At 43.2% G+C, this 141,094-nt stretch overlaps 2 protein-coding genes across 5 annotated transcripts; one reads left to right on the top strand and one right to left on the bottom strand.

The window, feature by feature from the left end:
• The first annotated feature begins 32,377 nt into the window (after positions 1-32,377).
• On the top strand, positions 32,378-105,792 carry LOC149322999 (calcium/calmodulin-dependent protein kinase type 1B-like). Of its 3 annotated transcripts, none has more exons than XM_089485989.1 (12): positions 32,378-32,469; positions 46,390-46,500; positions 50,017-50,148; positions 51,096-51,170; positions 52,961-53,099; positions 55,249-55,372; positions 56,220-56,295; positions 56,423-56,535; positions 59,550-59,628; positions 61,796-61,883; positions 63,159-63,277; positions 65,066-67,048. In XM_089485989.1, the coding sequence occupies exons 2-11, from the start codon at positions 46,424-46,426 to the stop codon at positions 63,267-63,269; spliced, it is 1,014 nt and encodes a 337-aa protein (XP_089342115.1). In that variant the 5' UTR covers positions 32,378-32,469; positions 46,390-46,423; the 3' UTR covers positions 63,270-63,277; positions 65,066-67,048. The 3 variants fall into 3 exon arrangements, with proteins under 3 accessions (XP_089342115.1, XP_089342123.1, XP_089342108.1); XM_089485997.1 differs by lacking the exons at positions 32,378-32,469; positions 65,066-67,048 and adding exons at positions 32,499-32,809; positions 105,707-105,792; XM_089485982.1 differs by lacking the exon at positions 32,378-32,469 and adding an exon at positions 32,500-32,809.
• On the bottom strand, positions 99,718-120,225 carry LOC149322998 (dual specificity protein phosphatase 9-like). Of its 2 annotated transcripts, XR_016272351.1 has the most exons (5): positions 119,936-120,225; positions 115,645-117,025; positions 105,743-106,165; positions 101,272-102,594; positions 99,718-99,819 (listed from the first exon to the last, which is right to left on the bottom strand). XR_016272351.1 is itself a non-coding variant. In XM_089485973.1 (4 exons), the coding sequence occupies exons 2-4, from the start codon at positions 116,105-116,107 to the stop codon at positions 102,299-102,301; spliced, it is 1,182 nt and encodes a 393-aa protein (XP_089342099.1). In that variant the 5' UTR covers positions 116,108-117,025; positions 119,936-120,225; the 3' UTR covers positions 99,857-102,298. The 2 variants fall into 2 exon arrangements, 1 of the variants encoding a protein (XP_089342099.1); XM_089485973.1 differs by lacking the exon at positions 99,718-99,819 and having other exon boundaries at positions 99,857-102,594.
• Between the last annotated feature and the right edge of the window lie 20,869 nt (positions 120,226-141,094).

Raw genomic sequence — 141,094 nt, 5'->3', positions numbered from 1 at the left:
GACTTCTTCTCCAAGGCTCCTGGCCCTCTGCTGCTCTGCTTGGTTCCTGCAAACTCATGCCTGTGACCTCCTTCATAGAGTCCATCCATCTAGCATGCAGTCTTCTTCTCTTTCCACTTTCTTCTTCAGTTCTTAGCATCATTCTCTTTTCCAATTATTGATGCCTACTCATTAAAAAACTATGTTGTTGTTGTTGTTGTTGTTGTTGTGTGCCTTCAAGTTGTTTCCAACTTTTGGCAACCCTAAGGGGATCCTATCAGGGGGTTTTCTTGGTAAGACTTGTTCAGAGGAGGTTTGCCATTGCCTTCCCCTGAGGCTGAGAGAGTGTAACTTGCCTAAAGTCCAGTATTGCCAATTTCTGGGGAATTCCCCAGAATTTGGGGAATTTAATTATTTTTTCCCTGGGATTTTGACTGAATAATAATAATAATAATAATAATAATAATAAATATTGGGGAATTCTGGGAATGTTGGTAAACACATTCCAGAGAATATCTTCAAGGCTTGTTGGCAACATTGCTAAGGTCATACAGACCGTTAAGAAATTTCAAAACCAGCACCACGCAGCATGAAGAATCCAACCTCAACAGTTTGTAAAGTCCTGGCGGCACAACAACATTTTAACATTCTGCCGCTGGGAGAAGAGCAAGGACAATGCCAAGCTAGCCTCTCTGGGGAGGGATCTCCAAAGTCTGGGAGCAACCACCAAAAAGGCCCTCCTCGTTCTCACCAAATGTTCCCACTCCGGTTATGTTTTTTGGCAGTGCTTCCAAAATGTCCAGCGACTGAACTGGTCTGTTGTGTTCTCTGTGCAATCCTGGACCTCTGGAGATGGTCAAAGATTCTCTGAAGATGCCAGCCACAGATGCCAGAGAAACGTCAGGAAGAAACTCTTCTAGAACAAGGCCACATAGCCCAAAGAATCCAACAAAACAATATGGATGTTGGCAATGAAAGCCTTTGGAGTTTATCACACAGGAGGAATGTCTCTTAATTTCGAATGAAAAGAATGTGGAGCCAGAATGAATTCGCTAGTTCAGCACATTTACGTGAATTGGAATTGTGTTCAAACTGACTTCCCATTGCCTGAAAATAGCTTGCCATTGCCCAAAATTGCATGTGGTAGTCTATCCCACAATAACGTGAAACCCCATGATTGCGTTCGGACTGACTTCCCATTGCCCAAAATTGCATCTGGTAGTCTATCACGCAATAACGTTAAACCCATGATTGCGTTTGGATTGCCATTGGATTATGCTTCCAATTTCCCTTGTCTGATAACATCCATTGACTTCACATGGTCAAAGGTTTTTCATCTCCTGCCTTCTTTCCTTGGGCTCCCCGTAATCCTTTTTTGCTCTTCTTTGCCCCACATAGCCCAAAGAACCCACAGAAAACTATGGATGCCGGCCATGAAAGCCTTCGATATTGGAAACGTCTCATCCACAGTGTCAACCTGAAGGCATTAACAACAACAAGAAGCCCTTGATGGCAAGATAAGGAGTTATTAAAAGCAAGGATTTCCGGATGGTGGCATCAGTCCTGTGGGACACCATTTCAAGCTCTGGTGCCACAACGAACTCAGTCACCCAGTGGGTTTCATGGCCAGAGTCATAGTTCAGCACCTAAACCACTACACCACACTTAATATAGGTCTGATCTGTGCTGCAGATTTCATGCAGTTTGGTACTGTTTAACTGCCATGACTCAATGCTATGGAATCCTGGGATTTGTAGTTTTGTGAGCTATTTCGCCTTCTCTGTCACAGAGCTCTGGTGCCACAACTACAAATCACAGGATTCCATAGGATGGAGCTATGATAGTTAAAATGGTCTCAAGCTGCAGGCATTCTGCAGTGTGGTAGCAGCCAAAGTCTGCAGTTACTACAATGCTAGAAATCTGGGGACAGAATGAAAACTTTATTTGGAAGGGCCAAAATTCTTATTGGGGCACAATGCTCTCATTTTAACCCTCCCAACAGCTAAACCTCTGTGGCAAATTATTGTGGTTTGTGCTGTGATATGACACCAGGATGGGAATTGTGTGGCCCTCCTGATGCAACTGGATTGCAGCTCCGACCATTCCTTACCATTGACCATGCAGGTTAGAGCTGCTGAGAATTGCAAATTTAACAACATTGAGAGGGCTGCATGCCTCCCACCTTTATTGTTGTAGTACAGTAGTACACATGCCCTACTCAGAAGTCAGTCCCACAGAGCTCAACAGGGCTTCTTTCCAAGAAATTAGGTATAAGATTGCAGCAATAATCCCAGAAGTGTGTGCCAGTTCCTGGAAAAAAATCACTTAGCCTACAGTTTAGATGTACTCCTTTCTTTATTGCTGCTACAAGGACTTGTTGCTACATCACCCACACACCTTGTGTGTGTGAGCATGTACACTTGTACTCTATATACCATCTCACCTTCATCCTCCCCCACATAAAAACACATGCTCACACAAGGGTGCCATGGGTGCCAAAGGTGATAAGGAAACACACAAGTTATACAAAGGACTGGGTATTTCTCTGTGTACTTGTTGAATCTCTAGACAAAACAAGCAACCTTCATCTCAACCCAGTATCTCATGTTCTAATTGTATATGCTGGGAATGCTTTAGATATACTCAGTGGTAAATTCAAGGCGTTTCATGGGCACGGCTGGCTAAAGGCATCTTTGCTGTTTGAGGCAAAGGACAAAATGTTTCACCTCCTACAACCCCCTCCCCCAGTTCCATGTGCAGAAGTTGATTGGTTTTCTCTGAAGATGCCAGCCACAGATACTGGCAAAACGTCAGGAATAAACTCTTCCAGAACACGGCCACAGAGCCCGAAAAACCCACAAAATAATATGGATGCCAGCCATGAAAGCCTTTGATCGGATCTCTTTGTTTGATTGGATTTCTTTGTTTTAACACTGCTGATGGGCACAGTTTTCTACTACAAGTGGCAGGTTAGTTTAGAGGCATAGAGAAAGTTGCATGGCCCCTGATGCTCAGTCCTGATAATATTTTACTGCCACCCCTTTTGCTGTTTATCTGTCACCTCGAGTGGCCGCCTCTCTGCCATGATAGAGCCAATCGAACGAAAAACAACATGGACACATCCCCTGATTTGGCAGGGACAATAATGATTAATCCTCTGTCATCCCAAATTTTTAACTCTTTTAAAATATCCAAGTTTCGCTCTCCTTCTTGCAATTCCTTTCTTTGTCCTCACCTTATTTCAGTTGCTGCAAATTGATTTCAGATTGCAAAAAAATAGTTTCAACTCAGTTAACTGGGTGGAGGAGAGTGGATGAGACTCTTGCTCTTTCCTGTAAATTCAGGCAAAAGCAAACTGCTGCAGCCTCTCTTAGCTTGTATTTGTTGTTTCCGACTTATAGTGACCCTAGGGCAACCCTATCATGATAGGGTTGCCTTAGAGTCGCCATAAGTCAGAAACGATTTGAAGAGACACACAACAACAATAAACACAAGAATAGGCGATGGTTTTCTTGGCAAGATTTGTTCAGAGGAGGTTTGCATTGCCTTCCCCTGAGGCTGAGAGCATGTGACTTATTTAAGGTCACCCAGTGGGTTACATAGAATCGAACTCTGGTCTCCAGAGTCACGGTGAAACCACTATGCCACCCTTGCTCCTTGGGTGCCTTTCCCCATTAATAACTTGCCATCTTGACCCATACCCTGGTGTTGCTTGGCCACACATGTCCCAGTTTCCATTTGTGAATGTTGACACAGTGGGCTTCATTTGTCTTCTCTTTCACCCCCATCTCTTTCACCATAATTCATCACTTTGAAAAAGAACACAATATCTTATTTTCCACAGGCACAGAGACAAACATCTCTGTCAGTTTTGAGGGCAGTGCATCCTTTCTGTCCAGCTACAGATCCTGTGGAGATGAGAAAATCTGACATCTTAAGGATGCTACTATGGGTTCTTTCTTTCTTTATTATTATTTATTTTAAAAAAGACCTTAGTTACATCACATTTCCTCACATTTCATTTGACATTAACTTGAACACTGAACGTTTAATGAGTTTAACAATAACAACCGACAAGTTTAACAAATGACAAATCATTCACAGTCCATTCGTTATTTCCTATTGAACACTTTTTGGTTGTTTTCCCCCCAAGGAAGCTAAACTATATAATTGTGAAAAATAAATGGATTTTCTTGACATTTTTTTGTTGATTTGGGCATCAAAATATTTATATTTCTGTATATTTGTTTTATCATATTTTGCGTAAGCTCCACAATTGTATATCTCCAGTGTCTCTTATTGTATTTCTCTCCATTCCTGAATCAGATAATCACTTTTTCCCAATCTTGTTTATATTTATCAGAATGCTCATTTGGTATGTTTCTTGTCAATTTGTCAATTTCTATTACTTTTCAAACCAATCTTCTACTGAAGGTGTAGTCTCTTGATTTCATAAATGGGCATAGATTATTCTCAAGTGTAACTTATTGTGGGCCATTCCTGAATCAGATAATCAATCATTTTTCCCAATCTTGGTTATATTTATGAGATTGCTCCTTTTGTATGATTCTTGTCAATTTGTCCATTTGTCCATTGGCTGACAGCATATAAAACAAAAGCCTTACGTTTTCTTTTCTCTCCCTATTTTGCCTTCTAACATACTTAGCAAAAATACTTCAGGTTTGAATTTTATTTTTTCTTGTAACATTTTATTTATTATATGATGTACTTTAAACCATATATGGAATAAAGATCCCTTATCTTTAACACACTTCCAACACCCGGTGCTACTGCTGCCCTACATCTTACTTAATTTTTCTGGTGTTAACAAGAAGAGCAAAAATGCAAAAGTTGCTTGTACTCAGTTGACTCAGCAGTGGGAGAGGAGAGGCAGAAACCTACCCTTCCCAAGAGGCTCAAGCAAAAGGTAACTGCTACAGCCTCTCCTAACTTGTCTGTTCTTCATTATTAATAACTTTTGTCATCTTGACAACACTCCTGAGCTGCTTGACTGCACACACCTCAGTTTTCATCTGTGAAATGTCTGAGGTTATACCATACATGTATATTTTGCACTTTAAAAAGGATGCAGTCTTAGGGGTGTGCTCATAAATTCTACTGTTTTATGGGGCTCATTCTTTAATACGTGTATTTAGAACCGCCGCTTTATTGGAATAAGCCTCAAGGAACACAGTGAAACAAAGTGGTGACTAAACATGCAAAGGATGGTATTCTCACAAGTGTATTGGATCGAGATGTTTTATAGACCCAATGTGATGCAACACATGGTGGAGATTAGGGTGCTGGACTGAGACCTGGAAGAAGCAGGTTCAAGGCCCCATTTGGTCATGAATTCATTGGGTGATCTTGGGTCAGTCTCTCTCTCTAGCTTAACCTACCTCGCAGGCTTGTTGTGAGGATAAAGTGGAAATGGAGAAGGTCAGGTATCTCACTTGAGTTTATTGGAGGAGAGGCAGACTATAGCTAATAATTAAACATAATTAAAAAATAGGCTGACATTGTCAGGTGCTTCTTTCTGGGAATGCTTATGACACACTAAATATATTAGTTTTGTGTTAGTCTCTTGTGTTCTTTTTGTTGTGACAGAATAACTCTGTCTTTGACTCTGAACGCAATTTGAGATATTCCTATTCCTTGTGTTTCCATTTATACATAATTTAGGCCTGAATGGAGGCATTACCATACATATGCACGAATCCGCTCTTTGTACTCTGGAGCAATGGGAACTAGACTATTTCTCCTGAACACAAATGCCATGAAATGATCTGGAATAGCATTCACAAGCAAAGTGATGCCCTAAACCTCCGTCCTTAAGAACTCTGGTTAAGTAAAACAGGGAAAACAGCCAAATGGCATAATGATCTGATTGAATTAATTTGATAGATAGACAAAACAAGCTTTTCCAAAGGCATAGTCTGTGGCGGGATACAAACTGCCGCTTTGCGGCGGTCTGCTGCCGCCGCCGGTTAGTCCGCGGGGGAGCCGGAGCCTCCATACGGCGCGACTCCCACGCGGAGCGAAAAAGAAGCTCCAAAATGGAGCTTCTTCTTGTGTCGCGTTTGCGACGTAGCGAGGCGCCAGGGGCGCACTCGCTATGTCACAACGCCCGCGACACGTACGGACGCTCAGCGTCCAATACGTCAAGATGGCGGCGCCCATGTGGAAGGGGCGCCGCCATCTTGTACGTATAGGATACGTACCACCCCTTCCTAACCCTAGTACGTATTCTATACGTACTAAATGGCGGTATGTATCCTGCCTGTATTGATTTTGTGAGCAATATGTGCAATTTGGACTTTAATTTGAATAGATTTTCTTTTTCTCTGGTTTAGTGAATGTCTATTTGATGTGTATTTTTAGTTATATGTGCAATGTGTGATAATGTGATATTAACGGGAGAAGCAAAAGATTTAGGGATAAGGTACAACTAGGTTTCTGTTCAAAGTAAGCCTAATTTCCCTTATTTGCCATACACCACCTGCTTCTTCACCTCTTTTACCTGCAGTGTTTCAGTTCTCACTTTCAGCTTTTATTCGGCCAAGGACATTTTCCCTGAGTCTTTTCCTAGAGTGTGTCTACAATGTCTGGTTATAACAATCTGATACCACTTCAGCTTTGGTGGCTGCATCCTATGAAGTCCTGGGATTTGTAGTTGCTGCATCCCAAATGTAGTTGTCAAAAGTTGATGTCTAGTGCTGTAATTCATGGGAGTAGACTAGAGCTTACTCTAGCAGTGGATTCAAGGTACCTCACCAAACACAGCTTTATGTTTCATGTCCAAGACTCTGACGCTGAAAATAGGTTCTTGGGCTAAAGGCTGGTTCAAGCTGAACCCTGCAGAGATACCAAGGGCTGCCTTTAGCATTTGCCTTGTTGACTCTTCCTAACAAACAACAGAACCTGTCATTTCCCACCTCCTGAGCTTAATTTCCTGATAAGGGAAGGGAAACAAATTTTATCGGTTTGGAAGCACTAGGATGGACAAATAATCAAATCTAAACAGAAACAGAAATAAACATTTGACTTGTCCAGGCCTTGTGGCCTCTAGGACAGTTGCCAGGCTTTTTAAACAAAAAAAGTCAGATCTTGTAGCCCCTTTGAGACTAACGAAAGAAACAAGTTGGCAGCGTGAGCTTTTGTAGACTAAGGTCTACTTCCTCAGATGCATTTGGAGAAAGTAGAGTTAAGTCTACGAAAACCCACACTGCCAAATTTTTCTTTCAGTAAGTCCCAAAGGTGCTAAAAGATTTCACTACATACTGATTCTACAGACTAACACTGCTATATCTTTGAAAAAAGTCAGAGTTTGGGTTAGTGTCCACATTTAAAAAAATAGACCTCTCTCTCTCTGTCTCTCTCTGTTGTCATTAAGTAAGTGTCCTTACTCAGTTTTGTTTAGATTGGGTTATTTGGCCATCCTAGTGCTTCCAAACCAATTTATTTCCCTTCCCTTATCAGGAAATTGATCTCAGGGGTGGGAAGTGCCAGGCATATTCACCAAGCGTTAGCGTACCATATGTATGTTTGAACTGCCTCTGTCTTGGTTCCATATGGATATCTGATGTCATAATAAATCTCTTCATCTTTATGGTGCCACAAGACTACTTCCTGCTGAGCTTGAGTTGTGTAACACACAAACACACATGCAACCCCTGAGGGCGTTTACAGGCTGTTGTGAGACAGACTGAAGAAGGGGATTCCTTGGTAGCTCTTCCTCCATGGGGCTCTGTTATGCCTTAGCAGGAAGAGCAGGTGGTGACTGGTAACAGCGCAAGTGGCATTTCATGCCAGCCTCACCCAGGCAGCAGACACTGGGAAGCATCTATAACAGCCTATCCCAGTTATTCTTCCTGATCTCCTTGCCTGCCTGATGCCATTGAGAGACCACTGAAGGACTCACTCTTTGCTAATATTGAAGACTTAACTGCTAATCCAGCCAGTTTGTATACATGGAATGGGGAGGGAGCACCATTTTGTCCTTTGCCTCAGGCAGCAAAATCTCTTGGGGCGGCACTGGTAGCTTTGGAGGAGTGTTAAAATTTCTGCTGCATCTTCTCCTTCAGCCCATATTTCCAATCCAAAAATGGGATCAGTACCTGTCAGCCAGCACTATCCTCTGGAACAGTGGTTCTCAACCTTCCTGATCCCGCAAGTCGCAACCCTTTAATACAATTCCTCATGTTGTGGTGACTCCCCAACCGATGGTCTCGGTTCCTAAGACCATCGGAAATATGTGTTTTCCAATGGTCTTAGGTGGCCCCTGTGAAAGGGTCATTCGACCCCTAAAAGGGTCGCGACCCACAGGTTGAGAACCGCTGCTCTGGAAGTAGAAGAAGGGGAATGCTTTTGTTATTAGGTCTGCTCTCACAGTCTGTCAGGTTACACCTCCTGAGTGTCCCTAATCTGGCAGCTCTTGCCAAGACTTTTCCAGCATTTTCTCCTTGGCCCTTCCGGATATCAGAATGCTTGAAATTAAAAGTTGGCAGCCATGGTAGGAGTAAAAGAAGGAGGGAGTCAGGGTTTCTGGGCTTTCTTTACCATCTTCCCTGCATGACTTTTCTTGTGCAAAATGGAATGGCACTGGGTACACGCATTTACCTCTTTCTCGCCCTATACCCTTGTCCCCCATTACTGAGATATTTATGATTCACAAATATATCTAATACACATCCTTACAATTTAAAAAAAAGCTATCTAAAGTAGTGGCTATCACTACATCACAGGGAGGTGAACTGCATCAATAAATTATGTGTTGCATAAAGAAGTACTTTATTTCATCTCTTCTGAATCTATTTGTCCATCAGTTTCATCTGGGCAACTTGAGTTATAGTTCATGAGAATAAGATAAATCTCTCTCTCTCTCTCTCTCTCTCTCTTTCCCCTCACACTAGTAATAATCGTAAAAACCTCTTTTATATCCTTGATTTTTCATTTCTAAATTAAACATTTTTTTAGGTCTCCTTTCACAGAAAGTTCTCCTAATTCCTTGCTAATTTTGATCGCTCTATTCTATACTTTATGTTAGGGTAGAGAACATCCCTGTTTAAATATTTGAAGGGATGTCATATTGAGGAGGGAGCAAGCTTGTTTTCTGCTGCTCCAGAGACTAGGACCCGGAGCAATGGATGCAAACTGCAGGAAAAGAGATTCCACCTCAACATTAGGAGGAACTGCCTGACAGTAAGGGCTGTTCCACAGTAGAACAAACTCCCTTGGAGTGTAGTGGAGTCTCCCTCCTTAGAGGTCTTTAAACAGAGGCTGGATGGCCATTTGTTGGGTATGCTTTGATTTAGATTTCCTGCATGGCAGAAGTGGGTTGGACTGGGTGGCCCTTGCGTTCTCTTCCAATTCTATGATTCTATGATCCAGATCTACTGTACTTCAGCTCCCATAACAAGTTATCATTAGCTATAGTAGGTGAGGCTGAAGAGAATGAACTCTAGTGCATCTAGTGTATGGGCGTGGTGGTGGAATATGCAGTACTCCAGAAGTTGAACAAATCTTCACCACTAGTTGTGGTGGCTTGAGCTGCTGGACGTTGCAGTCTAAGAACATCTGGAGGGCATCAGCATGCTTACCCTGATCCAGAAAAACAAAAATTCCCCAGAGTTACTTTACTCTACAACTTCATTTTAAAGAGCATTTGTTGTGATTGCTATTGTTAATCCCCTTCAAGTAGGCCCCAGCTCATGCCGGCCCTCTGGATGAGACACCTCCAAGACACTCTATCTTCCATTAGGTCCTGCAAATTCATGCCTGTGACTGCCTTAATAGAGTCCATCCATCTTGTGTGGGGTCTTCCTCTCTTTCTGCTGCCCTCTACCTTTCCTAGCATTATTGTCTTTTTTAGCGAGTTGTGCGTTCTCATGATGTGGCCAAAGTTCGATAGCCTCAACTTGATTAGTTTGGCTTCCAAGGAGATGTGATGATTGATCTGTTTAAGGACCCATTTGTTTGTTTTTTGGCCATCAGCGGTATCCTCAACATTCAAGCACCACATCTCAAATGAGTTTATTTTCTCCCTATCAGTTTTCTTCACTGTCCAACTCTTACATCCATACATGGTGATGGAGAATATTATGGCTTGTACAATTCTAACTTTAGTGCTCAGTTGTATATCTTTACTTTTTAGGATCTTTCCTAGTACTAATTCTTTCATAGCTGCCTAGGCAAGTTCTTTCTTTCTATTTTTACTCTTTAGGATCTTTTCTAGTTCTAGTGCTTTCATAGCTGCCTAGGCAAGTTCTTTCTTTCTATCTTTACCCTTTAGGATCTTTTCTAGTTCTAGTTCTTTCATAGTTGCCTAGGTAAGTTCTTTCTTTCTTTCTTTCTTTCTTTCTTTCTTTCTTTCTTTCTTTAACTTCTTTGAACTCAGAGCTGTAAAATAAGAGGTGGTACATACAACTCTATGCTTGGACTCTACTTTTCAAGTTAAAATACTTGGTCAACTCCTACAAGTTTTTAAAAGAAAGGTAGGCAATGTGAAAGTGCCTGGGCAGCAGAATTAAGTATACTGCAGACTGTAAACCCCATTGAATACCTTGATACTTACTTTAATGTAAACATACATTGGATTGTGCTCTGAGCTATCCAAAAGAAAATTGACATTCTGCACCCTTTTGTACATTTCATGTTTGAAAGTTTGTTTGCATGAACAAAAGGGTGCAGAACATCAATTTTCTTTTGGATAGCTCAGAGCACAATCACACAGGAGGCAAAGCTTCCAAATCCCATGGATAAATGGGATTTAAATCCCATGAATATCCCGCAAGAGTGGGATTGTTTTCAGACATGTTGGGGTACTTTGCCAGTAACCCGACATTAACCTGTGCAAAAACGGTGAAATCGCGCCACCCTTTTTTTTGCACAGGTTAATGTTGGGTTAATGCAAAAATTGCAAGAAACCATCTGAAAACAATCCTGCTCTTGCAGGATATTCATGGATTTAAACCCCGTTTATCCATGGGATTTGGATGCTTCCGTGTGATAAAGTCTTTGGCTATGTGCTTTAGCTTTCCCCTATATTGAGCTATTTGGATCTCCTTATCTCATGGCTAGTTTCCTGCACTGGGGGTGCCCTCTTGGCTACATGCCGATAAAACTGATATCGAAAATAGGTGGGTGTAGAGGGAGGCTAGATCTTGGGATAACAAGTTTCTTTCACTTGGTGTCAAAAGTGCCACAAGATCCTTTTGCATACGGATTTTCCAGAATTACACAGCTATGTCTTTGAATTCTACCACTTAGCTATTTACTTATTATTGCTCAGGGATAGCTAATCCCCATAGAGTACACTCAAGCACTATCACTTTAAATGTCCCTTTGTACACTTGCATCTGTTTACAAGACAGTAGGAATCTAGCAATGATGATTACATGTGTGTGTGCGAATGTGTGCATGTGTGTGTGTTGGGGATGTGTAGGTGTCGCAGGCTCCTCTGGTCCCTTGTCCATGCTGCTGGCCTTCAGTATAAGATAATTTACGTCTCTAATCACTTTGCTTCCCCAGCATGCTGCATAAGCCACCAACCTCCTGAAATAAACAGGATTTGCCTCTTAACCCAGCCTGGGAGAGATCGCTTTAAAAAAAGGAATCCAAGCTCAGGCACATGACGCCAGGGAAAGATGCCAGCTGCCTAGGCAGGATCTGTCCCTCCGTTCCTAGGATAGGGAAGCTTTTGCCTCATGGGATGTGCATGTTTGTGCCAATCTTTCCCTGAAGAGGCCCATTCCCCCTCTACCCACCCACTGAGGAACAGGATAAATGCCTGCCCATAGCCTGTGGGCTACCAGCTGACCAGGAAACAAAAATAGCTTGGCTGTTCATTTGTTTTGCCTTTGGTTGCCAGAAAACCAAGGAGGAAGGCTCCCTCCTTTCACCTATTTGCTTAAAATGTTACCACCTTAGCTGAACAGACAGATTTTGTGTTGGGCTCTGCTTGTGGGCCCTTCCTTCCAGTCATATTGGGACTTTCGTGGCTCCATTCTCAAATGCTTTAAAACAAACAAACAAACAAACAAACACACACACAAACTTGTTGGTTCTGCTTCAAGATCCACTTTTGGCCCCATTTTGGATTTGTAATTCCTCACCCAAAGCTCTTTGGGCAGATCCAGTTTCCAGACTTGGCACATTGGGATGAGTGCCCACGCTCCAGTACTACCGCATAGCCTCTGGCATTTCATAAATGAAAACTGGTGTACATGGAGCTGAGCAACAACAGAATGTGGCCAAATGCATGTGACCAAGGAACAAGAGAACAAAAGTTATTAATGGGAAAGCGCATGAAAATACTATTTTAAGCAGAGAAACCCTGGAATTTATATACTATATTTAGTAAAGCCTTTAAAAAGGGGTTTATATGGTTTGAGTGTTGGACTATGACTCTGGAGACCAGGGTTCGATTCACAGCTCGGCCATGAGACCCACTGGGTGACCTTGGGCAAGTCACAAGCTCTTATTCTCAGGGGAAGGCAATGACAAACCTCTTCTGAACAAATCTTACCAAGAAACCCCCATGATACCTAGGGCCTTAGGGTCACCATGGGGTTGTTCCCGCTTAAGATTTGAAACGATTTAAAATACAACATTTTTAATAAAATCGATTCAAAATAACACTGTTCTTATCCCGCTATCCGAATCGCTTTGTTCATCGTTCCCATCTGGTTATTTAAATCAAAGTTTTTACCTGCAAGCGTTCCTTGCAGGTGTTTAAATAAAGCGATTCTTCTCCTCCATACCTTATTTGGAGCTGTCAATCAATAGTACGTCAGAATGACGTAACGTTAATCCGAAATATTTGGAAGCGATTTATCTTTTGGCATCGTTTCCATTTCATTGACTGTTTGTGAATTTAGAGAATTTAGGAAAGCGAATTTAGGAAACCCAAGCTCTTTCCAGAGGAACTATGGGATAGGTTTTGCATGACAGCATCCCCTCTTCATGTCTCCCAAAAGACAGCCAGGGAGAATCCCTTCAGAGAGCACAGAGATCAATGGGAGAGGCTTCTGGCAAAGCGAAGCTCTTTCCAGAGGAACTATGGGATAGGTTTTGGAGGGCAGCATCCCCTCTTCATGTCTCCCAAGACAGCCAGGGAGAATCCCTTCAGAGAGCCCAGAGATCAATGAAGGAGGCTGCTGGAAAAGCAGGGAGGGAGCACTCTTCCCAAAGATTCTCTTTCCAGGGTTGGAGGAGAAGGCAGATTCCATTTGAGAAAGGGAGAGAGAAAGGCTCTATCCCCCCCCCCCCCATTGATCAGAGCCCTTCCTTGCCTGGGCGAGATCAGATGCCTCCTCGCGAGGAGCCTTCCCTTCCCTGCCTGGGCGAGATCAGATGCCTCCTCGCGAGGAGCCTTCCCTTCCCTGCCTGGGCGAGATCAGATGCCTCCTCGCGAGGAGCCTTCCCTTCCCTGCCTGGGCGAGATCAGATGCCTCCTCGCGAGGAGCCTTCCCTTCCCTGCCTGGGCGAGATCAGATGCCTCCTCGCGAGGAGCCTTCCCTTCCCTGCCTGGGCGAGATCAGATGCCTCCTCGCGAGGAGCCTTCCCTTCCCTGCCTGGGCGAGATCAGATGCCTCCTCGCGAGGAGCCTTCCCTTCCCTGCCTGGGCGAGATCAGATGCCTCCTCGCGAGGAGCCTTCCCTTCCCTGCCTGGGCGAGATCAGATGCCTCCTCGCGAGGAGCCTTCCCTTCCCTGCCTGGGCGAGATCAGATGGCTCCTCGCGAGGAGCCTTCCCTTCCCTGCCTGGGCGAGATCAGATGCCTCCTCGCGAGGAGCCTTCCCTTCCCTGCCTGGGCGAGATCAGATGCCTCCTCGCGAGGAGCCTTCCCTTCCCTGTCTGGGCAAGATCAGTGCCCAAGCGGGCAGGGAATGCCTCTTTGAGAGGAGCCTTCCCTTCCTGCCTCTCCTCCGTTAGAAATGGGCTCTCCCCACACAGAGGGGAGGTTGCAATCCACCAGGGGAAGCCTTGAGCAGCCGGGACTTCAGGTGTTTAAAGCACTGAAGAGATTAAGCGCCTGTAAACCATTAAAATAAAAAATAAAAATAATCCTTATCTCTTATTGAAAGACCACAGCGGACAAAGGGGTGAGGGAAGCAAAAATGGCGACAGCCAGACGGATGGGGACAGAAAGGGCAACTCCCCCAAGGACAGCCCCATCGCACTCCGCTCCTCCCATTCATCTAACGCAATTTCAAAGGCTGTCGTTCCTATTTAAATGCTCCGGTTCCTAAATCGAATCAATGGAAAAACGTAGGTCGGACCCTAGTGTTTTTTTAACACGCGTTAAATGAGGAAAACTCGAATCAAAATTTTATTCCGCTCTACAATTCGATTTGTAGTGGGGACGATTGCGGGTTGCTCTAGAACCATTCTAGGTTTAAATCGGATCCTAATAGGAACGCCACTCCTTGGATTCGATTCAGAACGCGGGGTTTCACCTAGTGAGAACAACCCCCAAGACTCAGAAATGACTTGAAGGCTCACAGCAACAACATCAATATCAAATGAGGCCCTTCCAGCTGAATTAACTGACTGGAATTCAGTTTGAAATAACTGAGGTGAGCTGAGGACAAAGGAGGAAAGTGAGAGGAGAAACTGGGGAGTTTATCAGACAAGGGGAATTGGAAGTATAATCCGATGGCAATCTGAACGCAATCATGGGGTTTAACCTTATTGCGTGATAACCCACTACACACAAATTTGGGCAATGGGAAGTCAGTCCGAACGCAATCATGTGGTTCACGTTATTGTGTGATAGACTGCCACAAGCAAATTTGGGCAATGGCATGCTATTTTCGGGCAATGGGGAGCCAGTTCGAATGCAATGCGTATTCACATAATTGTGTGAAACTAGCGACTTTAAGTGAATGTGTTTTGGCCCCACTTTCTTTTCATTCAAATTTAAGAGAAATTCCTCCCGTTTGATAAACTCCCAAGACACGCTCAAAGTTGCTGAGAAAGTTGGACAGCAGAAGATTAACTGGGACTGCTGCTGCTAAACAGGGGCAGTTGGAGGGTATGCTACAGTATTATGGCTCACTTTGACCTTTGCTATGACTGGGCCTCCTATATTGGATAGCTGGGCCAGTGAATCCTCATTTTAACTCCCTGCCCTCCCTGTCGGGGCATCATCCAGAGCTCTGCTGCATTGCGAGATAGTAAAATGGCAGTCATCTTTGAGAGAGGTGCTATTGCCCAAGCCAGGTAAGTGTGAAGGTGCCCAGTAACGTAATCAGCACTGCAGAAATAATGCAGTTTGACACTGCTTTAACTGCCATGGCTGCATGCTATTGAATTCTGGATTAGTAGTTTTGCGAAATATGTAGCCCTTTTTTTGTCAGAGAGCTGTGGCGGCACAACAAACTACAATATAGTTTGTAGCACTATATTGTAGTTCCACAGGTCCACAGCACTGAACAATGGCAGTTAAAGCAGTGTGAAACTGCATTGTTTCTGCAGTGAACATTAGGCTACTGGGCACACTTAATCTGCAGTACAGATTAAACCTAAAACAAGGCCCACCTCAAAGCTGGAGCCAGTCTTGGATTTGTTACAATACTTTCAACTACCCAAGTACTCTGGTTTGTAGTTTCAATAGCTGGCATCCCTTTCATTGTTTTTAACATGCCTGAAAAGCATTTCTGTAAGCATTTATAGAGAGCCACCACGGTGTAGTAGTTTGCGTGTTGGACAAGGACTCTGGGAACCCAGGGTTTAAACCTCCGCACAGCCATGGAAACTCACTGGGCAACCTTCAGCAAATTACATCCCTTCAGCCTTCGAGGATGGCAGTGGCACACCTCCTCTGAATAAATCCTGCGAAGAAAACTCAATGATAGGGTCACCAAAAGTTTGAACTGATTTTAAAACACATAAAGAATTTAAACAGTACAAAACCTCTTATTGAAAGTGCTATACCTTACTTCTCTGATGACTTTTATCCCTGTCAACAAAGTGCATCCATTAGGGAAGGGCTCTTTCTTTCTCTCTTACTCACATCTCATATCTAATAATAATGAGGACACTCTTGCATTGTTTGTGTCCTCTCTTCTGTTAAAAACATTAGATTGCAAGCTTTTGGGGCAGGGGACTCACCACTGCTTCCATGCTTCCGTAAAGGTTTCACATGCTCTTGTATTGTTATTTCATCAAGTACATGGAAATATAGATAAAACGTGTAGAATCATCATAGTCAATAAGGGTTTCTCCTTAAAAGAGAAAGGCTCAACATAACAGTCACCCCGCTCCCTCCATTTAGCTTGTCCTACTGAGCCAAGAAAATTCCTCTTGCCCTTAGACCTTTATCTGACTCAAGAGTCTCATCTCAGGCCCCATATCCCATTCCATCTTCTCATGTCTCTTTGCATAGAGAAAAAGGTCATGGCCTCTGAGGAACATTGTATGTGTATGAAGACACGAGCTCTTCAGCTGACACAGTACTTGCCACCTATCCCAGATGGAGGAAAAGTCATCAGATGGTGAGTAACTTTTCTTCTGCTAAAAAAAAAGGGATTATGAGCAATTCAGCAGCAAAAGATAGGTGTCATGGGAGTGGAGAGCGGGGAATTTCCATTCTGTCCCAGAAGGAAATGAAATTTCCATTGCAATTCACACAACACCTTCTGGGATTTGGTGTTGATCTGTGAACCATCTGGGTCTGGTGTGGAACTTTGCCAAAGACCCACAGACCGATCGACTTTTGTATAGAGTGAAACCAAAATATTCCAGGAAATGCTGGGAGACTTGTTTTGTGCTTTCATGGTATTTCTGATTTATGGCGATCCTAAAGCAAAATTATCACGGGGTTTTGTTGTCAAGTTTCTTCAGAAGGGATTTGCCATTGCCATCTCTGAGGCTGAGAGAGTGTGACTTGCCCAGGGTCAGCCAGTGGGTTTCATGGCTGAGTGGGGATTCAGACCCTGTTCCTCAGAGTCATAGTCCAATGCTCAAACCATTGGGTCCTTTTGGGAGAGGAGATAAATTAAAAGAACATAGAGGTAGAAGGAGAAGAGCAGTCATTGTTGGCTCTGCCATTCATTTCTTACATGACCTTGGACACGTCACTTGATCTGTTAAGACTTTGCCACCCTGCATGGGGTTGAATTCCTGTAAGTTACTTGTGTGACTCAATGCTTTTCTGATCAAATTTCAGGCGGCAACACAATTTAATACCACACCTTTCTCCTTTACACTTTTGTCTCCTTGTCATTATTTTAAATGCAATACCTGATTGTAATCTGATTAACCTCTTTTTCATGATGCCAAACGGTTGGGTGAACACCAGTTTCCCCCTTTGGAGGTAACAGTGAAAATTCAAGTTGGTTCTTTGAAAGCGTCAATGTACTTAAAACAGAAGGAAGACGACAAATTTTCAAAATGGAGTACCCTGTATATTGTGAATTACAGGTTGTTCACCAGAGAAATGGGAATGAGGTTTATGTAGGATAATTTTTTAATGAATGGAAAAGATTTTAGAAAAGGATCAGTCAGCAATAAGGAGGTAAATTAAAAAGAGTCTTTCCGGTGTATGGCATCTAATTGACATCTATATTTAAGGATGACCACAGAATGGCTATGGGGCCATTGGCAACAATTTGTGTATACTTGTGCAGCTGCTGAAGGGGAGCAGTGAGTATTTTATTCCCTAGATAAAGCTTACCATCATGTACAGTCGCTGTGGGTGTGTTGTGTACAAGTGGCACAAACTGAGTCAGAAGGTAGAACTGTTGTTCTTGTTATTGTTCATATGGTACTTTGCAGAACAACATTTAAAAAGACAGGTCCCTGGCCCTGAGCAGTCTACAATTAAATCTAATGGAGAAAATAAACTAGGGTTGGACAGAAGCAAACAAAAAGCGAGAGAACAAGAGAAATATGCAGCACTCTTCAGGAAGATGCAGACTTTTCTGTGAATGCATAAATCTTTCTAAAATGAAAACACTTCACACTTTCCATGTTTTCAGATGGTGAAATGTTGATAAAGGTACCTGCAGGTAGTACTAAAACAGCTTCCATCATGTTTTAAGGCATGGCAATGAGAACAGAATTGGATGACCAAGTGCAGGAAAGGGGGAGCAGGTTTCTTTAACTGAGGCTCCTACTATAATTCTGTCACAGTGTTTCAGTACATCTACAGAATTTACTAATGTTGTTTCCTGAGTTTAGGAAATATGCTCAAGAATTCTGAGTAGATTACAGATTCCTATACCAAACTGATCACTAACTTCGTCTTTACCTGCTGCAGAATTCTAGTTTCTATTTCTTCTCTAGGATGTTCAAATATTGCCTTCCAAATATTTCCAGAATTATTGGAGGAAGATATACAGTAGTAACTTTTACTGGAAAAGTGATTGTCTTACAATAGTTTTAAAAGTTGGTGAGGTTCATGTTGGAAAAGCATAGTGTTAGCTAGTGTGGAATGGGCATGGGGCCCTCTGCTGCAGCCACATGGAACTCCATGTCACTTCAACACATGGCCTGAGTGGAGGATTGCCTGCTGGTCCCCTGAGGTTCAGATCCGGAGATTTGGGCAATGAGATCCCGGTAAGACCCGGTAAAAGAAGAACATGTAATTGGCAGTTTGGTCCCACATTCAGTTCTGGGCACCACAATTCAAAAAGGATGTTGACAAGTTGAAATGTGTCCAGAGGAGTGGGCCCAAAATAGTGAAAAGTCTGGAAACCATGTACTATGAGGAGCAACTCATTGGTCTGGGTCCTGTTCTCTGGAACTGGAGAAACAATTTGCTCCATCTTCAGTATGAGCTTCCTTCAGATAACCCTGTTTAAATATTTGAAGAGATGTCATGCTGAAGATGGAACAAATTTGTTTCCAAAGCTCAGAGAACAGAACCTGGACAATTGGGTTCAAACTACTGGAAAAGAGATTCCATCTCAACATTAGGAAGAACTTGCTGACCATAAGCACTGTTTGACAGTGGAGTCTGGTGGAGTCTCCTTTTTTGGAGGTTTTTAAACAGAGGCTGGATGGCTATCTGTCAGGGGTGCATTGATTGTGAGTTCCTGCATGGCAGGGGGTTGGACTGGATGGCCTTTGTGGTCTCTTCCAACTCTAGGATTCTATGACTATATGTTTCCACTCAGGCAGCAGATGCAGGAACAGTGTCCTGGGTGTTCCTCTTGACCTGTCCAGATGTTTCCCTTCCTCAGGGTAACCATCTGGATATATAACTGGGATATATAATAAAGATATATAATTGAATTTAATTGGGATATATAATAAGGATATATAACTGAATGAGGGATGTGGTGGGTTAGTGATTAAGATGCCAATTCTGACGATCGGAAGATTGGAAGGTTGGCAGTTAGAGGCTCAAGTGCTGCATGATGGGGTGAGCTGCTGTCACTTATCCCAGCTTCTGCCAACCTAGCAGTTCAAAAGCATGCAAATGCAAGTAGATAAATACGTACCACTTTGGTGGGAAGGTAACAGCGTTCGGTGCAGTCATGCTGGCCACATAACCACAGGAGCAGTCCTCGGACGATGCTGGCTCTTTGGCTTAGTAACGGAGATGAGCACTGCTCCCTACAGTCGGTTATGACTAGACATTCATGTCAAGGGACTACCTTGACTAACTGAATACCTAACTGAATACCAAAGTCAGAATTGTCCATGCCATCATATTTCCAATTTCAACCTTCTGTCCAGGAGGAATTCTAAAATGTCCTCCAGTTTGAGCATGACTAAGACGCATGAATTTATATTTATGAGTGCTTGTAGCTTTTATTTTGAAATGTCCTATGTTTTTCTTGAGTGTCCTACATTTTATGGTGCCTTGTCTGTCTTTCCAGTTATGACATCTTGTCACCCTGACTTTCCTCATCACTATTTATGCCACTGAATCTGTTTTGCCCCCCTAAACTAGTCTGCGGCCTCAGGTGTAGTGAAGGGCACTATCCTATTGCCAATGTTGATGTAAAATTCAACTACCAGCCCACTCCCTGGCAGTTGAAGGGGAATGCCACTGTGCCTTTCTCCTAGGACAGCAAAATATTTTGGGCTGGCTCTGTTCTTTGGTGGTAAAGGTGAAAAGGACAGACTAAGCCTCTTCAGCCAACTTAGCTTCAGCACTAGACTACTGTTACCTTTCGTATCTGTTTTCATTTCAGTATAGATTTCTGACATTTTATTGGAATCTGACTCTCATTTGCTTTGTCCCTTGACATTGAGACAGGAAGAGTGTGCTGGACAAAGGAATAGCTTCAACTTCATAATAGAAGTGGAGAAGGGTGAAAACTGGCTGCCCTTGGTAGAAAGTGGCCAGATACCAGGTCAAATTGCTTGTCCATTCAGCCCAGCTACTTGATCCTTTTAATTGGAGATAGCAGGGGTTGAATCTGGAACCTCCTGTCATTCAGACTATATGTGCCATCATTGAATTGTTGATGCTGAGCCCATCTGAGGGTACTTTCACTCTACACAGTTATAGCACTTTGATTCCACTTTAACTGCGGTGGCTGCATCCTATGAATCCCAGGATTTGTAGTTTGAGGAACCACTAGAGATCTCTGGCTGGGAATTCTAAATGCTCTTCCCTAAACTGCAAATTCCAGGTTTCCATAGGATGTTTCCAAGGCAGTTGAAGTGCTATGACTGTGTGGTGTGAAGGGGCCCCTTCTAGCTTCATAAAATTTAAATTCCTTTCTTTGGGGACTCTAGGCTAGAATCCTGAAACTTGTCATATCACTATATTTGTTGACCCTGGGAGTCTACTATGGAGGTTAGATTCTTGGAAATGAAAGAAAACTGTGCAACTTAGGAAGCTTTATTCAAGTGTCTGTGCACTGTGCTCTTTATTTGCAGAAGTAGTACCATTCCCCTTCACCTATGCTAGCTACTCAGCCCATCCTGAGGATTGTGTTTTGCAACATTCTGTGAGATCACAAGATCTTCAGCTGTAAGGATATATAATTGAATACCAAAGTCAGCATTGCCCATGCCATCGTATTTCCAATTTCCATGTATGGTTGTGAAAGCTGGACAGTGAAGAAAGCTGATATGGACAGAGTCGACTCATTGGAAATGTGGTGCTGGAGAAGAGCTCTGCAGATACAGTGGACTGCTAAAAGGACAAATAAATGGGTCTGTGAGCAAATCAAGCCTGAACTCTTCCTAGAATCCAAGATGACTAAACTGAGACTGTTGTACTTTTGGATATATCATTAGAAAGCATGATTCACTAGAAAAGACAATAATGCTTGGCAAGGTGGAAGGCAGCAGGAAAAGATCATTTTCCAGATGGATAGACTCAATCAAGGAGAAAGCCACGGCCCTGAGTTTGCAAGACCTGAACGAGGCTGTTGATAACAGAGAGATTTCTCATTCATAGGGTTGCTATAAGTCAAAATGGACTTGACAACAAAATGTGAGAGAATTGCTTCTTCTGCACCCACATGAAATATTCCTTCAGTCCCCAGATTTCTAGCATTGCAGAGTGAGACACTGAAAATCATTCATACTTAGAATTGTTCTATTTGCTATGTTCTCATTGCTCTTGGTCACTTTATTTGCCCCTTTTCTTTGGATACTTAAACTCTTATTTTTAAATGACTTATGACATCCTTAAGACAAACCTACTATGGGGTTTTCTTGCCACGATTTGCTCAGAGGAGATTTGCCATTGCCTTACCCTGAGGCTGAGAGCATGTGACCCACAAGGGCACCCAGTGGGTTCAATGGGCAGAGTTATAGTTCAGCACTTGAACCACACTACACCACACTTAATATAGGACTGATCTGCACTGCAGAATTAATACAGCTTGGCACTGTTTTAACTGCCATGGCTCAATGATATGGCATTCTGAGATTTGTAGTTTTGTTGGCTATTTAACTTTGTCAGATAGCTCTAGTGCTACAACAAACTACAAATCCCAGGGTTCCCTAGGATGGAGCCAAGACAATTAAGTGGTGTCAAGTTGTATTATTTTTCTGGTGTAGATTAGACCATAGTCTCTATTTTAAAGAAAAGGAATTGGCGGCGTGGGGGCGTGGGCGTGAGGAGATATCTATTTACCTATATGGGTTTTCATACTCCCCAAATAAGCCAGTCTGAGTCTTATGATCTTTGGGAGAGGATATGAAAGACAAATTCTTAGTGGTTGCCCCCAGGCTGTGGAACTCTCTCCCAAGGGATGCTCATTTGGCCCCTTCTCTGTTTTCTTTACTCCAGCAGGAAAAGACCCTTATTTAAACTGGTCTTCAGCCTTTAACTGATTGAGAAGGATGTGCAATGAGTGTGCAGTTTCTTAACATGTAATGTTTTCATGTATTTTTAACTGTTTTGGATTAATGATTTAATAGGATTGATTGTTTAATGTTTTAGCATCTTTTGTATCATATATTGATTTATCTGTTTTGTGTTAAAGTACATTGTAAGTCACTTTGGGTCCCATCTTTGCCTCTGGGCCTGCTAGGGCTTTTAAAATGATTGAAGCATAGCTCATTTGCAATCAATTGAAAGCTCAGGTTCCAGACTATAGAGGTGTCACTAGGGGAGTGCAGGGGGTGTGGGTTGCCCCGAGTGGCACCCTAAAGGGAGCTCCCCAAACATCTGCCTTTTCGTGCAAATGGAAGTGGCATTCACCTGTGCCCCTTTAAAATGCTGGAGCTCGGTGGGACCGTGGGAGAGATGGTGCGAGTGGGTGAAGCACAGTGGAAGGAGAAAAGAGAGGCCTCAGTTTTTTTAAAATTATTATAAATTAAAATTTTAATTATGTTAAAAAACATTTTTCTTAAAAAACATCACATCTTACCAAATTTTCACTTCAACCACATAAAACTATGTGCGTGTAAATACCTTTAGGCTATGCGTATGACACTGTAATTTAAAGGTATAATTTTAATTTGGCTATTTGCTTTTGTTGCAACTGTTGGCATTACATTCAGTGATATATGGGAATTACGATTTATGAGTAACATTACTACAAAAACCATTACTAAAGATTCTATATGCAATGTTATGGAAGGAGGTCAGTGGGGTGGTTGCGTCACCATGAGTTACCGCACCGGGTGACACCGACCCTAATGACACCACTGCCAGACTACACAATTATGGTGATATGATTCCACTTTAACTGCCTTGGTTCCAACCTACAGAGTCCTGGAACTTGAAATTGAGGAAAAGGACTTAAGAAGTCTCAACCATGGAGCTCATCTGGTGCCTCCGACCAACCTACAAATCCCAGGGATCCAATGCCAGTTAAAGGAGAATCATGGTGCTGTAACTGTGGAGCGTGCGTCACAAGAGTGAGATTTGTTGCCCAGCAGAAGGTTCAAATTAGTAGAAGCAACAGAGCAAGGGGTAATAGGAGGTATATTTTGGCAGCAGAAATAGGTCCACCTGAAAAGGTCCAAAGTGAAACAACTGAATGGTTCTCCGGATCTTTACAAGGAGTCTTTCACTTAAATGAGGAAATTCTTAATTAACATCTGTAAATCAAGCAGGGAGTCCCGTTGTTGTTGTTGTTGTTGTTGTTGTTGTTGTTGTTGTTGTTGTGTGCCTTCAAGTAGTTTCCAACATATGGTGACCCTTAGGCAAGTTTTCTTGATAAGATTTGTTCAGAGAAAGTTTGCCATTGCCTTTCCCTGAGGCTGAGAGTATGTGACTTACCCAATGGGTTTCATGGCCAAGTGGGGAAATGAACCCTGATCTCCAGAGAGTCATAGTCCAACACTCAAACCTATGCCAGCTCTCCCCAGCTTACAATGTAATTCAATGCAAAATAACTAAAACAATATATGGTATGAAAGTTTTAAAAGCATTAAACAATTGATCCCATTAAAGCGTTAACTTGAAACAGTTGAAAACACATTAAACCAGGTTACATACAGGTTACAACAGCAGAAAATCAAACCTTAGTCTCCAGAATCATAGTCCAACACTCAAACCACTGTGCCACACTGGCTTCCCTTATTTGTATGATGGAAATTTCAGGGTTCATGAGTCCAGATTGAGAACAGGGAATTTATAAACTAAGAGTGAGGGTTTCCATTTGTATTATTTTCATCATAGTGTGAATAGTCCCCAGGTCTACCATTGTGGTTTCAAGCAGCACTTCACATAACATAAATCTGTGATCGCAGGCACCATAAAGCCATGTGAGGCCATGCCATAACAACAGGGCCAAAGACGATCAGTTATTCCATTTGCTATTGCAATAGTTCTTGCCCAGAAAAGATACATCTGGGATTTTTTCTTCTTTTTTTCCCCTTTGGGCTAAAATAATTTGGCTAGCTTCGGATATTAATTCACTTTAGCTGGAGGCAGCCTCAGGCAGCCAAAAAGCTTAGGCCAGCTTTGATTGTCATAGGATAAATTAACACCCATAACAGTTTCAAAATAAAAATCATGAACTGTTTGGAGAAAGTAGCTAGAGGGGGAAACCAATTTTCTTCTCTCAGAATAATATTATAAGTTGGGAACTGCCTATTGAGTCCATTTGGGAGCTACCCAAATGAAATTGATGGGCAGGAGGGCCAGGCCAGACCAAAGAAGCAACTTTTCCATGTAGCCCAAGTAAAGGTGCTTCGTCTTCCTTCTGCTTCTCCTTCTTCGGTTCATTTATTTCCCACCAACGAGTGCTGGACTGCGACCCTGGAGACCAGAGTTCAGTGCCTGGCTTGGCCATCTAAACTCACTTGGTGACCTTGAGCAAATCACACTCTCTCAGCCCCAGAGGATGGCAATGGCAAACCCTCTCTGAAGAAATTTGGCAAGGAAACCCCATGAACCTGTCTCTGGAATTCTTTGGGTTCAGAACCAATATACATATGCTAAAAGTACTGGCTAGATATTTAAAGACAATATATATTTACTTCAGTAAAAAGTAGAAATATACAATTTATTTAAAAAGCAATTAAAACATTCAAAAGTTAAAAGTTTAAACTTATTGGATCCTTGTCTTCCTCCTTATTTTTGTAAATTGTCTAGGAAGGATTACTGAAGGGTGATGATACAGGTGTATAAGTCTTTTGAAATAATGAATGGACAAATGAAAACTCATCATGGGACTTGCTGCCACAAAATGCGGTGGAAACCACTGTTCTAAATGGTGTTCTACATTTAAAGAAAAGTAGCAGATTCATAGATGATAGGTTTACTATTGGCCAAGAATACAGGCATACCTCAGTCAACAAGATGCATCTGTTAACCTGGACAGAAGGCAGAAATAACATGGAAAAAATAGGGACGGGTTCCTGTACTACAAAAAAGAAGAGCAAGTGAACACAGTTCAGCAGTTTTTTTTATTCAAATCTAACAATCTGTTAGTAGGTAAGCCTGGAGTAAGTCAACAGATATTTTTGAAGCCTTGCGAGATCACTTCAAAGCTTCTTTAATAATGCACATAAGAGTTTTCTGTGGGTTTTTCGGGCGGTGTGTGAAAGAATTTATTCCTGGCATTTCTCCTGCAACTGTGGCTGGCATCGTCACAGAACCCACAGAAAACGATGGATGCCAGCTGTGAAAGCCTTCAACTTCACATTGCACACAGAGCTGACTTTTTCTTTTTTTTTCATTGGCTTCTATGTCTTATTATTTCCATTTTTCTGTCTACACTTATAGACGTATATTTCTTTAATATGCTGGAGGGACATTTGGAAAGATGTTTGACATATCCCCATGGCTTGATCCAGCAGTTTTTTTTATGAACCTCACCACCTCCAGTGTGCGTGAAATGCCAGGGACAGGACTCAGTGGCTACAAGGCATGTTGTTGCATGAGACAATTGATAAGACACACCCTTCCACACACTGCTAGTTCCGTAAACACAAGCCAACAGGAATGGCAGCTGATGCTTACTTCAACATTAGCAATAGGAGTGTGCCTTTCACCGCGCCTGTGGGCATGAGACTAGCTTAGTGGGGAAAGATGATGTGGCACAGGCAGCTCTATCCTCCAGCAGAAGAAAGTGCCAAGGGACATCAGTAATTGTACAAGAGCTGCCACCAATGACCCCTCCCCACTGCTGGTATCTGTCACATCAACTGAACTTGGAAATGTTATTGTAAGATCTAGCATGTTAGCATTGCTTTTTTGAAAACATTATTCGTTGTTCATGAGAAAAACAGCACAATCAGGCCTCCATATATCCACTGATTCTTTATCCATAGATTCAACCATCTTCTGATTGGGAGTGTGTGTGTGTGTGTGTGTGTGTGTGTGTGTGTGTGTATTAGAGAAGATGAGAGAGAGTCAGTGTGGCATAGTGGTTTGTGCATTGGACTATGACTCTGGAGACCAGGGTTCAATTCACAGCTTGGCCATGTAACCCATTGGGTGACCTTGGCTGAGTCACATGCTCTCAGCCTCAGGGGAAGGCAATGGCAAACCTCCTCTGAACAAATCTTGCCAAAAAAAAAACCCCTATAGTAAACCCTATAGAACCCTATAGGTCCGCCTTAGTGTGCCATAATGACTTGAAGGCACACAACAACAACACAAACACATATACAACTCTCTCTCTCTCTCTCTCTCTCTCTCTCTCTCTCTCACACACACACACACACACACACACACATCTCCAAAAAGCAAACCTTAATTTTTATATAAGGGTCATCATTTTATTATGTCATTGTATTTAATGGGATTTGAGCATCCATATATTTTGGTATCCTGGAACCAAACCCCAGTGGATATCAAGGGCCCACTGTACTAACATGTTACTTCTGAACTGGTTTTTTTTTTTTTAAATACATTTTAAAATACTAAAATGAACCTAAATCTCTGAAATAAATTTCACAGGAACATGTAAATGCTACACTTTACACCAAGGCATTAATGATATTAGTCCATATTACATTATTATCCAAATAAATATGGTTTCCCCTTGTTACCTCCCAAAGTAAGGTATTACATTGTTATTTGTCTTTTATTTCTAACATGTTACTTCTCAGCTCTAATTTCCTCCCTTTGCTGAACGGTAGGTCTGGCCCTATTCAATGTTTTTGTGCCGGTTTTTTGTACACATGTGCACCAGAGTCATGATGCATTCTTCTACCCAAGATGCTGGAGAGCCATGACCAGATCCCCTGTCTTTTTATTTGTTCATTTTACAAGCATTTGTAGAGGACTGAAATCAAATTAGGATTATGGTCCAAAGGGGTGTTAATTTTTCCTCTGTCCTGTTTTACCCCTCAAAAAGTTGACTGTCTTAGATTTGGTGCAGTTCACCCATAGCTTCTTGCTATATGCTCCTTCTGCAGTTTCCAGTCTATTCTGTGGAACATGTGTGTTTCCATACTTGCATGCCTGAGCATGCACACACACACACACACACTGTGGTTGCTGTTGTGCTTTCACATGATTTTAGACGTTCACTGTAAGGTGAACCTCTGAGTGAGTGTGGTGTAGTGGTTTGAGCCCATAGTGGTTGGACTTTGATTCTGGATTTGAACCAGGGTTCAAATTCTCACTCAGCCATGGAAACCCACTGGGTGACCTTGGGCAAGTCATACTCTCTAAGTTTAAGACGAAGGCAATGGCAACCCCCCTCTGAACAAGTTTTGCTAAGAAAACCCCATGATAGATTTCCCTTAGCATCACCAAAGTCAGAAATAACTTGAAGGCACACAACAGCAAAGCAAAGCTATCACAGAGTTTTCTTGGCAAGATTTATTTAGAAAGGGTTTCCCATTGATTTTCTCTTAGGCTGAGAGAATGTCATTTGCCTGGGGTCACTCATGGATTTCCATGGCCAAACAGGTGTCTGAATCCACGTATCCCAGAATCATTGTCCAATGCTGAAACCACTTTAGCTCTCGCTCTCTCACATACACATACTACATAGCAATCTGTTATTGTTGTTGTGTGCCTTCAAGTCATTTCCGACTTATGATGACTGCAAGGCAAAGCTAAAGAGATGTGTTGGCTTAGTGGTTAAGATGCCAATTCTGACTATCTGAAGATTGGAAGTTTGGCACTTTGAGGCCCGAATGCTGCATGATGGGCTGAGTGCTTGTTATTAGTCCCAGCTTCTGCCAAGCTAGCAGTTTGAAACCATGCAAATGCAAGTAGATAATAGGTACCACTTTGGTGGGAAGGTAATAGCGTTTGGTGCAGTCATGCTGGCTATATGACCACCAGAGCAGTCCTTGGACAATGCTGGCTCTTCGGCTTAGAAACGGAGATGAGCACCGCCCCCTACAGACGGTTACAACTAGACATTAATGTCAAGGGACTACCTTTACCTTTACCTTTAAGGTAAGCCTATCATGGGGTTTTCTTAGCAAGGGAGTTTATCATTGCCATCCTCTGAGGCTGAGAGCATGTGACTTGCCCAAGGTCACCCAGTGGGTTTACAGAGACACAGTCAATTTGCCCCAAGTTCCAACTGTGTTGGAAGCAACTCAAAAGCCCAGAGCTATGCGTTCCTTCTGGCACAGGGCTGATATGCCTCAAATCCCAGACAGTGGTCTATGGGGCCAACTTTCATTGCCAAAATTCTTTGCTGAAAAAGCTTTTCTTCAACTCTAACAATTCATGCTGTGAGTTGGATGGGATTTATTTGAATTGTTTCCTATCACCCTTGCCAACAAGATGCCACTATACATAGAAAACAAGCACACCAGAGAAGGAGGCTAAGCTGAACTTTTATGTGTCAGCTTTGTAAATGCAGGAACATTTCCATTCTATTTTATGATTTATTTCCTTACAGAAACGTTTATAGAGAGGGAGGAGCAACATTCAGATATGCAGTCCTTTCTAGAAGTGACACCATCGGCTTTAAACAAAACAGAAAAGCTCTTCCCAGATCTGCCGAATATACAAACGGCCCTGGTTTGTATTTATCTCTTGGACTCCACATTTGATTAATGTCCGCTTGCTGGCCAGACACAGTATGTGTGAAGAGACTCAGCAAAGAAGCATGGCACTGGAAGCAACACAAACATCCTGATGTCGATGGCCCATTCATACATGCAAGTCATCTCAGCGTCATCCCTATATTTATGTAGTCTGCTGCCTGTATAGCCTCGTGCGCCAGTTAGTCTCATGTTCCCTGGCTGTCTGATGCAAGCGTACCATCTAGTGTCCACAAGCTGTAAAACATCTTGTCTCTCTTCATGGCTATGGACAGACATCCTCTTATTTATGTGCCTTCAAGTTATGGAATCGTAGAATCATAGAGTTGGAAGAGACCACAAGGGCCATCCAGTCCTATCTTGGGGTTTTCTTGGCAAGATTCTTCAGAGGAGGTTTGCAATTGCCTTCCTTTGAGGCTGAGAGCATGTAACTTGCCCAAAGTCACCCAGTAGGTTTTCATGGCTGAGCTTGGAATTGTATCCTGAGTCATAACCACTATGTCACACATACAAACCTACATTTCTGCTCAAAAGTAAGTTCTACTGAGTTCAGTGGGGCTGTTTCCAGTTAAGTGAACATAGGAGTCCAGCCTTAAATTTGTTTAGTTCATTACCAGCCTTAAAATGTTTTTTAATTGGCCATATAGACAATTTCCAGAACCTTATACCTTGTCTTGCACTATAGTGCTATGATTCCCCTTTAACGTCCATGAAAGTGCCCCATGGAGGCCTGGGATTGGGAATTTCAGGAAGGGGGCCTTTAGAATCCTCAGCCCCAAAGCTCTTTCTCTAATGCCTCTGTCCAAACTATCAAACCCAGGATTGCTTAGGATGTAGCCATAGCATTTAAAGAGATGTCATAGTGCTATAACTGTGCTGTGTGGAAATGACTGAAAAGCAAGTTTTATGTATGTATGAGAGAGCTAGCATGGTGTAGTGGTTTGGCACCCCCCCCCCCCCCCCAACTTAATTGGGTGCATTCGAGATGTGTGTGAACAACAGAGAGATTCAGCCTGGATTCATCCTGGATTATTTTCGCAATGTGAATAATCCTAAGGATGAATTTATGTAGATCCTCCATGGTAATTATTTTTGTTTTTTTATGTTCATCGGTAAGCCTGCCTTTGCACTATCTTCTTTAACCTTCCTTAGAAATTGTTTCAAGTCTGTGTTTTCTGCTAGTAGTATGGTGTCATCTGCATATCTTAGATGGTTGATGTTCCTTCCACCTATCTTCACTCCTCCTTCTTCTAAGTCTAAACCTGCCCTTCCTATGATATTATCTGCATGCAAGTATATTTGCAATGTGATCTCTAGTGCCTCTTCTTTTCCTGAACCTCACTTGCAGTTCTGGGATTTCTCTCAGAAATCCATATATGACTGGAGCCCATACTGCAGGATTTTGAGCATAATTTGCTTGCATGGAATATTAATGCTATAATCCTAAAGTTGCTGCAGTTTTTTGTCCCTCCTTTTTGTGTGGATTAGGATGTATATTGATCATTTCCATTCTGTTGGCCACCATTTTGTTTTCCATATTTGTTGGCATATTTTATTTATTATCAAAGTTGATTCTGTCTGTGTGGATTGTAGCAATTCTATTGGAATTTGTTCCTGGTGATATATTCTTTGTAATGTCTCGTATTGCAGCTTCCACCTCACTCTCTAGGATTTGGGGTTCATCTTTATACAGTTGGCCCGGCTTATCCATGGATTTTTTATACACGGATTCAAGCATCCACAGCTTGAAAATATTCAAAAAAAGAATAAATTTCAAGTATCAAACCTTGATTTTTCCATTTTATATAAGGGACACCATTTTGCTATGCCATTGTATGTAATGGGACTTGAGCATGCACAGATTTCGTTATTCACGGGGGTTCCTGGAACCAAACCCCAGCGGATAACAAGGGTCCACTGTACCATGTGTTCTTCCTTCCATGTGTTGAACATATTTTTTCTCTTTTACTGTATATAGCTGTTCTGTGTATTGCTTCAATCATGTTATTATTTCTTCTTGATCTTGTAGTATGTTCCACTTCTGATTATAGAACATCCCCACCCTTGGTTTGAACTTTCCTTTAAGTTCCTGGATCTTGAGGAAGAGGTCTTTCATTTTTCCTTTTTTGTTGTTGTCTTTTATTTCTCTGCATTGATTATTATAGTAATCATTGGACTGTTGCATTCATGGCTCTGATTTTGTTTCTATCTCCTTTTTCTTTTACTTCTTGAAGCATTTCCTCTGTTATCCATCGTTTCATCTTTCTTTTTGGCCATGATAAAGTTTGGATCATCATCCCAAATGCTTGAAAGTGAGTCAGCATGGTGTAGTTGTTTGAGCATTGGACTATGACTCTGGAGACCAGGATTTGAATCTCAGCTCTGCCATAAGAAATCACTGGGTGCCCTTGGGCAAGTCACACATAAATGCATGCTTCTTAGCCATGCTCCAAATGGAGGTTCTTTTGGAATTCCTCCTGGACAGAAGGCTGAAATGTATTCTGGAAAAGGAGGATGTCTGGTCACCCTGCGTGCTACTGATACACTGCCACTGGAGGTGGAGGTTCCATTTTCTTAATGGTGTTATGGAAGCTCCACCACATCCCTCTCCCATGGAACTCCCTTTTGCCCAGGCATGTTGAGAGACCTGGTAGTGCCTTTGAGATTAACTGGAAGAAAGAATCAGTATGTAGAGAGATCTTGTAGCACCTTTGAGACCAAGGACTTTATCACACAGCAACCTATGTCTCAAAGTCTCAAAGGTGCTACAAGATCTCTCTACATACTGATTCTACAGACTAACATGGCTATATCTTTGAAAGAAAGAAGTTGGCAACATGAGCTTTCCTATACTTCAGTCCATTTCCTCAGATGTAGACTTAAGTCTAGTAGTGGGAAAGCTTATACTGCCAACTCCTTTCTTTCAGTCAGTCTCCAAGGGGCTACAAGATCTCTCTGCATACTGATTCTACAAACTAACACTATATCTCTGAAAGAAAGAAGTTGGCAGTGTGAGCTTTTGTAGACTTCAGTCTACTTCCTCAGATGCAGACATGTAGGTCTACAAAAGCTTATGCTGCCAACTTTTTTCAGTGAGCCTACAAGATCTCTCTACAGACTGATACTACAGACTAACATGGCTACATTTTAGAAAGAAAGAAAGAGAGAGAGAGAGAGAGAAAGAAAGAAAGAAAGGAAAAGAAGTTGGTGGCATGAGCTTTCCTAGACTTCAGTCTACTTCCTCAGATGCGTGCATAAGTCTACTAAAGCTTATGCTGCCAACTTCTTTCTTTCAGGGAGCCTACAAGATCTCTCTACAGACTGATTTCTACAGACTAACAAGGGGCTCACATCTTTACATTGTGCCCAGGCAGCATCAGTCTGGGTCAGCCACTTTGGTGCCTGTCCTTGGTGGATTCCCAGCCTTTCCAGAGAGAGGGAGAGAGAGAGAGAGAGAAACCCAGTCTGCCTGGTATTTATTGCCTTACAAGGCAGGGCCGGAGAGATGCTTTAAAAAGGGGGGCAGAGGAGGAGGAGGAAGGGGGGGGGGGGGGAGAAAAAGCCAGCAAGGCAGAAGGAGAAAGGAGGCTGATGGGGGATGCCTGGCAAGGAGGGAGTTGCTTGGAGCATGGGCTAAGACTGGCTGCAGCAGGTAGGGGGGCAAAGAAAGGCTGCATCTGCACAGGGGTCAACACGGATTATGTCTCCAGTACAGATGCACCTAAAGGAGGAAGGGAGGGGGTAGGGGATTGCAAGGATGGGATTGCATGGAAATGTGCATGCACACAGACATACACTCATGCACACGCAGCCCAGGCGTGCGCGCCTCCTTGCACACGCAGCCCTTGACTGGCACGCACCAGCAGAGTGGGCACCGCGCAGGGTGCGGACGCCCCTGGAATGTAAACCAACCAGGATTGCAGTGGAAGTGCCCAGGCTGCTGGTGGTGTTGGTGGTGGAGGATCGGAGGGAAGAGTGCAACTTATAGCCAGGTAAGGAGGACCCCTAGGGAAGGAAGGAGCACCCAGAAGATGCCAGGGGAGTGGGGTGGGCAGCCCATGAGCATGGCTGCCAAGGAGAGCAAGGCACTGCAATGTGGGACCTGATGAGCAGCAAGTGACAACACTCCAGATGAATGGGGATGCCTGCTGCTGAGCCAGGCTCAGCCTGTGGAGGACCTTTTTGGAATGGGCACCAGCTTGGCCCTGGAGGACTTGTCCTGGCAAAGGAGGACCAACCCTGAGGGTGGTGGATGCATGTGAGAGGCAGGGCTTTACTAAAAGGGCTCAGCCATCTGCCTTTGGATGGATGGATGGATGGATGGATGGATGGATGGATGGAGTGGTCAGATCATATTGACTCTGTAGTTTGGGCTGGTGTTTATGTGGGTGTGCAAAACAATAATAACCACAGCAACAACCCAGGTTGGCAAGGGCAGGGCAAGGGAGAGAATTAGGGGTGTGGATGTGTGGACCAGGGACTGAGGCTGCTTAAGCAGACTTCCAGTGTCTTCCATGTCTCCTATCAATTTATGGTGACCCCATGGATTTCCTAGGGTTTTCTTCGGCAAGGGATACTCATGAGAGGCGGCTTTTCCAGCTCCTTCCTCCAAGATATAGGCTATATCTTGGTATTCGTTGGCAGTCTCCCATCCAAGTTCTAACCATGGCTGACCCTGCTTAGCTTCCAAGATCAGAGGAGATGTGGTACCTTTTTAGGGTATTGAGACCTTTTGTTGTTCTTCATTGGCAATCTCCCATCCAAGTATCAACCATGGCTGATCTTGCTTAGTTTCCAAGATCAGAAGAGGTCAGGTGCGTTTTTAGGGTATTTAGATCCTTTGCTATTGTTCATTGGCAGTCTCCCATCCAAGTTCTAACCATGGCTGACTCTGCTTAGCTTCCAAGATCAGAGGAGATGTGGTACCTTTTTAAGGTATTTAGACCCTTTGTTGTTGTTCATTGGCAGTCTCCCATCCAAGTACCAACCACATCTGATCATGCTTAGCTTCCAAGATCAGATGAGATCCAGTGCCTTTTTAGGGTATTGTGGCTCTTTACGGAAACATGAATCTGGCAGAGTTCAATGGGACTCAGGGTCTTCAAGTGAAATGCCTTAGAAGGCACTGTGAATAAACTTTCCATGGATCTAGGCTGCCTGGAGGCTTGGTGGTTGACGGGCAAACAGCGGGCATCTCATTTGCTGCAGACAACACCATGTGTATCTCCCTGGATCTGTTTTGACTCTGCTGTGCGTGCAGTAGAGTGCTCAGAGCCGTTCCTCCTCGCTGTGTATCCAAACAGGTGGATGCATTACATGCTGAAGATCGCAATGTGTGCGTGTGTGAATCTGTAATGTTTAATTAATCAGTTTTTGTTGTTGCTGAATGCATGCACGAGGCTTCCTTGTTTTCGGCTTGCGTAGCTCATGGTCTGCTATTCCTGTCCTTGCTTCTTCGGTCTGTTCACTTGTCTCATCCATCCATCCATCTATCCATCTACATATTCTTCTGTTTGCCCCTGCTCCATTACCTTGAATCTGTTCTCTCCATCCATCACTTTGTCCAGCCATTTTCTTGACTGCATCCATTCCCACATGCCCCTGTTCCATGTTCATGTGCCTCATCTGCAGAAATGCTTCTCTCCTTCAGCTAATGCCCCATTGTTTTATATCTGCCCCAGCTCTCATGCTTCTTTCCATTTCCATCCATCCATCTCCCTGGCGAGACAAGCGCACCTCCTTTCCTGTCTTCAATCTTCCCCATTCATACCTATTTATATCACACTCCTACCTTTTTATTTGTCTCTACAACATCAGGTTCTCTTTCCATGAGACAATGTGCTACATGCACATGTACATATGCTTCCACTTTTTTCCAGCTTTTGCACCAGAGTCAAGTACCATGCAACACACATGATTACACACAGAGAATCATACAATGCACACAGTTAATAAGAGGTAGGAAGGGACATGCATCCCTGGTCTTTCACACATCCATCCATGCACACTTATAAAAAGATATAAGTTGACACCTGTATGTACAGTCATCTTTTGGCAGGGTGCAACAACACATCTGCATTCTTCAGATACTGCTGCTGTGTTATTATTTTCACATGCAGCTCCCCCTTCTACACTCTCTGAACAAAACAGCATTTCAAAAACACCACACAAAGATATGGTGGCATTAAAATATGACATACGATGTTATGCATTCCTCACAGAGTATGCATTTGCACAGTTTTCAAGTATTTGGGCAGCATCTGCCCCATGGTGAGGAGGAAAAAAATTACAGTTCACCCCTACATATAACATCCCCATTCATTTAAAAGATGTAAAAGCAATTGAATACATCCTCTTCCCATGTCTGGCATGTAGGTATAGGACACACAGGTCCTGATACACAAAGCCATACATGTTCAGCTTTTGAGCGCTACTTACCTAGCAGGTAATTGAGTTGCAAGGATAGTAATAGAGATGGGGAATGTGTGGTCCTTCACTTGTTCCTGTATTATAACTCCCATCAGCCCTTATTGGCATAGCCAGCAGCAATGGATGATGGAGTCTGTAGGCCCACAATGTCTGGAGGATCTCAAGTTACCCACCTTTGGTTTATAAAGAATGCTAGTATGATCAATATGGTATGCTCAATGGGGGTGTCAGGAGACTTGTCCCAAACCATTCTGCTGCCTGAGATGAAGCAACAAGAAATGCGCTCACTCCAAAAGTCAAAGTGTCATCCAAAATTATTTTGGCGCAGGGGAAGGGGAAAATCCATAATCACCTTTTCTCATCCCTGGCAGTAATAATAAATAATAATCAATAATAATCACTCAATATTTTATGTCTTTTTGTGACAGCCACATTTTGCTGGTGAGGCAAGTGCCTTACTTGTCTCGCCAGGCTTGGATGGGTGGTCAAATTATACTAACCCTGTAGTTTGGACTGGTGTTTATGTGGGTGTTCAAAAACAAAAACCAGATTTGGCAGGGCAATGCACAGAAGTAAGGTAGATGGGTGGAACAGTGAGTGAAGCAAAACTTCCAGTGCCTTCATGTCTCCTGTTGATTTAAGGCAACTTTATTAATTTATTAAGGTTTTCTTAGGCAAGGAATACTCAGAGGTGGCTTTTCCAGTTCCTTCCTTCAAAATACAGCCTACGGCACCTGGTATTTGTTGGTGATCTCCCATCCAAGTATTATCCATGACTGACCCTGCTAAGCTTTCAAGATCAGACAGTATCTAGTGGCTTTAGGATATTTAGGCCCTTTATGGAAGGGTAAATTGCCATTAATCTCGCTGAGTGGCTTTGTACAAATGACTTCCTGAGAGGCATATTATGGGGACAAACTGGGGTATGACCCCAGCTATGATACCCTGAATTCCCTGAAGAAGGAAGCAAGTATGACAGATAAATAAGAGCAGTTTGTTAATGCACACCCTCCTCGATGTCTTGATCAGGCATTAGCTTTGCTGGAGGGATGCTTTGCAAATTGCTGGTAGGCCATGTGTTCTCGGGATCTGTCAACAAGTTGGTTTGTTATGAAGGTCACTTTTCTCTACTCCCCACTTTTGGTTCTAGCTGCTGAAGAAGTGAGAGAACCAGTGTGGTGTAGTGGTTTGTTGCTGGACTAGGACATTTGAACCCCCACTTGGCCATGGAAGCCCATGAGGTTACCTTGCAAAAGTTACATTCTCTTAGCCTCCAGAGGAAGGAAGGCATGTGCAAACCCCTTCCAAACAAATTCTACCAAGAAAATCTTGGGGTGCATCTACACTGTAGAAATAATTTAGTTTAACACCACTTCAACTGCAGTGGCATAATCCTACATAATCCTAGGCTTTGAGGCACCACCACTCTTTGGGAGTGAAGGTTAAATCCCGTGTAAAAATACCAATCCAAGGATTCATATGATGGAGTGACAGAACATTAAGTGGTGTCAAACTGCATTATTTCTACAGTGTAGATGCGCACCCACAGTCCCATGGTAGATTTGACTTAGAGTCATCATAAATCAGAAATGACTTGAAGGCACAGAACAACAACAACAAGAACAGAAGAAGACTGTTTTCTGCCCAAAGACCTCTGGCTCTGGCCTTTTACAAGGATAGCCCAAAACATCTTACTTCTAGAGGTGGATTAGTTAGTGACACAATCTGCCCATGTCAAGGTGTGTAGTATTCAAAGCCAGCCAAGTTATTTTGGCACACAGAGTTGAAAATCCCTCAAGCTGAAGCAACTCACTTGATCTTTAGCAGTAAAAATACAATAATAAGCAATTAAACAATGGCCTTCCTTGCCCTTCCCTGACATCCAGAATCTGCTACCTTAGTGTGTTGCCTTTTGCTGCCTAACAGCAGGACCAGCCTTATTCCTTCATTAAATGCTATTAGATTTACTGCACCTATCACAACATATTCAGATGACATTTACCAGTCAAACATATGACTATCTCAGGCAAAGAATTCATCTCCTTCTACCCTACTTTGGGAAAATTTGGTGTATGGGTCCTGTAAAACTTTCAGCTTCTCAAGATATCCTCCAAGCCAATCCACCAATTTTTTAAAGGGTGATTTTGCCCCATTCCCACTGTTTAACACAGCTGCACAGTGTGCTGCTTTTGCTCTTCTCCCCACCCCAAAAGCAAAGAAGTTGTCCAAAAAGGAAATGAGAAGTCACATCAAATTGCTTCTGGTTTAAGTTTGGAGTGTTGATGAAACTGAAGCAGCATGGTGTATTGGTTTGGTTGTTTGAACTACGACTCTGGAGATCAGAGTTTGTTTCCCCACTCAGCCATGAAACCCACTGGGTGACACTGGGCAAGTTGTACTCTCTCAGGAGAAGGCAATGGCAAACCTCCTCTGAACAAATCTTGCCAAGAAAACCCCATAATAGGTTTGCCTTAGGGTCACCATAAGTCAGAAATGATTTGAAGGCACACAAGCTGGTGAAACTCGTCCCTGTCTGGGTGCTGTTACCTGCTCCCATTCCAGGCCTACTTCACCTTGCACATGTGAAGTGATCATTATAGAAATGTAAAATAACTTTTCCTGTCTAACATGCTACTGGTGACAAATATACCTAGTTAATGAACACGTAACCTCAGTGCACCCATTCACATTCAATAGACGTAAAAGGCATTTCATAATGAAGCACATGATGTGCATGTTGTTACTTTTGTGTTGGGTGGCTGCGGTTGTGGAGGAGAGTTTCTGCAGTACAGAGGCCATGGGCAAGGGAAGTGGCGTATCCCCACATGCCATTTTCTGCCTGGTCTGTGACAAACCTAGACTATAATTCAATGATATACCCATGTTAGACTGTAGAATCAGTATGTAGAGAGATCTTGTAGCATCTCTGAGACTAACTGAAAGAAAGAAGTTGGCAGCATGAGTTTTTGTAGACTAAAGTCTGCTTCCTCGGATGCTCATGTTGCCAACTTCTTTTTTCAGTTAGTCTTAAAGGTGCTACAAGATCCGTCTACAAGCTTAGACTGTGTCCTGGAGATAAGGAAGTTTTTGTCACTGCAGAAATCCCCTCTCCTGGGTCAAACACATTTTTATTATTCCTGCGGAGAAAAGTAACTAGGGATGTTGTTTGGTGACCCCAGTCACTAAGGATCAAACATGATGAGATGGCAAAAGAAGGCTGGATCTCCTGCTCCTTAAAAAAAACACAAGAAGTTAAAAGCACTCATGGGGTAGGGGTGCCTAAACTGGAATGTGGAAACAGCGCTGGAAAAGGAAGGTTGAATGCTTTCCCCTTTTGACAGTTTCCTGATCTAAATTGTGCCTCACCATTAGCCAGAGTGAGGACAACAGGAGATCTTAGGAGGCAGAAGGTCTATGTGCCATATGACTTGTTATACAATGGTGGTTGCCGGCTCCCATGTCTGTGGGAAGGCGAATCCATGCCAGGCTTCAAAGAAGCTCTCTGAGGTAGAGATTTCTGTTCCTTAATACAGCCAGCCCTCCACATTTGTAGTTTTGCCTTTCCCATCTTTGATTATTTGTGGATTCGATTAATATGTTCTCCCTAGGAATCTCTAGGTACTTGAGCATGAATCTATCAGAAGTTGACCATAAAGTCATGCTGGAGGACCTAGAGATTCCTTGAGAAAACATTTATCTAGGCATTTGTAGGTCCTCCAATGTGATTCTGTGGTCACCCTTTGCTGGATATTGACCACAGAGTTGTGCTGGAGAAGCTATAGATTGCTAGAGAGTTGTTCTCTCAGGGTTTTTTTTAAAAAGTAGTTTGTTTGTTTGCTTGTTTGTTTGTTTGAGATTTCCCCACTTTCACTGGGGTCCTGCACCCTTAATCCCAGGCAATGTGGAGGGTCCACTGTGCATCCAGCATCCTGGATATTTCCTTTTAGTCATCATGGTGATAGTGTTCAGCACCTTGAATTAAAACCTGGAATGAACTGACATCCCGGCATGCCCTGAAGATGCCAGCCACAGAGGCTGGTGAAACATCAGGAATAAACTCTTCTAGAACATGGCTACATAGCCCAAACCCCCCACAAAAAACTATGGATGCCGGCCAGGAAAGCCTTTGACTTCAAATTGACATTTCGTTGATGCCCTGTGCACCCTAAATGTGCCTGCTTCCCTCAGGTATGGTAGAAGAGATTATGTCTATTGACAATGGTAAAGTAAGATTTAATTTCCCATTAACCTGTCTTTTTGGGTGCAATATAGGTGCAATATTGTACTTTATATCAGATGGCATAATATTTTGGGATATCCCTGTCTTTAAAGCTGCTATTTGTCCCGGGGTGGGGAACATAATGGTGCATTGTGGAAACCTCCTTACTTCATCCCTTAGCTTTCAGTCTGATCTTCCTTCCTTCTTCCATAGCTTATTACCAATATTTAAATAATTAAAAAAATTAATTAATTTCTGCAGCTGATCCATTTGTGGAATCTCCTCTCCTCTTGCTTAGTTTGAGGATCTAACCTGCTCCTCTTGGCCAGGTTATAGCCTGGATTGTATTTTTTGATCTTGTAATTGTAAGTATGACGTATGAGAATGGTGTGGCCCTCCAGACATTGGACTGCAACTCCCAGCGTTCATCTTTATTGCTTAGGCTGGCTAGGGCTGCTGGGTGATGCAGTCCAACAATAACTAGAGGGCCACACAGTTCCCAACCTGCGCTATAGTGTGGCAAGAGGGTCAGATTGAAGACTGGAATTTATACACTTTGGGATAGTTATTGAGGCTTTTTTTTTTAACTACATCTCTTCAAATCCCAGATTTTGAACTACAGCTCTCACTAGTCCTATTGTCTGAGGGAGTCTGGGAACTGTGGTCTAAAAAGATAACTTTTCCAAGCTTTGTTTATATATGGGGATATGATTATTTACCAAGCCTCACAGTCTTGAAGGCTGTAATATAAGACACTGCTTTTAACACTTGGCAGGGAATTGGGTGCTATTCCCAAGCTCTGGTGCCACAACAAACTGCTAGAATTCCATAGCATTGAGCCAGGGCAGTTAAAGTGGTGTCAAACCAGATTATTTCTGCAGTGCGGATGCAGCCCATGGGAATATTTCTCCCTGGATTGTAGAAGAAGGATGGAAGAGTGCCATTTGGATTTTGTTCCTCAATCACCAGGCTGGCCTTGCCCATGTATTTCCTTCTTCATGGAGCAGCTCAACCTGTTGCTTGATGGATTGACATAAACAAAGAGACTCAAAGTAATTAATTTTATTTTCCTATTGGTAACTTAGAAACCTATCTACAGTTTTGAATTTGATATTTTTTCTACTAGCATTGTAACAACTCTTGTTACTACAGTAATTGTAAAATCATTCTGTGCCATTTGTATTTTTGTATCTTGTATACTCTGTATACCATGTATACTCTTGTATACCATGTCCTTTCGCTAGTACAGTAAACTCACTGATGAAGATGAGAGTGAATAAGGCATTTTGGAAGACTTTTCAAATCCTATTGGGGAGCTTATTTATTTACATCACTATCCTTTCTTACCTACAGGTCCCAGTGCTTTAAAACTTTAAAGTGAAGCCGAAAGCTTTCATGGCCAGCATCCATAGTTTTTTATGGGTTTTGGGGGCTATGTGGCCATGTTCTAGAAGAGTTTATTCCTGACGTTTTGCCAGCATCTGTGGCTGGCATCTCTGAAGAATAAACTCTTCTAGAAGAAGGCCACATAGCCCCAAAAACCCACAAAGAACTATTTAAAGCCAGAGTTGGGTCCTGTCATTAAAGTAAGGTGGCCACTTCAAGTGGTAAATGAAGGAAGGCAGTAGAGCCAGGGTGGCATAGTGGTTTGAGTGTTGGGCTATGACTCTGGAGACCAGAGTTCGAATCCCCACTTGGTCATGAAACCCACTGGGTGACCTTGGGCAAGTCACACTCTCTCAGCCTCAGAGGTAATGGTAACCTTCCTTTGAACAAATCTTCCCAAGAAAACCCCTCAATAGGTTCCCCTTAGGGTCATCATAAATTGGAAATGCCTTGAAGGCACACAACAGCAACAACAACAACGAGGGCAGTAGTGGCACCGGTGGCAACCTTCCGGCTATTTCTCCTAAATTTCTTGCCTGTTCCTGTCTGTTACAGGGCAGAGATGTGTATGCTATACAACTGGTGCCTCAAGTGAGGTGTGTAAGGTATTGTCTCATTGGACTGAATTCCAAAACACACTGCAGAAATAATCCAGTTTGAGACCGTTTTAACTGCCCTGGCTCAATGCTAGAGATTTCTGGGAACTGTGATTTTGTGAGATATTTATCCTTCTCTGTCAGAGACCCCGGTACCACAATAAATGACAATTCCCAGGATTTCCTAGCACTGAGCCAGGGCAATTAAAACTGTCTCAAACTGGATTATTTCTGCAGTGTGTTTTGGACCTGCATCACCAGTCCCAGCAGCTTCAATACGTGTAGATAGGTCTGGTCAGGTGGGTGGGACACTATCTTGACCTTCACTTAAGATAGCAGAATGTCTTATCCTGGTCCTAGCATCTTGGGGTGTACTAGCAGAGGTGCCAGTCAATATAGATTTTTAAGGAAGGAGAAAAGAAAATACAATTAAATACAGAAAAGGGACAAGAGAGAACCTGTATATTTTATGCATTACTTCTCCCCCCCCCCCCATCTCTCAGGTAGCATTCCTGAAGGTGCTCCTGTTTTTCAGATGGTGGTCAGTCAGTCAGTCAAATTTTATTGCTTTTGGCCAATGGCCTTTGCATAAGACAGTATCACAAAAACAACAAAATACATACATAGCATATTTGCAACATCAGTGGTTATACAGCAATTTATGATTTATAAAACTAAACATTTAGAAAAAATTAAGATTATATGTAGCTAGTATAAAATTATTAAATATAATGATCACCTTTACAACTTATGGCTATTTTTGTTATATATTTCTTCCTAATTTTTTTGGCTGCTAGGGCATACAAATCTACTCTCCAGGTCACATACAGTATTTGTCCAAATCCGCTAGGAGGTAAAAACCCCGCTTCTTGTGGACTCTGGCATGGGCTAGTTTCAATTAAGGGTGTCACGAATCGTTCCCTAGGTTCACTATGGCCTGTTACAGACAGCCAAAATAAAGCTGCTTCGAGTCACAGTGGAGGTATGGTGTTTCAATGATGCATGCATCCTAAAAGTCCAGAAGCCACACCAAAGCCATGCTCCAGTCTGGAGTGTGGCTTTGGTGCGACTTCTGGACTCTTAGGATGCATGCATCATTGAAACACCATACCTCCACTGTGACTCGAAGCAGCTTTATTTTGGCTGTCTGTAACAGGCCCATATATATTGCTGTTTTATTTAAGGAACCCTATGCCATTCTACTATGCCATTGTAATTAATGGGACTACAGCATCCATGGATTTTGGTATCCACCGGCGGGTCCTGGAACCAAACCCCAGTGGATACCAAGGGCCCACTGTACTTCCAACCATCTTTCCCCATACAATCTTCTACCTCAGATGTGAAAATTGGCACCATCTAGTAGCAAAGGCATTGAGCTTACTGAAGGCATGTGCTTAGGCACAGTATCTGTTGTTGTTATGTGTTTTCAAGCCACTCTGATTTGTGGTGACTCTATCTTAGGGTTGTCGGAAATTTATTTTGAGGAGGTTTTGCCATTGCCTTCTTCTGAGGCTGAGAGAGTGTGACATGCTGTGTGGATTTTCATGGCTGGACAGGGATCTGAAGGTCTCTCAGAGCCCACAAAGTACATACATGTTGCATGCAAATTTTCTCAAGAAAATATAATGCAAATGCATGGAATATTGCTTTTCCTTTTATTTGAAAACATTTTTTTTTTTGCTATTATAAACCACTGGCAAATTTGTCCATATACTGGGCCAGGCTGAGTACGTTTCTTGAGATCATCTGGCAATCCTTTCCAGTGAGGACTATGTAAGAGCGTGTCGTATTAGATTAGTGTATAAAATACTTTGCAAGATTTGATCTTAACTGAGCCAGCCCTTATATTTTACAAATTAAGAAAAGAAGGCCATCTTTCCTAATAAGTATATTCTTTTTTTCCTCAACCATCTCTTATGCATAAACAGCAAATCAGTTTGACATTAATGCATAATCTCTGCCTGCCAGCCATTCCTTTATCGTTGATTATCTTTTTGCTGTTTCTCATAGATAATATAGAACAATTGTAGATGCTGTGAGTGCATATGACATTAATTCCTTATTTTCATGCATATTCCTTGGTATTTGTTAGAGTTGGAGAGGAATAAAAGGTCCCGCATTTATGTAATAGTTCTTTCCCCCACTCTCTGGGAAGACCTCATGTCTGGCATTTGAGGTGCAGACTATCTGCTGCCCAGAAAAACAAGCAAGCAAATAGAAATTTCTGAATGGTTAGCTGTTTTACTCCCCGTCAACATGTCAGCAAAGTGTAACATGTTTATTTTAGCATGAATTTTACTGGATTATAAACTACTTCCTCAGCAAATCAGTCTGGCTTGTTCCTGTGCCTTTGACATTAGCTAGGTTTGCAGAAAGGGTAAAGGTGAATGTTTTCACTTGATGTCTGTAGAAGCTTATAGCACAGGAGCTGGGGCCAGTAAAAAAGTTGATCATACTGGTTGGATGTAGCACAGTGGCACATAAGGACAGGTGTGAAGAGAAGGGTTGGTCTGGTTCTAAGGCTGCATCTGCACTGCAGAAATAATGCAGTTTGATACCACTTTAACTGCCATGGCTCAGTGTTATGGAATTCTGGGATCTGTAGTTTTGTGAGATGTTTAGCCTTCTCTGTCAGAGAGCTCTGATGCCACAACAAACAACAAATCCTAGGATTCCATAACATTGAGCCACGGCAGTTAAAGTGGTGTCAAAATGGATTTATTCCTGCAGTACAAATGCAGCCTAAGATGCTCAGACCTACCTTGTCTTCTTGTTTATTTGTTTGTGTGATTATGTGGTTGCTGAATAGCCTTTCAAATAATCAGGAATTAATTTCCAAGGGCAGAATTCTGTTAAGGTACCTTTATAGACAAAGTTTGGGAATCAGTTCCCCTGCATATGATATAACACACATTGCCCACTGTTTAGTATCTTTGAGGAGAGGTGCAAAGCAGACATATGATTTCAGTCTGTAAGTGTAAAGGCACAGAGTGTGGGATTCAATGTGGTTTTATAACACCACTTCCCCAAGAGAAGTGTATTTTAAGGAGATGGATTGTGGTTTTCTTAGATTTTATGTATTTTAAAAACTACAACAGTGATAACAACATGAGCTGAATGGTCACCTGATTTTGTTGTTTGTTTAAGGAAAGAGATTTTTGTGCCTCTGGCCTATGTATCATTTAAGCTGATAATACTGCACTATTCAGATCTTGTTGCTCATAATGTGCAGCGCACCAGGCTTTCAGGGTGAACACTTAGAGAAGGACAGGGAGAGGTCCAAGGCCAAGGTCTCAATCTTTGCAAAGCAGCCTATCATCATCACCACCACCCCTCTATTTATTCCTATATCTACCTGATACAAGGATTTAAGGCAGCTTTAGGGACTCAAGGTGGCCCATAATGAACTGTGTTTGCTAAGAGCTTCCGTGCCAGTCTGCCACTTCTGGATTGAACTGGCGGATCAGTTGTCATCCCTACAAGAGGCCAACTTTGGCTCACCATCCTCTAGGCCACAGGTGATGAACCTTCAGAGGTTTTAGTCTATATCTCCAATTAGCACTCCCCCAGCATGGCTAATGGTATGGGACTGTGAGAGTTACAGTTTAAAACATCTGGTGGGCCAAAGGTCCTCACCATTTCTTTAGTTGCAGAAGCTGGAATCTTGCAGTCCTCTGGTTGTTGCTGAACTATAACTCCCAGCTCTTCTCACCATTATCAATGCTGAATGGAACTTCTAGGATTTCCAATCGAACAACCACAGGAAGGCATCATGATCCCCATTGTTGCCACAGAGCCACTGAGATGGCCAGAAAAACACATGATTGCAGGATAAATAATGTCTTGGTGCTTTCAAGTGGCGCCACCAGAGAGGATATCAATGCAGTCAAAGAAGCCAAATCCTTTGACTGAGAAGTTTGATTGTTGGATACATTGGGGTAGATTATGGTCCATAGTGAATGAAATCCACTCTGTGTGTGGTTGGAGACACTGCTATTTCCATGTTCCTGAACAGACTCCTGACATTAGGTTCAGTTAAGCACTATTGCTTCACATCCTGCCTAACATTTCTTTTCTTATCAGTGACTTGTTCTTTTTTAAATTTAGTCTGCCATATACATATTTGCTGTAAGGCCAACCTTAGCTTGGCTGTCATTGGCATGATGAGAAAGGTCTCTAAGGACTGCAGCAACTGCTGGGGGAAAGTGCCGAGAATGCCAAAGAGTGTGTCCTAACTGAGTGCCTTTTTTTCTGTTAATTTAATGGAAAGATGCAAAGAACTAGCCAATGTTGTTGGAGAACCATTGGTGGCCTTCCTGTCAGGGAAAGTGAGGCCACAGATGGTGGATTTTGTAGCACCATTAAATGCAGCAGAGCAGGAGATTGTTGGATCAGAACAGGGCCATCCCCTGATATTTTGCTGCCCGAGGTAAAGAATATGATAGTGCTCTGTGCCTGTTCCATGCAAGAAAATTTATCAGGACTGGAAAAAGAATTTTTCCTCCAAGGTTCACCACCATACCTGAGCCTTTTCTGCCAGAGGCAGCTGCCTCATTTTGCCCATCCATTAATCTGACCCATAAACCATAAAGATTATCTTGAAATTTTCCGGTCTCATTCGTTTAAAAAATGCTTGAGCAGGAGAACAAACTCTTGCTGGGTTTGTTTTCCAATCAGTGTGTGTGTGTATAGTGTGTGTGTGTGTTTTACAAGAAAGAGAAGGAAAATATTCAGATTTTCCACCAAAATGTCCTGGTCTGGCCCTACATTGGATGGTTGCTCTGTATCTTGTGATCCAGAGAAACAACCAAGATGTTTCCAGCTGAGGGAGCTGTGGGAATGGGCTGACCCCCTTTCACTGATCTGTATGTGTGTGCGTGCATGCATGTGTGACATTTTTTCTTCTTCTCCTCCTCCCACCCAACATCTCTGTCTCCAGCTCTTTCTGCACTCCCTGCTCACAGCTGTCTACAATGCCGCTCGGGAAAGGCTGGAAGAAAAAGGTGGAGGACATTTCCAGTGTCTACGACATCAAAGAGAAGCTAGGCGCGTGAGTGAAGGAAGACCTGGCAGGGTGGGATGGCACTGGTCTGCCACGAGGCTCCTGCCTGTTGCCCTCAGTTTGCATCTAGTGCTTGCTAATACTTAGTACATGGGAAAGCTGCACTTGGGGAGTACAACTACCAGAATCCCCAGTAAACATAGCCAGTGACCATTGGGGATCCTGGATCCTATAGTTTATAAAAGTAGATTTTCCAAGCTATGCTTTTCCCTCCAGTTCTTTCCATATTTCTGCTGATGGTCTTTTTCAATAACTGGAACTAGTCTTTTCTCCTTCTACCCTATCTTCTCTCTTTCCTTTTCCTTCCCATCCCTATTATATCAATTTAAGGCTTAAGCAAAAGCATTAGAGAATCCAGTGGCATCTCAAAGACTAACAAATATTATGAGAGTTCCACAGGACTCCTGTTTCTTTTTGCTTCAAGAGACCAACATGGCTAAGCATGAAGGGCTTTCCAGCATGAGACCAAACTGTGATTTCCCTTTCCTGCCCTGCCCCCTAAGTATTGTGGGCAGGGGCAACTATTAGATAGGACAGGCATTATAAACCAATTGACCTTTTCACTAGGTGAGCAGGCTGGTAAAAGTGACTTGTGTTGCTTTACATTATGTTAACATGTCAGAGAGAGAGCCAGTGTGGCATAGTGGTTTGAGTTTTGGAACAGGTCTATGGGAGACCAGGGTTCGATTTCCAGTTCAGCCATGAAACCCACTGGGTGACCTTTGGCATGTTACATACTCTCAACCTCAAAGGAAGGTAAAGACAACCCTTCTTTGAACAAATTTTACAAAGAAAACTCATGATAGGTTCATTTTAGGGTCACCATAAATCAGAAATGACTTGAAGGCAGACAACAACAACAATATGTCAGAGAGAGAGCCAGCATGGTGTAGTGGTTTGGGACTATGACTCTGGAGACCAGGATCCAAATCCTCACTTGGCCGTTAAACCTACTGGGTGACCTTGGGCAGATCACACTTTCTCAGCCTCAGGGGAAGGCAATGGCAAACCCCACTCTGAAGAAAGGGGCTGTACAGACCACCCCTTAAGGGGTGGCCTGCAGTTGTCCCTTTTAGTGCCAGATCAAGGCTGCGGCTACTGCACGCTGTGGCCCCAATTTGCCTTTCTGCAGTGCAAAAAAGAGCTGCAAAAAGCAGCGGCTTTTTAGCACTCCTTTGGCACTGCGTCATCTGGACACAGTGCCAGAGAAGTGCTGTGATGCTGCCTGCCATGTGGTATGGCATGTGGCGCCACACCACCTGGGGGCAGAATCAGGGCATGCATCATATGGATGCCATGCCCCGACTCTGCCCCCTTAATGGCTGGTCTGTACAGCCTCAAACGTGCCAAGAAACCCCATGATAGGTTTGCCTTAGAGTCACCCTAAGTTGGAAACAACTTGAAGATACACATGTCAGAGAAAGAGAGAGAGAGAGAGAGAGAGAGAGAGAGAGAGAGTGGCACAGTGGTTGGAGTACAACTCTGGAGACCAGGGTTCGATCTCCCCATTCAATCATGAAACCGATTGGGCGAGTCGCATTCTCTTAGCCTCAGAGGAAAGGATTGGTGAACCTCTTCTGAACAAATCTTGCTAAGAAAACCTCATGATAGGCTTGCTATAAGTCAGAAATGACTTGAAGGCACTCAACGAGAACATGTTGGAGATCTTCATGCCATGCACTCCTCTGATGTCTAGTCCCAGGGCAATGCTACCCTAAATCTGGCAGCCCCGGCCTGCTTTTCTGTGCTGATTCTGTGCCCCTCTCACTCACTCTGTCTCTTTGCTGCACTAACAGCAGCTGGACTTGATCCCCAACATTGGGCACTTTCTGCAGAGAGAGGAAAAGACCCCAGAAATTCTGCTGCCTGATGGCTTCATTTGCATACTGCAAATTGCATTGGCTGAGGAAGGTTCCCAGACATTGCTGACGCATAGGGGACAATAATAGACTTGGGAGCCCAGGGAATTGCACTGGAGGCAGAGCAAGCAATGACTTAACCCTTGCTGAGCCAAGTGGCCAAATATTGCTTTCTCCTCTATTCTTTGGATCTGGTCATTGGCAGATAGGTGGGACAGAGTGTTTCAGAACTGGAGAACAGGCACCTATTTCACCTGGGCCATGGTTCTCAGGTTGTGGGTTTGGTAGGGGGTGATGAGAGTTGTAGTCCAACACATCTGGGAGGTGTGTAGAGAGCTCTTGTAGCACCTTTGAGACTAACCAAAAGAAAGAAGTTGGCATCATGAGCTTTCATAGACTTACTGTACATACTCGACTATAAGTCGACCTCATGTAAAGACAAGGGCAGATTTTGGGCCAAAATTATGGGTTTTAATATGATCCATGGATACGTCAAGGGTAAAACTTAGGGGCATGTAAGAAAGGATCTAAAGGATGAAGCAAAGGAAAATAATGCCAAAGAGCTTGCAAAAATTTCAGCAGGACTAACTGTTTTTGCTCACCTTAAAGGCTGGTGCTTCCAGGGCAGTATATGTGCTTGTCTTTCACAAGGGAATAGTTCCTTTATTATATATAAGAGTAAAAGTACATCACTTACATTGACCCATGAATAAGTCGACTCAGGTTTTTCTGGTCCATTTTTTGACTAAAATTTCTAGACTCATACATGAGTACTGTATATTCAGTATGTTTACTTCCTTAGTAGACTTAAGTCTAAGAAAGCACATGCTGCCAACCTGTTTCTTTCAAACAACATCTGGGGGTAGCCCTGTTAGCCATTTAGCAAATCCAATCAAAAATTCACCAAACAGTGATACCTTTACTGGCCAACAAAATGCACAGTGTACATGTTGCAAGCTTTCGAAGCTTCACTGGCTTCTTCATCAGGCAAACAGGAGAGAAAAAACAAACAGCAGGGAAAAAAATGAAGATGTTAGCCATAGGCCTGCATTTTGCTGTTTCTCTTCTCAGTTAAGAGTCTCACAGGTGCTGCAAGATCTCCTTACATACTAATTCTATAGACTAACTTCCCTGCTTTCCCTGAAAGTAAGCACTGTTAAAATCTGTAGCACTTAACCTATGAGTGAACTTGAATATACAGAATCGTAGAGTTGCAGATGTTTGAGAGATTTTTTTTAGTGAACCCCAAACTGGCTCCTTATGTGTTCTGTGAAATTATAGTAGCCACTGAATGCAGGTATCTTATGCATCCCTATAACTGTCCTGAGTAATCCTTTGTCACCCCATTTTTCAATGACATTCACTTCCTCCCACTTTTCCCTTTGCCCTCAGCTTACTTCAGTTGCTGCAAACTGAGTTCAAAGTGCAAAAGTAGTTTATACTCAGTACATTCAATGAGAGGGGGACAAGAGGAGAGGCATAAATTTGCACTTCTCAGTAGGCTCTGGCAAAAGCAAATTGCTGCAGCTTCTCCTTGGCCACATATGTCCTGGTTTTCATTGTGAAATGCTGCAGGCTATGTTTACGGTGTTCGCAGGTTTATCTGCTGGTTTTCTTTGACCCACGTGCTGCTTTTCTCTGACAGAGGAGCCTTTTCAGAGGTAGTTCTGGCCCAGGAGCATGGATCCCAACGGCTTGTAGCCCTCAAATGCATTCCCAAGAAAGCCCTGAGAGGCAAGGAAGCAGCTGTGGAAAATGAAATTGCTGTGCTTAAAAAGTAAGTCGGTGGGTCTTTGCGTTTGTTTTTTTTCCCTTCCTTCCTCCTGGATCCTAAAATGGTTGGCAAAGTTACTCCCCTCCCATTTATCTTCTTAAATTAAAAACAGAACAGCATTGGGACATTATGCAAAACAAGTGTTACTAGTAATGTTGTGTTTTATTGGGATTTTTGTCTGTTCTTAATAAACTGGCAAAACCGAAGAGGTTCCTTTTAGTTCAGGACCATGTAGCCTGATTTGTAACAAAAATAAATAAATAAAATAAGGTCCTTCAATTTGTAATTATGGTTTGGATGAACTGTACTTTTATGAAACACGACAGTTTTATGGCAATCAAAATTATACATAATACATTTTATCTTCCAAAGGTAACAGTCTATAAAAGGTGCTAATACCACATCTTTCTCAATTTTTTACAAAAAAATTCTTTTTTTTCACAACAACATCAACAACAACAACAACAACAACAGGGAAAGCTCCCCCCCCCCCCTTGGCATGGCTTCAAAATTTCCAAAAATGTTACATCTCTAGTTACTGTCATGCCTATATTCTAAACCTAAATTAGGGTGACAGGCCCAATGTCACCCATTTTGTTCAGGGTCTTATTTACATACAAGTCAAATAACAACAACAACAACAACAACAATAATAATAATATACAGCTTAGGTTAGGAGGGATCAGTTTTAAGGGTCTAATGTTGGTCTTTAGCAGCTCTTAATCTAGTCCTGACTGAAGTTCCTGGCTGAGCAGGATTTTGAAGGAGGGCCTTCCTAATGCTAGCCTAGTTACTACTCTGATTCTCATGTTTGTACATGTATCTTTAATTTTTGTTACACTCATAGCAGGTGTGTCTCTTACAGCCAGAGTAGAACAAAGGATTATTATTATTTAATCATCATCCCCTTTTCCATCTCTTAATTTCTGTCAATCTCACTGGTGTTGCAGGATTCAGCATGAGAACATTGTGGCTCTGGAGGACATTTATGAGAGCCCCACTCACCTGTACCTGGCCATGCAACTGTGAGTAGCGGCTGCTTGCATTCACAGTTGGGCACTAGCTTTCAGGCTTGGGTTGGAAGGATTTCTGACAGAACTCGTAGGAGGTGACTGGTCCTTTCTGGAGTAGTTGGGAATGGCAGGTGTTTTTGTGGCATTTTTGTAGCCCATCTCTGTGCATGTTACTTTACAACAGGGAGATGGGCATCCTGCAAGCCACATGCCCCCTAGATGATTTTGTGACCCCTATCACTATTCCGACTGTTGATGGTTCCTTCTCACCATGGCTATAGCAAAACTAGGCTCACGAACAAGACAGGGGGTGATGGATTGGCATATGACTTATTTTAAAGGAATGGTGCACTTCTGGAAGCTGGTAGTGAATTTGGTGAGGATGGGATCTCCCTCTCTGTCTATCTGTCCAGATCCCTCTATGATGTAAATGGATACCCTTAGGGATGTTTCTACTCTTCTTCTCACCCTCCCTTCTTCTCCAAGACCTTGTTAGAGATGTAGCTAGATTAGAATAACTCCCTCAGTAATTTTCCTATTTTAGAATGGAGTTCCTATAATGAGGACTTAGTTTGTTCTCTAAGCCATTGGTGTCCTTGCTCCTTAGTCAGAACCTGTGTACCAATGCATTGATTCTAGTAGAGATGTGGTCTATAGAAGTTACTTACTCCTAGGGATCATTCACACTATGAAATAATCTGGTGTGGAAACTGGGTTGTTTCAGGGTCATTCACACTATGCCCTGAATGCACCCAGAGTGGTGTGCAGGAGGGACGGTGTGGCAAAACCACAACTTTATCTGGTGCATTCAGCACCGGGTAACTAACCACATCTTTTTTGGGGTGCCAGAATGATTTGCATCTGCAGTGCTGCAAATGTGATGATCATGCAGATTCAGATCATGCAGCCACTGTTCAAGAAATGGAAGCGCCTCCATTTTGATCCAGAACGGTGGCAAATGGGAAAGGCGAATTGGATTTAAATGCCTTGGAGAGATTTGCTGCCTTAAAACATAGTGGGAATGGTGAATCGATTTTAAATTGATTCACAGATGCTAATCTCTCCATGCAAAAAACGTAAATGTGACTGACCCCCTAGTTTATATCCCTGCACCCCAGGAGTTTAAGTCTGAACAGTCACCATGGGGAAGACCACAAAGTTAGAAGAGGACTGGAAAAGCTCATGCAGCAAATGTAGCTGCAGATGCTTAGGCTTTTCCTGCCAGGCAATGGCTGAGGGGTAAGGGATTAAGCCAGCTGCCTCAGGCATTTTTTGAAAATAGATATGAAAGGAAATTGCCAGTCCCTTGGGTTGGTTTTTCTTTTAGAATTGCAGCTAATAAGGGATGACATTAGATTAATACAAAGGTTGCCTTTAGTATCAGGGAAAGCCAGATTTCTCAGCAAAAGGAAGAGATGTTTTAGAGATTAGCTGTACTGTCAAAGGCTTAGAATGAGGATGGGAAAACCTGGACTATATATCCCACAATCCCTACCATTAGCCACATTGTATGAGAGTAGAAGCCCTGAACATTTGGAAGTCCAAAGGTTCAGAATCCCTGCTCTAATCAAAAAGCTAGAAATAACTGTTTGTCCTCAATAAGAAGAGAATTGTATTGAGACACAACTAATTGCAGTGCCACCGAGCGATTAAATCTAGGAATCATATTATCCACACAAGGTTGATATTAGGATCCTTTGAAATTCTTTCAATTTGAGAAAATGAGTTATACATTTCTACATGAGATTAGTCTTAGTACTGAGAAAGAGTCAGGATTCAAACTGGTTGTCTCTGGCCTGCAGTGTGACAGGAGGTGAACTCTTTGACCGCATCATTGAGCGGGGCTACTATACAGAAAAGGATGCTAGCCAGCTCATCCGACAGGTATTGGAGGCTGTGAACTACCTGCATGACCTGGGCATTGTTCATCGGGATCTCAAGGTGAGAATGCAGAGGACACTGGAATGTTCTGGAAACTACCTGTGGATCCAGAGTTGGGAAATTATGTACTTTCTTGATGTACTGTCCCAGAGTCCTCCAATGTGGTCAGGGTATTGCATGCTGGGGGGTTCTGGGAGTTGTAATATTTCCATGTTCTGTGTAGGCTTCATCATGATAGGCAGAGTCCACTGACAAGGACTCTGAAGAAAATTTAGTTGAAATAACTGGTTTTATAATTTTGATGAGACAGCACATCTTGTAATGGATTTCGGATTATAGCTGGCTGGCTGAATTTAGAACTATAATGGATGAGAGCAGACTGCTGTTGTTCTATGAAACCAATGTGAGTTGCAAATGCTTTGAAAAGATTACGCCAGTGCACATCTTATAAGTAAAGCCAAACTCTTGGTTCTGTCTCTTTGTCACTTATGAGCATTGCTGAGACATGAAACTGATGGTGAGTTTTTTCAGATGAGGCAGCTGGGTTGTATATGCAGGATTTTCAAGGAAACACTCCTAGCAAGCAAGTGTTACACACACAAACACCCCCCCCCATGAGATCATGTGAATATGGGATTGGCATGGGGAAAACTTTCAAGGTGAAATTGGAAGGTGGGAAGGTCAAAGGGGAGCACAGATCCAGAGCTTTGGAAATTTACTTGGTTGGATCGCACTTCGAAGCAAGGCTACTGACTATGCTGTCTGAGAGTGGTAGTCCAAAAAAGTAACTTCTTCCCAAGATCTCAGCATATTCAGCAGATTACTAACCTTTGGGCCAGTGCTGGGTGTGAAACAAGTCCCACCTTCCACTTGACAAACCTCCTCCATTTCATGTGGGTGCCTCTGCATTGAAAGCTCACAGGCAAGGCAGAAGGGAGACATTTCTTTCAGAAATGGTGGGAGAGGTGACTATTTCAGTTCTGAAAATAAAAAGGTGTCATTTTTGTCCCCTTTATGTTTGCTTTATTTTTGTGTTATTTCTGTTTTGCAGAAACATGTGTGAAAAACCTCCCACTTTTGTGGGTTTTTTTCTACTTCTAAAATCCCATTTCTGAATGGGATTTATCTAGTGTGATAAGGTCCATAGACTAACAGCCATTTGGCATCCTGCCTCTGCTCCATTTTTGCACTTCCAGGCAACAAGCAAAAGCTGGAGGTTTGTTTGGATGGACTATGCTGTGTTAGGTGGACCACATAAGTTGTGCAGCCTGCATTTAGTGTGTTTGAAAACCAGAGTGCAGAACAAGTTATTTCTTTGAACCATGGCATCCAGAATCCCTCTCACCAGCATAGTCTTGCCTAAGCTGGTGGGATGGATTCTGGCCATTGTATTCCAAAAATAACCTTTCCCAGACTCTAGTTTGAACATAAAATGGTATTGGAGGCTATTGCATTTGTAAAGATGATGGAATGATAAACAGAATGGGAATGGCTTGTGATTAACCACATTTGTGGACTTGGACATTAGCCAGGTGCAGTTACATTAGCCAGAGATAGTAGATGAGGGATTCAAACTTTCCATTAGCCTTTGAAACTCTTGATCTGCTTGCTGCTTCTCAGCCTAAACTATCTTACAATGTTGTTGTGAGGATTAATATAAAATAACCCTCCACATACCCTGTCTGTACATACATATATACATCTCTATGTATGGCTGTGAAAGCTGGGATTGTGAAAAAAGTTGATAAGGGGAAAATCAACTCATTTGAGATATGATGTTGGAGAAGAGGTCTGCAAATACCACGGACTGCTAAGAAGACAAATGAATGGGTCCTAGAAAAAATGAGGCCTGAACACTCCCTAGACGCCAAGATTGTTAAACTGAGGTTTTTGTGCTTTGGCTGTACCATGAGAAGAAAGGACTCACTAGAAAATATGATACTGCTTGGTAAAGTGGAGGGCAATAGAAAAAGAGAAAGCATGCATGCCAGATGCATAGATTCAGTCAGGGAGGTCATGAGTCTGCAAGACCTGAGCAGAGCATCTGAGAATACGGTGACTTGGAGGCCTCTCATTCATAGGGTCACCATAAGTCGAAGTCAACTTGAAGGCAGTTAACAACAACAAAAACTATCCCAGGCTCCATGAGGAAAGGCAGAGATATAAATGTGATGTTGGTAGCTCCATTTTGTTTTTTCTCTCCCACCAGCCTGAAAACCTCCTCTATGCTACTCCATTTGAGGATGCCAAGATCATGATTACAGATTTTGGGCTGTCCAAGATTGAGGCTGATGGGATCATGTCCACAGCTTGTGGTACACCTGGTTATGTGGGTGAGTGTGACATTGGAGAAAGAGAACAGCATTGTGTTTAGGAAGGATGGTGTTTCTCTTGTAGCATGCCTTCTGCCTCTCCTGGTAGAAAGCAGTGGTTTCTGCTTTGTGAACATGTAGGAACAGAGCTGTAGTGCTTCAATAGAAAGAAAACAGATGTTGTATATACTTGGGGTACTTACTTCAGTATAAAATGAGGGCATAGATTTGACTTTGGGTGTGGGGTTGTGGCCAGGTTCAAGTTCCAACTCACAGAAAACACCATGATAGGTTTGCTTTAGGGCTGCTATTAGTCAGAAACAACCTGGAGACACATAACAACAGGTATATAAAAAGATGCACCATCTCTTGAGCTCATTGACGAAAAGGAGGCATATAATTGCAGCAAAAGTGGCTGCAGTTAGAGAGGGTGAAAAGCTGAGAGACCACCGGTACCTTCAAGAGATGTTACAGTGGGCTCTCCATTGGCGTTTGGTTCCAGGACCCCTTGTGGATACCAAAATCCACGGATGCTCATGTCCCATTAAATATAATGGCATAGTAAAATGGTGCCGCTTATATAAAATGGCAAAATCAAGGTTTGATTTTTGGACGGGATGGCTCTTGTGGTCTCTTCCAACTCTTATGACTTTGGAATTTATATTTTTTTGGAATAATTTTCAGTCACTGGATGCTTGAATCCATGGATTAAAAAATCCATGGATATGCAAGGTTACTGTATACGTGGAAGGACAGGCTTGTACTTTGGAAGGGATCTGCCATCCAGTGAGAGGTGGAACTGCCAGGGTGAGGCTAGGAACAAGGGCCTTGAGCTTCCTTTTATGCTTGGCCATTGTGTTCTCTGCAGCCCCTGAGATCTTGGAGCAGAAGCCGTATGGAAAAGCCGTGGATTCCTGGGCACTTGGAGTCATCTCCTACATTCTGTGTGTATCTTTTCCCTGAGCCTCCTGTTGCATGTGTAGCCCTGGGAGTGGCTTATAGAGGGCACTGGTCTGTTGATTCTGCTCTGCATGCATGAGCTCTAATGCCTTTTGCTGTGCCCTCCTGCAGGCTTTGTGGTTACCCCCCCTTCTATGATGAGAACGACTCTGAACTCTTCAACCAGATCCTGAAAGCTGAATATGAGTTTGATTCTCCATATTGGGATGACATCTCTGATTCAGGTGAGTGGGAGCTCTTGGTGGGGAGAGGGGTGTGGGAATAACTGGTTAGTGCTCTCTTTAGCCCATTGCTGTCCATATTTCACAGATGAAAACTGGAACATATGTGGCCAACATCAGAGCGTGGTCAAGGTGACAAATTCTGTTAACGAGGAAGAACACACAAGCTAGGAGAGGCTGCAGCAGTTTGCTTTTGCCTAAACCTATTGGGAAAGGAAAGATTCCCTCCCTTCCCTGAGTGAATGAAGTGGAAACTGCTTTTGCACTTTGAACTCAGTTTGCAGCAACGGTGGGAAGGTGAGGGCAAAGGGAGAAAGTGGGAGGAGAAGTGAGAAACCTAGACATTTTGAAGCAGCTGAAAAAGTGGAGCAAGGATTAATTGACTGGACAGTATGTTAGTCCCAAACTTTGTAGCTGATGTGTCATTAAGATATTGCTTGGAGTGCCTTATCTATGGCCTGGTGGTAAAGGAAAGTTTCAGGCTCAATGCCTTCCATCTTCAGGTAGGGTTAGGGCAGCATCCTACCTCAAATCAAAGAAGCCTGTTGTTGCTAGCCACAGCTAGTAGAATTGGGCTAGATTATCAGACTTGGTATAAGGCTACTTTCTGTGTTTCTCTCAGTGCTTGGAAGAACATACTTTTTTGGACTACCACTCCCAGAACTGTGCAGCCAGTATGAGAATCTGAGACTTGCACTTTCCCTCCCAAGTATTGGTTTGTATGTTCTGTTCTTTAAAGTGGGAGTGCATCACCTTTAGCCCTCCCTCCCACCCTATAAAATTTTGCCTCTCATTTGGCAACTGGGGGAAATTCAAGAAGCCCTATTTGGTCCATAGGGTGTCAGTTGCTGATCCCTACATTGAAAGGTGGAAGGCCAGGACTGGGAAACCTTTCCCAATTAAAGAAATACAAGAACAAAACATCTTGAGGCTAATGTAGTTGTTACGGTTCAGTTGGGGTGATCTCTCTTTTTTGGATTCGGGTGAGGTGAGGCTGTACAAATAATAACACGCGCTTGTTTGTGCACTCAGGCCTTTTACTGGCTTTGTGTGCCATGGCTCAGCTAGTTCTCTACCTGCCAAGTGGTCACGTGGAAAACATTTAGCCATAGGCCACCATCATTCTCAGGCTGTCAGCGTAGCATGGCAGTGCAATGAGGATCTCAGGCTAGAGTGTTTCCTACAGTCATGGGTATTGTTTCTAATGCCCTCTGAAAGCCATCAGTTCTGATTTCTCTTCTTGCTATGGGAGTTAGCTGGGAAGGTTAGAAGGGGAAATGAGGGAAGCATTGAGACAGAAGAGAATCATAGCCAGAGGGAAAGGCAGGAGGAAGGGAGGAAAAGGCAGGTAGCTCCTTCTTATGATTCAGCTTTATCCCCTGCTCTCTCTGGTCCTGTATACCACCATCATGCATGCAGATTACTTCCAAGAATATGTGGCCCTGATAAGTTGCTCCCTACTCTTGTTCTACATTTTCCGGGAAGCACTGTTAGAAGGCTGTAGGATTGTGTAGTTGGCTGAGTAGTGTGATATTGGAAGGTCCAGATGCCTGCTGACCCACCAAGAGAGCTGGACAGATGGCACTTACTGCCCCCTCTTGTCAGTGCAGGTTGAGTCTCCCTTATCCGAAATGCTTGGGAGCAGAAAAGTTTGGGATTTTGCAGTTTTTTGGATTTTGGAATATTTGCATATACATAATGAAATATTTTAGAGATGGGACCCATCTCTAATCATGAAATTCATTTTGTGTACACCTTATACACATAGCCTGAAGGTAATTTTGTATACAATTTTTAAAAATAATTTAAAGCAAATAATTTTAAACAAAGCTTGTGTATGTTGAACCATCAGAAAGCAAAGATGTCACTGTCTTGAGTACTCATATGGACAATTTTGGATTTTGGAAAATTTTGGATTTTGAAATTCCAATTAAGGGAGACTCAACAGGTACTACAATTCCCATAATCACTTGCCATTGGCTGTCCTGGCTAGGATAGACATTGAAGTTCAATACATCTGAAGTGCCATAAGCTGTCTGTCCCCGAGATGAGCAAACAGGCTGTTGAGATTGTGCTTGGTGTGCATACACTCCAGCTGTCCAGATTTGGCAGGGACAGTTCCTTTTAGTTTTCTGTCATTCCCCTTTTTCAGATGCTTTTCAATTGTCATAGTTATTCCACTTTGCCCTCAGTTAACTCAATCAGAGGAGAGGAGAGGAGTGAAATCTTGATGTTCCCAATCAATTCAGGCAAAAGCAAACTATTACAGCCATTCCTTGCTTGTGTGTTCTTTCTCATTAATAAAATGTGACATTTTGACCACACTTTGATGTTTCTGGGCCACACATGTCCTGGTTTTCATCTGTGGAGTGTTGGAGAATATGGAGTGTTGGTGGAAGCAAAGCTTGGGTAAGTCACTTTTTTGGATGACCTCCCAAGAATATCCCAGTCAGCATAGCTGCTGTTCTTTTTGGATGAGGGATTCTTAGAAATGTAGTCCCAAACAGTAACTTTTGCAAACTGTAGGCCTGAGGATTCGAGGGGTAGGGGCAGGTGCAACATTTTTTAGAAAAGAGAAGCTCTAAAAACATTACGTCTCCATTCAGTCCCACAACTTTCCTTTGTAGGGTCAGCAGATGGTTTGTACAATTTTGCAGTGACACCAGCTTTTCAGGGGCAAAACACACACACACACAGAGTGTGTCAGCTCTGAAGATCTTTTTTGATCACAGGAGCACTAAGTTTCCTCATCCCCCATAAGAGATAAGCCAATGAATGAATAAATAAATGCACACTGGCTGAGCCAGCTTTTTATTAGCTGCCATGCATGTTTTTAAATTTCATTTGTTATGCTGGTTGCATCTCACAGCTGAGGGTACCCTGCTCTGAGCCACCCTCTTCCTCTAAAATCTGAAAGACATTCGTCTGATATGAAACATTAGAACAGTTTGTGTGTTCAGCCATGAACATTTTGCATGCTGGTTATCACTGTTACTTGTGTGTTTCTTGTCACCTAGCCAAGGATTTTATCAAAAACCTTCTAGAACGTGATCCAGACAAGCGATTCACCTGTGAACAAGCTCTACAGCATCCATGGTAAGTCATATCAGAAAGGAAGACAACCTCTGTTGTGCTTTTGTTGGGATGGGAACATAAGGATCTGTGCCTGCTGCAAGTGTTTCTGTTTGGAAGTGTCATATCATACACACTGGGTAGTGAAGGGGACGCATATATTCCTTGCTGCAAAGATATATTTTAAAAACAAACAAACATGGTGCATCAGAAATGGAATATGTTTTATTTATGTTTCATAATCTCAACTTTCAATATGTTCAATATAAAGTTTCCATATTAACTGCTGTGTTATTTTAGGTTGGAGGGAGCAACTACATGGGGGCCAGGAGCCAGTTCCCCCCTACTACCCCTGAAAAACAGCTCCCTGTTGCAGGCTCCAGTACCTCCGTATCCTTCAGCAAAATGGTGTCAGAAAGTGTATCACTTCCTGTCACCATTTTGGGAAGGAATGCTGAGGAAAATAGGGAGCCAGCATGGTGTAGTGGTTTCAGCATTGGACTAAGACTCTGGAGACCAGGCTTTGAATCCTGATTCGGCCATGGAAACCCATTAGGTGACCCTGGGCAAGTTACACTCTCTCAGCCTCAGAAGATGGCATTGGCAAATCCCCACTGAAGAAACTTGCCAAGAAAACGCCATGATAGGTTTGACCTAGGGATGCCATAAGTCAAAAATGACTTGTAGGCACACAACAACAACATAGCTGAAGAAAATGGAAGATTGGGGGGGGTATTATGGGGTTTGGGTGCTTATGGAGGTGCAGAGGGAGCATCATTGCATGTTTTCATGCATTTGGGGGCAACAATTCTGCAAAGGTCATACTGAAAAAATTAAAAAGGCCTTTTGGTGACTAGGATTGGGTGGGGTGGGGGACTGGAGGGGGCTTGTGGGATCCAGCCTGCAGGCTCTCCTACCCCACAAGGTAACTACAGTCATGCACAAAGGTTGAGCTCCAGAATATGATGATGCAGTGTCACTTCTGGTTATGAAAAAGGGCAACCACAATAGTGCATTGTAGCCCTCCGGATGAGCCACAAGTGAGGTGCTACATTTTTAAAAGTCATAGTTAGGTGTCCAAATGGGCACCCAGTCCTGGCTTATGTACTCCCAGTGGAGACAACTTACTCAGTGAACTGTATGATTCCTATCCCTCTTTCAATGTCTTCTGAAATTTACAACAGAGAAAAATAGATAAATAAATAAATAAAATCGTGTCATATATATGTATGTATGTAATTCCAGATCAATTGTGTTTTTTAACCAATTTTTCTAAGACAGCTAGAGATTTTTCCTCTTTTTAATTCATGGAGGTTTTTTGGTGGGGGGAAGCAAGACAATAAAAATTGCTAAGATATTGATGCGTGTAAACATATTTGCAACATTCTGTTGACTTCCTCCTTGTTTTTTTTAAAATAACTTTTAACAAAATCTGAATGCCAGGGTTGTATGTAGTAGAAAGGCTTCCATTCATGAAGTTTTTGAATGGGAGAATGGACACTCAGTAACAATGCCTTTAACAATTGTGCTTTAGGCCCTATTTTGCTGTTCTTGCTGTGCGCCTTCAAGTAATTTATGACCTATGGTGATCCTAAGGTGAAGCTATCAGGGTTTTCTTGGCAGAATTTGTTCTGATGGGGTTTGCCCTTGCCATCCTCTGAGGGTGAGAGACTGTGATTTGCCCAGGGTCACTGGGTGGGTTTCCATGGCAGAGTGGGGATTCAAACCCTGGTCTCCCAGTGTCCTAGTCCAACACTCAAACCATTATGCCACACTGCCTCTCTTTAGGTCTTATAAATACATAACATGCTAGAATGAACCATCTTTGTTTTCTAGTTACACATTCAATGCTTATTCTGCATGCTTCTCTATGGGCCCAATCTGCAGACTCATTGCTTCATTTGGCTTCTGAAAACTCTTCTGCTAGGAATAAAATCTCTAGCCTGATATACACATCAAAATCCACAACAAATGACTGGTGACATAGAGTCTAGTCCTATAGCTTCACTCTGCATTTGGTTGTGCTTACACCTCCTTCACACTTTTGTGCAGACAGTATTAAAAGCTGGTACAATACTAATGCATTGAGATGTCGCTGTATAAAGTATGCTCAGAGTGTGAATTACACATCCATTCAAGGCAGGAGAAGAATCTAATGGAAGTTTTTTTTCTGCCTCTTATGCCATTTCAGGATCTCTGGGGATACAGCACTGGAAAAAGACATTCATGGCTCTGTTTGTGAGCAGATCCAAAAGAACTTTGCTCGCAGCCAGTGGAAGGTAAGGGGAAAGATTTTGTTGTAACCTGTAATGGGGAAGGGTTTTTGTGGGGCTTGATTTTAAAGAAGAGTGAACCTGGGTATATAGCAGATCTTGGAATTGTTGCTTGTTGGGACAGACTGTCCAGGATATGCTGTCTAGGATATTCTGGGAGTTGTATTAAAACATGCAATGTTCTCAAGCTCTAATTCTCTAACTGGTGTCTTGCCATCCAGGCTAGAGTCATTTGTGCCTCCTCAGAGACACTGCATTATATGGTCCTGCGCAACTGGAGCCAGTGTTATTAGCTTTCTAACACCTGTGCTCCTCTTTAGGGATCTGGCCACTCACATCTTCCATCAGAAATACTCCATTCCATCTCCTGCAGTTTTTATTTACAGAAACCAAATTGGCAGAGGGGCACATATATTTCTGTACTTCTGTAAATCTTGGGATGCTGCTGGATGTGTAAAAGTGCTCTTTTTTGCATATTGGTTCCTGCCAGTGCTTTTGACCCATGATGATTGATGGTTTCCATATCACTGGGACAGCAAATCTATTCACGGTTTCAGGTCAAAGTGTAAAAGAGCTATTTTGGGAGTAGAGATCATCACCTTGGATAGTTCCTTCAGATTGGGTTAAAACACAGAGTAGATTCACTGGTTTGAGTGCCAGTTTTGTTAACACCCAGCTCCTCAGTCTCCCGTAATGGTAATGATGTTGCAGCTTTAAACCCTGGCTCCTGCATTTTAGCTGGTAACTGGGCAAGTGGATAAACCTTGCCTTTCAGCATAAACTGAAACTCTACTAACCATGAGATTGGCAAAAGAAGGAATGGAGAGAGTTGGTTATGGCTGACAACCTTTTCCCCTCTTTTCTGGCCCTGCTTTTACATCTTTAATACCAGGGAAAACATTCCTGCTGAATTTCTATCATTTGTCATCACTGACCTCCATATCAGGAAAAACATTAATTTCTATGTTTCTGTAAAGCTCCATCCTAAATTCAGATTTCTTTATTTTACTGCTTTGGAGTCCCCTAGATCTCTCCTTCTGGCCTTTTTCTTCACCCTTCAGTTTACCATCTAGAATTGTCAGCTTTGAGACCTGTCTCTTTAGCTCTGTCTTTAAAAGCAGTTTCATGTACAGAAATGTAGTAAAGGGCAATGCTTATCTTTGCATCTAAAAGTTTTCTGCTGATTTCTGCCAATGAAAGCTGCTCTTGAAGGCACAAGAAGAGTGAGGCAGATTGTTCTTCTCCATTTGGCAGTCTTGATGCATGTTTATCTTCTCACAGAGAGCAATTAATGCCACATCCTTCTTGCGCCACATCACCAAGATGGGACCTGGTGCAGAGGGTGAGGAAATTGGAGAAGCCACGTCCGGGGGACAGCATGGAAAATGGTGACCAGAGAGGTGGGTGCAGAAAAGAAATTATTTGCAGCTCAGGCATGCTGGGATCTTGAAGGATAAGATTGTATGTACCTTTTAATAGCAGAGTGTTTTTGTAAGACTTAGGCAGATGGAACTTTTCCTGGAGATGGAGGAGGAAACTTTGCCTTCTTCATGTCTTTCTGCCAAAGTGCTGTTAACAATGGCACAGGGTTGGAAACTATGCATCAGGTTGGCCCAGCCACGTATTCAGGACAGAGAGTTATTCTTTCTCTGGCTCCGCATTCCACTTCTCATCTCCTAGCCAGAGGCAGATTAAGGACAGGCCTTGGACAAGTGTCTTACCATGTTAACTTTAAAAAAAATCTAAGAAAATGTTGAGTCAAAGTTACAATTATTAATATAGGTTTTCCTTACATAATTAACATTGTGTTTTCTAACTTGTACAGTTTATGCTGGTGAGGGTGTGTACATAGGCTTTCAGATTTCGTTGGAACCAGGGACACCAGTGCATGGTTAATGTTATCTAGGTTTAGGTGGAAGAAACCTCTGGCTACTTGCCTCACAACAGATTGATGGGTGAATTGTACAGTGGGCCCATATTCCTATGACATGAGGAGTAGGGCAGAGTGTGCTACAGCACGAACTGCTGTAAATAATCACATTGATCTGTGACTGTTAATACCTGGCATGATTTCAATGGTGGATTATCCCTTTTGACAGTACCATGTATCCCTAAATAGTTTTCTTTTGTTTCCTGTTTCACTGTATTTGTGGCTCCAGATGACATGACTGTAGCCTGAGATCAGCAGATATAGATGTGGCAGTGATAAAATGCTATAAGAGGGACCCATTGTAGCAAAGCTGAGGAAGATGAGCCCTGCCAGATATCATTGGGTGGCTACTACCATGATCCCACACTATGATTCCTTACTTCACCTCACTGTATTGGCTAAGGTTGATGGAAGTTGGAATCTAAAAATAACTGGAAGACCACACATTTCCAGCTCTATGTTATAGTGTAGGCTATTGCTATTCAGTTTGTTTAAAGCCAGTTCAACCTGCAGGTCAATCATATATCCCAGGCACCAAGTGTTTTTAATAAATACTAACATGTCTTGAAATCTTTCTTTATGGTAAAACACAAGTGGCGTCCCAAGGAAAACATGGTGGTGGGAATTCAGGTTCACCCAGCATAAAGCAGCTTTCCCAGTCCAGGGCTCTGTGGATGTGTTAGGCAACAGCCCTCTTTTTCTGAGCCCTCATGATTGGGAGGATGGGAGTTGTAGTCCATACATATCTGGACAGTGCCAGGTTGGGGTAGACTGCAATATAGGATGGGATGTGGTGGCTCAGTGGTTAAGATGCCAATTCTGATGACTGGAAGGTCAGAAGGTTGGCAGTTCGAGGCCCGGGTGCTGCATGATGGGGTGAGCTCCCATCACTGGCCCCAGCTTCTGCCAACATACGAGTTTGAAAGCATGCAAATGTAAGAAAATAAATAGGTACCACTTTGGTGGAAAGGTAACAGCATTTGGTGCAGTCATGCTGACCACCAGAGTCGTCTTCAGACAATGCTGGCTCTTTGGCTTAGTAGCAGGGATGAGCACTACCCCCTACAGTTGCTTACTAGACATTCATGTAAAGGAAAACCTTTACCTTTACCTAGGGCAATTGGCACTGGGATGAGAAGATGTGAAGGATTGGAAGGAGGGGAGGGAGTTGCTTTGCAATGGGAATTTTATAGAATTCAAGATGAGGCTGGTTTCCACAGCAGCTTCCTCTCTTTAACCCATTTCTTGCCATCCACAGGTGTCCGAAGAGCCTGGGCCGCTGCCCTTTGCATGAGCTACCCTCCTGCATGCGGCTTCACAGCCACGACGCTGCGCCAGCACCCTCGCCCAAGGGTTGGGGGCTGTCCTTTCATTTCCTGCTCCCCCATCTGGGGATAATCTCTGCCCTGAGGGGCCCAGGAGTTTTACAAAAGTCAAGTTCAACCACTGTTCCAGCCGGCCCTTAGGAGCGTTCAAAGTCACCCCGCCTGGGACCAAAATCCAATCCCCTGTGAGGCTGGTGGACCCATCACAATTCCACTGCGTTAACTCACCTCACATCCATCTGTGTCTGTCACAGAGACCAGTAATGTGCTGCAGGATTGGGAGATATGGTGGTGGTGATGTGGAAGTTAAAAAACATCCCCTTCCTGCTCCAGTTTCTATGGATAATTCCAAAATGGTTTTGAGACTACATTTCTCTTCCTTTGAGAGTCACAAAATGGTAGCTAGAATATGGAGAGAAGAGGCAGTGGAGCGGAAGGATCTTAGACTAGCAAGACCATTGTGTGGGAACAGTGGAACTGAGAATAGTAAGAAGGCACCCAACAGCCAAAAGTAGGTCTTGAAGAGTCCCAAAATCTGAAATAGCTAGTGACAACCAGGTCAGGGTGAGGGTCCAATTGACCAGGGATTTTGGAGACTTCAGGATTTGTGTTTCAAAAAGGCTTCACCAAACTTCCCACATGTTGAGACAGATGCAGCATTTGATGAGTGGGGTACATGGTTTTATAGCCCTATTCCCACTCTCCAACTCTGTCTAGAAGGCTGGGTGTGTATGAGGTTCTTCAGTATGATCCAAGGAAACATCTACTGTGGGAAGCACTTATTGGCCTGTATGTACAATACCTCAATTTCTTCTTCTATCCACCACAGCCATTTGATGCAGAAGCCATTTTAAAAATGTGTGGGAGATTCCTGTGTTTCTGGGTTTTTGCATTTTATTTTGTTTTGTTTGTTTTGTATAGATAAAAATAGGGAGAGCCAGAGTGACGCAGAGGTTTGAGCACTGGACTAGGGCAGCCATGGAAACCTCCTGGGTGACCTTGGGGAAGTTACACTCTCTCAGCCTCAGAGGAATGCAATGGCAAGCCTGAACAAACTCTGTCAAGAAAACTCTGTGATAGGGTTGCTTTAGGTTGCTATAAATCAGAAATGACATGACGACACACAACAACAATAGGTAAAATGGAAGAAGAAGATACCTAAATATAAACCTTTATGCATTCCTTTCTAAAGTAGGTTTTTTTTAAAAGGAGATTTACTTCAGGCACATGTCATGCAGCAAAACTGTGGGCCAACCCATCTCCTTGGCCCATTCCAGCCAATGTTTGGTTTGCTGGTATGTACTTGACTTTTATGTGAGGAGACAAGAGCTTCTGGTATAATACTACATCTGTCTTCACCTGTGGTTGGTTTGGTGTTTCACTTTGGTCCTGACTGTGAGGTTGAGTTAGACCAGGCCTGGTTGGAAATCTAGGAAGGAGAAAGCCAACTAGGTCATGTCATGAAGACATGGCCTTCTAGACGGGTTAGGTAGAGTATGTTCTCTACTTACATTAATGCTGGAGTTATCACTGACTATATCTCTTTGCACTATAGTAGAGGAGAACTGGCCTATCTTGGATAGCTCAGCCATCAAGTCTGAAAGAGATTTGGTTCCCTAAGTGGTGCCCAGAGGTACCCTAAAAAGGCTGGGCTAGCCCATATGTTCCCCACTTCCCTCTCAAAGGACCATGGCCAGAAAGTGTGGAGAGACCAGCAAAACCTCTCTCCCTGTAATCCATGCCCTCCACCGCCTGTCCTTTTTGCCCTCCTGTCGGACTGAACATTTGCTTTGCTGTATTGCTCGGAGCTGGAGATTTTTCATGTGGTTCTTGTGGGGACTGAGGGAGAGGGGTCGTTTCCTTCATGATTCCCCTCCTCTCCCCTCTGTGTGTCAATAAACAAGTGAAAACAGTAACACTGTGTGGGGAATGGCTATCCTTGTTTGGCCAATCTGTGTGGCACTCTTTCTTTTTCTAATGGCACCCCCAGCTTACAGGATCCGGCAAGCTAAAAGGGATGGTTGTGTCTTTCACAGAACGTGTGAAGCCAGTTCACATGCTAGTGCTGCCTCCTCATTCATGCTCAATGGAGATGTGTTGTGTGAATTGTGCTCTACTAACATCAGTTTTTCAAGCCATCATGTAGCTCTCCAGAGGTGCAGCGACTGGGGAAGGAGACAAATGACATTGCTCCCCAAATAGGAATTCTGATCCCTCCCCCAATTTTTTCTTCAGTTCTCAGATTTTTAGCATTTAGAAATATAGTTTAAAAACAAACAGACAAACAAACAGGTGAATCTTGCTAAACCCCAACACTAAGACATTTATTGGGCCTACTAAAATGCACAAAATACATGTTATGCATTTTGGTTGCCCCAATAAAGCTATCACTATTGCAGTTTTTGGATGTTATTGTACTTTGCTATATAGCCAACATGACTACCACTGGATGTTTTCTTACTAAGACATTGTACATGTACAAGGGAGGCTTCCCATGTATGTATGCTTTTTATGCTGCAGGATTCACCTTTGCTGCATCTACAGCTGTGTGAAAAAATTCATTCTCAACTTGGACACATGTGTTGACGCCATACAGGTGTTTAATGCTTCACCAGAGAAAAGTGAATTTAGTAATCTTGGCTTTGGAAGGTCACCTATTTGCAGGAATTTCAAGAGGGCAGTTTCTTCACAGGTTGGCAGAGAAATCATAGTGTGTTAGACTTCATCAGCAGTTGAAACCGTTATAGTAGGATGACTTCCACAATATGCATTTACTTCCTGGTCACTATTATCTAGTTTACCCATCTATTTTGCATTTTAAATTGATTCGCTACACCTTTGTAGTTCCCATGTACTGGTAGAGCTGAATGCTGCCTCTGCTGCCCTTCAGTTTGTGTTAGGCTTGAAGTTGGATGCTCTCATGTCCTCTACCAACTATCTACAAATACCCTGGATCAGCAACTACTTTTGTTTTGGTATGGAGACTCAGTTTGATGGTGTGTTAGCCCACGTTATCTGACTTATTAATGGCAAAGTCCTTGGCCAACTGGTGCTCCTTCTACCCCAGGAGTGGGCAACCAAACCATACTGTACTGAACCATACCATACTGTACCATGATACTCAAATTCAGTGATAAATTGCATCATTGAACTTCAGCAGCCAACCAGGAAAAAAGGCAACTTTAACACAGGCAGGAAATGCTCAATTTATAGGTGTCTCCTTCCCTTACTCCCTGATTTCTTGCCAGATTTCAGCAAGTACTGTTGAGATGACAGCAGCACATGACAGGATCCAGAAGCTGGGCCCCACTAAAGTTATTCACCCTTGCTCTAGCTAGTTTTTTGCCTCAGAAATTGCAAATACAGGCAAGGGGGAAGTGGATTTGATGATGTATAGGAGCTAGTTATGGGTCCTAATCTATCAAATCAATGTCAGGAGTTGGAACACACAAGTCTGAACATCTTCAGTGAATCTGCAGCAGGAAAGGGTGAGATTTAATGTTGGCGTAGCACACATTGCATATGTTACCCAAATATGATGGCCCTGTGAGGTAAGTAGACAGTGATGCTGTCCTCCTACATGTTGGACCTGGATGAAGAAAATATTTGGGAACAGTGGAATGTTATCTGACAGAGGGAATCACAGCCTGGCCAAGGACACCCAATATTTTTGCATGCGAGATAAGACTTGAAATGGAGACTTCTCAGCTTACTGTCTTTTGCCATTCTCTTACATCAACCCGTTAAGGAACAGACCTTCACTAACACAAGTGACTAATCTTATACCAGCAGCATCCGCCTACATCAGGAGGAAAAGGAGGAGGGTGGAACTGGTAATAATCCTGTGGACAAATGATTCACCGTGCAATCTTACAGACAGTGTGTTTACTCAAAGCAGGTCGCTCCGTCTTCACTGGAGCCAGCTCCCTAAGAGAGAGCTGGGAATCCTTTCTTCCTCCAGAGGATATTAGGTTTCAATTCCCAGCAGCCCTAGCCAGCATAGCCAACAGTGGGGAATGCTGGGACTGCAGTCAACATCTTGAAGCCTACATGATCCCTGCCCTTTGCCCTTGGAGTTTAGGATCGATCCCTTCAGGGTAATCCCCAGACCTAACACTCCTTTAGCAGCAGGCTAAGTAGGGTTGCCATATTCCAGTCCCTCCTATCCGGCCATCTGATTTGTATATTATGCATATTATTAATTTGCATTCTGATTATGTGAATTCAACATCTTAATCATTGCACTTTTTCTACCATTATGTTTCAACCTCAGTACCAGTACTAAGCTAAGAGCTCTTGTTTTCTTCTTTCCCCTCCTAGGTGGTGTGAAGAGGGGGAAGCTTCCAAACAGCCTCAGAGAGTAAAGGGACTTTCTTTACTCTCTTGAGGCTATTTGGAAGTGAAGTTCCACTGTGCTGCTCAGTCCTAGGCTCAAGCCACTGCTACAGTCACCACACAACGCAAAGCCATCTCTGTTTGCCTCCTTTCCTTTTCCACTTTCCAGGCCTGTGGGGGAAAGGGAAAGACTGGAAGAATAAGGTGGCAGTGCTAGCCCTGTGCAACTGGAGTGCCAGTCTTCTTGCACAGTTTCTTGCTTCATCACCACTGCCACATTTTAATCTACTCATCGGCCTGTGGTGAAGGAGAAATCTGGGATTTACTGCTTCAACTGGCCTAGCTCTGGGATTTTCCAGGTTTTCTGGGACAAGTGGCAGCCCTAAGTTCAAGACATTTTGTTGCTTGAAGCAAAGGACAAAAGATGCTCCTCTCTCAATTCCCAGTCCACACACAAATTGCCTTGCTTGCACTTGAATCTTACTTAACCTCTGGCAATAGATTAGCCTTGTCCCCTGCATTCATGGCATTTAAACAAGTCTAGGGGTGCCAGGAAGAGTTGTGTGGCAGCGCATGCAGTTCTGCCCTCTTAACTGCTGGAGACTTCATGAGTTAAGAGGCTGTCACTTCTGCTCTAAGATGGTTAGCTCATTCAGCTTAGGTGAAGCTTAAGCCTGGCTCCGAGACTCAGAAAACCTCAGTAGTCTCTGAGGCATGAATTAGGAACGATTTCTCTAGGGAGGGGGTTTAACTGTAAGCCAAGTAGCACATAACAGCTCACTTGGGACAATGGGAATCCTTTAGAAAGTGAAAATGGAAGCCACTGAGGATGGGAGAAGAGTTTCAACATTTCCTGAATGTGTTGGGACATTTAGTTGACCACGTCTCCAAGAAGGGATGGATTGGCATCTATGGGTGTTTCCTTCCTACCAAATAGTTGCTATGGGGTGGTGGTGCAGGGGGAGGAGAAAGATACTTCAGTCAAACGTGATCACAGCAGTTCTGTTAAGAGGAAACAAGTGATCCCTGCCCCACTCGCAGATACTACGTGTCTGCTATTCCATGTTCCGCTGGCCTTAAAGCTACTTTCAAAGTAATACAGGGGAGTTTGTCACATGGATCTGATTTTTTTAAAAAAATATGAATTTTCTCCAGCATCATAGCTGAAATGCCAGTTTATCTACTTTCAGTGCAGTAATTTAGCTTTGCTTGATGTGAAGGGAATTGAAAGGAAAACTGTTCTAGGGGCAGAAAGGGGATGATGTTTGACCCTGACTGAAATGCAGAAAGGTCCAATCCCCCACACAACACACATCTACATTTTAATTAAATGATGCCTGGAAAGCAAAAGCAAGGCTATAGATTACATTAAAAAAATAATGAAGTGTAGCTGCATCAAAATATTTGATTTTTCTATACCATGTCTCAGCCATTAATCAAAATGGAGGCTGTAATCAAGGTCCAAAACACACTGCAAAAATAATCCAGTTTGATACCACTTTAACTGCCCTGGCTCAGTGCTAGGAAATCCTGGGAACTGTAGTTTAATGTGGCGCCAGAGCTCTCTGACAGAGAAGGCTAAAGTCTTACAAAACTACAGCTCCCAAAATTTCCTAGCATTGAGCCAGGGAAGTTACAGTGATCTCAAATTGGATTATTTCTGCAATGTGTTTTGGACCTAAAACTTGAATAGGCAGACATGAAAGAACTAGGTAAGATCCTTAAGTGATATATCATTAAATACCAATGTCAGAATTACCGAGACCATACTATTTGGGATTTCTCTGTATGGGTGTGAAATCTGGACAGTGATGAAAGCTGAGAGGAAGAGAATAAACTCATCTGAAATATGGTGCTGGAGGAGTCTATGCATACCAGCATGGGCTGCCAAAAAGACAAAAAAAATGTATTTGAAAATAAATCAGCCTGAACTCTCACTAGAAGTCTAAATAACAAAACTGTCCTAATTTGGACACATCATAAGCCTATATGACTCATTGGAAAATACAATAATACCTGGTAAAGATTGTAGGAAAGGAAGAAGACCACAGTCTAGTGAATTGATTCAATTAATGAAGTTAAAGCACTAAGTTTGCAAGAGCTTGAGCAGGGCATTTGATGACTAATACTCTGTGAGGGCTCTCATTCCCAAAAGTCAAAGTCAATTTGACAGCAACTAACAACAAAAGCCACTGCTTGGAGTTAGCACCTGACTCTTGTTCCCCCTCCAAAGCTGAGTCAAAAAATTCTAAGGTACAAGTTGTCTGTGTGCATGAATGGTTTTTAGGAGAAAAGCAAAACAAGGGCTACGATGGGTATTATAAGAGACAATGGAGTTTATCACATGTGAGGAATTTCTCTTAATTTCGAATGAAAAGAAAGTGGGGCCAGAACGCATTCACGTAAAGTTGCTAGTTTAGCAAAATTACGTGAATGCTCATTGCATTCGAACTGGCTCCCCATTGCAAAAAATAGCATGCCATTGCCCAAATGTGCGTGTGGCAGTCTATCACGCAATAACGTTAAACCCCATGATTGCGTTTGGGCTGATGTCTCATTGCCCGAATGTGTGTGTGGTAGTCTATCACGCAATAACGTTAAACCCCATGATTGCGTTTGGGCTGATGTCTCATTGCCCGAATGTGTGTGTGGTAGTCTATCACGCAATAACGTTAAACCCCATGATTGCATTTGGGCTGATGTCTCATTGCCCGAATGTGTGTGTGGTAGTCTATCACGCAATAACGTTAAACCCCATGATTGCGTTTGGGCTGATGTCTCATTGCCCGAATGTGTGTGTGGTAGTCTATCACGCAATAACGTTAAACCCCATGATTGCGTTTGGGCTGATGTCTCATTGCCCGAATGTGTGTGTGGTAGTCTATCACGCAATAACGTGAAACCTCATGATTGCATTTGGATTGCCATTGGATTATACTTCCAATTTCTTTTGTCTGATAAACACCAATGATAAGCCTTTCTTTGTACTGCTTCAGGTTTTTGAATAGCCTTGCTAACAATTCAATAGCCAGGATGACCAGACAGCCTCCTTTTCCAGGATCTGTCCAACATTTCAACCTTCTGTCCAGGAGGCATTCCATAATGTCCTCCATTTTGAGCATGACTAAGAAGCATGAGTTTATATTTATACGAGTGTTTTTAGCTTTTATTTTGGAATATCCTACATTTTTTTGAATGTTCTATATTTTACAGTGCCTTGTCTTCCTTAGTCACTAGGACATCTGGTCATTCTGTGCATATGAAAACAACAACGCAATCTTAGGTAGAAAAAGAGCAAGACAGTGATGTTAAAAACTCCTCTAGCATTCTCTGTGCGGTTCCCCTCACCCCCAGCTTGGAAGTAACCGGTTGGAAACAGTGGCTAGCTTGCAATCAATTCCTGTTTGCAAGAATTAAATTTATATTTCCTGCAACTTTTCTGCAACAATTTTTACACCATGGGTATAATATTATATTTTTGAAGATGTAGCTGGAGCCAGTTTTAGTTACTTTAGTTGTGTTGTGTATATGGGCTCACTATTAATGTGTATTTTGCACCACAAATCAGTGACTTGGAGCATACTTATTCTTCCACCCCCCCAAAGGTAACTAAAAGGTAGCTTCTTGGATTATTTTTGTGTAATGAGAAAAGAAAGATCTTTTCAAAACTGCAGCTACAGCTGTAACAGTTCTGGTGTGTCAGAATGGGAAAGAATTACCTTTTAAAAATAACTTTCTGAGCAGAAAAGTCTGATTACATAAACTTCTGGCTGCAACTGCAATAGAAAGTATACTACCTGAGAGACACAGGAGAAAAGTAGGCCTATACATTTCTCACAGATATCCTCCAACTGTCCCGATTTGGCAAAGAGCAATTACTCTACTTTTCCAGCTGTTTTTAAAATGTACCAGGTTTTCTCTCCTCCCACCTTCCCCTTCGTCCCTGGCTTACTTCATTGTTGCAAACTGAATTCAAAGTGCAAGTGCAAATTCAAAGTGCAAGTGCAAACTCAGTGGTGGTAGTGATGGTTGTGGAGAGAGGAGAGGCGAGGAAAGGTCAGAATCAGGTCCTTCCCGGTAAGCTCAAGCAAAAGAAAACTGTTGCAGCCTTTCCTAGCTTGCTTGCTGGCATAGTGATTTGAGCACTGAACTATGAGTCGGAAGACCAGGGTTCGATTCCCACACTCAACCATGAAACCTACTAGATGACCATGGGCAAGTCATATACTCTCGGCCTCAGGGGAGGCAATGGCAAACCTCTGAACAAATCTTGCCAACAAACCCCCGTGAAAGCTTCCCTTAGGGTCACCATGAATTGGAAATGACTTGAAGGCACACAACAACAATGATCTTCCTCATTGATAACATTTGCTATTTTAATCACACTCTGATGTTGCTTGGCCATACATGCCACTGTTTTCGTCTATGAAAGGTTGAAGGATATGGTCTCTTAACATCTTGCTTGGCCCTAACTTTTGTAAGTCAAAACATCCAGTTAATAAGGAAAGTGGAAGTGGAAGCGAGACATTTGTGATCAGAATGAGCATTCTGGCCAGTGTGGGTGGTTCCACTTCCAATCCAAATAGCACATAACGGTGAGGCCGGGGGGGGGGGGAGAACAACTTCCTACTTAGGAGCTTTGGTTACATAACTTTGTGTTTGTGCTGGTTCAGAGCTGTGGGTGCTTCCCCCCTTTCTTCTGAGCATCCTTCGTTCTGCCTGTTCCTTCATACAGTTGCCTGACTGCAACCTGGAGGCTCTCTCTGTACCTTTGCGCCAGTCCTTCCTTCCCCATCTGTTCTCTTCCCCACCTGCTGTGTGCTGCACCTGCTGTCTTGCAACCAGGTTGCAGCAAGGAAAGAAGTACAGAGGATGGAAAAGAACAAAGAAGGAATGGATGGGAGAAGCCTCAGCTTCATGGGCAGTTTTGAAGGTACACAGCATATTGTGGTGAACTGACAGCCCTCCCTTTAGGTTTGCTTGGAATTCTAGATGAATTTCAGTTTTAGCTCTTTGGCATCAGTTGTGTATATTTAACAGCAGCTGTACAAGCAATGATTAAACTGATGAAGCTTTTCTATTGTCAGTTTATCTCTATGCCAGGAGAAGCTTCCCCTGTTCCGCTGGCACATGCTGGGCAGGAAACAAGGCCAGTAAATAAATTTGGCATCCCTAAGTCTTGCCTTAGTAAAAGCTCTGAAGCCAGGTTGCTAAGAATGTTTCAAGTAAAAAGCACTGCCTCCCCCTTTGGTATATAGGTCACTGAGTTGATGAGATATGAATTTATTTATTACTGTGCAACGGGAGAAGACGGAATGCATAAGAAGGGATTTTCCGCAGATGCACTTTTTCTGAATGACAAGCTGTTGCTTTTCTCCATTTCTTCTTTTACACAACAACTGAAGGCCCGAGCAGACAGGTCAAAATAAAGCTGCTTTGAGTCACTTTGGAGGCATGCTGTTTAAATGCTGCATGAGTCCTAAAAGGCCAGAAGCTGTGCCCAAGCCGTGCTCCAGTCCTAAGGACTAGAGCACAACTTTGATGCAGCTTCTAGCCTCTTAGGATGCATGTGTCATTTAAACAGCATACCTCCAAAATGACCCAAAGCAGCTTTATTTTGGCTTGTCTGTTCGGGCCCTCAATCTCCAGAAAAGTTATGGCTTTTGTGGCTAGGCTGCTGGATCCAGAGCCTGATATTTCCTTCCTTTATTTTGTACAGAAGAAAGAGCAGAAGAAGACGATATAAGCTACAGCTTCTTACATCACAGTAACCCCAAGAAGGGGAAAGTTATACCAGGGGGGGGGGGAAATTCCTCTTTACTGAGAGTCAACATAGCAGGGTGCTGTCATTCCCTTATAGTTTTTGCCAGAACCCTTCGGTTGTTTTGTTTGAGTCAACATGGCAGGACATGTCTATTCCAAAAAGCTTTCTTTTCATCTGCAGTCCTATTGTCTCCCAGTAGATGGCAGGAATGGTCCATTTTGGAGACAGTTTCCCTGTTGGCATCCCATACCAAACTTGGTGGGTGTTATGATGAGGCTGCGGGTGCCAGGGAGGGTTATGCAACTACTGAAGATGACGAATTCCTCCTGTCTCCTGGCTGAATCACACCTCCCCACACACATCACTGCAGCCTTGTAAAGTCCTCCTCCTCCTCTTCTTATTCCTCCTCTTTCATAGTCAAGTGCCCAGCTGATTCTGTTGGCCCTGTACTGTGAGCGTTCATGGGTGTGTATGCATGCATGTGCATTTAAGGATCCCTGTTCCTGGTTCAGCATATTCAGAAAAGCAATGCTGTGTCTAAAGCCACAGCATCGCTTTTCTGAATATGCCGAACCAGGAGCAGGGATCCTTAAATGTACACACACACACACACACACCCCTGCACACACACAGAGTAGGGCCAACAAAACCAGCTGTGCACTTGGCTAAGGTAGGCATGGAGTGCACTGTGGAGTGTTATGCAGCTGTAAAAAGCAGAAAAGTAGGCCTCTGGCAAAGGCTCCATCCACTGCAGAGTTTGCTTGAGAAAAGCAAGGGGTGCTAATGGCCCCATAATAAAACCTGGAAATAAGGTTGCCAAGTATCAGGCCCTGGCCCTGACTCTTCCGTTTTCATGGGTTATCTCCAGGTGAAACACAAGGATGCAGATTCTCCAGTTTTGTTGGGGTCAGCTCCCAACAAGTGGAAAAAAACTATGTGCAGAACTCCAGCTCATCTAGCAGAGAAGCATCTTGCTACAATTTGCAAGGTTTAACTGATTTATTGCTGCAACTTGCAATGATAGGGTTGTGTGTCTATGTATTTATTTCCTAATTTCCTCACAGTCATTGTGGTGCTACATTTCACTCTCAATTTTGCTTTGTATCTACCTTCTGGATAGAAGCAAGTAGGCTAGATTAAATGTTAATTATCCTATCTCCCAAAGTAAGTGACAAGGAACAATCCCATCATTTCACCTTGATCCCAGAACAGTCCCTCGAGCTGGTTTAATTCCCAGACAACAAAATATAGGTCCACCCGTCTCATTGAGCTGGTCCTGTTGCTGTGGGGGGAGGCCGGGTGTGGCTGCGGCTCCCTGCAGCCCAGCCCTTGGCCGCCCGCTCACCCACGGGCTCTGCTGGGCTCTGGCCAGTGGTGAGCGGGCGAGCCAGTGGCGGCTGCGGCGCTCCTAGCCCACATGGGGCCCACACATCAGCTCCCAGGCACCCCTGGGGGTGAAAGCTGAAGCGCCGTGCCACTGGGGCACTTCCGGGCTGGGACTACAAGTACCAGCCTCCCTTGCGGGAGGCAGAAGTGACTCTAATCGGCCGCGGGCTGGAGCTGCGGCTCCGGATTGGCCAGGAGGCCTGGGTGGAGGATGGTCCCTCCCTGGGTTCCTGGTCAATCATTGGCTTGTAGGCATATTTAGGCCCTGGGCGCGCGGCTCTTGGCTCCATTGTTTGCCGGCTCCCCGCTCTACCTCCCTTGTTTCAATTGTGCTCTTTGTCACAACTTTCAGAAGAGGCAGCCTTCTGTGGCGGCAGCATAGGTCTCGGATCTGATGTGCGTGGTTTCTTGTGCTGTGGAGCACGGGATTGGGAGTCCCACCGGGACCCGGGGAGTGTTGACAGCTAGCGATGTCGCCAGTGTGGGGGAGACATCGATTCAGCATTCCTCGGTGATGTGGGGTGAAGATGGGCTTATGCGCATAGCCGGCTCTTTAAGCAGTGAGCACACTTTAGGCCGGTTACCCCTCTGTCATCCCGAAGTCTGGCCGTTACCAGGCAATTCGGTTCATCGACTAATGCAGGTTGGTGGATGTCAGATCCAGACCTCATGCTTTCAGGCCAACCCTCTTTTCACTTGTTGCTTATTTAATAAGGTTGTGGCCTTTTTCTTGCCAATTGATCGTCCTTTGTGTTATTCTCACCCTTCCTCAGCAAGCTTCTCTTTCTCTGTGTGTTTGAATGACAAGCTATGAACAACTGTGACATAATATGTTGTTGTAAACTGCCCTCGAGTTGACCTTGATTCATGATGACCATGTGGATGAGACACCTCCAAGACTCCCTGTCTTCTGCTCTGCTTAGGTCCTGTTGATTCAGTCCCATGACCTCCCTGATTGAGTCTAGCCATCTTCCTCTCCTTCTACTATCCTCAGTCTTTCCCAACATTATTGTATTTTCTAATGAGTCGTGCCTCCTCATGATGTGGCCAAAGTAGAACAGCCTCAGTGTTGTCATCTTGGCTTCTGGGAATATTTCACTCTTGATTTGTTCTAGGACCCATTTGTTTGTCATTTTGGCTCAGCACTCTTCTTCACCACCGCATCTCAAATGAGTTGATTATTTTCTGCACAAAATGCACATGTGGTTGTTTTATGCAGGAAACAGGGATTTCTACACAGAAAATAATATTTTTATGCAGAAATATTATTTCCTACACAGAAAAAGCTGTTTCCTGTGGTTGATTTGCATAGAAAACAGCACTTACTGTGTCGGAACCACCCTCTTCTGTGCAGGAAATAATATTTCTTTGTGGAAATACTGTTTTCTGCACAGAAAATGTTGTTTCCTGTACAGAAAATGCTGTTTACCATGCAAAAATAACTGGTTGCAAATTTTGCCTAAACTAAGCCCCAAATTGCAAATAGGCTTCTGAAACTTTCTGGCAACAGAAAGAAATCTGCTAAAGTGACTCATTGCTTCCTTTGAGAAGAAACGTAGTGAAGAATTACATCCCTTCCTCTGTTGAAAGTAGCCACCCTGGGAACATTAATAGTTCAAGCTGCTCTTAAAAGCATGAAGAGAAGGGACTGCCCAAGGAGATGAGGAACTTTTAGCCTTCCAGATGTTTTTGGCTGACAGTTTTCACAGTCCTTTGCCTATGACCATGATGCCTTGGGCTTTGAGGGAGGTGATGTCTAAAACATCTGGAAGGATGAATTTTCCTCAGCCTTTGCTTATCACAAACACACCAGGTTCCTGTAGCTTTGGAAGCTTCACTAGCTACAGTTGGTCCTCCATATCCTTGGCTCCTGCATCCATGGATTCAACCAGCCACGGTTTAAAAATATTAAATAAAAAAGTTCCAAAAAGCAAACCTTGATTTTGCCATTTTATATTAGGGACACCATTTTACTACCCCATTATATAAAACGGGACTTAACCATCTATTGATATTGCTATCCACGGGGATCTTAGAGACTAACTAGCAGATAACATACCAAGAAAGCCCACCTTTGTTTCCTTTTGTTTCCTTTTTCTGGCAGGCAAAGAGCTTTTTGTTAAGCAGGCTTTTAATGTATAAGCGAGGGACCTTTGTTATTGGGATGCTTTATCATTCTTTTTAAACTTTTTATGTCTTTTCAACTATTTTATATTGTTTATGTGGTTATTTTAACTATTTTTTTAAAAGACTAAACAGCAGCAGAAAGAGGTATCTTCTTTTATCTGGTAAGGCAAGAAACCAAGGGTGACATTTAAGATATTGCAAGATGAAAGAAAGAAAGGATGTTCAGGCCTTTCAGATTTAAGAACCTATTACCGTACTCTTCTTGTTGTATGGTATGGTTGAAAGACTGGATAACCTTGTCCAGTGAAAGATTGCTACAATTAGAGTGTGCAGATTTGAACTCAGGGTTACCTGTTTATCTGAGTTATGAAAAAGTGAAGGCTGATTCAAACTTTAACAATCATTATGTGAGACGATTATTATTGAGGATTTGGAATAAATATAAAGCTAGATTCCCCCCTCCTACAAGGTTACCTCTTGTGTTCTCTTATAGAAAGTTTCTTCAAGCGATAAATTCATACAAAAGAAAAATTGTTGCCATAAAGATTTGTCGGTAGCAGGAAATAACCATTGCAGATTTAAGGGAAGAATTAGATGCTGAAGGACATGTGTTAAATTGGTTTTCTTTAAGCAGAAATCTTTAAGTGAAAGATTTAAAATGGATAAAATAATTCAAGGATTATTAATGTCTGTATCTGATTTTGAAACTCAACTGTGTAGATATGATGAATATTAGATTGCTAAAATGTATAACTGTTGTTGAGATTTGAAACAGAAGATGAACAGCTAAAAGATGATATGGTGAAATGGCTCAAAATATTGGTTCCTCACTTCAAGTACTGTAGAACAATGTAAATAATGTGGGCAAAGTGTTTGAAATATACATTAAATTATCATTTAAGGGCATTTTAAAAAAATAAAATGATGTATAGATGGTGTTTAATACCAGACAGGTCATCAAAAATGTACAAGAATAGTTCCAACAAATGTTAGAAATGTAAACAAAAGAGAGGTGGTGGACCTGTGATAAAGCACAGAAATACTGCTCTCAAATTTATTTAATGTTGGAAAACATTTTTAAAGTCAAAATACAACTGAAATCAAAGACATTTTTGTTTGAAATGCTGACTGAATAAATCGAGAAGAAATGTAGAAAGACTTTGCAATATATTACAGCAGCAAGAATAATGCAGTCGGCCCTCCTTATCCACGGATTTTTTATCCATGGATTCAAGCATCTGCAACTTGAAAAATATTCCAAAAAAGTATAAATTCAAAAAAGCAAACCTTGATTTTGTCATTTGATATAATAGGCACCATTTTGCCATGCCATTATATTTAACGGGACTTGAGCATCCACAGATTTTGTTATCCATGGTGGATCCTGGAACCAAACCCCAGCAGATAACAAGGTCTCACTGTATATGCTCAGAAATGGAAGGACACTGATATTCCAATACAAGAAGACTGGCTGATGAAGACAACTGAACTGCCTGAAATGGACAAATTGATAATGCTGATCAAAGAGAAATCTTTGAACAGTTTTAAGAAAGACTAGGAATTGTTTGTTACAGATTTACAGTCTCATTGGGGGGTACAAATCAGTTTCAGGTTTCTTAAAATAAACATTTTCTATATTGTAGAGGCACAAATATAGTGTTATATATAAGGAAGTATAGTAATCATGGTATCTATTCATCAGTTCTGGGGACGAGTTGATAGTGTATGTCCGTTTTTGTTTCGTAGTTCATTTAAGTTTGTTTTGGTATTGTTGTTTGCATATGCTTGTTTTAGATACCCGTATAAAATTTGTTTCTGGTTGTGTTTAGATTTAATAAAAGTGGGAGCCACCCTAGGTCCTACTTTGGGAGAAAAGTGGCATGCAAATAAAATTAAATTATATATATAATGGTCAAGTCTTTAAAATGTCATATGGCTGATTTCAGTCTTAGATCTTTGTGTTTCCTGTGACTTGTTTAAACGTCAGAGTCAAAATCTTGCACCCTGGTTGTATGTATGTGAAGGTTAGTTTTTCTGATCTCATAAAAATTAAGTCCTGTCACAGCAAGACTCTTCCCTTTCTCCTTATGTTCCCACACCTTCGTTTTGCCAGAAATGAGAGACGTTTTCTCATGGTAGTCAAAGTAAGGACATTAGTGGAAGCTACATTTCCTCTTGTCTCAAAAAAGGAAGCTAGCTTTCCAAGGTCATATGGACAGGAAGACCTGTTAATCTGGAGGCAGAAAAACCACTATGAAGGCAGATAATATTTTTAGAATAGTGGGGCAGGTCAGGAAGGATTCTTCCTGCATTGAGTCCAAGCCTGCCTTTCCTTCCCAAAGCTGCTATCGGAGGAGCAATGTGTGTGTAGAGAGGAGGGAGCGGGTTCTCCCAGTCGGAAGTTATATTTGGCTGCGCTTGATTGGTCCTACTTGGTTGCTCTCTAGTCACAGGGTACATCTTTCATTGTTGCTGTTGTTGTTAACTGCCCTCAGGTTGATCCCTACTCATGGTGACCCCACGGATGAGACATTTCCAAGACCCCCTATCTTCCACTTCTCTGCTTGGGTCCTGTAAATACATTCCCATGACCTCCTTAATAGAGTCCATCCATCTAGTGTGCATTCTTCCTCTTTTTCTACATCCCATCACCTTTCCTAGCATTATTGTCTTTTCCAGTGACTCATTCATTCTCATGTTGTGACTATAGCACAAACAGCCTCAGCTTTATCAGTTTGGCTTCCAGGGAGATTTCTGGCTTGACCTACTCTGGGACCCATTTGTTTTTCTTTTAGGCTGTCCCTGTTATCCTCAGCACTCTTCTCCAGCACCACATTTCACATGAATTGATTTCCCTCCTATCCGCTTTCTTCACTGTCCAGCTCTCACATCCATACATGTTAATAGGGAAAACAATGGTTTGTATGATTCTAACTTTCATGCTCAGTTGGATTTCTTTACACATTTTTTGAAATTCTTTCATAGCTGCCTTCCCCATTCTTCGTCTTCTTCTGATTTCTTGACTGCAGTCCCCATTCTGATCAATGTTTGACCCAAGGTATGGGAACTCTTTTACTGTTTCAAATTCCTCATCGTCTAGGTTGAATCTGTGTAGATCTTCCATGGTCATTATTTTTGTTTTCTTTATGTTGAGCAGTAAGCTGGCCTTTGCACTTTCTTCTTTGATCGTTCTTAGTAGTTGTTCCAGGTCTGTGATATTTTCTGTTAGTAGCATGGTGTTGTCTCAGATTATTGATATTCTTTCCTTCTATCTTCACTCTTCCTTCTTCTGTGTTGAAGTCTGCTATTTGTATGGCTTCTTGTTGTTTTGTCCCGGCAAGTTGATTCCAAACTCACAGCTGCATCTACTGCCTCGGTAACTACCATGATGGTTCAATGCTATGGAATTCTGGGATTTGTAGTTTTCTGAGATATTTAGCCATCTGTGTCAGAGAGTTTTGTCAGAGAGCTCTGGTGTCACAACAAACCACAAATCCCAGGATTCCATAGCACTGAGCCATGGCAGTTAAAGAGGTGTCAAACTGCATTGTTTCTGCAGTGCAGATGCAGCTTGTGATGCCCCTCTCACAGAATTTTTTGGTGAATTTGGGCCTGAACAGACAGGCCAAAATAAAGCTGCTTTGGGTCACTTTGGAGGTATGCTGTTTAAATGCTGCATGCGTCCTAAGAAGCCAGAAGCTGTGCCAAAACCACGCTCCAGTCATAAGGACTGGAGTGCAGCTTTGGCGCAGCTTCTGGCCTCTTAAAATGCATGTGCCATTTAAACAGCATATCTCCAAAGTGACCTGAAGCAGCTTTATTTTGGCCTGTCTGTTCAGGCTCTTTATTTAATGGAGGTGTGTGCAATTGCATTTCTCTTAGGCTGAGAGAGTGAGATTTACCCAGTGGGTTTCCATGGCTGAGCAGGGATTTGAACCCTGGTCTCCTGGAGTTCTAGTCCATCATTGAAACCTACACCAAACTGGCTCTCTAATAATTTGACTAATGAGCACATAATGTAGCTGAAATGGTTTCTGTCAAAAGGTTTTATCAACCTTTGACTCACCACATTTTGGAGTTCCACTTCCAAAATTCCTGACTTTTGGCTGGGGATTTCTGGGGTCTAATCTAGACTGTAGAAATAAAAAAGCTTAGCACTGCTTTAACTGCCATGGCTCAATGCTATGGGATTCTGGGATTTGTAGTTTTGTGAGATATTTCAACTTCCCTGTCAGAGAGCTCTGGTACCACAACAGACTCTAAATCCAAGGATTCTATAGCATTGAGCCATGGTTGTTAAAGCGGTGTCAAACTGCGTTATTTCTGCAGTGAGAGCTGGCATCGAAAGGCTGGGAGACACTGGTCTAGGTTGTTTAAAAATAGAAATAGAAATTAAAATAAAATAAAATAAAATAGACCAGCCCTTTTGGATCATGGGGAAAGAAGAAGGGCATCACTTACCATGTGATTTTTTTACCATAAAAAACATCAGAATTTGAAATTTTGACATTTTAAATTTGAAATTAAAAAAAATTCTTATGGTGACACCTGGTGCAGTCCTCACCACCGCACCTCCCCTAGTGACACCACTGCTGCTGAGCCTTGCGCTCTTCACACTCCAAAATTACAGTGTTATGAGTTTACTTCAACTGCCAGGTGAAACCTGGGGATTTGAAGTTTGGTCAGAAGTGCCAGAGAACCTCTCTAGTTGAGCCTTTTAAAGGCTCTTTCCTAAACTGCTAATCCCAGGATCTTGCTGGACATTGCCATTTCAAGGGGTACTCTAGTTAAGAATGCATAGCCTCCAACAATCCCAATGTGGTCGGAGCAGTCCTGCTTAATCCTCTGTCATCCCACTTCTCAGATGGTATTAAAATGTCCCAGTTACTCTCTCCTCCTCTCACTTCTTCCCTTTGGTCCTTGGCTTACTGCAACTGCTGGAAACTGAGTCCAAAGTGCAGAAATAATTTGTTCTCAATGAACTCATCATGAGTGAAATGAGAGGAAGGGGCAAAGTGTGCCTTTCCCAGTAGATGCAGCAAAAGGGATGTGAAAGGGATCTAGGAGTCCTAGCAGACCACAGGTTAAACATGAGCCAACAGTGTGACGCGGCAGCTAAAAAAGCCAATGTGATTCTAGGCAGCATCAATAGAAGTATAGTATCTAGATCAAGTGAGGTAACAGAACCACTCTATTCTTTGGTTAGGCCTCACCTGGAATATTACATCCATTTCTGGACACCACAATTCAAAATGAATGTTGACAAACTGGAGTGTGTCCAGAGGAGGGCCATCAAAATATTATGGTTTAAAATATTACATAGATCTGTATGTAGGGTCGCCATAAGTCAGAAGTCACTTGAAGGCACATAACAACAAATTCCCACCTGTAAAACATTTCATCTCCTGTCTCATGTTGAGTTTTGGTAACAACATTGATAAGGACTGAGAAAGTGCATCACACAGTAGAATAAAAATGACTATCAAGGTGACAGCAATCTGCTTTGTAGAGGAAGCTGCCCTTCCTGTCCTCTGAGAGGAAGAAACACGGGTGAAAATAATCCCTCGGAAACAGCTTGCAGGAAATGGCAGCAAACAGGAGAAGGGCGGTGGTGGGAACGGAAGCTCTAGGCTAGAAAACCCTAACTGTGCCTGTGGAAGAAAGTGGCGGATACACACTGGCGACATCTAGTTCTCCTTATAAACCCTCCCCACCTTTGGGGGGTTTCTCTGCCCCATTAACAGATGCATGACAAGAGTACAACTATTTCTGACATGGTGCGGCAGTGTTTTTATTTAGGGTCTTATTACACTACACAGTTACAGTCAGCCCTTCCTATTCATGGATTCTTCAACCATGGATTCAAGCATCCAAGGCACTATTTTCATTTATTTACCTCCTTGTCTTTTAGTTTTAGGAGTAGGAGGGTGCTTTTGCTGGACACATTATCCTCCTTCAGTTTTTCCTATAGCCAACTACCTGACTCTTGTATGAACAGATCTGATCTGGAAGGGTTGTTTCCTAAACTCTTATCTGTTTCCCCAGCTGGTATCTATGACCTTTTAAACTGGGCAGTCTGTTCAGTTTTTTTGGTAAGTGAAATCCCAAAATTGATAGGGCGAGTATGTTATAGGAAAAGATGACCCATAACAGGATACTTTTCAAGTATGTGTCTTGCTTTGTAGAGAACAGTCTTCTATTTTGAATGTGGGTGAATGCATATTACAGACCAATAGCAGTGTGATATCAGCTTGACTGTTGTGGCTTCACCCTATGAAATCCTGGGATTTGTAGTTTGGTGATGGACTTAAAATTCCTTGCCAGAGAGTTCTAGTTTAGAATGCATGTCTGAGAGCCCTTTGGTTTCTAAAATGACCCAAAGTTCCACCTAAGGGGAGAGAGCAATGTTGTTCTCTCTCAACTGAATTCAAGAGCAGTACCACAACTGTATTTTTAAACACAGAAACTAAGTAAACAAAAGAGAAAGAAACAGAACTATTTCCAAGGTTTTGATTTTTATTAATGTTGCATCATGGTTGTTATGTCTATTTGCCAGGTTCAGGTTGGCAAGTTTTAAAAGATATAAGTTTCATTTAATTCTTATGAATCTCTCAAACATCCTAACAGATGGCCCCTGCCCGATGCCCAGAGGAAGGCGAAAAACCTCCAGGATCTCTGGCCAATCTGCCTTGGAGGAAAATTCCTTCCCGACCCTAAAAATGGCGGCCAGTGCTACCCTGGGCCTGTCGACAAGGGCCTTCCTTGTGCAAGAAAATGGGGTGGCTCCCATTTCTCCATATAGAAGACATGCTGGCATCCTCCAGGCTCCATCTTCATCACCAAGGAAAAGTCATCCTTTCTTGATAGCATGATGTTTAGTGCTGCTATCTAATGATATTTTAGCAAGCAGGATTTTTTAAAAAATGGATCAGCAAATTCTAACTAGAGTATCGTTTTGCAGTGAGGAATATTCAACATCTTGCTAAACCCCATTTCCAAATGGTAAGAGTTTTCTTATTTGGATCTCTGAAGACCTTGTAGCATTTCTTCTTTTGAAAGTGGGCTTCATAATATTCTCAAAATTCCCTATGTATAGCTTTTATTCATTTTCCTTCAGAGGCTTGTTGTTATCTGCTGAGTTCAGCTTGGCAGGTTTTTATAACAGGAATGATCAGGCCAGGTGGGTCCTCCTTTTCCAGGACGCCTCCTCTTCCTCCATCCTAGCTTTCCTCCAGGATCAATTGCCAAATGGAGGTCCAGGACACACTGCAGAAATAAATCTACTTTGAGACCCCCTTTAATGGCCCAGGCTCAATGCTGGGGAATCCTGAGAACTGTAGTTTTGGGTAGGGTTGCCATAAGTGAGGACCTCCAAACCGGGACAAATGTAGGACAAATGCAGGGCAACATTTTCAAATGTAGGACACATTTTTAAAAAATGGAGGACATGCAAAAAAATTGAGGCTTTTTTAGAAATGTTAATATAAATCCATGTTTCTTAGGCATGATCAAAATGGAGGACATTTTGACATTATTCGTAGACAGATCACGGAAATGTACTTCCCTTTCTGGCCACCCCCCTCTCCCCATTCCAAACAGCACATTTGAGCATTGAACATGGCTTTATTTTAACATTGCCTCTTGCATATTTCAGAGGCTTATTCCACAACCAAACCCTTTGGTCAAGGGACTTTGGTTTTTCTTCATTTTGACTTGTTTTGTCTGTATTCCTCCCCACTAAATAAAGGAGACGTGAAATGGAGTTAATGGGTACAAGTTGTTCAACAAAAAAGTCTTGTGAGACTCTGTAGGCAAGAGGTGCACCATGTTAAGAACTGCATTAAGCACACTTAGGCTGCTGCCACACTGCTTTCACTCTCATCACTCCATCCTATGGAATCCTGGGATTTGTAGTTTGTTGTGGTGCCAAGGCTGGGCTTTGAAATCTCAGGCATAAGAGAGGCAAAAGGCTTGGGCTGCATCTACACTGGAGAAATAATCTGGTTTGAGACCACTTTAACTGTCTTGCCTGAATGCTATGGAATTCTGGGAATGGTGGTCTGTTCTAGCACCACAGCAGAATGGCAGTTAACCCCTGGAAAGCTCTCTGACCAAGGTGACCAATGCCCTCACCCCAAAATGTAGGCCACCCAAGCAAAAAAACGTAGGACATGGCCAAAAATAAAAGCTAAAAACACCCATGTACTTATAAATCCATGCTTCTTAGCCATGATCCAAATGGAGGACATTTTGAAATGTGACAGAACAGGACATGTCCTGGAAAAGGAGGAGGATGCCTGGTCACCTTGTCTCTGGTCCAAAACACACTGCAGAAATAAAACAATGTTGGACTGAAATGACTGAGGAAATAATCCAGTTCGAGAGTGACTTAACTGTTCTGGGTTAGTGCTGGGGAATGCTGGGAATTGTAGTACACTGTGGCCCCAGAGCTATCTCTGACAGGGAGTCCCATAACCCTCCAAACGTAGTTGAACTGCAGTGCCCAGAATTCCTCCCCAGGTGCATCCACACTGAGGAAATGGTCCAGTTTGAGACTGCTCAGTGCTGGGGAATCCTGGGAATTGTAGTCTATTGTGGCCTCAGAGCCATGACTGACAGAGAAGTCTCAATGTCTCCCAAACACTAGCATTCCCAGGATTCCCTAGCACTGAGTTAAAGCAGTCTCAAAGTGGGTTATTATTCCTGCAGTGTGTGTGAGAGATATAAAAGCTAGGGACTGGATTCATTTGGAGGATCTCTGTGTCCAAAACACACTGCTTGGACTGCCAGGGCTCAGTGCTATGGAATCCTGGGAACTGTAGTTTATTGTGGCACCAGAGCTCTCTGACAGAGAAGGCCAAATGCCTCACAGACCCCAGAATTCCAGAGCATTGAGCTTTGGCAGTTAAAGGGGTCTCAAAGTGCAGGGGGGGGGGAGAGAAAAGCCAGGGAGTGTGAATGAGCTCTGAGAGGAGGAGGAGGAGGAGGAGGGAGGGAGCCAAGGGAAGTGCCAGGACCATCAGCCTCCTCTCTTCCACCGAAGACTGCTGGCAAGAGGCTCTGCCCCCAGGCAACGCCTCCTCTGTGGACCATTCATCTTCCTTTTGTCAAAAGAGCTCTGGTGGCACAAGAAACTACAATTCCCAGAATCCTATAGCACTGAGCCATGGATGTTTAAGGGGGGGTCAAACTATTTCTGCAGCCTTTTGCTACCCCAAAGCCCTTCCTGTTTACAAGCAAGGCAAAATCTCTACCTTCCAAGCCCTTGAAAACCAACCCAAGGGGAGGGGGGCTGATTGCTTCTTTCCCATTGGTCAGCTTCGGGAGAAATTTGCATATTACAAGGAAAGGTGTTTAGGGCCTCAAAAACGACCCTGTGATAAAGAATTACAAGAATACTGAGTGCTATGCATTTAAAAGATGAGGAGGCATTTAGACTCCCAGGGAAACAGGAACCATTGATGGCCTTTTTTTCTTTGCTCACTGTAACCTGAAAGTAATGCCTCTTGCAGGGTATATATACCAAGTGGGCTGGCAGTAGCTCTGAGTGGCAGATGTCTTGAAGACCTGCTCTCTAGGCTAAGCCAGGCAGGGAGGCGGGGAGGATGGCACACAGCCATGGGGAGGGATGGAGCTGCCTCCAGGGCCTTGCTGGGGGAGGGGCCAAACCAGGGCGGGACCATGTGGCCCCACCCCAAACCGGGAAAATCCCGCCCCCAGGCGGGATATGGCAAGCCTAGTTTTGGGAGACATTGACCTTCTCTGTCAGAGGGAGCTCTGGGGCTACAAGAAACTACAGTTCTTAGGAACTACAATTCTGGGGATGGTAGTTTGTTCTTAACTTTATTTTTGCTGTTGCTGTTGTTGTTGATTTCTTTATATGAATCAGGGCAGTTAAAGTGATCTCCAACTGGATTATTTCTGCAGTGTGTTTTGGACCTAAGAAGAACACACACACACACTCTGTGTGTGTGTGTGTGTGTGTGTGCGCGCGCGCGCGCGTGCGTGTACACACACACACACACACACACATCCTGTATATATGTATATACACACAGAGTCCTAGCAGCAAGGATTTCAGACTCCTATAGCACATAAAGCCAAGGTCCAAAACACACTGCAGAAACAATCCAGTAGCTTTAACTGTCCTCAGTGCTAGGGAGTTCTGGGATTTGTAGTTTATTGTGGCACCAGAACTCTCTGACAGAGTAGGCTCAATGTCTCACAGAACTACAATTCCCAGAATTCCCCAGCACTGATCCAGGGCAGTTAAAGCAGTCTCAAACTGGATACTTTCTGCTGTGCATTTTGGACCTTGGCTGCCTTCTCACATTGTGGTTGTTGCTCTTGTGTGCCTCCAAGTCATTTCCAGCTGATAGTGACCTTATCCTGGGGTTTTCTTGGCAAGATTTCTTCAGAGGGGGTTTGCCCTTGCCATCCTCTGAGGCTGAGAGAGTGTGACTTGACCAAGGTCACCCAGTGGGTTTGCATGGTTCAGCCAGGATTCGAACCCTTGTCTCAGAGAATGCTCCAATGCTCAGAATGCTTCAAGGCCTCCTTGCATGCGCTGTTGTTTTTTCTTTCTCTTTTTTTTGGCACCAATGAATTGTGAATTTGGGTCTTGGAGTTGTGCTGATAGGCATGTCAAAATGTCCTCCATTTTGAGCATGACTGAGAAACATGAATTTATATAGTTTTTTATTAATGTTTTTGGCTCTTAGTTGGTCGTGTCCTCCATTTTTCTTGAATGTCCTATATTTTGTCCTACATCAGGTCCTACATTTTTCCTACACTTTGAGGGGCTACTGGGGGGGTGTTACCAAAATATTTCTTGCCTAGGGTGGCCAAATACCTAGAGCCGGCCCTGCCTGAGGCTGAAAATCCCACAAACTGTGCTTATAAGGTACCAAGTGCCAAGAACTTGCACTAAATTTAGGTCCATTGGGTACCATTAGAGCTGACCCTCCATATCCATGGATTCTTTATCCATGGAGTCAACCATCTACAGTTTGAAAATGTTCATATATATATATACTGTATATTGAAAAAGCAAACCTGATTTTTTTTTCCATTTTAAGGGACTAATACTATGCCCTTGTATTTAATAGGACTTGAGCATCCACAAATGGTGGTATCCGTTGTGGCATCCTGGAACCAAACCCCAGCAGATGCCAAGGGCCCAATATATTTCTTATTTTCTTGGAAACTTGCTAGGGACCAGTAGCTGAGGTGCTGTCAAATGGCTATCTCTTTGAAGAAAGTTGTTCTAGATCAGTGGTTCCCAACCTTCCTAATGCCCTTTAATACAATTCCTCATGTTGTGGTGATCCCCAACCATAAAATATCGTCTTGTTTCCTAAGACCATTGGAAATATGTGTTTTCCGGTGGTCTTGAGTGACCCCTGTGAAAGGGTCGTCCGACCCCCAAAGTGGCCGCGACCCACAGGTTGAGAACCGCTGTATTAAATCCTGGGATTTGTAGTTTGGCCTGAGACACCATAGCAGGCCTTTGACTGAGAAGTTTAAATACCTCTTCCTACACTGCAGATCCCAAGGTTACACAGGATGTTGCTCATGGCAGTTAAAATGGAATTATAGTGCTTTTTCTATTTGGTGTGAACGGCCCATTACATTCCTGAGATATAGTTATTACATCCCTGAGAGATAAGTGATCTCTCCTGCTCACATCCAGCCCAGCAAAGTACTGAATTTTAAGGGTAGATTTCTCCAGTTCATTTCCAGACACATGGGGCCCATTCACATTACAAAAAAAATCGGTTCTGAAACCGATTCAATCACGTGAAGTTCATACTCACCCCGAATCTCACACAAGCGAATCCGGGGCTTGCACACCCGTCCCGTGTTAAATGGCCCCTAGCGCGGTGTTTTTGAAATCGGCGCAAATACCGTTTCTTTTGGAAAACCCCGGGTCCTGGGAATGAGAACTTGGCCTCGATCACGATCGAGGCAAATTGAGGGAGGGATTTAGGTCAGAGGGTGGGCAAAGGGCAAGGCATTTCCTCCCCTCATCGGAGGGGAGGGGGAGGAGGAAAGAGCCCTGGGAAGAAGAGAGCAAGGGAAGGCATTCTTTAGGAGCCTCTTTTCCCTGCATCCCCTGCCCAAAGCCCTCTGTCGCTGGGCATTCCTTCCCTTGCAGGAGGAAAAAATTCAGGTCACGAACGGAGCTCATGTCAGGCAAACCCCCCCCCCCTTTTCAAATTCAAACAATTTTTTTGGAGCAAATATGCGCATTGAATACATTATGTTTGTATTCCAGAGGCAGATGGAGCTGGGCTTGCACTTTATATCCTTGGATCTCCTTGCTTTCTGCAGAGGGGGAAGCTACAAATGTTGCAAACAATCAATGTTACATTTTTAACAATTTTTTTTGAGCAAATATGCGCATTGAATACATTATGTTTGTATTCCAGAGGCAGATGGAGCTGGGCTTGCACTTTATATCCTTGGATATAAATATGCGCATGGTTTGTCTTCTTGAGCAGATACAGCAAGGGAAGCAAAGGGAAAGCTAATGTTGCTTTTAAAAGCATAAAAAAATGCATGGCAATCCCATCCTTTGCCTGGGACAGGGGCAGATCTGACCCAAAAGCCCACAGGTTTATAAAAAAAGAGAGAGAGAGAGAGAGGCATCTCTCTCCCTGCTTCAGCCGCTGAAACCCCTGTGCCTGGCTCTTTAAAAAGGGAGGACACTTTCCCCGATGCCCTGCAAACGTCACCATGACGATAGCTTGATTGGCAGCAGCCACCTCGCCAGCAGACACAGAATGCATTCGATTTCTAATTTGCAGGTCAAAATGCATTCGATTTCAAATTTGTAGTGGGCACTTGCTAACGGAGCGATTCGGGGGAGGGGCATCCGGATCAGCCCAGTTCCTTCCAGGTCTTTTAGACCAGTATGAATGGGGCTGGTTACACGACCTCTGATGTCTCACATGACAAATATCACCTGATGAATTTCTTCCTTCGGTCAATTTTCAGAGAGTTACACAGTCTATTGAGATGGTTGCTGTAGTGGGAGAGTTAGTTTATCCCATTTAGGGAGAAAGGTGGGATATTAGTGGATCCCATTCAGAGAGAAAAGTGGGATAGAAATGCAATATAAATAGATAAATACATTTAGGCTGCTAAGACAACTTCTATAAATTTTTATTTTCTTGCTTTTTAATCTTGTCCCCACTTGTCCTCAAGTGCCTCCGTTTTCAGATTGACAGTCTCTTGGCTAAGAAATGTCCTCATCTACTCAGGTCGGCTTGCCTTCATGCTCTGAGCCTCATATATAAGTCGTACTTACCTAACAATGGATTAGATGTGAGGTTGAATTTGCTTTCGGTTTTTATATTTCAGGGTTTTAGTCCATACTATTTTTTTATTTCCTCATTTTTGGAAGAGGGCAAGTTGTGTCCCTTTACAATCTGATCTGAATATCAGCCACACTGTGATGCAGCCATAACCTATGTTACTTATAGAGAATCTGTGTGATGTAGTAGTTTGGGCTAGGATTCTGGGTGACCAGGGTTCAAATTCCTACAGAGCCATGGAAACCCATTGGATGCTCTTGGGTATGTCATCCTCTCTGACTCAGGGGAAGGCAATGGCAAATTCCCTTTGAACAAATCTTTCCAAGAAAACCCTGTGATAACACCTATTTAGGTCTATTTCACATTAAGGTTTGTTGTTATTATGTGCCTTCAAGTCAGTTCCAACCTCTGTTGATCCTAAAGCATTTTCTTGGCAAGATTTGTTCAAAGGAGTTTTGCCATTGTCTTATCTTGAGGCTGAGAGTATATGAGTTGCTCAAGGTGAGTTTCATGGCCGACTTGGGAATTGAACCCGAGTTGCCAGAGTCCTAGTCCAACACTCAAACCACCATAGCATGCTGACTTCTCAGGGTTGTGAGAAGTCAAAATGATATAGGATGCATCTAAACTGTAGAAATAATGCAGTTTGACACCACTTAAATTTCCATAGTGCCATCCCTACAGAATCCTGGGATTTGTAGTTTTGGTAGAGGATAAGGGGCCTTGGAAACATCTCATTCACAGAGTTGCCTTGAGTTGAGGTGGACTTGAAGGCAGCTAGCAACAACAATGAGGCATTGGCACTCCTGGGCAGAAAAGACTGTAAAACTAGAAATCCTAGGATTCCCAAGGATGGACCTACAGCACTTAAAACGGTGTGGAGCTGCATTATTTCTACAGTGTAGCTGCACCCTTGAAGGCACACAACCCCCACAGATGTTACTTATGGCTCCTGTATGTTGTGAATACAGAGAAGACAAGTCATATATACACTACATGACACCCCTTCCCTCTGATGAAGTCCAAGGAAGAAAATACAGAATGGGTTGGATAGAAAATCCAATATTGGTATCCACCACGATTATAGTTCCTTCCCCTCCCACTCCACCCTCTTCTCTGAACAGAAGAGAGCCTGGTTACCAAGCAACTGAGTGGAAGACTCTCTCTCTCTCTCTCTCTCTCTCTCTCTCTCTCTCTCTATATATATATATATATATGAAGAATATTAAAAAATGCAAACACAAAACAGGTACAGATGGGGACAGAGCAGTTATGAAAGAAATTGTGTATTAAAGCTGAACCAAATACCATATTTCAAAAGGGAATGGAAGGTTATGTTCAATGCCAGCTGTCCTGATTTGTCAGGGGCAGTCCCAATTAACCCTCTGCCATCCCATTTTTAGCTGCTTTTAAAATGTCCCAGTCTGCCTCTCTTCCTCCGCCTTTGTCCTCATCTTACCTCAGTTGCCACAAACTGAGTTCAAAGTGCAAAATAGTTGGCATTCAATCAACTCATCAGGAGAAAGAAGAGAAGAGGAGGCAGAATCTTGTCCTTCCCAGTGGGCTCAGGCAAAAGCAAACTGCTGCAGCCATTATTACCTTGTGTGTTCTTTCTCTTTATTAGTTTTTGCATTTGACCACACTCTCTTGGCCACATGTTTTCATGCGTATGATGCTTGAACCTGGGACCTGCTCCCCACTTGGAAAAGACACTGATTTCTGAAAAGGAGAAGCTCCATGAAATGCATCACAGAGTTTCCTATCTGCAATCTTCCTGAAATGGTGATAAGGGACAATTCTATTATTAGGCAGAGCAAAGTGGCTGCCTCAGGCAATAAACATTGGTTCTCAAGAAAAAGAAGCACCGTTATTACATTTGCTAATGTTGTGTCTTCTTTACTGCCAGGGAGAGAACAGCCTGTCTTGTGTAATATTTTCAGCCTCGTGTGCCAAAATAACCTGACCAGCTTCTAGCACTGTGTACCTTGATTCGGGTAATGGTGGGGAAGAAGCACCATTTGCTATTTTTCCTCAGGCAGCAAAATGTCTTCAAGTGATTCTGGGGAGGGAGAGGAACAAAAAGTCTAGGATGTGAAAAGAATAAGGTTGTCAAATTGAGATAATCCCAGGCCCTGAGATTTCTGAGTCCAAATCTGAGACCTAGGGATGGTCCCTGGTGATGGAGGAGGAAGAAGAGGAGGGGAAAAGGCCCTTTGTAGCGTGGTGGCCGTGATATTAGGGTTTGGGAGCGCGCAGCAACCACATGCTTCTGAACCCTAATACGTATGGACCCCAACATGATGGCGGCCTCCCATCCATGATGCTACTGCCACTGTACAGTGACCAGACATCGCTGACAGGAAGTGGCATCATGGCGGCAACACTTCCTGCATCGCAAAAAAGAAGCTGCTCTAGGTGGCTCTTTTTTTGTGGCGCATCTGTGCTGCAGCATGAGGATGCAGCACAGACACGAGGCAAAAATGGATGGCACGGAGCCGTCCGTGAGTGCAGGCTCTAAGGTCGCATTTACACTGCAGACTTAATGCAATTTGAAACTGCTTTAACTGCCATGGCTCAGTGCTGTGGAAATTCTGGGATTTGTAGCTTGGGGCTTACCTTTCCTGAATTCAGTGCTAATTTTGGAGGCAGCCAGGTCCTATGACACAGATATCCCCTCTGAATCACTGCTTGGGTCAATCCTGGATGCAGCCTGAATCCTGTAAGCTGATTTCATGGCCATTTTTAGAAGTCAGAAGCTTCCATTTTCGAAAAGGGGCCACCGAAGCTGCTTACAGGACCTGGGCTGCATCCGTGATGCACCTGGGCGATGATTCGGCAGCGATTTCTGTGTGATAGGACCTGGCTGCTTCTTGAATTAGCACTGAATTTGGGAAAGGTAAGTTGCTGTTTTAACCCCATGAGATAGGCTCCACAACAAAGTACAGAGAGCTCTGGTTCAACAACAAACTACAGTTCCCAGAATTCCATAGCATGGAGCCATGGCAGTTAAAGGGGTGCCAAATTGGATTATTTCTACAGTGCAGATGCAGCCTAAGTAAACATACAGATCCTGTGGCCTTCCTGTTTGAATCTAGTCATCTGACATGCAGTATTCTTCTCTTTCTACTACCCTGTACCTTTCCTAGCATTATGTTTTTTTCTAATGAGTTGTGCCTTCTCATGACATGGCCAATGTACGACAGCCTCAATTTGATCATCTTGGCTTCCAAGGAGATTTCAGGCTTGATCTGTTCAAGGACCCATTTGTTTGTCTTTTGGGCTGTCCACAGTATCCTCAGCACTCTTCTCCAGCACCACATTTCAAAGAGCTGATTTTCTTCTTATCTGCTTTTTCACTCTCCAGCTCCACATCTGTACATGGTGATGGCGAATACAATGGCTCGGACGATCCTCACTTTAGTGCTTAGCTGTATATCTTTACTCTTTAGGATCTTTAAAGAGTAGCTTTAAATCATCAAATATTCTTATCATACCAAATACCAAATACATAATATAATAAAACTAAGTACTACTCCTTACACCTTATACTTTAAACCTTTTTTTAGCTCTTTCATGGCTGCCTCTCCCATTCCGAGTTGTCTTCTTAATTTTTGAGTGTAGTCCCCGTTCTGATCAATGTTTGATCCTAGATATGGGAACTCTTAAACTATTTCAGTATTCTCATAGTCTAAATTTAATTTATGTATTTCTTCCATGGTAGATTCCTTTATTTGCAGGCAACCTTTGTTGAGTCCCAGCATGGCTTAAAGAAAAAGAACCCATAAACAGGAGAGCAAATTGAGTTACAGGCTAGAGATGCTATGTTGATATCAGATGATGCTGGATTTTCTCTATTCAGAAGAAAAAGCATCCCGAAAATGTCAGATTGGCACATCTTGAGTGAAACTGTAGCACGGCAGAAAAGAGCCACTGCCTTCCAAATTGGTAGAGATGTTTGTGTCTGTGCCTACGGAAAATACTGTGTTGCATTTGAAAGAGATGGATGATGGCAAAAGAGATGCAGGTGATAGAGAGGACAGATGAAAGCCATTTTTGAGTGTCGTACTTAACAACATTTCACACATGAAAACTGGGGACATGTGTGGCCAAGGAACAGCAGAGTGTGGTCTGGATGGCAAAAGTTATTACTGAGGAAAAACACACAAGCTAGAAGAGTCTGCAGCAGTATGCTTTTGCCTGAGTTTACTGAGAATGTATTCTATTTCTGCTTAAATTATATTTAACTTGCAGCTGCACATAGACATTAGCACATCCAAATTAACCATGCACTTTTTCAGCCTGGTTTTCATAGAATCATAGGGGCTCAACAGATGGGAGCTTTGCGCCAGCCTGGGTCCAAACTTAGGGGTGTGCAGGGGCTGAGTGTTTACACGCACAGCAACCCTACCGCGCACCTCGGGCACCATCTTGGCTTGCCCCCATACAGACGGGGCACTCCACGATGATGTCCACATGGCAAAGCACCCAAACAGCACTGAACCATGTGAATGTCATTGTGGCACATGAGCTCACCAATGGCACTCCACGTGTGGCCTAAAAAGAACCCGCAGGGAGTGGGTTTCTCTAAGGCCTCCCAAAGGCTGCAGCATTTGTTTGCTGTGGCCTCCATCCAGGGCAGAAAGGGGCAGCATCTTGCCACCCCTTTCTGCCCATTGGTCCAGCCCCATAGTTACCAAGCTTGTAACTCTCTCTCCCATATGAGATAAGATTAGTAGTCTGGAATGTTTTTGAGAAACTCGTGTAATGACTGGTATTCCTAAGTGCTTACCAGATTGTTTAGTCATCTGCTTTAGAATCTTTCTTGCTATTGATGCCAGGCTGACTGGGTGCTATAATTGCTTGGGTCCCCTTCTCCCCTCCTTTTTGAAGATGGGGACAATGTTTGCCCTCCTCCAGTCTGCTGGGACTTCTCCTATGCTCCAGGAATTCTTCAAGATTATCGCTAGTGGTTCTGAGATTATCTCTGCCAGTTCTTTTAATACTCTTGGATGCCTAGGTGGCCTTGTAGACTCAAATTCATTTAGAGTAATCAAGTATTCCTGTATTCTGTGGCCGAAAAACAGGGTATACTCTAAATAAATAAATAAATAAATATTTGCCTATTATGTGCTCTATTTCCCCCAGGTTGGGCACCATTCTCCTTTGGGGTGGGGGGAGACTGAGGCAAAGAATGTGTTGAATAGTTTTGCCTTTTCTCTGTCCTCTGTTAGAATTTCACCATCATTTCTCCATCTTCTCCATGCAGCGGCCCTACCGTTTCCTTGTTCTCCTGTTTACTATGAACATAACAACAAAAAAGCTCTTTTTATTGTTTTTAACCTCTCTAGCAAGCCTGTTCTGCTCTTTAGCTTTCTCAACAGTCTCTCTGTTTGGCTATTTGTTTGAATTCCTCTTCGTCCCCCCTCCTCCCTTTTGCATTTCTTGTACATGTCCTTTAAATCTTAGCTCAGTTGAAAGTTCTTTAGTCATCTATCCTGGTTTCTTGAGACGTCTCCCATTTTTCCTCCTCACTGAAACTGCTTGAAATTGCACCTTCAGTATCTGTTTTAAGAAACTCCCATCCACCAGGAATTCTCTTCTTCTTTTAGTATTCCTGACTGAGTGATCACACCCAGTATTTTCCTAAGTTTACTGAAATCATCTTTCTCAAGATCTAGACCTTGTGTCAGACTATGCTTGTCTTCCCTTTGCTGATGTACTGTATAACAAACTCCAGGAGAACATGGTCACTCCCACCTAAGGCTCCTGTCACTTCCACTCCATTACTGTTGGTTAGGATCAGATCTAAAATAGCTATTCCCCTCATTGTCTCTCCTACCCTTTGGAAAGTGAAATAGCCTGCAAAGCAAGTGATGAATTTGTTAAACCTTATATCCTTGGCAGAGTCTGACTTCCAGCTATTATCAGGATAGTTGAAAATATATTTTGTAATAATGCGTTTTCTCTTTTCTTGTAGCAGGTAAGTGGCCATCCAGTGTAGAGCCACTTCTGATGGAAATGACTCATAACAAATGGATTTTATATGTTCTGAAATGAAGGAATTAGATATTGTGATTGTTTCTTTGTCTCAACAGTTCTAGGTATAAACTGAAACTTACCTGACACACACCTAGTATGATTTACAGCTTAATTCAGTTTCCAACAGTGGCTTCTTGTCTACTCCATTTTAAAACTCGCCTCTGAATTCATGACATAACACATTTTTTCCTTCCCTATTCCACATCCTTACGTTTCGAATATTTTGCTTAGTTAAGAGATCTCGTGTCCTTTCATGTTACAGGATTATTGCATTATGATTCCACTTTGACTGTTATTCCTGCATTCTATAGGATCCTGGGATTAGGAATTTGGGAACTGAAGTAAAAAATGCATTTCAGATGATAGAATTCTTACGCAGGGGGCAATGATCCCATCCCAATAGCTACACAGAGGTGATGAGTTCAACAACATCTGGAAAACTACGATTTGCCAGCTGTTATTTTAAAGTTGGTGGAAGTTTGTTCATTCCTATGCATAGGACTGTGGTGGGGAAACATACAGTGCTCCAGATATTGCTGGACTGCAACACCCAGCATCCCTCACCATTGGCACTGAAAGGGTAAAAACAGTAATGCAATTGTTCAGATGTTGGACCACAGCTTCCAGATGTCACAGTCAGCCTAGCCAATGGTGATGAATGCTGAAAGCTGCAACCCAAAAACATTTGGAAAGTTGCTTGTTTTAAAATGCCTTCTGATTGAAAGGTACCATAGAAATTAAAAATAGGTTGCAAGCTACTTCCTTGGATCAGCTGTTGACAATCAGTTACTCATATCCACCTTATGAGTATTTCAAATGCTGCTGAAATGTGGTGGAATTTGAAAGGTAGTGCTGGAGAAGAGTTCTGTAAATACCATGAACACTAAAAAGACAAATAAATGGGTCCTAGAGCAAATCAGGCCTGAATTCTCCCTAGAGGCCAAGATGACTAAACTGGAGCCATATCATGAGACAACATGATGCTCTCAATAAAGTGGAAGGCAGTAGGAAAATAGGCAGACAGGCGGATTCATTCAAGTAAGGAAGCCAGTCTTAAGTTTTCAAGATTTGAGCTAAAAAGCTGATGACCAAGGAGCTTAGAAGTCTCCAAAGGTCACCATAGGTTGAAGGCAAACAATGACAATACTTGAGGTATTCTCAGATGGGCATCTCCAGATGGTATCACTCAGATCTTTCATCTTCCCTTTCTTAATGGATTTGTTTTAAAAACAGAAGAAGCAGTGGAAAACCCAGGAAGATTTCAAGTATCGGTGGAACCATCTGGAACTTCCCAGAGTAAAAAAAAAATCCACTTTCAGAATAAAAACCCATCTGAAAAAGCACTCTCAGAGGAATGGTTAAATAAGTTTTTCTACCCCAGGGGTGAGAATTGTGTTAGATTGCAGCTCCCAGCATCCCTCACCCCTTGGCTATAGTAGTTAGGACTGATGAGAATGACAATTAACTTCTAGAAGGCTGGACATTTCCCACCAGATCTACTTGCTCAGTGTCTACATACATGTGATGTTGAGCGTGGAGAGGGATGCTCATTTTAGTCCATGCATGTAATTATAACCACAAGGGTCCACAGTTAATAATAATAATATTTATTTGTATCCCGCCTCTCCCTGTATTGGATTGAGGCGGGATACAGTTATATGAGGTAGATTTGTAAATGTCATCTGGCTCGCCATGAAGTGATGGAGACCACTGCAGCCTGAAAAACAAAACCACACATGATTTCTGTTGTTTAAAGTCCTGCTTTATTGACGTGACCAGTTGCCCACCTCCCTCTCAGCTCCACAGCCATTTACATTCATTTCAAAAACAGAGACCAGGATGCCAACCATATTTTTTAAAAAATCTAGAAAGAACAACAACTCTGCAGATAAGACTCCTAACTGCCATGTAACAAAAAAGAAAAAGATAAGCATAGCTCCAGAGAAATAGACTGGTATGTAAAACTGTGTTTGGACACATATGTGTACATAGGGGCTTGTGCGTAGCCTAACCTGTACGATTTCAAGAAAATGCTGGGTCCAAATTCTGGGAAAGCTGAATTTTGTAAGCCAGGTGAATTGTGCAAGCTGAGCAAGTTTGCATAACTGTTCAGATGTTGCATAACCATTTGCATTTTTTACTGTTTTGCATAATTTATTCTGGTTTTAGTAACTGTCTGGGCAAGGGAAACCTCTCCCCACCCCAACTTTGAAATCTTATACAGGAGCTCCTGCTGAGATTATTTTAGCAAGCATTGCCCACAGGCAGATAACTTTGTAGCCACATGGGCTAGAAAGTCGCTTAAAAGGTGGGGGGGGGGGGGGGAGAAAAGACAAAATAAAAAAGCAGAATTTTTAGGAAGCAGAATTCTGCAGATAATGTATCCTTCTGTTCCCCATTTCTGTGCTCCTGTGGAACTGCAGCATAGACACAGCCTTCCAGATCCCGAGTGAATAGAGCAAGGGCAACAGACTTGATCCAAGTGTGCCAGAATCCCTTGGATAGATTTGAAACACACTGTTTTCTGAATATACTAACATACAGACAGAGTGGTTAATTTACAGAACAATCCTCTACCAGGATAAGTCCCACTGAATTTTGTGGAATTTATTCCTATGTAAGTGCATACAGTATTGCAGCCTTAATTAAAATGAAGATTTAAGGAATGCCAAGGCTCGCTTGCATGTAAGTCTTGACCCTGAAACCACGCATAGGCAATTACAAACTCAAGGAGGCAGGCTGTGGTGCAGAAGGAAACATCCCGTTGGCATTTATTACCATTTGAGTTCCCCCTGCACATGTTCAGAGATGCCATCTTCTTTGATACAATGCCCTGTGTGCCCTACACTGAGCCTTGGTGCCAACACTGAGTTCCAGCCCTAGGCTTCTGAGGATAAACCGAAATTAAGTCTCTCTGTGCAAGTACTAGGCAGATGCTAGCTAGTACATACACACACAGCTCTGGTTGCTCACATGCACAGGCTTTAAGGCACACCGAGATACACCCATGTGCCAAAATCTGCACAAAACATACATAGACATACACAGCTGCTCCAGCTTTATCCCACATCCATGTAGTAAACATGCAATTTTCTACTATGGATTATCTGTGAATCCCTGGTACAAGCCTATCCCAGAACTTTCAACCAGACATAAATTTTCCATTTACTTTTTCCACATAGCTGGACAAGCAGCCGGATGTACTGCTCTGAGGATAAGGAAATGTAGAGGTGACAGATGAGGTATGGTCATCAGATGATCTAGAGCTTCATGGTTCCTGACCTGGATTAATTATGGAGATTCCTTGCATGTCCCAGAACTTTTCTGGCAGGATTAACTTCTAGAACCAGAGGTCCAAGACTTAAAAGCAAAGGGTACAGATTTTCCACCTCCTTCTGAAGTTTCTGATAACCATCAGACTTGATAGAAGATCCTTAAGGCAATTTCAAAGTCTTGGGTGATGTAAAATAAGCTGGGACATCATTTTGGCTTCTAGAATCATCAAGCAAGTTCTTCCCTCTGAGATAACAGGATTCTGACTGTCCATTGCTACTGTTGGAGACACCTTGACCCACTCCAGAGTTACCTTGGTAGACCTGCCCCTGCTTGGCTTCTTAAGGCCATCCTATGACATCCTATGTAGGCAGGTATCATCTGAGAAAGATACAGGTCTCCAGTCTAATTTCTAAATTATAGTTTTTGAGCCATGGGGTTAGGGAGAGTTCTAGATACAATGGGGATTATTAGCAACCAGCAGGTGCCAGCCCTGACATGGCTCATGAAACAGGGACAATGTAGACTGTGTTCAACATGCTATATGTCTACCACAAAACACTCCAGAAACAGCAGGCTCCAGAAGAAGGTCAGGCTCTCTTGCTCTGTAGATGAGGAGGTGGAACTGAGGTGGGGCAGGAGTCTTTCTTTGGTTAATGGTGTGGCTGTGTCAGAGTCGCTGTACGATTGATAGGTACATAGCATCACTGTTGGTGCCTCAGAGAACACAAGAAGGCAGCAAAAACCTGCTCTCGAACTGGCCATTGGTCTCAAAAGAGGTGCCCCCTCCTTTCTCTCTCTGGCATGAGGTAATTCTGTTGGTCCCAAAGGGCTCCGCCACCAGGGCAGGACTGGTAGAACCAAAGAGCAGAGGAGGACAAGAAGCAAAGCCAGCACCCATGTTGTGCTCCCCCTTAAGCCTGCTACGTGGGATCCAGCTCAAAGACACTGTCGTCAGTGGGCGACGTGAAGAAGCAGGTCTGGCTGGAGGTGGGGCGGCTGCTCCGGCTGAGCCCCAGGGACTTCTCAAAGTCCAGCAGCTGCCCCATGAAGTTGAAGTTGGGTGAGATGTTCGACTTCTTCCGTTTCACCAGATCGTAGGCATCATTGAGGGAGAGGTTGAGCTTCTGCATGAGGTAGGCAACAGTTACAGTAACTGAGCGGCTGATCCCCGCCAAGCAGTGTACCAGAATGCCGCAGTTCCGAGACAGGGCTTCATCTGGGGACAGAATTATAAAACAAAACGTAAGGAGAGGAGAAACACTGGGTAGTGACTGATAATGAGTTTGTTTTTAGTATATTATTTTAGTATTTTAGCATGTTAGTTTTATGTTTTTATGCTTTATCGTCCATTTTTGATTATATATGTTTGATGTTCTGCTCTTTGGTGGACAGAGTGTTATAAATGTCTACATGAGTGTTTTACTTTGCACTCCCCTGGACTCGCTGCATCCTTACACAGTGCAGGGCCAAAACCCTGAATCTGGTCTGGAGTGTCTTCACAATGCCCGAATCTGATTTAGGTCTTCTTCCCCTTAACCCACAATTAAATAACACACTGTTAAATGCAAGATTTCAGTGTGCGTGAGAGAGAGAGAGAGACAGTGGCAGCTACCTTTTTACTTCTGACCCCCATTTGTAACCAGGTAAGTGTGAGTCACTCTGAACTTCGAACGAGGTGCCTGAGTTAATTGCGTGGCTTGGTGCCTCTTTCTAACCTTACCAGTGGTGCTGGGCAATGAACAGGGACTGCATGGAAAGGCAGATGCCCATCACAGAACTGGGGGAAGAGAGCCAATCGGCGAGATAAGGGGCAAATTCGGAGGGAAATTTGGGGCCACAATACTTTGGGGTCAGTCCCAAGTTTTCTGGCTAATGCACATGAGCCCTGAAGTTTGTATAGGCTTTGGATACTGAGGAAATTGAGAAGGGAAGACATGAGAATGAAGACAGAGAGGGGAAGAAGGACACCAAGGGGGGCTTAAATACTGTATTCCAGACAAGTGCAAGGCTATGTATATTTTCCAACATGGCAAGTGAAAAATTCTGTCCCCTGAAAAAAATTCCCCACATTTCTATGATCTGAATGTATACATATGATAACCAATGAAATAACAGCAGCCAGTATGATTTGTCTGAAAAACATTTCTAATGATAAGGGATGGCATTATATTCTCTATACACCACCATGTCCCTATACAGAAATCAGATTTGCTTTGTACATTGTGTGGATTGCTGTTGCAACAACTTCCACTGGGTGGGTAACTGTGTCCCTCAAGAAGTTGTGAGCATGCACTTCCCATCAATCCAACAAAATTTAAAGCACCCCAGTTGTCTATCCCTGTTCTATAGGGACTGTAGTATTCTAGGGCTGCATCCACACTGCAGAACTAGTGCAGCTGACATTGCTTTATCTGCCATGACTCAATGCTATGGAATTCTGGGAGTCATGCTTTTTTGAGCCATTTAGCTTTCTCTGTCAGAGAGCTCTGGTGCCACAACAAACTACAAATCCCAGGAATGTATACCATGGAGCCATGATAGTTAAAGCATGAATTCTGCAATGTGGTAGCAGCCAATTTAGAAGCTAAATTGCTCAACTGTGATAAAAGGGAATGGAAAATGTTGAGATTTGTTTAAACCTGGCCAAAAGCTGAGATTTAATGCTGCATTTTCCTTATAAAAAAGGAAAAACCAGGGCCTGTATGTACTAAGCTCTTTCAAATAGTGCCAAAGAAACACAAAAATCTTGGCTCAGATGACATGCAGCTGGTTCCCTTTGGGCTCCAGTTCCAGTTACCAAACTCAGACCTACAGAGTCTGGAGGTTTGGGCACAAAAAGAAGCAAGCAACAGAAAGGCATAATGGAATGAGACAGGAGGAAAGAAGAAGAAGAAGAAGAGGAGGAAGAGGAGGAGGAGGAGGAGGAGGAGGAGGAGGAGGAGGCAAACCTGACCTGGGTTTTTGTCCAAATTTTAAAGGGATACCCAGAGTCTTGGACTCTCCCTACAAAATAGCTTCAGCATTTTGAACAGCTTTTTAAAAGCTGTTCAAAACCACAAGGTTGCGAGTTCAAGACCAGCAAAAGGGCCCATGCTCGACTCAGGCTTGCATCCTTCCGAGGTCGCTAAAATGATATAGTAAAAAGTAGCCACAAGGTGGAGAAAAAATAGAGATCAACAATTCATTGATCTATCTGAGGCTTGCCTTGGAACTGGTCCCTGTATTTGACAAGAAATGTACGGCTTTAGGATTGGATAAGCTAAATCAGATATCTACTACTCCTTCATGGATCAATGGCTGCTTTATTATGGCTGCAGCCTCCAAGTAGTTGTAACTCATGGTAGAGACTTTAAGATAAATATACATGCATTAACACAAACACACATAAAATGAACTGTGGCTAAAAATCATAAAGAACCACACAGCCCTCTAGATGTTGTTTGGACTGCAACTCCCAGCAATACTAGCCAGCACAGCCAGTAGTGAGGAAGACTTGAAGATGATGCACAAAAATATCTGGAGGGCCATGTAAGTTTCATGCCTCCCAAACAGATGGATCTATCTTCCTAAAGTCACAGAGATGGGTTGCCAGCCAGTAATCACTTTGGGGGCAGATTTAACTCAAGGGTTGCTAGCTGCCCATCACGAAGCCCTAAACTTCTCAAAACCTCAATCAAATGTGGCAATTTTGCCCCCACAACATAATGAACAATCTTCACAAAAAACACTCCTAAAATTGGGCCAAAAAGGAAAAACAGATCTCATATTTTATCAGTTGCACCAGCTTCTATACTAGGGCATGCAAGGTTGGAAAATAGCCTTGACCCACCTGCATTTGCTCAGCCTTGTTTTACTGTATGCTTATGGTCCTTGTAAATAAGAAATCACTAGCTGTACCTAGGCTGCATCTGCACTGGAAAAATAATGCAGTTTAACACTGCTTTAACTGCCATGGCTCAATGCTATGAAATCCTGGGATTTGTAGTTTGGTGGGGCACCAGAGCCCTCTGACAGAAGAGGGTAAATATTTCACAAAACATCAAATCTAAGAATTCCATAGCACTGACAGTTAAAGCAGTGTCAAACTGCATTATTTCTCCAGTGCAGATGCAGCCCAAGTCTAACGATGTTGTCATACTCCAGTTCTCATCATCCCCAGCCATACCATCACATGGCAATAGCAGTGGGTCACAGCAATGATCAACATGTGAAGGGTCGCAGGCTCAGCTCTAACACTTCACAAAAGGGTCATGTAATTCGGTACTGAGCTTGCCAACTCAGAGACCTCCTTTTTCGCATTTATGACAAAGAAACCTTTTTTCCTGTAGACACACTTGGGATGTCACCCACTCCACCTCACTCACCAATGAATTCGATGGCCTCGGGGAAGAACTGAGAGAGATTCTGGCTCCAGTGGTCTGAAATGGGGATCTGCTTGTAATGGAAGTCACCATTCTTCTCAAAGAGGTTGGGCAAGTTGGGCGTGACATTGAGGATGTAGCGGATGCCCAACTTAGCCAGGGTGTCCAGGTTGGCGGAGTCACGGGCACTGCCCAGATAGAGGTTGGGTAGAATCTGCACGGGAAAGGATGGTGGACTCGCCCCTTCGGACTCCATGCCACTGCTGAGGGGCTCCGACTCAGCATCTGAGCCATCTGAGCTAAGGCTCAGGCCCCCCAAGCCTACCACCGGGGCAGACGGGGGCACAGGCGAGCTGCTGGCACTGGCTGTGTCCAGGTTTGTCTCGCAGAGGTGTGGCCACTCAGCTTGAAATTTATGGAAGCCTCCTGCAGGATAGACAAAAGTCCAGAATTAACTGCATTGTTTTCACATGAATGCAGACATCAGAAGTTCCTGTCACCAATTTTCTCAGTCTCTCCTCCGCCCCATACACAGGGTGTATATTTTTCTCTGGAAATAATCCACACAATAGATAGATAGATAGATAGACAGACAGACAGACAGACAGACAGACAGATAATGTTTATCCATAGTTATTGGGGCTGTTGTACAGTCGGCCCTCAAGGATTCAACTGTCCACGGCTTGAAAATATTCAAGAAATAAATAAATTCTAAAAAGCAAACCTTGATCTTGCCATTTGATATAAGGGACAACATTTTACTACACCATTGTATTTAATGGGACTTGAGCATCCATGGTTTTTGGTATACACAGAGGGTCCTGGAACCAAACCCCAGCAGCAGCACCAAGGGCCCAGTGTAGTGCAAAGAGTTAGTGAGAGAAGCATTTGGTGAAAAGGGGAATGAAAAGAAAAACTGTTGCTATAAGATATTTCAAACAGAGCTGTTGAGGCAGTCTTAAAAAACTGTGTTCTTTCAGAGATTTCCCTTAAACACTAGGAAGAACCTCCTGACCATAAGAGCTATTTGACAGTGGAACACACTCCCTTGGAGAATGGTGGAATTTCCTTCTTTGGAAGTTTTGAAATAGAGACTGGATGGCCATCTGTTGGGGATCCTTTGTTTATGACTGCTGTTGCACTGAAGAAATAAAGCATTTTGATACCACTTTTAACTGCCATGGCTCAATGCTATGAAATTCTGGGATTTGCAGTTTGGTAGGAAAGCTAAATATCTCACAAAATTGCAAATCCCAAAATGTCATACCATTGAGTCATGACAGTCACAGCAGTGTCAAACTGATTTATTTCTGCAGTGTGGCAGCAATCTGTGTCTTCCTGTATCAGACTGGATGGCCCCTGTGGTCTCCTCCAATTCTACGAGTCTAGGTGTAGTTATTTTTGTTTGTTAAATATAAGAGTGGTGTATGCTGTTCTCTTTACATTATTACAAATATTCTAGTAGAATAATTTCCACACAAAGCTTTAAATATGTCTGAATGTAACAAAGAGCTAAATCAGATAATATTTGCCCCTGAAATCCACATCACTACTCTCTCCACTCCTTATAAGTTATGGACAAGACCTACCCATAGGAAACCAAATTCAGCAAAAATAGGAAAATCTGGATTCCATGACCTACAACATTTTAGAAGTCATTTATTTTGTTCAATTTATGCCCTGCTTTTTGTCCAATGAGCTCAAAGGGGTGCAGCATGCACTTCTCCTCCGCTTCTCCCCATTTCATCCTCAGAACAATCCTGTAAGGTAAGAGATAAATGATTGGACCAAGGTTACCCAGACCTCATCTGCACTGCAGAATTGATGCAGTTTGACATCACTTTAACTGTCATGGCTCAATAGTATAAAATTCTGGGAGTTATAGTTTTGTGAAATATTTAGCCTTCCCTATCAGAGAACTCTTGTGCCGCAATAAACTACAAATCCTAGGATTCCACAGCATTGAGCTATGACAGTCAAAGTGGTGTCAAACTGCATTATTTCTGCACTGCAAATGCAGTCCCAGTGAATTTTATGACTTGGCAACTCCCTTGGCCCAGTCTTCTAACCGCTATGCCACACCGACTTACTAATCAAACTGAGCCAAGTTGCCAGAGTGCTCTTAAACAAGAGAGATGCTTTTGCAATTCTTGCCTTTTTTCTACAGTTGTAACTTTGCTTGTCACAGAGGCCAGCAAGAAACTAGGAAAAACATTGAAGCTCTACCAACTTGAAGTCTTGTCTTCTCTTTTAAGGCATCGGCAAAAATTGACAGCACACTTTCCACCAAAAGAGCTAGAAACTTGCATGCATGCATACATACATACATATTGAAGCGAACTTCTATTTTCTGGTTGCTGCGTTGTGTGTACAAAACACAGCATTTGTTTTGATAAAAAATGGACTAAAGGAGGGTTTGACCCTCCCAGCTGTTTTTCCTCCCCTTTCAGGAAGAAATCTTTTTATCTGTCACGTTTACTGACACCTCTGTCAAGAAACAAGCCTCCACAATACACTTCCACAATAGAAATGAATGCTTCTTGAATTTTCAGTAGAACGCCCAACCGTAATGCCAAGTGTTTAAGAACATGTGCAAAAGAAATGTGACAAAAGAATAAAAAGTACACATGGAGTTTTCTAGGTTCTGAGGTAACTGTGCCTCCTTGCCAACAATACATGTGAAAGGGATCTAGGAGTCCTAGCAGACCACAGGTTGAACGTGAGTCAATAGTGTGATGTGGCAGCTAAACAAGCCAATGCAATTCTAGGCTGCATCAATGGAACTTGGAAGTATAGTGTCTAGACTGAGGGAAGTAATAGTACCAAGCTATTCTGCTTTGGTCAGACCTCACCTAGAATACTGTGTCCAGTTCTGGGCACCACAATTCAAAAAGGATGTTGACAAATTGGAGCTTGTCCAGAGGAGGGCCACCAAAATGGTGATGGGTCTTGAAACAATGCTCTATGAGAGACTTAGAGAGCTGGGGATGTTTAGCCTGGAGAAGAGAAGGTTAAGAGGTGATATGATAGCCCTGTATAAGTATTTGAAGGGATGTCATATTGAGGAGGGAGCAAGCTTGTTTTCTGCTGCTCCAGAGAATAGGATCCAGAACAATGGATGCAAGCTCCAGGAAAAGAGATTCCACCTCAACATTAGGAAGAACTTCCTGACAGTAAGGGCTGTTAGACAGTGGAAGACGCTCCCTCTGAGAGTGGTGTCTCCATTTTTGGAGATTTTAAAACAGAGGCTGGATGGCCATCTGTTTGGGGTGCTTTGATTCTGTGTTCCTGCATGGCAGGGGTTGTGGTCTTTTTCAACTCTATGTTTTTATGTAACTTCTCAGCCCCTTTAACATAAACTGTGCCTAGAAAGGAAAACTAAGCTAGTATGTCCTACACAAACCCTCCTCCAGGTTGCCTGGATATCTACATAGCAGCTAATAATGGATTATATAACATTATGTAACACACAGCTCCTATGGTTTATAACTTTTAAACTTTTTTTTTTTAACTTTTAAAGGTTCTTGTCTTCAGTGTTTGATGAAGGGAGGAATGATACCACACATTCTAGGGACAGGCCGGTCTGACCTTCTGGATGTTGTTTGAACTGAAATTCTCATCAGGCTATGAAGCAATAGTAAGCCCTATCCAGGATAGCATGGTGGGAATTGCAGTCCAGAAACGTCAAGGGAGACGTGTTTGCCTACCATGACCTAAGCTGCACCCGCACTGCAGAAATGATCCAGTTTGACACCATTTTAACTGCCATGGTTCAATGCTATGGAGTTCTAGGAATTGTAGTTTGCTGTGGCACCAGAACTCTCTTACAGAGAAAGATAAATGTCTCAAGAAACTGCAAATCCTAGAATTCCATAGCAGTGAGCCATGGCAGTTAAAGTAGCGTCAAACTGGATTATTTCTGCAGTGTGGATGCAGCTTAGGTCATGGCAACCATGTCTCCCTTGATGTTTCTAGACTGCAATTCCCACCATGCTATCCTGGATAGGGCTTACTATTTCATTTTCTGCTAAGAGATTTGAGGAGAGTGAGGAAACAAGTTGCTGAAAATTATACACTTCCAGGCACAATTATTTGTCCTTTCAATATACACTTCATACACCAATGGAATCAAGTGCTGAATGTATCATTATCATCATCATCATAGTTACTACTTTCTTAGTTTTATGGTTGCCAGGTACAACTAGAAATTGCAAGGCAGCAGGAGAGGAGGACACAGATGCTGAACATCCCATCCTGTTCTGTTTCTCTTGATGCCTCTCTTTCCTTCCTGTTCTCACAAGCAAAGACCATGCTTCTTTCTTGTTCCATAGCAGGAAGATAATAGGAAAAGAAACTAGGGAGAAATAGTACAGGAGTGCTACACCTACAGCATACGCCAGGACAAGGTGCCAGATGTCCTAACTGTAAAGGACATGGAACCATAAAATATAGGATATTCATGAAACATGTAGGACAGTACGCATTTAAAAACTAAAAACACTCACAGAAATATAAATTCATGCTTCTTAGTCATGCACAAAATGGAGGACATTTTGGAATTCCTCCTGGACAGAAGGTTCGAAATGTAGGACATGTCCTGGAAAAGGAGGCAGTCTGGTCATCGATGCCAGCCACTGATGCTGGCGAAATGTCAGGAAGAAACTCTTCTAGAACATGACCATATGCCCCGAAAAACCCACAAAAAACTATGGATGCTGGCCACGAAAGCCTTTGACTTCACAACATCTAGAGGGCTTCCACACTGTGCACCTAAACTAATGGTAGGCCAAGTCTTGGTCCTGCCTCTCCCTGGCTAGCTCTGTCACACATCCTGAATCTTTCCCATAGTAAGGACTGAGGTTGGAAAGAGGACTAAGTTGAAGAAACTGTTGTGGTTTCATCTCTCACAGTTTTTAGAAAGCTGGTTGAGCACAAAACTAGAGGCAAACATAACTGAACGTCTAGCTCAGCATCAGTATCTTTAAAAAGTATAATACTACAAATGCCACCCATAGAAGAGCTCCAGTGTGAAATGTAAGATCAGGTTGATATATGTCCAGAACTTTCCCCTGGTGCCTGCTTAAAATCCCTATCATGGCTTTTATTCTCATAGTGGAGGAAAAGACAAGTGTCCAGCCTTCAACTTCCAAGTATTTATTTGTCAGATTTGGGGAGAGGCACACATATAAAACAGCTTGTGTGGGAAAAGGGTGGTTCAGTGAAAAAGAGGTGAGGGCTCCTGCAACTTCAAGAATTGTGAAGGAAATATAATTTCAGCAGCTGCAAACATTTGCTGAAACTCCCCTTTCCCCACCACTACTGAAAACGCAGAAGTCCATTTCTCTTTGGCATTTGGCCACCTTAGGCTACCATCCACCTCTTTTAAGATTTCAGCCTCCTAGAGCTGAAGCCCTACTTTATTCTTTTTAAAAATAAATAAATATAGAATTGTTAATCACATATAATGGCATACTGAACATCCAAACTGGAACAAAGTAACTTTGCCACTGATCACTCAGTTCAGAAGTAGACCTATAACCCACTTGACACAAATAGCAACAGGTTTTCCTGGACATACTGTCTTGACTGTCTCTCCTACAATGTGTGTGTGTGTGTGTGTGTGTGTGTGTGCCTTCAAGTTGCCTAGTGACTTGCCATGTATACATTGCTACAAATACTCTCTGGCTAACCAGACCAAGGGATAAATCACAGGAAGGCATCGCCCAGGGGCACAGAGGTGGGGACTTAATATGTATTGTAACACGGGTGGAGACATTTTGGTCCTCCAGATTTCTTTGGGAAATTCAACTCCCAGCCATTCCAGTCAAGGATAAAGGATTGTAGGAAATTCAAAGTCTCTAGAAGCCTATCACTCCACCCAACTCTGGATTACTGTAAAGACTAGAGTGGCTTGGATGTTCCTGGTGGCACAGTTGCCCAAAATGAACCCTACGGCCCCTGTTAAGAGTTTCCAAGGAAAAAGATACCAGCTTGCACTTCTGTTTTTCAACAAGAACATACTGTGATGAAATCCCGAGCTGAACTTTTATTTTAACCACAAAGAAAAGAAATTATTATGTTTGCAGAGCAAAGCAGTTACAACAGCCCACTGAAAAGCTGAAACACTACCAACCACTGGATCCTGTCTCTTGGACCAAATAACTGGGACAGATCAGGGACAAAGCTTGATAAGCTCAGGAAGGTGCCAGAGAGGTTTCCCAGGACAGGCCTAGATGGAGTTGCCAACTTTCTTTCATTTCTTGGCAGGGCTGCTCCTTCATCTTGTAAGAGCTGTGTAACAAGTAGCAGGTGAAGATTTTGAGAGCAGGCAGATAGAGTCATGGCAGGAGGGGGCTTCATTTAGGTAGATTTTGATACTTAAAAATGAAACAAAAAGCAACCCTAAAGGAGGGAATGGGAAACACATTTCTTTTTCGATGCTGTTAGGCTGCATCTTCTTTCATACTTTGCCATGCTATGTTGCTATGAAGTGCAGTCCAATGACATTTGGAGGGCCAGACCTTTCCTATACCTGTACTAAAGATCATAACCTCCTCTGTGGACTGCCACTGGTGCTGTCCTGGTGCAAAGAAATGTACCATCCCTTCACAGGGCTTGTTCCATCATGCAAACCCCTCCTAGGCTGCCCAGGGATTGGGGGGAGGCAACAGCTCATTGGCAGCAAATGTTCACTGCACACTGGGGTGCATCTCCACTGTAGAAATAATGCAGTTTGACACCAATTTAAGTGCTGTTGCTCCATCCTCTGGAATCCTGGAATTTGTAGTTTCACAAGGACTTTAGCCATCTCTGTGAATGAGTGCTGGTGCCTCACAAAATTGTAAATCACAGGATTCTGTAGGATGATGGAGCCATGGCAGTTAAAGTGGTGTCAAACTTAATCATCTTTAGAGTACTTCCTATGATTACCTGTGGCACCTCTGGTTAGAAGATCTCAAGAAGGGGTCAGAAAAGTCCTCTTGCCTCAGTTCTTAGGATAGTCCTGGTGTTCCAGTAGAAGTCACAAACCTATGAACTGATTCTACATTTAGGGTAGCCTCTTTCCAATCTGGCACCATCCACATGTATCGGGCTACAACCTCCATCATCGACAACCAGCATAGGCTGGGATGATGACATGCAGAATCCAATGTGTCTGGAGGACTTCAAGCTAAGGGTAAGATCACTGTCTAAGGTTGGTTGCCAAGAGATGCAGTAAGACTGCCTGTCCCTTTTTTTTTTGTTTCTGATATTATTAATGGGATGGGCAGGCCTTTAAGCCACACGTAGCACCATGTGGTGGTGAATTCCCCATTTCTCAATAGGGAGATTCACTCCCCCTTCCCTGCCCTGTTCAAAACTGTGTCCTGTCTTGCACTGAGCTACTAGGGAGCCAATGGGCTTGTTCCATCATGCAAACACAGCTTCATGGTTTCCTTGCTTCTTCCAGTTATTTCCTTCTAACATAGGGGTGAGTGACCACGTAGCCCTCCAGATGCTGTTGGACTGCAGTTTCCATCATACCCTAATTCTCACTATGCTAGCTAGGACCAATAGGAACTGCAGTCCAATAACATCTGGAAGGCCACACAATCCTCATTTCTGTTTTAGTAGAGTTCAAAACTTCCATTCTCTTTCACCAAAAGAACCACTATTTGCAAGCAGTGTGTTTTTGTGATATAACTGGAGTCTCAACTGTGCCATGCAAGTCCAACAAAGAGCAAACCAAAGTAGTTTTGTAGGCCTTAAGAAAAAAAACTTAAAATTTGTATTAATGTACTAAGCTAACTAAAAGGGCACACAGATTATTTTTGTGTAAAATCTGTTATATTTTTCTATTTTTTTTAAAAAAAACCCTTTTATTTATTTTTATATTTAAATTGCACATGCAATTTGATGGGGTTTTTTTCTTTTTTGTTTGAAGAATACAGATATCGCATAGACTTGTGCAAATGTTTGAGACTATTGGTTCTGTTTAACAGGCAAGATCATAAGCTTGGAAATTGCAAAAGCTTACACATTTGTGGTGTGTTATTATATGGAGGACTTAATAAAGCTGTATAATATCAACATGGATCATGGGATTTTTCTTTAGGATAACCAGCTACCTTTGTTCTTTTGTGACCTGAAGAAAACTGAATCCAGTAGTTCAACAACAGGATCCTATACTGCAGCAAAACAAGCCACAGGTTTGTCTAGGCCAAGGAGAGTAAAGTGCAGCAACTCCAATCAGTCCCTGCTTACATAGTCAATGGTGAGGAATGCTGAATGATCCAGTTCATCAACTGCTGGTGGGCCAGATGATCTTCACCCCAGGTTTGAACCATCACAAAGACAAAAATTCATTCTTTCCCTCCAACCCCTGAACTGAGCAAAATGGTTCTCCCACAACTTCTGTTCACCATGGCCCTTGCATTTGCCCTTCCCATGTTCCCACTACATCCTACACCAGAAATCCTGTTTATTACTACAGCCAGGAAGACAGCACATCACTCTTCAGGAAGGTACAGATTAAGAATCATCTCCCAATTCCAGTGTAGTGGTTAGAGCAAAAATAAAGAAAGAACATGTGGTACTCCAGATGTTGTTGGACTGAAACTCTCACCATCCCTCACCACTGGTGGTGCCGATGAGGGCTGAGGCAAGCTGAAGACTCACAATACCCAAGAGGGCCATGGGTTTGCCCACACCTGGATGAGACTGCCAGAAAGGACTTAGGGAAACTAGGTTGGAGCTCCTATCGAGCAATGAAACTCACTGGATCATAGAATCATAGAGTTGGAAGAGACCACAAGGGACATCCAGTCCAACCCCCTGCCATCAGGGATGACCCTGAGCAAGTCACACACACACTCTCTCAGCTTGACCTACCTCACAAGACTGTTGCTATGAGGATAAAGTGGAGGAGTGTGACTGACCCAAGCTCACTAGAAGAAATGCAGGATTCAATGGAGAATTTTTTTTAAAAAATCACACCTACAGAGGACCTCTCTGCAATTTGTTAGCCATATTGTGGGTTTTGCCTTCCCCCTAAGAGGAAAGGTGGGTTCCATGCCAGCGGGGTGGTAAATCCATTCTGGGTTTTAGTTTGACCCTCAAGGGAGATATACAAGGCTCTGAGTATTTTTGTGGGGGTGAGACCCAGCTTGGCATAGCAGTTTCTGTTAGACTATGACTCTGGAGACCAAGGTTTGATTCCCAGCTCAGCCATGAAACCTACTGGGTGATCTTGTGTAAGTCACACTCTATCAGCCTCAGGGGAAGGCAACATTGCCTTAGGGTCACCATAAGTTGTAAGTGATTTGAAGGCACACAACTACAACTACAAAGGTTTCAGCACCTTGCACAGCTCCTTTAAAGTTTGGACTTAAACATGAGTGTGTCCAGAGAAGGGCAACCAAAATGGTGAAGGGTCTGGAAACTATGCCCTATGAGGAGAGGCTTGGGGAGCTGGGTATGTTCAGCCTGGAGAAGAGATAGTTAAGAGGGGATATGATATCCCTGTTTAAGTATTTGAAAGGGTGTCATATTGAAGATGGAGCAAGCTTGTTTTCTGCAACTGTAGAGAGTAGGAACCGTAGCGATGGATTCAAACTAGAGGAAAACATTAGGAAGAACTTCCTGACAATAAGAGCTGTTTGACAGTGGAGGTGGAGGCTCCTTCTCTGGAGGTTTTTAAACAGAGGCTGGATGGCCATCTGTCTGGGGTGCTTTGATTGTGGATTCCTGCATGGCAGTGGGTTGTACTGGATGGCCCTTGAGGTTTCTTCCAATTCTATGATTCTATGATAAGGGCAATTTACCAACCTATAGACACAGAAGCTACCTGTAGAGTAAATATAGAACACCCTTCCCCCCGGTTTATTTTCTCCTTCTGCAAACACGACTTCCTCCCACACACCTACCCTGCAGGTAGTAGGCTGAGCATCCTTCCTCCCGCAGCTTCTGCAGCAGTGTCACCAACACTGAGTCCTCATCGTCCTCTTGGCTCCGTGGTTGAGGAAGTTGGACCGTTCCCTCATCGTATAGCAAGACAGGATGGTCCCCGAGGCCCTGCGGGGGTGCAGGCAGCAAGGATCGGACAGACAGGTTCCCCTTCCGGAGACGCCGGAGGAGCAACCCTGGGAGGGCTACACTCAGGGCCCGTTCCACGTGGGAAGAGTCATACAGCTCTCGGCTGCGGCAGTCAAGGATGTGGAGGCCTGGAGAAGGGGACGTCAATTCACCCCTTAACCACAACGTGGACTTGCCCAGGTCTTCCATGTAGGCACCGGCCACGGGTCTGGCGGGCCAGAGGAGTTCACACTTGTTCTGGCCAACCCACAGACCACTACCTGAATTGTTCCAATGGCATAAGAGGTAAGACATCACCAGGAGAGCTACTCTGTTTTTTCACTCTTGCAAAAAGTATCTTTTTGTGCAGGGGAAAGAGGTGTATGTTTTCACCCAGAGGGCAGGAGACTGTCCCCAAGCTCAAGATTTAAAGTCCCCTATTTTCACCCCTGAGAAAATAGTTCCTATCTCATGTTGCCATAGCCGGAGGTCTCATCCTCTCCATTGCAGAGAAACCACTTTGGCTAGGAAGGTAGGAAGGAGGCACCATGGGGCACGACTGTGTGAACAGAAGGCATCCTTCAGTCTCTCTCTGTGGTGAGAGGAAAGGTCCTACAGCTTCTGAAAACCATGGATGTAGGTACTAAGCGACTGCTGGCCTCTGGGAATGAGGAGGGTCAAAGGTCTGGAGGATGAGGAGGTCTTATGAAGAACTTTCTTGGTATAGTTGGTTCTCTGAGAAGCAAAAGCAGCTTCCTACACACTTTGCTTTGGATCCTGGCTGGACTTTCACTTCTTCTCTCTATTCCTTACAGGTGCAGCCAGGCAAGGGAATGGCCATCCAGAGGTAGCCAGACATCCTTCTTCTGTGTAAACCCAGCCAGTTTTATCTTTCCCTCAACAAAATAAAATCCCTTGCCCACAGCTTTCAGAGTTGCCAGCCACTGTTTTTGGCTCGGTCTGCAGAAACTCCTCCTCAGATCTGTCCAACTGCAGTCTACCCGATGCCGGAGTAGAGGATGTGTTGGGGCAGAGACCGAGGGGGAGCGGCTCTGTGGTAAGCATGCATCCAGATAAGGTCTTGGGGAAAGGGAAACGAAGAACCACAAGAGAGAAAGAGAGTGATCAAGAAGCAAGCAAGCGTGGTTTGCTCGAGGTTTCAGGAGCAATGCTTCAGGGTCCCAGAGAAGAACGGCTTGTGATTGTGGCTTTGTAATCCATCATAGGATGAACCTGCAGTGAGAAAGCAAAGGAGAGGAATGAGCCTGGGAAAAAAGAGACACTGAGAGAGAAAGCGAGAGAGAGAACAAGCAGCAGGGGTGAGGGAAACACGGGAAGTGCGTGTTCCCTTCCTGGCACCTTGCTGTCCCCCTGCATCCTGGCCAGATGCTGACGAGAGACTTCCTGGCAACCGGAGGGAAGACGGCAGCCACTGCCAAGAGCTGGATGACAACACACAGGCTGTGTGGGGAACATGGCAGGAACTCAGGGCTTTCGTTACTGAAGAAGAAAGAAAGAGGGAGCGGATGCAGACCTGCTGATCTGTCACCTCTTTAACCCTGGAAGCCTTTGAGTCTGTGGACTCTCTGGGGTGATTTGGAAAGAGGCACCCTGCAGTTGCTCAGGGAAGCTCTCTGCGCAGGACCAGGTTACAAGAAGAATGCACTTTGCATGCAGAATATATCAGATCTACCGTACGTACTCGACTGTAAGTCAACCTCAGGTATAAGTCGAGAGCAGGTTTTGGGGCCAAAATTATGGATTTTGATATGACCCGTGGATAAGTCAAGGGCAAAACTTAGGGGCATGTAACAAAGGATCTAAAGGATGAAGCAAAAGAAAACTATGCCAAAGAACTTACAAAATTCCAGAAGGCATAACTGTTAGTGCTCACACTAGAGACTGGACAGATGAATAGAGGGGGGTCAGTGCTTCCAGGACATATTACGCTTTTGCCTTTCACCAAGGGATGGTTCCCTTTTTTAAAAGAAGTTATAGTACATTACTTACAGTACTTGCATTCACCTGTGGATAAGTTGACTCAGGTTTTTGGGTTCAATTTTTAACCAAAATTTCTAGACCTATACATCAATATATACAGTAATCCCCAGTATTTCCAGGTACAGTTAAGAAACACACACACACACTAAAAACTCTGGAGAGATGCTACAAAGAACAGGGAGGAGACTTCTACAGGCCTCCAGACTTTCTTGGATTGCACCTCCCATTGTCCCTCACCACTGGTTCTGCTAGCCTGGGCTGCTAGGAACATTTGAAGGGCTGTCTAATTCCCAACCAAAGGAGCCTGAGGTTTTACTCAAGCAAATGGCCCTGCTAGTGAAGGCCAAGCATGGTGGCACCCACCTCCATCAACAGGGGGCACACTCTGCCAATTCACTTGATGCAAACCAGACAGCATGTTTATTATATGTATTTGAAATATTCAAATCCCTCCCTTCACTTCAAGGATCCTATGGTTTGAAGCATGATTTCTCATCCTGGGTTCCCTGGAACCTTAGGGTTTCATACGAGGTTGCTAGACACTGGGGGGAAATGCATTTATTTTTAGGAACTAGAGATATAATAATGTTTATGCAGGGGTTCCATGAGAGGTGAAAATTATTTCAAGGCTTCCTCTAGAGTACAAAAGTTTAGAAAGGTTAGGTTAGGGTGAAAGAGAGAGTGGCTGGTCCAAAGTCACCCCATGAGCTTCATTGCAGGCTGAGGGTGTAAACCTGTGTCTCTCGAGCTCAATAGTTCCCAGGTTTTGGACTTCAGTTTCCAGGATTCCTGGTTGCTGGCCAAGTTGGCTGGGGCTTCTGGGAGCTGAAGTCCAAAACACCTGGATGTTGAATGGAAAGGTGAACAAGGCCTATGTCCAAAGGTCCTGATCAATGTCAAGGTCTTAGATATCAGGAGACAGAAACCAATTAGGGGGCAAGGGTTGCTAGTCCCATGTCTTACTGTGAAATTGCACAGGCTTCTGTAACCACTAGTCTTAAGGGCCATTGAGTGGGTAAATAATAATAATAATAATGGCACTCTTCCTATGTCTTTTAAACTGATGTTGTTTGTCTGTTAATAACTGCTGTTTCCTGCTTTGATCCATGGGGTGAAGTAGGCAAGAAATCATCATCATCATCATCATCATCAATTACCATAAGTTAAAAAGACACTTCTCATGTCTTTTTGACTGATGTTGCCAATACTTGTTCCCTGCCCTGATCCAAGAGAGGCAGGTAAGAAATAGAAGAAGAAGAGGGAGGAGAAGTAGTAAACTAGCAGTTCATATTAGTTAAAAAGACATGGTGAAAGTGCCTTAACAATAACAATAACAATAATGACACTCTTCTCATGTCTTTTTAACTGATGTTATTAATAGTTGTTCCCTGCCTTGATCCAAGGGGAGAGGTATGTAAGAAATAATAATAATAATAATAATAATAATAATAATAATACATTAACATCAGTTAAAAAGACATGGGAAGAGTACCATAATAATGGGTTAACAAGATATGGGAGGAGTATTATTCTAAGGCACTCTTCTCATGTCTTTTTAGCTGATGTAAATAGTTGCTCCCTGCCTTGATCCAGAGAGGCAGGTAAGAAATAGCTACAACAACAACAACAACAACAACAACGGATTAACAAAAGATGGGATGGGAAGAGTGTCATTATTATTATTACTACACTCTTCCCATGTCTTTTCATTATTTATTATTATTGTTAATAGTTGTCCCCTGCCTTGGGAGAGACAGGTAAGAAATAATAATAATAATAATAATAATAATAATAATAATGTTAACAAGACATGGGAAGAGTATCATCATCATCAATAAGGCACTCTTCTAATGCCTTTTTAACTGCAGTTGTTAACAATTGTTCCCTGCATTGATCCAAAGGGAGAGGAGGATAAGGGACAACAACAACATCAACAACAGCAATGACACTCTGCCTGTCTCTGGATTGCTGTGGTTAGTGGTAAGAACAACTGCTGCTAGTGATAATTGAGATCATTCATTATATAATTAATAATTACTAGCAGTAATGAGGAGGGGGCAGTAATCCCAAAGCATCTGAAGGCAGTGGCTGAACCCTTACATTATCCCTTCCCCTTGCTTCTCCAGGCCAACATCTTCTTACCCTTCTGCCGCCTCGGTTCCCTTGCCAGCCTGCTCCGTGGCACCCGCCCGCTTCCATCCCGCGATAAGTGGCCGTGCGGATGCCAGGGCCCTGGCTAAGTCCTCCTCCTCCTCCTCCTCCTCCTCTTTTGCAGCAACAGCAGCAGCAGCAGGAGCTCTCGGTCCGTCCTCCTCCTCCTCTTCCATCCGCTGCAGGAGAAGAAGGGAGGATGGAGGAGGAAAAACTCTAGGAAGGAAGGAGGAAAGGAAGGAAGGAAAAGGAAAGAAAAAAGTTAGAGGGAGGGAGAGAGGGAGGGAGGGAGGGAAGAAGATAAAGGAAAGGAAGGGATGGAAAGGAAGATAGAGGGAGGGAGGGAAGGGAAAGGAAAGAAAAGAAAAAAGGAAGATAGAGGGAAGGAAGGAAGGGAAAGAAAGGGAAGGAAGATAGAGGGAGGGAGGGAGGGAGGGAGGGAGGGAAGAGGACAAAGCCCAGCAAAATGGAGGACAGGGCCCCAGAACAGCTCCACTCACAAAAATGGAAATGCCTGCTTCTTAAGTCATGCTCAGGATGGAGGACACTCCAGGGGAAAACTAAAGGAGGAGAAGACGCAACCACAGCTCCACACAACCCCTCCAGGACAGAAGTCCGGGAAAGGGAGGACGCGTCCGGGAAAAGGAGGACGGGAGGGCAACCTGGGGCTAGGAGGAGGACTTTTAGGATCTCACAGAAAAGGAGGAAGGAAAGGAAGAAGGAGAGATGGGGAGACGGTTCTTCCCAGCCTTCTTGCTTTGCTAGAGAGACGTCCTCCACGATCCGCTCCCTCCGCCGCCTGGCCGGCCACTGACAAGCTCCACGTGGTGGCTGTGTACAGCATCTGGGAGGCCACGCCCACTGCCCTCCTCATTGGCTCCCTTTCTCTATGGGAAGGCGGGGCTAAGGGGATGCCCGGGAGCGCGCGCCGCAGGGAAGGCTGTGATTGATTATGGCGCATCCTGGCTGGGGCTTCCCTCCTGGCTCTGCTGCTGTGCCCTGGCAGAGTCTGCGGTTCTGTCCTGGGCCCAGGGCTATTCAATGACTTGGAGGACAGAATTGGGGGCATACTTATCAAATTTGCAGACGACACCAAATTTGGAGGAATAGCTAATATCCCAGAGGACAGGATCAAGATTCAAAATAACCTGAATAGATTAGAAAGATGAACCAAAACTAACAAAACGAACTTCAACAGAGAGAAATGTAAGGTACTGCACTGGGGGGGGGGGGGGGGAATGCAATGCACAGATATAGGATGGGGGACACCCGGCTTAAGGAGACTATGTGTGAAAGGGATCTAGGAGTCCAAGTAGACCACAAGTTGAACGTGAGTCAACAGTGCGACGCGGCAGCTAAAAAGGCCAATGTGATTTTAGGCTGCATCAATAGAAGTATAGTCTCTAGATCCAGGGAAGTAATAGTGCCACTCTATTCTGCTCTAGTCAGGCCCCACCTGGAATATTGTGTCCAGTTCTGGGCACCACAATTCAAAAAGGACATTGAGAAACTGGAGCATGTCCAAAGGAGGGTGACTAAACCATGTCCTATGAGGAACGACTCAGGGAGCTGGGGATGTTTAGCCTGGAGAAGAGAAGGTTAAGAGGTGATATGATAGCCCTGTTTAAATATTTGAAGGGATGTCATATTGAGGAGAGAGCAAGCTTGTTTTCTGCTGCTCCAGAGAACAGGACCCGGAACAATGGATGCAAGCTCCAGGAAAAGAGATTCCACCTCAACATTAGGAGGAACTTCCTGACAGTAAGAGCGGCTCCACAGTGGAACATTCTCCTTCCTCGGAGTGCAATGAGTCTCCTTCCTTAGAGGTCTTCAAACAGAGGCTGGATGGCCATCTGTCGGGGATGCTTTGATGGAGAGTTCCTGCATGGCAGAATGGGGTTGGACTGGATGGCTTTTGCGGTCTCTTCCAACTATGATTCTATGATCAATGACAGGGGCATAGCCCAGACAATAACCACAACCCTCAAGTAAAAGCTAAAAACTCAACTAGAAATAGAAATTAATTTCATGTGGTTTATTATTATTATTATTAAATAATGGCTAACCTATTTGCAGGATCGCCTTCTTTCACACAATCCACCCTGCACACTCAAGTTTATTATTAATATTACTATTATTAATACTTATTTATTAATATATATAAATATAAATTTATATAAATATAAATATTTATAAATTTATTAATAAATTTATTTTATAAATTCATTTTATTAATAATAATAACAATAAAATAAAATAAAATTTATAAAATGAATTTATTACACACTTATTTATTTATAAAATAAAATTTATTATTAATAATAATAATAATAATAATTTTTATTTTTATCTCGCCTCTCCCACCGGATGGAGGCGGCTTACACTCAGAATAAAATACAGTATAGAATACGTCATACAACTGTAAAAATATATTCCCTCCCTGCCGCCATGCCATAAAACTACTAATTAAAATCGTCAGACAGTCAGAAGACAAGCAGAGAAAGACAATGATAGAGAGATGGGTTCCTTTTTGGGTGTTCTACATAATAATCTGCACCCATGAAACCAAGTGGGTTAATCAGGAAAGGCTGGTCAGAAGAGATCCGTCTTGACAGCCTTCTTAAAGCTGTCAAGATTGTTAATAGTTTTTTGTGGGTTTTTGGGGCTATGTGGCCATGTCCTAGAGGAGTTTCTACCTGACGTTTCACCAGCATCTTCAGAGAATGCTTGCCTGGAAAGGAGTTGGGTATATATATTGTGTGACCTTGGAAAGGCAGGAGTGATTTGCACATGTGTTGTTTTGTTGCTAATGGCAGGCCTCAGGGCGGGAGGGTCTGCAAAAGAGGATGAGTGTCTGCTTGATAGTGCTCATTGTCTGCTGGGAGATTTTGCATTTGCATTTGTTGAGTCTTTATCTTGCTATTTTTCAGGACTGGTAGCCAAATCTCCCAGCAGACAATGAGCACCATCAAGCAGACACTCATCCTCTTTTGCAGACCCTCCCACCCTGAGGCCTGCCATTAGCAACAAAACAACACACGTGCAAATCACTCCTGCCTTTCCAGGTCACACAATATATATACCCAAGTTTCAGCCATGCATTGACCAGTGGGGAGCATAATGGTCTTGTTAGGGTTGCCATAATTCTGGACCTCCAAACTGGGACAAATGTAGGACAAAAGTAGGACAAAATTTTCAAATGTAGGGCACATTTTTAAAAAAAATGGAGGACACGCAAAAATTGATTATTTTTAAAAAAATGTTAATATAAATGCATGTTTCTTAGGCATGATCAAAATGGAGGACATTTTGGCATTGTTCCTAGACAGATGGCAGAAACGTACTTCCCTTTCTGGCCAACCTTCCTTCCCCATTCCAAACAGCACATTTGGGCATTGAAGAGGAGGAAGAGTGGAAAAGGCAGAGGAGGAGGAAGAGGAGAAGAAGAAGAGGAGGAGGAAGAAGGGGAGGAAGAGGGGAAGAAGAGGAGGAGGAGAAGAAGAGATGGAGAAGAAGAGGAGGAGGAAGAAGATGAAGAAGAGGAGGAAAAGGAGGAAGAAGGAAGAGGAAGAAGGGGAGGAAGAAGAGGAGGAGAGGAGGAAAAATGAAGAAGAAGGGGAGGAAGAGGAGGAGAAAGAAGAAGGAGGAAGAAGGGGAGGAAGAAAAGGAGGAGGAGAGGAGGCAGAAGAAGAGGAGGAGGAGAAAGAGGAAAGGCTCTTTCCTCTGCTTGGCTGCCTCCGTCGCCAACGGAGGAAGCCAGGCAAGGGAATGGGGCCTCGCTGAAGTGAAACTCCAAACCTCTGCCTGGCTGCCTCCGTCGCCGTTTTGCCCCCGCCCCCAGGATTCCCCCCCCCCCCGTGACAGAGGCAGCCAAGCAGGGGTTTGGGGCTTTGCTTCAGCCATCCTCCAAGCCCCAGCCAAGCCTGGAGGACTCCGCGATCGCGGAGGAGTCCCCAGGGCATGGCTAGGGCTTGGGAGATAGCCGTCCTCCAAGCCCCAGGCAAGCCTGGAGGACTCCGCGATCGCGGAGGAGCCCCCAGGGCATGGCTAGGGCTTGGCAGACAGTCGTCCTCCAAGCCCCAGCCAAGCCTGGAGGACTCGCTGGGGGGGGGAATCCCGGGGGCGGGGCCAAACCGGGGCGGGACCGTGCGGACCCGCCCAAAATCGGGAAAGTCACGCCCCCAGGCGGGATATGGGAAGCCTAGGTCTGGTGAATAATTATCTTGAGAAAGGAGTTGCTTTTAAAGCAGGAATGGGCATCTAGTGGCCCTCCAGATGTTGCTGGGCTGCAATTCCCATTAGTTTTTTCCAGCATAGTCAATAGGGAGGGATGATGGGGAGCTGCAGGCCAATGGCATCCAGAAGGCCATTCCTGCTTTAAAAGCAATTCCTTCCTCAACACAATTACTCAACAAATCACTGGAGTGTTAGGCTTTGCTGACTCCTATTTAGAAATTTGCTGCATGAAATTTGTTCATGTCTTTATATAGGACAGAGATGGAGAATGTGTAGACTGCAGCTCCCAAAATCCCTCACCATTGTCTGTGCTGGCTAGGGTTGATGGGAGTTGCAATCTGACAATATCTGAGCTGGTCGTATTAGAAGAATAAAGAAAGAGGGATTGGCTTTGCATTATTCATCTTCACCTTTCTAGATTTTCGTTCTCTCTCGTTTTCATATAGCACCAATGGATATGTTTCAGTCATGGGGAAAGCCATCTCCTTTCTAAATGCCATCCTGCGAAGCAGCACTATTGGTGATGCATGGCAAGTGAAGTATCTAGGTAAAGTAAATTTCCAAGAATAGTTTTATGAAAACACACACGCATCCTCATACGGGCACGTTTTCCTTCAATTCCCATCTCCTTGGCAACATATCCATTTTCATTGTGTGTGTGAGGGGAAATAAATATATGATGGGGAGGGAGGGGATTTTTAAAACAAAAGTAGATTTTTCCAGTTTCTGGGCTATGAGTGGGTGATCCATTTTCTGTTAATAACTATTCAAATCATGGCAAATGTCAAGATAGCACTGTTCTAGTAGTAGCCATGAAGGTCAAGGAGCAGAACTTGTCTTAACTCAAGTTTTCCAAAATCATTGGCTGTCAATAGCTAGAAGCAAATGATGGAAGTGATTGATCATCAGTTGCCTTGGTGGCTCTTTCCCTAGAAAATTTCATACCAGCCAGTGTCTAATAGGGCTGCTGCCACACTGCAGAATTAATACAGTTTGACACTATCTTAACTATCATGGCTCCCTCCTATGGATACCTGGGATTTATAGTTTCTGGTGAAACCAAAGCAATGACAGAGCAGGCTAAATATTTCAGAAAAGTACAGATCCTAGAATTCCATAGCAATGCATTGAACCATGGAAGTTAAAGTGGTACCAAACTGCATTAATTCTGCAGTGTAAATGCAGCCATAGACAGGTTGCTGTCATTTCTGGTGTTATGGAGGAGAGGGCAGAACTAGCTTTAGATCTGGATTTGACAAAGGATGCCATGTTGTCTGAGAAGGGCCAGACCAGCAAACCCACCAATATTTTGCAGATTAAATCTGGGACATGTGGTGCCAAACAACATCAAATGCTATTAAGTAGGAAGAACACAGAAGCTAAGAGAGGCTAGACCACAGTGTTAGTCATAGGAGAAAGGCAAGACCTAAGACTGGAATGGAGGACATATGGCCTTCCAAATGTTACTGACCTGAACTCCCATAAGCTCTCAGCAGAAGGCTTGATGGGAGTTTCGGTCCAATAATATCTGGAGGAATATTTTTCACTTCTATCCCAACTATTGGAAATCTTGCTCTTAAGTCTTGCTCTGTCATCTACAGCTTCTCAGATTCTTCCTACAATCATGAGAGCTTGGGATTCAAGAACAGAATTTTTTTCAAGTACTAACAACTATGCTAACATATACATAGGCAAGAATCTATCTTTAGTGGGTTTGAAGCAAAACAAAATATCATGTGATGAAAAGGAAAGACATCCACTGGAGTGATTTGGATGTACTTAGCCAGCTTTTTCCTTAGCCTCCTGGTAAGGGCATGATTGAGACCCGGTGTGACATAGTGGTTTGAGGGTTGGACTAGGACTCTGGAGACCAGGGTTCAATTCCCACTTGGCCATGAAACCTGCTGGGTGACCTTGAGCAAGTCATATACTCTCAGCCTCAAAGGAAGGCAATGGCAAACCTCCTCTGAAAAAACCTTGCCCCCCAAAACCCACTCGCCTTAGGGTTGCCATAAGTAAAAAATGATTTGAAGGCACACAACAACAACAAAATTCTTTACATCTATTACATGGCAATTATCATTCTTGAAAGCAAGGTCAAAAATCACCAGGAATTCCTTATTTTTTATCAAATCCCCTTTCTTTTGTGACGTACAGTATATTCATCCTGAAAGACACAACTGCTTAAACCTCTTGACACCTGCCACATCGCTAATAATGAACCCCCCCTTCAGAAATTACTCATCATCGTCCGCCTACACCTGTTCACAACGCTTCTTCACTTGCACATATCCCCCCCACAAGTAGCATTCCTATAGCCACACACATGATCTAATGCATAGCTGCTTAGAAGCAAGTGCCATGGTGTTCAAAAAGACAGATTCACACACACACATACCCTGATATCTGTGTATACTGTTAGCTTTTTGCCACAGACAAAACATGAACGCACACATACATGACTGGATATCTATATACCTACGTATGCATACTTTCACACACAGTGCTTTTTAAATTCTAATTCAGACTGACTTCTTTCATTAGACAGAAGGAAGTGGCTACCTCTGGCCATGTTCCTATTAGACCACTGGCAGAACATAAAGCCCAACTTATGCTGGTGGTCCATGGGGTAAAAGCTGCTTCCTCTTTCCTGGCGGTACAATGGCAACCAGATGGTACCCAGCCCCATGATCAGTCTATGGTTGGTGGGTTGGAGCTGTCTCTGGAACTGCAAAAGTGTTGTACAGTGAAATACTGGGTACTTCCTTGCACAAGGCCCTGAACATGACCTATGCTAGCATTACAAGGGTTAGGCCAGTGCTAACTATCAATGGAAGTCTGGTCTCAGGTTGCAGAAGCAGAGCAGTTGTGGAGTGGCACCCAGGTTTCGGAAGTCGAAGGTGTGTTTATATGGTCTGGCCTGCCATCCCTTGCCCTCTCCGTCTTGCTGCCCTCAGGTGTGGTGGAGAAAATGATATGCTGTTACTAAAACAGAATTAAGAGTCCAGCCCAATCAGCTTCTGTATACAGAATGGAGAAAAGGGATGTGGTGTACCCAAGTAGCTCACTGCTTCCATTTGGACCCTGTGTTAATTCCAGAAGCACGCATGTGTGTATGCCCACAGATGAACAACTGCACCACACTTAACCCACCAAGGGTCCAATGTGCTCATACAGAAAGGAATGTAATTCATTCCTCCTCTTCCCATCCTCTCCCTCTCCCTCGCACTCACAGACAGACACACAGGCTTTTCAAACCCCAAGTCCAAGCGTGAACACAAACATCCTCTTTTCTCTCCTGTAAGGATAAAGGCCTTCATTCATCCTCCTTGGGCAGCCCAATCATGCCACTTCTGCAGATGAGAGAGCATTTCCTTGACCAATTTGTGAAACACACCCAAAGTTCCTCCCGCAGTATTTGCATGGGCCGGCTTTGACTTGAGGTCTTTGGGGCTGAGACTTGTCATATTATGTTCATTCCTCCATCCAGGAATTTTATTTTTTTTTATTTACAATTAGTTTTAGGATTCAAAAACATAGCTGTGTTAGTCTGGAAAACTAGTATGCAAAGGGTTCTTGTAGCACCTTTGAGTCTCAGAGGTGCTACAAGATCTGTTTACATACTAATTAGTTTTAGATCACTGTCTGAAGGTTGTTTAGAAAGTAAAAGAAATGGGACAAAATGACATATCCAGTAAAATTGGCTGGGGGCGGGGAGGCACCTGGGTACCATCTGGTTGCCATTGCACAGCCAGGAAAGTTAATTCATTACAAATTAATTTTTTAAAAGGCCAGTGAGAATAAATGGGTCTGGAGAGCAGCACATGTAATGACATGGGACAATTAAAATCAATGTAATGATTGCATTATGAATCTGAACCTCCACAAAACCATTACAGCAGGGGCTGTGACAGGTCCTCCAACTCTTCTCAGAAGAAACCAGGGCATGTGAGGCCAAGCAACATTAGATGAGAAAAATTATTAATGAGCAAAAACACACTAACTAGGAGAGGCTGCAGCAGTTTGTTTCTGCCTCAGCTGACTGGGAAGAGTGAGATTTTGCCGCCTTCTCTCCTCCTGCTGAGTTAACTGAGTGCAAGTTCCTTTTGCATTTTGCACTCTTATTTGCAACAATTGAAGAGGGAAAGTGGGAGGAGGAGAGAAAAACTGGGACATTTTAAAGTAGCTGAGAAAGTGGGATGACAGAAGATTAATTGGCGCTCTTTCTGCCAAATCAGGACAGTTGGGTATGTTGTGGTTGTTTTTGTTTTGTGTGTGTGCAAACAGGAGGGTGTGCTCCCCATAAATTATGGGGTAGTACATTCTTTTAAACCTCAAAAGTTGCCCATGAGGGGTGCAGCCTCTGACTGCCTCCCCCAAACCTGCTACTGTTTCTGTCATTGCCAGAAATCACAGGGATGTCACTGAATATTCAAGAACATTGCGTGGGGTTGGGAAGGAAAAAAAAATAAATATTCACACTTCTGTGAGGTATGAAAAAGATGACAACCCTACTTCCTTCACTTTTGGTAACATCGTGCCAGATCTGGGGATATTAAAATCAGTACATATTGTGGTGCACATTCAGTTGGCCTAACTGTGGGATTTGGACACAATTGTGAATTGTATTCCTGCAGAAGATACACAGCTCCCTTGCTTAGGGTGTTGTAGGGTAAAGTGAGAACTGGGATGAAGATGAGATTCTGCAAAGGGGTAAAACTGTATGGCTGTGTTTTGAGGGCGACACAAATTCAAGGAGAAACGCACAACAGCAGAAACTGGAACCTGGTGAAAGAAGAGGCTGGACGATTGAAGTGAAACAGAAACTGGGATGAGAGGTCACATTTTGCTTAAACCAGCTGGTGCTTTGGCTGCAAGTTTCTAGAAAGCCATTGCCAAATAGTATCTTTCATGCCATTTTTGGTCAGGGGAATACAGCAAGCCCCTTCCTGGCTTAGCAAAACAGATGTGAATTAGAGACTGGAGTTTTTCACATGAGAGGCAAAGCACCCAAATCCCATGGATAAACATGGTTTAAATCCTGGGAATATCCTGCAAGAGTGGGATTGTTTTCAGACAACATCTCACAGCTTGGGCATTAATTTGACATTAACCTTTGCAGAAAGCCACAAAAGTGCACCACTTTTTAACGTCGGGAAAGTCTCGAAGTTAGAAAGCAGCACAATTTTGCGGCTTTCTGCACATGTTAATGTTGGGTTAATGTCAAAATCACCCAACATGTCTGAAAACAATCCTGCTCTTGCGGGATAGTCCCAGGATTTAAATCCTGCTTATCCATGGGATTTGGGTGCTTTGCCTCTCATGTGAAAAACTCCAGTCTCTAATTCACATCTGGGCCTGTTTTTGTTTTGTCTCCCATGTGATAAACTCCATTGACTCCTTTGCATCAGGGTTTATCAAATGTTTCTCAACTCTTCTGCCCCTTGTGTATATGTTGTGTGCCTTCAAGTCATTTCTGACTTCTGGAAACACTGAGGCGACCCTATCATTGGGTTTTCTAGGGAGATTTCAGGCCTGGAACATGTGGTCTTTTCCAACTCTGTGATTCTATGATTCTATGAGTTCTTGCCCACCCAAAAAAAGGACTTTTCTCTCCCTCTTTCTCTCAGAGGCATGCAAGGACCAGTAGAACTGTCACCACTGTTGCTGACTTCTTTTTCATTTCCTTCCAATTCAGGGAGAGTAAGGTTTGTATGGACAGACTGAAGCTGGGGAATGCATATTTCCCAACCTTTCACAGTTGGAAATATTTCACACATGTGACCATACAACATCAGAATGTAGTCAAAATGGCAGCTAGGAGAGGCTGCAACTGTTTTTCTCTCAGCCTTATTATTATTATTATTATTATTATTATTAAACTTTATTTCTATAGCGCTGTAATTATACACAGCGCTGTACAAAGTCGGTAAAATTAGGAGTAAATAAAAGCCTGCCCAAGGCGTACATTCTAAGATAATAACAATTAAAAGAGGAATAGATAAAATTACCATATAGAAAGGAAAAAACAGATTAAAAACATCAAATATCAAACAAATCACATCACATCAAATAGCCTTGAGCCTTCTTTCTTTCCTTTTCCTTTTCCTGAATTAATTGAGTGCAAACTGCTTTTACACTTTCAACTCAGTTTGCAGCAGTTGAAATTAAGCTGAGGACAAAGGTGGAAATGAGAGGAGAGGATCAATTGGGAGTGCCATTGCCAAACTGGGGCAATTGGAGGGTATGAGAATAAGAGAATTGCCTCTCAAATAAGGAATGTTTGCAATTGGGCATTTAGCAATACAGATTAGGGTTGCAAAGAAAAGAATTTGGTAGAATTCTGCAAAACCCCAATACTAAAACTTCACAAAATTACTAAAATATTGTACGTGGACAAGGAAGTCTTTCCAGACAAGCACACTTGGCGTGTTGCAGGACTAACCTCTGGTGCATCTACAGCGGTGTGTGAAAATTCATTCCCAGCTTGGACGCATATGTTAATGCGACACAAGTGTTTAATATTTCACCAGAGAAAAGCTAATTTAGTCATCTTGGCTTTGGAAAATAACATATTTGAAGGAATTTCAAGTGGGCAGTTTCTCTGCAAGTCTGCAGAGAAATCACAGCCCGTTAGGCTTCATTAACAGTTCAAAGCAGTAGGAAGGGATGACTTGCACAATATGCATTTATTTCCTAGTCACGGTTATTTAGTTTACAAAACTATTTTGCATGCAAATAACACTGTATTTTAAGTTGATTTGCTTTCTTGGAAGCTTCGCACCATACTTCCTAAGTAAAATGAATTAATTGTGTGTTGTTGTTGCCATTACTTATGAAAACTTTTGTCCACAGAAGTCTCTTTTGTAGTGACACATGAGCTTTCTTGCTTTCAACACTCTCAGTTTTGTGAAAATTGTCTTGCTGCACCCCAGGGGAGGGAGCAGAGATGTATGTTCCAGCACTGAAGAGCAACCATTGCAACAGCTCTTAAAAAGAAAGAATGGGCCCTCTTGAGATGGCAGCACTAGAGATATGAGAAACTGAGTGCACAGAAGGTACCAGATCCCATCAGATCTCGACTGTCAAGCATGATCAAGTCTAGAGTTGCCATGTCAAAACTCTCCCAGACAGTGAATCTTCAGGGCCCAAATCTGAGACCAGGGATGATCCCATTGTGAAATCACAGGGGGAAACTCCTGGTGATGTCATAAGAGTGATGTTACAAGGTGCAGCCTTTTGTGATATCATTAAGCATGAGGCTGCACCTTGTGACATCAACTGCAGTTGCACAGAGTATGCAATTAAAACAAAAATTGACAGTCTAATAAATGAAGAAAAATACACACACTTTTCAAAGCAGTGTGCTCATCCTGTTATTTCCCACCTTTGCCCTTAGAAGACTGGAGAAAATGGTCCAATCCTGAGACCCGGGGGTGGGCATAGTCATGTGTAGTTAATATTTGGGAGGGAGACTGCCAATGAATACCAGGTGCTGTGGGATCTATTTCAGAGAGAAGAACTGGCAAAGCCACCTCTAAATATTCTTTGCCAAAGAAAACCCTCGGAAATTCATGCGGTCACCGTAAATCGGCCAGCCACTTGAAGCCACATACATAACATTAAAGCCAGTATGGCATAGTGGTTTTGCATGTTGAAGACCTTCCTTGGAGGTCTTTAAGCAGATGCTGGATGTCCATCTGTCAGGGATGCTCCTGCATGGCAGGAGGTTGAACTGGATGGCCCTTGTGGTCTCTTCCAACTCTACGATTGTATGATTCTATGGTGTTTATCAGACAAGGGAAATTGGAAGTATAATCCAATGGCAATCTGAATGCAATCATGAGGTTTAACGTTATTGCGTGATAACCCATTACACACAAATTCAGGCAATGAGAAGTCAGTCCGAACGCAATCGTGTGGTTTCACATTATTGCGTGATAGACTGCCACACACAAATTTGGGCAATGGCATGCTATTTTCAGGCAATGGGAAGCCTGTTCGAACTCAATGCGCATTCACATAATTGTGCTAAACTAGCGACTTTAAGTGAATGCGTTCTGGCCCCACTTTCTTTTCATTTGGATTTAAGAGAAATTCCTCCCGTATGATAAACAAGTATGATTCTAACTAGAACTCTGGGAAACTAGGATTTGAATCTTTGCTTAGCCATAGAAACTCCCTAGGTGAGTGATCTTGGAAAAGTCTCATTTTCTCAGCCTCAGAAGATGGCAATGGCAAACCTTCTTTGAATAACTTTTACCATAAGATGGAGTCGGCTTCAAAGCACATACCAACAACAATAAGTACCTGCGAACAATTAATTTCCCCATGCTTTGGTTGAGCTGCCTTATATAAGGACAGTCATCCACATAGCTGGGTGGGTGGGTGTGTTGTGTGCCTTCAAGTCATTTCCGACTTACGGTAACTTTTGGACCTATCATTTCTTGGCAAGATTTGTTCAGAGGAGGTTTGTCATTGCCTTCCCCTGAGGCTGAGAGCATGTGGCTTGCCCAGGGTTACCCAGTGGACTTCTTGGCAAGGTAGGAATCTAACCCTGGTTTCCTGAGTCCTAGTCCAATGCTCAAATCACCATGCCATGGTGACTCTCCCACGTAACTGTACTTTGTGTGGAAACCAAAGTGGCTGGATTGGGTAGGCTATTCTAATCATTTCTATACCTGAACAGATGACACCCCACCACACACACCCTGTAGTGGTCAGCGGACCATTCCTTGCTGCTTTTGTTGAGCTGAAATGCCACTGAACCCTTCATCCCCCCCTTCTCTGGTACTTCTCTAATGGATGACATCACCTCTTTTGAAAGACAGGAAAGAAAAGAGATCTGCCAGGAGCACATCAGCCTTATGTACAAAAGGGGCCGAGAGACAGCAAGAATCATCCTGACAAACAAAAGGCTAGTTTCACAGGCCAGTGATTAGTCCTTGAAAGCTTCCCCTCCTCCTTCTCATCCCCATGGAAGAAGTCCTACGTTATAAACACATGATCTCATCCCTTGGCTGCTTCACTCTGTTTCTTCTCCATTACCCACTCAGAGATGCCAGTGTGTGATTCCCGTATTCTCCCCAACGCTGGGCCAGAGCCTGGAGTCATCAGGCAGTGACAGACCTTAAAAGCATCAGGGAACAAAGTTATGAGGTTATGAAGATGTAGGTCAGAGATTTATGAGATAACCCCCCCAGGTTAAAAATTGCACTTCTCTCCGTCTGGCCTGGCCCGAGTTGCATATAGTAGAGAGAACAAGGTTTCCCTTCAATTTTGGGTATGAAAGCCATGCGATTTTGCTTTTTCTCTTTGCTAAATGGAAAGTAGAGTCACCTTTCACACTGTACAACTGGAGAGGTTTAACCATGCGTTTCTGCAAGAGTGTAAGAGAACAGGCATTTCCAACTTACAGTGAGCCTAAAGCAAAACCTATCATGGAATTTTCTTGCCAAGATTTGTCCAGAGGGGGTTTGCCATTGCTTTCCCCTGAGGCTGAAAGCGTGTGACTTGCCCAAGGTCTCCCAGTGGGTTTCACAGATGAGCTGGGAATTGAACCCTGGTCTGCAGAGTTGTAATCCAACATTCAAACCACTATAGCACGCTGGCTCTCAAGCTGGTCACCTTAGGGTTGCTGAAAGTTAGAAACTACTTGAAGGCACATAACAACAACATATGTTATGCTTCTTGTACATATATACAAGGGAAAATAGGAAGATGGCAGAGCCATGAAAAACACATGGTCCAGAAAAGTATCCCTCCTGAAGGTCTGCAGTGAATCTTGACTTCCCAAAGCAGCCAGCTTCTGGGTCTGTGTGAGCACTAACCAACCAGAGAAGATAATACAGTCAGCCCTTCTTATACACGGATTTTTTATACACGGATTCAAGCATACACGGTTTGAAAATGTTCCAAAAAAATATAAATTTACCTTGATTTTCCATTTTTTATTAGGGACACCATTTTGCTATGTCATTATATTTAATGGGACTTGAGCATACACGGATTTTGTTATACATGGGGGATCTTGGAACCAAACCCCAGCGTATAACAAGGCTCCACTGTAATGTCTATTGATTTAGTTCTTGTATCACAGAACAGGAGTGATATCACCTTCAGTTCAGTGATACTACATGATTAGTCATTCAACAGAATATGGCAAGGTGAAGAAATACAGCAAGGCGAAGATACCATGACATCATAACTTGCAAAAATATTTAACCAGGAGCAGAGCAGGCGTCAGGTTGGCAAGATTGACTTTGTTTTTTTAAGTTTTTGCAAGTCACACTTTGGGCAAGTCGCACTCATTCAGCCTCAGAGGTAAGCAATGTCAAACTTTCTCTGAATAAATCTTGTCAAGAAGAGAATCCAGAGTCGACTTGAAGCCACGTAACAAAACAATATAATGCTGCTATAGAATAGATGCAGGGACAGAGTTGTCATCTGAGTTGGTAGCAGGATCTTGTTCCTTTATTTTCGCATGATATATCCTGTTGTATGTGAGTAGTTGTTTCAGACTAACATAGTGGTTTCCTTGGAGCTTATCCCACGGGGGGAAATCCCATGTAAAAACAGGATTTAAAAGAAAGAAAAAACCTGAATAGAAACAAAAGCCGCTGCTTTTTACTTTTGGAATTTTCCGAAAGTAAAGAGGAGCTGCTTTTGTTTACTTTCCTCCACTTTCTGTTTGGGTTAACATTAGTTTAACAATAATGTCATGTGAAAACCAACCCGCTTTTGCGGATTTTTTTCCACTTTAAACCCCCATTTTTGTATGCGATTTCCCCTGTGTGATAAACTACCTTGAAAACATTGGAGTTTATCACACAGGGTTTATCCTGTGCAGAAACAAGATTTAAAATGGGAAAATCCCACATAAGCGGGATCGTTTTCACATGACATCGGGCATTAACACGCACAGAAAGTGGACAAATCACACAAAAGCAGGATCATTTTCAAATGGTGTCGGGGGCACTGAGCATTAACCCAGACAGAAAGTGGACAAAATTGGCTGCTTTTTACTTTCAGTATTCTCCGAAAGTAAAAAACCCAGCAGATTTTGTCCACCTTCTTTGTGGGTTATTTTCACATTAATGCTCAATTCCCCTGATGAGTCTGAAAACGATCCCACTTTTGTGGGATTTTTCCAGGATTTAAATCCCATTTCTGCATGGGATTTAAGCACTTTGCCTCCTGTATGAAAAACTCCCTTGTTGTGTGTGTGGTCTTTTTGGAGGTCATTTTCAGGGAATGTTTGTATTTTAAGTGTTTTAAAAAATATTTTAAAACAAGTAACATATAAGGTATTCTACACCACATTTCAGAGGAAAGCAATGAGTATTCCTTGCCTAAAAAACCCTATGAAATTAATGAGGTTACTACAAGTCATGTGCACACACCCTTTTGTTTGTTTGTTGTTAGCTGCCTTTGAGTCAACTTCAACTCATGAGAACCCTGTAGATGAGACTTCTTCAAGACCTCCTGTCTTCAACGTCTCTTCTAAGGTTCTGCAAGCCCAGGCCTATGTCTTCCTTGATTCAGTCTAACCATCTGGCATGTGGCCACACATATTAGTAATGTGTTGTCTTAAAGAAACTAACAAGCATAACTAATTATTTTTGTGGAACTGATGAGGACTGTAGTAGTCTGGTGATATCTGGACAGCCACAGGTTCCTTACATCCTATTGTGGGGGAATCATTATCTTTCCCGTTTGGTCTCCAAATGGGAGCCGTTGAATCACTGAAACTTGTTTACAGTAAACCCTTGGTTGAATTTGGAGGAACTATGTATAAAAATGGGGCTGCTGATATTTTCTGATAGCCACCATGGTGTTATGGCTTCAGTGCTGGATTAGGACTCTGGAAGATCAGGGTTCGAATCCCCACTCAGCCATGGAAACCCATGGGTGACCTTGGGCAAGTCATATTCTCTTAGGTGTATCTACACTGTAGAAATAATGTGATGCCACTTTAACTGTCATGGTTCCATCTTACAGAATCCTGGGATTTGTAGTTTTGTGAGATGCCAGAACTCTTTGTCCGAGAAGGCTAAAGACTTTGTAAAATTACAAATCTCAGGATTCCATAGGCTGGAGCTACTGCATTTAAAATGGTGCACAACTGCATTATTACTATGCTGTGGATGCACCCTCAGTCTCAGAGGAAGGCAATGGTGAACCTCATCTGAAGAAATCTCCTAAGAGATTTATAGCCCACCTTTCTCCCACAATGGGATTCACAAGCCGGAAACAACTTGAAGGCGTACAACAACAACAATAGGTTGCTGCAATCACTATTTGATAGTCCATGATAAGGAGATGTTACTGTGTGAAAACAATGTGTCCGGTATCCTAAAATCAAGTAATCACTCATTTATTTTCACACATGGTCCAGACCTTGCCTTACTTTCTTCAAAGTCACAAAAGCAGCCCAAAGTGCTGTTCTGTCCATCACTGTGTTTACCAGGGGCTGGCAAGAAGAGTACGCACACAACGGCACCCTCCTCCTACTCATGTTCCTCTGCAATTGGCATTCAGAGGCAAACTGCCTTGTCTACCAGAGGGACTACACTGCCTTCGTGACTGGCACCCACACCGATACTTGTATTGCACAGATAATTTATTTCCTGAGCACAAATGAGCTGAGCTTGGAAATGTTATTATTTTGGACTGTAACTGACAGAATCCTGGGACCTGTGATCCAGGGTTGCAAGATGTACAATCTAGGTACTGAGAGTTCTAATCAAGACCAAAAACAAACAGCAGCAGCAACAACAAGAACAACAACAAACCTCCACAACTTTCCCAAGCTCTGCCAAACACAACAACAAAATTCCACCATGCAAGAAAAAGTCCATCCCTTCCCTCTGCTGCCGCATCAGTTCGAGTTTCTTAACATTCCTTCCTTGTTCCTTATACCTGACAGCAATGATTTGAAATGGCGTGCTTGCGTTTGCTGGCATTACCTACCAGGGCACCTTGGTTGTAACTTCCTTGGGGCAAGCACTTGACTTTTTCTTTTGTTAAAGCTTTGTAAAATGTGATTTGGGTGGTACTTTATTATTGGCAGACTGGTTTTGCTACCCTATAGCCTACTGTGATATCTAGAACCTGGAAAAGTTTTTTTGGACTACATTGCCCAGAACTCTCAGTCAGTAAGATTGTTGCCCAAACAAGCAATTTTCCAGGCGCATACTGTACCAAGATAAATGCAGCACAAAGTCATTGGGGTGCATCTACACTGTAGAAGTAATGCAGTTTGACACTACGTAAAGTGCTGTAGCTCCATCCTATGAAATCCTGGATTTTTGGTTTTGTAAGGTATTTAGCCTTCTTTGCCAAAGAGGGCTTGTGCCTCACAAAACTACAAATCCCAGGATTCTGTAGGATGGAGCCATGGCAATTAAAGAGGTGTCAAACTGCTTTATTTCTACAGTATAATGACACCTTGCATTATTCTGTCAAAAACATAGCCACAGTTGTGTGGTGTGGGAAGTGGATAGAGAGATAATGCAGGAACAACAGTGTCATGCCCACAGCATCCCCAACAATTCTGCTGCTCACCTGTCAGTCACAATGCTTCGTATCCACAAAGCCCACAAATGATTCGTGCATGCAAAGCACGAATTGATGTACAGCAATGGCCAGATGCCAGGATGATGCTGCCTGCTCCAGTACACAATGCACAAGTGGGAGGCAAGGACCAACTCACAGTCCTCTCTCCTTCAAGGCCTCCCTCAAAAGTCCAGCAGTGAAGAGGAAGACGAAATGTAAAGATCTCTTACAGGAGAGCCCAGCATGGCATCAATCTGTCCACGTTCATAATGTTTCTCATACAGTCTCTCTGTTGGTGCCTTTAGATGGAGATTTGCATGTTGCGTGGGAGAAACGGGGAGATGGGAGGTACATGCATAGCTTGGAAAGGATAAATTTTGGACAAAAAGTCCCACAGTCCCACAGCTCCTTGTATCTGGATGGTGTCCCAGAAACTAGCAGGCTGAAACAATGGTTCTGTTACTACCAGAATTCAGCCTTCCAACTCTAACTATGTATTTAGGCCTTTATCTCATGAGGCTAGAAAAGCAGAATAATAACAGGATAAAAGCATCCAGTGCGGTGTAGTGGTTTGAGTCTTGGACTATGACTTTGGAGACCAGGATTCAATTCCCAGCTGGGTCATGAAACCCACTAGGTGACTTTGGGCAAGTCACACACACTCAGTCCCAGGGGAAGGCAATGGCAAATCTCCTCTGAACAAATCTTGCCAGGAAAACACCGATAGCTTTGCCTTAGAGTCTCCATAAATCCAAAATGATTGGAAGGCACACAACAACAACAACAAAAGCATATTAGGCTGGTAGTTATCCTATGATGTCGTGCCCATCCTGCTGCTGTCTTGTAGTCCATTCATCACTGTAATTTTCATTGATGGGCAAAACTCGTCAATAGTCTCCCCATCTCTTTGCTATTCTATTACTGCCTTTGTAAGTCCCTTCCGCTGCAATTCTGCTTCCCTGGGAGTCACATGGTGGAAGTGGGCATGATTCTGCTCCTCTCCCTGCTCCTCCTTGCAGTGATCACGGCTACCAACACATTCCCAAAACTGTCTGCTGTGGGCAGCCAGCTTTCGGAGGCGATTGGCAACCGCAATTGCACATCTCTCCCTTCCTCCCAAAAAATGGCATTTAGTAGTTCAAAAAACAAATCATGCTGCCATGGGTCGCCAAAGCGGTTTGTTCTTGTTGTGTGCTGTAAGGTCATTTCCAACTTATGGAGAATCTATATCAGGGGTTTTTCTTTTTTCAGAAGAGGTTTGCCATTGCCTTCCCCTGAAGCTGAGAGCTTGTGGCTTGCCCAAGGTCACCCAGTGGGTTTCAGGGCCGAGCAGGAAACTGAACACTGGTCTCCAGAGTCATAGTCCAACACTCAAACCACTACACCACACTGGCTCTCTACCAAAGTGGTAGGCTCTGTGTTATCATAGAGAAAAGTGTGATAAGAAATGAGGCCAAACTGGTATGCTTTCATTCTTAAACTAGTGTGATTGTGGCAGGACAGCAGGTTGGTGTGATGAAGTCCTAAGTCAGAACACCATTCAGTCCCAAGAAGGAGCATTAGCAGGTTTGCATGCAGGTGGGTGAGTCAGTCTGAGGTTAAACTTCCCCCTGCCACACACCCCTGAAAAGGCTATGTCAGGACTGCGCTCAGTAATCACAGAATGCTGCTCAAATGTTTGGTAAAATCCCAGGAAACCATAGAAAAGTGGGAGGAAAGTGGCTGGAAACAGAACTGTACATTGTAAAATTTTGTTGCAGTCACTGCTTGTACTACTACTACTTCTACTAGCAGTAATATTAGTAGCAGTAGCAAGGGCAACAGTGTTGGTGTTGGTGATGACACCAACAGTTGCGGGTCATTGTGTTGCTGCCGGTCCCAGAAACACCACTATCCCCCTCCCATTGTCTGATTCCTTATTTCTCAGAGTCTGTCTTCTTTTTGTTGCTGCCTTCTCAGGGAGACAATCTGGCCTGGTTTCTGCTGGAGCCTGTGACCGCTGGAAGAGATCAGACACTGAGTGTAGCTGCTATAAATAGAAAAAGGAGAAAAATCAATAACTAAGAGGCCAGACATAATGCAATTTTAAACCACACTCCCCCTGCCTCGTATCACTCGCAGTCTCTCCGCCTCCGCCTCCTCCTCTTTTCGGGACTTTGGGTTGCCTTTCTTGAATTTCACCTCCTCCCAATTGACTTTTTGACCAAGATGGTGCTCTTCTCCTTGCCTGCAGAGTATTTTCAGTCATGAGAAATGTGTTTTAAAACCATGGCTGCAGTAGCATCTTCTTTTTCTTCTTCCTCCTCTTTTCCTTCTCCTCGTTTTCTCTTCTGCTTCTTCCTTCCTTAAGGAACAATACTAAAGACACCAGAATTTCTCATTTAATTTGGGAAGTGTTGGTTTCCTGGGCCTAAATGCAGTTGTTTATTACAACTAGTGTGGATCCATTGAAACAATTTTTGAATGGTTATTCAACATGTATGTAAATCCCTTTAATTAAAGGATTCTACTCTAGCTGAAGAGAAACAACATGGTATAGTGATTTGAGCGCTGGACTATGACTTTGGAGACCAGAGTTTGAATCCTTGCTCAGCCATGGAAAGCTACTGCATGACTTTAGGCAGGTCATATTCTCTCAGGAGTTTATTACATGGGACGGATCTTGTGAAGGAACTGAATTTAAACTGGAAAAAAACTGCAAAAGTGGGTAGATTTTCAGATGACGTCGGGGGTTAACCTGAACAGAAAGTGGACAAAACCCACAAAAGCGGGTTGATTTTCACATGATATAAGGGTTAATAAGCAATAACGCGACATTAACCCAAATGGAAAGTAGACAAAACCCACTTCTTTTTATTTTTGGAAAATACCAAAAGTAAAATGGAGCAGGGTTTTGTCAACTTTCTGTTCGGATTAATGTTGCATTATTGCTTATTAACCCTGACATGTCTGAAAATCAAACCGCTTGTGTTTTTTTTCTGGATTTTTAAATCCCTTTTCTGCACGGGATCCATCCTGTGTGATAAATTCCTTAGTCTCAGAGGAAGGCAAGGTGAAAATGTCACTTAACAAATCTTGCTGAGAATACCCTGCCATAGGGTCACCATAAGAATGAAAGGCACACAACAACAACAGCTCTAGTTGAGCCATACGTATCCAGGTTCTGCATCCCTTCTCACCCAGGTTAGCTCATCTCCAAATAATCTCCCATTACAGGAAGTGTTTTCATTTCATTTTAAAAGATCTTCGCACTTTAGATTATTTCAAAAAATAATTTGATACTGGATTTATTCTTCTTTAGCAGGGAAAACGTGATTTGTAAATGCTAATTTACACGATACAGTCGGCCCTTCTTAT

This window comes from Sceloporus occidentalis, unplaced genomic scaffold (assembly GCF_023333645.1).
Source record: "Sceloporus occidentalis isolate IW3139 unplaced genomic scaffold, rSceOcc1.0.p SCAF_1, whole genome shotgun sequence".
NCBI classification, from domain to species: Eukaryota; Metazoa; Chordata; class Lepidosauria; order Squamata; family Phrynosomatidae; genus Sceloporus; species Sceloporus occidentalis.
This window is presented reverse-complemented; position numbering and strand designations above follow the sequence as displayed.

Bases quoted from the DNA above. Each gene is read 5' to 3' on its own strand.
- LOC149322999 (XM_089485997.1), top strand. From the start codon at position 46,424: ATGCCGCTCGGGAAAGGCTGGAAGAAAAAGGTGGAGGACATTTCCAGT. The intron at 53,100-55,248 runs GTGAGAATGCAG...CTCTCCCACCAG, and splicing joins TTGTTCATCGGGATCTCAAG to CCTGAAAACCTCCTCTATGC. The intron at 55,373-56,219 runs GTGAGTGTGACA...TGTTCTCTGCAG, and splicing joins TGGTACACCTGGTTATGTGG to CCCCTGAGATCTTGGAGCAG.
- LOC149322998 (XM_089485973.1), bottom strand. From the start codon at position 116,107: ATGTCTTACCTCTTATGCCATTGGAACAATTCAGGTAGTGGTCTGTGG. The intron at 106,166-115,644 runs GTAGGTGTGTGG...TCTATCCTGCAG, and splicing joins CTCAGCCTACTACCTGCAGG to GAGGCTTCCATAAATTTCAA. The intron at 102,595-105,742 runs GTGAGTGAGGTG...TTCTGTCCCCAG, and splicing joins CGAGGCCATCGAATTCATTG to ATGAAGCCCTGTCTCGGAAC.